Genomic DNA, 123,912 nt, shown 5'->3' with positions numbered 1-123,912 from the left:
TTTAAAGCGAACTTAGGCACCTAAGTCTCTTGGTGCAACTTATGGAGTGAACTTATGGAGCGCACGCCGTGACCTCGGACGTCCAGCCGGGCGCTCAGGTCACGGCGTGCGTTCATGCACCCTCGCCGGCGGAGGCCGCTGGAAGCCGCCTCGCATGGGGAGCGCCCGATCCGCCCCGGGCCGCTGAAGCCGCTCTCGCTCTCGCCGCCGGCTGCCCCCCGGGAGGAGGGGAGAGAGGACTGGGGCTGCTCCGGAGACCGGCGCCCATGGACGCGGCCAGGGCAGGTGAGCGGGGGCTGGGGGAAAGTTTGCCCGATCCTGTTGAGTGCAGGTTTTATCAAGCACAACAATGCTCCACCACCCTGGGTTTGAAAGCTATTTTTCAGAATACTGTTCGCATTGCAGTGGAAAGGAGAATGCATTGATATAGCGGAGAGAGGAACTGGGACGCTTAAAAAAATCTCTCGTCCTTCCAGTGATGGGATTAGTCGCGATCTGAAGAGTGGCTTTCCCGCTGCGTTGGATTTCAGGTTGGGCAGGCAAGAGTTTAGGTTAGGCTTGGAAACAACAGGTCCTTCCTAATACGTTTTTCTTTTGCTCTGATTTGATTGTATTTTTTTCCCCTAGGGGAATTGTCTTGCTAAATCATGACCCTTGCTGTTAATGGCCGGCTGATACTTCTCTGATCCTTTTCTTTTGCTTTAAAGTTGGGATCCACTTCCTGGTGCCTGTCATTTGAAATGACAGGTACCAGCGCACCCAGGATACTGTATAGGCGCTGTATAGCGCTCTATACAGTAAAATGGATTGCTCTTCATGGACGCGCGTTGGACGCGGCTTGCATTTGCATGCCATTTAAATACTGTATCGAGCGGTAGGTGATCTGAGCTGGGTGCGCGGCAAACGAGCGGGCGCCCGGCACTGCCGCACTCTTTCTACCGTGTCCTTACTGTATCGGCCTGTTAATTAGTATAGAGGTGCTTTTGACCTGCTGCCGTGCAGTACAAACTCTTGTTATTTTTCCTCAATCTATTTTATGCAGATGTATTTCCTGCTCAGAACGGTGGATGGTGCAGGCTATAAATAAATAATAAGTAAATAATAGATGTCAGAGGTGGTTAATTGCAGCCACATAGAAAGTGAGCTATTCCCTTTCATTTGCAGGTCAAGATGCTTTGATATTTCAAATATTACAGTGTGTTTGAAGCTGAGCCCTTTGCCTCTATGGTCAGTAATCTTGTGTACAGCATAGGTGTTTGGAAGATGCAGATCTGAGTTGCTGGGACATTTTACTGTTAATTGGACGGCGGGGAATGCCAGATGCATGTGTTGAATGTTTTACACGCTTATCATATCAATATGTGAATGCACTGAACAAAAATTACCAACATAAAAAGTTCAAAAAAAAAAAGAAAAGATGGCACACACTGTGAATGGTGATACAAAAGGTATCCATGCCTGTGGTTTCTCTTTTCTCCAATTACAGTGGAGAAGCAGGGCAGCGCGGCTTGCCAGCATCCTCTGTTGGTTTGGCCCTCTGTCAATGACCTGCCAGTCTGACATGTGTATGGCTCTGTCTTGGAGGGTAATGTACTGAGCTGCAAATGGCTTTGCAATTATGATAACGTGCGAGCGTAAGGCAAATAGCGCACGGAATTACATTTCTGAATTCTAAGGCGCGCTGTTTTATCATTTTTCTCTGCGCAGAATTGGGTGTTTGCGAAGCTGCTCGCGCCAGTCATGGAAAATCGCTAAGGCACCGAGGAATCTTGCAGATCAGCTGCAGAGTGGTTTTAGCCTGGCAAAATTACTGGCGGAAAATTCTCTCCCAGCGGCGATATTTCACGGAACTTAATTACACCACCCTGAGGTGCAGTTCGGTTTTTCCTGCACCAAAGCTGGCAATTTTGCGTGGACCTTATGACAAACAAAAACAAAATCCCTGCCAATCTATTTGCATGTTATATAAATGGCCCCGTATCGTGAAAAAAAACTTCTCGCAGTTCCAGGCCGTTCCTGCACAGCTGACCATACTTTAATCCCTTGGCCTTTTGCTAACGCAATGCCTTCTTCTTTCATTTCTTAGGGGACGGAGCGTGCAGTGTGGTCTTGATTGTTATCTGTCTGTGAAAGAAGTGTCCCAGGTGTGTGTTTGCCTTAGAAATTATCATACGTGTTCTGCCATGTAACATCGCAGGGCTCGCATGATGATGAATGCATGTGTCCTGTGCCTTGCTATTACATTTGGCTGAAATACGTAAATACAAGGGGGATAAGAGAATTAGAAGTGTGTCAGGCCATCAGATATGGTTGGGGATGTGGGCGATACAATTAGCCATGGGAGTGGAGCTAAGAGTTTGATTACCAAGGGGACTGATGTGCTAAAAAGCAAAGTTCTTCGCCAGAACAAGCCAGTACCATGAGAAGTGTTTCCAACAATACCAACTCATTTCAATATTATGGAAAAGGTTTGGCAGGGTTTTTTTTTTCTTTGCGGTAAAGTGTGCACAAAATTGCAGACTTTATTGCAAAAAAAAATGCTTAAGAAAAAGGCCCATGGGGTGTAGCTACGTTTCCCGGAAAAGTGCCCACCTTGCGCGATTTTCCACATCTAACTTTGCTGTGCCCAAAATTGCTGATGAGCAGAATTGCTGCGGATTCTTCAGCTCATCAATTGCAAACGTACGACAAACGACTCGGCGAACGCAAAACTTCTACAAGGAGAAGACTCAAAAGGGGCGTGGGTGGCAATGTGCAAACAGGATCGGCCTCGGTCTCTGCCGTCCTTCCACGCGCAACGGTGGGGGCGAAGCCGGCGGCTGCTTAGGACGGGATGAGGAACGAGGGAGGCGTTTCAGAGCCCCCATTAGCTGACTTCTCGTCTGCGGCAAGAACTACAAGATTAACAGGAGCCTGAGCTCGGCGGCCTGGCTGAACTCCTTCAGCTGAACCGTACAATGTTCCGATAAAACTATTCAAGCCTCCAGAAATGAAAGACAACTGCAGTGACCCCATTGTGCCACCTCGCTTGCAATCTTACCTTCTTATCATTTATTTCTTTTTTTTTCCCTGGGTCTGACTGTAGAACTGGGAAAAAAAGTAGACAGTAAGAAACGCAGCAAAGAGCAGAAAGCATCATCAGAAAGGCCCAGAAGCAATTCAACCTTTTATTTCAGATGTAGGGTACAGTGTGTCGTCCTCGCGGCAGCCAAGGAACTGTCGGCGTTGGGCCCAGTGCTATTTCTTTTTTTTCCTTTGTGATGGTGGAAAGAATAGACAGCCGTTGTCCCTCTTCATAAAAGCAGGCAGGAGGCTGGTAATTACAGGGCGGCCGACACGACCTCTCTGGGGGTCTGTGTACTGAACGGGCGCTCCTCTTAATGCACACGCTGACCGCCGTCAGCGCGCACACCATGGGGGCCGATGCAATACACAGGCCGATACAGTAAAGTTCGCGGGAGGCTCTCTCCGGCGCGCGCTGTGCGCGCGATACAGTAAAACAAAATATTCAAATTAGGGCCCGCGGTAAAAAAGAGGCGCTAGGGACACTAGCGCGTCCCTAGCGCCTCTTTTTGGACAGGAGCGGCGGCTGTCAGCGGGTTTGACAGCCGACGCTCAATTTTGCCGGCGTCGGTTCTCAAACCCGCTGACAGCCACGGGTTCGGAAACCGGACGCCGGCAAAATTGAGCGTCTGGTTTTCAACCCGTGAGCCGCGGGCTGTTTTAAATTTTTTTTTTATTTTATTTTTAACTTTTTTTAACTTTTGGGACCTCTGACTTAATATCGCTATGATATTAAGTTGGAGGGTGCACAGAAAAGCAGTTTTTACTGCTTTTCTGTGCACTTCCCCGGCGCCGGCAGAAATGAACGCCTACCTTTGGGTAGGCGCTAATTTCTTAAAGTAAAATGTGCGGCTTGGCTGCACATTTTATTTACTGTATCGCGCAGGAATGACTAATAGGGCCATCAACATGCATTTGCATGTTGCGTGCGCTATTAGTCTCGGGGGCTTGGACGTGCGTTTTCGACGCGCTGTTACCCTTTACTGAATAAGGGGTAAAGCTAGTGCGTCGAAAACGCATGTCCAAATGCGGGTGTATTTTGGGTGGGATTGTATTTTCTTCTTTTTGTCCTGGTGGTTCCTCCTTTCTGTTTTTTTTGTTTCCTTCCAGCTCAGGTGGAACCAATGCTGGGTTTCTGGTACCATGAACCCTCGTGCATAGCTACCGAGGGATTTTTTTTTCCTCCCACCATCCCTAGCACGGTCATTGCGGTGACGGCGCTGAGGCTGGCAGTCAGGTACCAGGTCGCCCTCTGGAACCCGGCAACGAGGGCTATAAGCCTAGCAACCGGGCAGAAGCCTTTCCCGATGGCCATGACTCCCCTCCCCCGCATCATCCCCAGCTCCAGCCTACCTGAGGTACGGAAAACCCGACCCGGGAATCGACCCAGGAGATCTTCTGCACGAGGGCGCACAGCCCTGTCGCATAAAAATACGCTTTAAAATCAGTGCGCGTTATTTTCCATTAAAAATTTCTACCTGCGCAAAAAGCATGTTCAAAAGGTCTGTGGGGCGCCTTGTAATGTGATTCATAACACCCCCGCCCCCACTCCCCAAATTGCTCCCATAGAACACCTCTTGTTGTGCTGCCAAATTTACGTGGACTTCCACGTATAGTTTCAGGCAGCCAAAAATCCACCTGCAATCTACACGACAGACCCCTTACTCTGTGAGTGTAGGTCCCAGCTAAGCTTCTGAATATGTAGCCCTCCTGTACAGATGTAGAGAGATTTCAGCAGCTGTTTTTCTGCGGCTCGATAAGCTTTTTTTTTTTTTTTTTTCCCTCCGTAGTTGTTGTTAATATTTTTTTAAGGATTTGAAAGCTTTTTTTTTTTTTTTTCAAATTTGAACTGAAAGTCCAGCGTTCACATCTGCTAGAGCTTTTAGCAATTTTCTCTCCCCCCTCCCTCCCTCCCTGTGCATTAGTGACACTGGTATCAGGGAGAAAGTGAAGAGGGGAGGGAAGGGAAAAAGGCGACTGAAAAGAAGAAAATAGAGGGCCGTGTGTTTTCTTTTAAAACAGAATGTCAGGGTTCTCTCCAGCTCCCTTTGGTATCTGCGGCCGAGTTCGCTCGCGCTCTCTCTCTCTCTCCACACGTCTGAGTGGGTTATTAAGCAGCAGGCTGCGGCACTTTGAGCCGCTTTACCCGAAATCCGGAATACGACTGCATTAAATACAAGAAAGGGGCACGGGGTGGGCCAGGGGGGTAGAGCGAGGAGACGCACAAGGAAAGGGCTCGCTGTTATATGGGCGCGAGGATTGATTGTGCAAGCACTTAAGGAGATACCCGGGCAAGGATGTTTGCCGCGGGTGCGCTCCATTGAACCCAGTCCACCTGCCGGCGCCAGCCCCAGACTGGAGGCCGCGAGCTTCAGGAGCCGTGTGGCTCGTCTCGCATTTCATCTCATAAGGATGTGAAAGCCCATGTAGGGGAAATAAACCGAAAGGAGGCTTTCAAGAAGTAGAAAGCATCCCAAAAGGAGGAAGACGGGGGAAGAATAGCTGGGGAAACTTGAGGGAGGCAAAGAAAGGGATCAGGAAAGCAAAGACACAAACGGAGGAAAGGATTGCCAGAGAGGTAAAGCGAGGTGACAGACTTTTTTTTTCGGATATGTCAGACAAAGAAGGGAGGCCCGAAGAGGTAGAGTGAAACTGAAAGGTGACGAGGAGCACGGTGTAGAGAGACGACGAGATGGCAGAAATATTAAACAAGTACTTCAGTTCGGTGTTCACGAAAGAAGATCCTGGAGAAGGACTGTCGCTGGTTGACAAGACCTTAGCTGAGGATGGGGAAGATGAAACTCCGTTTACAGAGGAGAATGTATGGGAGGAGCGAAGTAAACTGAAAGTGGACAAGGCCATGGGGCCGGATGAGGTTCATCCCAGGCTATTGAAGGAGCTCAGAGATGTGCTGTCAGGTCCGCTGTGTGACCTGTTCAATACATCCCTGTAAATGGGAGAGGTGCTGAGTGATTGGAGAAGAGCGGTGGTGGTCCCGCGCCACAAGGGTGGGAGCAGAGAGGAGGCTGGAAACTACAGGCCAGTTAGCCTCACCTCGGTGGTGGGAAAAGTAATGGAGACTCTGCTGAAGGAAAGGACAGTGAACTATCTACAATTGAGTGCGTTGCTGGATCCGAGGCAGCATGGATTCACCAGGGGAAGGTCCTCTTAGACAAATCTAATTGATTTTTTGATTGAGTAACTAGAGAATTGGATCTCAAAAAAGATATAGTTGCACTGGAGAAAGTGCAGAGAAGGGCAACCAAAATAAGTGGCATGGAACAGCTCCCCTATGAGGAAAGGCTAAAGAAGTTAGGGCTGTTCAGTTTGGAGAAGAGACGACTGAGGTGGGATATGATAGAGGTCTATAAAATCATGAAATTACTTGAATAAGTTAATGTAAATCGGTATTTACTCTCTCAAATAATAGAAGGACTAGGGGGCACGCCATGAAGTTAGCAAGTAGCTCATTTAAAACAAATCGAAGAAAATTATTTTTCACTCAGCGCATAAAGCTCTGGAACTCATTGCCAGAGGATGTGGTTACAGCAGTTAGTGTAATTGGGTTTAAAAAAGATTTGGATAAGTTCCCAGAGGAAAAATCTATAAACTGCTGTTAATTAATAAGCAATAGTAACTGTGGGCACTTGCCAGGTACTTGTGACTTGGACTGGCCACTGTTGGAAACAAGATACTGGGTTTGATGTATACTTGGTCTAACCCAGTATGGCATATCTTATGTTCTTATATGTTCTTATGAGTTCAATGTGATCTACTTGGATTTCAGTAAAGCTTTTGATACAGTACCGAATAGGAGGCTTGTGAATAAAATGAGAAGCTTGGGAGTGAGCGCCAAGGTAATAGTGTGGATTGCAAACTGGTTGGCTGACAGGACACAGGATGTGATGGTAAATGGAGCTTAGTCTGAAGAGAACGGTGTTAAGCAGAGTGCCACAGAGATCCGTAATGGGACCGGTTCTGTTCAATATCTTTGTGAGAGACATTACGGAAGGGATAGAAGGTAAAGTTTGTCTATTTGCGGATGATACTAAGATCTGCAACAGAGTGGACATGAATGAAGGAGTAGAGAGAATAAAAAGTGATTTTAGAAAGCTTGAAGAGTATTCGAGGAGTTGGCAGCTGGGATTCGATGCCAAGAAGTGCAGAGTCATGCATCTGGGGTGTGGTAATCCAAAACAGCTGTATGTGACTGGGGGGGGGGGGGGGGTTTAAAAAGACTGATGTATATTGACCAAGAGAGGGGCCTTGGGGTGATAGTTAGTGTCTGACGATCTGAAGGCGGCAAACCAATGTGACAAGGTTATAGATAAACCAGAAGGATGCTGGGCTCCATAGAGAGAGGAATAACCAGCAGGAAAAAGGAGGTGATAATGCCCTTGTACAGGTCCTTGGTGAGGCCTCACCTGGAGTACTGTGTTCAGTTCTGGAGTCCTTATCTCAAAAAGGATAGAGACAGGATGAGGCGGTCCAGAGAAGGGCTACCAAAATGATGTGGGGTCTTCATCAGAAGTTTTATGAGGAGAGGTTGAAGGGCCTAAATATGTACACCCTGGAAGAGAGGAAGTGCAGGGGAGATATGATACAGACCTTCAGATACCTGAAAGGTTTTAATGATACACAAGCTTCAAACTTTTTCCATTGAAAAGGAAACAATAGAATTAGGGCTCATGAAATTAAACCCCAGGGGGACAATTCAAAACCAACATCAGGAGATATTTCTTCACGTGGAGAGTGGTGGATACCTAGTATGCCCTCCAGAAGGGATGGTGAAGCTGAGAACAGTTAATGAATTCAAAAGGCATGGAACGAACACTGTGGATCCATAAGGGCTTGAAGAAAGGGATGGTGTAACATTTCTGCATGGGGTAACCTGCATGGAGCGGCAGTTACTCTCCTTAATGGAAAGCATGGGGGATAGCCTGCATGGAGCGGCAGTTACTGCCATGGGCAAATTGTGGGGAAGATTGGATGGACACTTGGAATTTATCTGCCATCATTACTACTGTATGTTACTTTATGTGTTCTTCACTTATCTCATACTGTTGAGCATATCTCTTGCATGGCATTGGGCAGTGTTTTTCCATTCTTGTCCCAGAGTCCCTTCCACCTATAGTAGTGAAGCGACTCAGGACTGGGAGAGCAGGACACGACGCCAGAGAAAGAGATACTTCTAATTCTCTTCTTGGGCCCTTCTAGCATTTGCCATTGTGAGAGGCCGGGGTCGAAAGCCTTGATGATTGGCGTTCCTGCTCACAAGCTCCAAACTTGTGCTAACTCGACCCCTTTCTGTGTCTATTACCATGTGTCTGGTAAACGCATACAGAGTTTTTCCATAGTGAGAGGAAATCTTGGCTTAGTAGCCCTGCGAGGCTGGGAGTGCTACTTCCGTGACACTCCTTATCCTTATCCTTACATGAGAAGCATGGAGAATGAAGGCCTAATATTCTTACTCCATTAGTAAACCATTTTGCTAAATAAGTCAGTGAAGTTTGTCATTTCTGGTGTCCACGGCACCACAAAATGCAGCTTTCCTCTTAAACACTCAGGAGTAAATTTTCGAAGAGGCTTTGCATGCGTTGCATGTCCTCGCGGATACGCCGTTTTATAAACATCAAGAGTACAGCAGAAAATATAGGCGGTCTAGGGGTGGGGGCGCTGACAAGAACACACGGTAGTTACTGCTTTATAAGACGTACACACGTACGCACTACTGAACCTATTCGTACACTCTTACACCTGCTCGTGCAAGTGAAATCACACTCGTCTGTGGTCTGCGGTTTTTGGGAGGGAGGTCTGGCTGCACTGGGGGGTGGGGAGGCTCAGAAACATGCGCGCGGACTTTCAGAGCGGAACTGCACGGTGTTTTATAAACTCGGCAGCTCCTACCACAAGGTTTATAAAACACTGGGATAAATATCCACGCATCCACTTGCACGTGCAGAGGCTGTGCCAGGAGTAAGCTGGGAATTCAGGCCCCCACCCCACCGCCGTAGAAATGGGGAGCCTTCCTGTTTTTGTGACTCGCTTTTACTCTCTCCAAAAACGCCAGATGCAATTCGTACGCTTGGCTTGCAGAAAGCCCGTGATTATGTCTGAGATTGGGGCTGCGTGAAATTTTTGGAGGCTTTCGGATTTTGAAATTTACACCTGTTTCCCCTCCTTCCCTCATGGCTGCCTTTTTTTTTTTTTTTGTTTTTGCCTGAGAGGAAAAAATGAAATAGGAGCAGGCAGCTCGGTCTGTGCTACCGTGGAAGAGAAAGTGCAGGTTATACCTTCCCCCCCCCCCCCTTGCCGGGCAATGAAATTAAAAGTAATTGTAAAGGGCAAAAAAAAACAAACCCCCCAACCCTTCAGTCCGAGAGGAGCAGCGTGTCAGGTGAAGAAGCCGTGCGGTAAATGGAACAGATGTTCCCCCTGGGTGCGCGCAATCAGTAACTTAGGCTGCGGTTAAACAAACAGTGGCAGGCAGGGCCTGCCGGAGAGGCTGTAAAACCAACAGAGACATCTGTTTCGCCGACCTTTGCACCCGCTGCAGCTCAGAGGCAGAGAGCCACCTCCACCACCAGCGTTTGTGTGGGGTTTTTTTTTTTTGAAGCTTGAATGGGGTTGATGAGGCGCGACCCTGTTGCTTAATAATTCATCACAAGCTACCTGTGTGCTCGGGGGGAACCACAAAGCCTGGCAGGCAGCTCAGTGCACTCTTTTTTTTTTTTTTATCCTTAAAGTGCACAGAAATAAAGGTTAATGAACAAAAAAAGCCTGATGTAAGGTGAAACCTTTTTATTGGACTAACTTAATTATTAATTTCTGAATTAATCCAATAAAAGGCTATCGCCGTTGAGATACATACATATATATATATATATATATAATTTTTGGTTTAATATTTATTTTCGTGCATTCAAGTGGCCTATTTTGTCCTCACAGTGCCCGTGCAGGGTTCCTGGCAGGCAGAACTGGAAGCTGAAGGATTCCCATTTCTCCCCAGGGCAGGGCAGGCGCAGGCCTGGAAAAAGAAGAGCCTGGCCCAGCATTCGCCAGGCAGCGGAGCTGGTTCTGGGCGCCAGAAGGCGGACTTACCTTGCCTGCTTGGTCTATCTTTGGTACGTCTGCTGCGACCATCGAGCCGGGAGTCCCATTTGTAAGCCTTGTTTCCTACAGGGGAAATCTGGCTTTTATAAAAATCACGTCTGTCTGTCTGTGCGCGCGCGCCTGTCTGTTTTTCCTGTCTCCCTGCAAAATGGGTGTCCCCAGCCACCCAAATAACTTTTCTAAACCATTCATTCAGGTTTCTGCCACGGATTGCAGACCCGTGGCTCACACTTTTTTTAATGTGTCCTCCATGCCCACAACATACGGGTTTTTGGTTTTTTTTTAAATGCACCTGCAGAAGAAAACCGAGTCACTTTAAAGTGGCCAAAGGTAGCAGGAAAGTGAATTGAGCCCATCGGTTGCTGCTTTACCTTGGAGCATTTTCAGACCTAACCCCAAAGGAGAAAGGTTGAGGGAAGAATGGGGGGGCAGATCCCAGGTTCTAGTGCTTTACCGCCAAGCCAGAGTGAGATTTCTCGAGCCCGCATGCCATGCTGCCCAAAATATATGGCCCTGAGATATTAATGATCTGCCAGACGACAGTGCATAGAGCTACTTTATTGCCATCAGATTGCTTGCCACAAGAGGAATGTGACTGTCCTTGGGAATATTAGGTGTCATCACGAATGTCATCCATACCTTTGTTAGCTAATTGGCTTTGTTGGAATGTTTCGGTTTTGGAGGAACGGGGCTCGCATTTCAGCCTCTTTGTATTGTGTAGCCTTGACTGTACCACCTCTGTAGTGTTTTGTTTTGTTTTTTTGAGTAGTTTTTCTTCTTGCATCTCCGCAGGCTGCACCTTCCCCAGGCATTGTACTGTTTCCTGCTGCATGTAAAGCCCAGCGCAAGTCAGCCAGAGTTTTAAAATGACCCTTTGGAGGCAGGCAAGTCTGCAATTTAACCAGTTTAAACCTGGTAATAGGCTGCACTGCTAAGCTTGCCTGCAGGTTGTGGATTTCAATTGTTGCCATAAATTTCAACTGAGCCCCATAAAAGCATCCTGGAGGGAGAGAGATGCCACAGTTAATTTCTCTGCTGATGTGTGAGGCGTATGCCGGCCTTATGAACCCATTTCCATCCTCCACAAGGCATTTTTTTTCCTGAAAGGACTGCTCTGCAACTCATTGGAAGGAATTTGGTGCTCAATATATGCCTGGGATGAAGATAAACGTGATGATGATAAACCTCGGCTCTACCACCTTCTTTCTGCCAACTCGCGTAGATAGAGTTGGACCTTTCTCTAGTAAACCTGTGCGTGTGGGTCGAGGGCTTGAAGACTTTCCAGGCAGAAGTAATAAAGGGGGACAAAAAAACCTTTGGCATTACAAACAATACCAAGGTTAATAAAAGCAATTGATCAACATCCTTTGACCTAAGGTGACCGTAACTGTCCTAACCCGTCTACCCAGGTTTTCTTGTTCCTGTTAAGGTTGCATTTTCTTCTTAGCTTTAAGGGCAATCATGGCCTTTTGTTTTGCAGCAGAAAGCACACACAACTTTCCACGGAGCGTTGGACTGTCAGGCTCAGCTCGGGCGCCTGGTCGGAGGTGTTTTGAGAAGTAGGTGATGGAAGTATTCACGTCAAAATCTCATGGAAAACCTTCACGAGTGGATTTTGTCTTCTCCGAGGCATTCATAGAGTAAGAAGTTCATGGTATAATTAGGGCCTCTGATTTTAGGTGCTTATAAACTGTACATGGATTTTCCAGCTAATTTGGGGACATGAGAAATTGGTGTTTATCGGTGTTTTCGCAGCTCGCGTTCTGTTGTTGTTGGGTACCTTTTCCGGTGGAATCAAACACATGCATTTGTGCAGCTGAGGAGTCGTTAGTGTGGAAAAGGCACACAAACAAAGCAGAGGATCCAGGAGGGGTGAGAGAGTACTAGGGAAAGTGATGTTTATCTAATAAACACATTTTTTTGTTGTTTGCGTTGGAGGAGTTCTGTCAGGGGTTCATCAGTTAAAACCTAAAATCAGGAGCCCTAGATGTAATCTTTCAGCTGTTCACTCACTTCTCATTCTAGTATCCTGTTCAGATCCTCTTGGCAATGGACTAGAGTAAACAAAATCAGTATAAATAAAGATTAAAAAGAGAAATGTCCTCATTGACAAGAGTACAAAAAAATAGACACCTATGTACAAATAAAGTACGCTTGTGCTCTTTTGGACATCCATAAGAAAAGAAAGAAACATTGGAGAACACATGTTCTGTCTTGAAAAAACAATACGTGGAAAACCGTTTTCTTTGACATTTGTATGTTTATGAATTAGGAGGTTCTCATTGCCAGAGAAACTATGCTCTTGTAAAACATATTTTCCCTTTATTTAAATTTGAAAAAAAATGGGTGCACTGTAGCTGTTTCACCCCACAGATTTGGATTGCAAAATATCTAAAGGAGGCCTGAGAGAGTTAAAGAGTAGGAGATATTGTAAATATGGCTAGGCTAAGGTACTGTGGGCTGGCACCAGGGTGAGCAATTGTGCCATCATGTAACTTCATCTGGGTCATCTGACCTGGAAGTACCTTGAGCAGCCTTGCCGAAATATGGGTGGAATTAAAAATGAGTCTTCTAAGATGTGGTTGCTATAGCCAAGTCAATAAATGACCAGAAAAAGAAGCCGAAAGAAGCTCTGTAAAAAACTAAGCCATCACAATAGTTTAAAAAATAGAACACATTTGTTTGAGAAAGCTAAAGCTGCCTTTCCGTTTTCATACAGCACTAAAGGTACATGGCACCAGAAGAAGACCATGTGGCTTATCTAGACCACACCCGCAAGGTAGAATTGCAGGAAATCAAGTATTCTTGAATATTTTCTACAGAATATTAAGGCCAACCAGGATATGTTTTAACACCAAACATTTGTAATTATGAGCAATGCCAGGTGAAGACCACACTTCCCATTTATTTTTTAGATCCCTTCTATTTTGAAGTTTACCAGTCCAACATCTTGCTCCAAACAAGTAGAGTAAAAACGATATCGGTTTATTAATACATTTAGAAAGTGCACGCCACAAGCAGTGCACAAAGCTGCGTTTCCCCTGCATTTTCCTTTCCCGTAGGCTCCCCTCTCACCCAACAATACTTGGCATTGGGAGGAGTTTCAGGCCGCAGGATCACCAACTCCTGCTGCTCCTCCCACTCTCCAGCGGAAGCAAGGACACCAGCTCTCGGTTCACCCCTGGCTGTACCAGTAACATAGAGACCCGCTGCTCCTCCCCCTGGCCAGGTACAACTACTGGACCAGCAGCACGGTCTCCCTCTGGTCCCGGAAGGCTCACCCTGACGTCTCCTTTCACTGACACACACAATAGCACAAGCGCACAGACAGATGCCTATGGATGGACGGACAGACAGATGGAGGCGGCGCACCCTCCCTGACAGGCATTCTTGCTTTAACGAAACTTGCCTAGAAAGCATTCGGTATACAAGAAACGAGATCTAGGTTGCCCAGGCATTATATTCCGAGCCACCATATGTGAGGAAAAATCTCTGACCATTAGCTAATTAGTCTAGATTCAGTCATAGAGGGCTCAGTGTCATAGAAACTTATCTTCAGTGACACGTTTATCTTGAATGCAGCTTGTAAAATAAGCTCTCTCCGGGTCTTTGTGTTGGATGTATGTGATGGAGGGGGTTAAAGGTTGTTGATTACAATCGGTGATTTAATGGGAGTTTTATGACGCTATTTATCTTGGTGTCCCTGGCTTTTTTTCTTTAAATGTTGTTACTAAGGAGATAGACAAAACCTGTCTACCAGTCACAGTGTATCCGGAAACAAAGACCACACTGCCCCAGCCCCAGCCCCATTAATATAAGCATCCTGAATGTGGTCATGGTAATAGTTCATCAGGGGTCTCGCTGAACGTTGAATCAGACTCATGGTTGCATAGGAGTATGGATGGGGTTTTGGAAGAACCCCAGAACTTATACAGAAGCATAGAAACATAGAAAATGCAGGCCACTAGGTCCCATCTACTCTGCTCATTTTCCTTATGTACTGCACAGCCAGCCTCCATCCCTAGGGCCGTACAGCCAACATAGCACCCCAGGAAGATTCTTCGGGGGTGGGGAAGAGGACATAACCAAAAGAAAAGGGATGGACAAAGGCAAAATCATAAGACATAGTTGCAAAACCAATCAGGAGGCAATTTTTGGACAGCCTGCTTTGAGTCAAAGTTCTTATGTTCACCGGCCACTTTGCACTTTGAAAGTTGCACCCAATGGACCTTTGTATGGGTAATTGCATACTGGTTTCCTCCTCTGACCTGAACATGCTCCCGCTTCCTCTAAACGCATGCACTTTCAACCATATGGAGGGAGGGCAATTTTGAGACAACCAATTTACACAAGCAAATCACCGGGTGCCCACATAAATGGCTTTGAAAATTGTCATAGTCATTGAAATCAGCTGGGAGGAGGAAAGATAAAAATGTCCCCCTGTGAGCCCGTTCATGGGGCCCTTGTGGAGGGATACAAACTTTGCCCCACATGACAGGGGAGTGTCCCCTCTACGAACTAAGAGATGGATTCATAACTTTGAGTTTAATTAATGAGAAGGCCATCGCTTGGCTTCATGGAATGAATAAATAAATAAAACTACAGATCCTCCTTGATCTCAGATTTTGCCTTTGCTTTCCCACCAGTAAGGACTTGTCATTCCTTTTTAATTTCTGATACCCGTTTTGCCCCATCTCTGCCCCTTAGAGTTCGTCCATGCATTCACTAGTATTTCTTTGAAGAAATACTTCCTTTTATTACCCTTATTATAACCCAGCCTCATATCCTGACCCTTTGCTCTAAACTTTTTCACCGGAAGATGCTTTCATGTGGTGTGTTATTTATATCCATCATATCCCACCGCTCTTTCCTGTAGGATAAGAACATAAGAACATAAGAAAATGCCATACTGGGTCAGACCAAGGGTCCATCAAGCCCAGCATCCTGTTTCCAACAGTGGCCAATCCAGGACATAAGAACCTGGCAAGTACCCAAAAACTAAGTCTATTCCATGTAACCATTGCTAATGGCAGTGGCTATTCTCTAAGTGAACTTAATAGCAGGTAATGGACTTCTCCTCCAAGAACTTATCCAATCCTTTTTTAAACACAGCTACACTAACTGCACTAACCACATTCTCTGGCAACAAATTCCAGAGTTTAATTGTGCGTTGAGTAAAAAAAGAACTTTCTCCGATTAGTTTTAAATGTGCCCCATGCTAACTTCATGGAGTGCCCCCTAGTCTTTCTACTATCCGAAAGAGTAAATAACCGATTCACATCTATCAGTTCTAGACCTCTCATGATTTTAAACACCTCTATCATATCCCCCCTCAGTCGTCTCTTCTCCAAGCTGAAAAGTCCTAACCTCTTTAGTCTTTCCTCATAGGGGAGTTGTTCCATTCCCCTTATCATTTTGGTAGCCCTTCTCTGTACCTTCTCCATCGCAATTATATCTTTTTTGAGATGCGGCGACCAGAATTGTACACAGTATTCAAGGTGCGGTCTCACCATGGAGCGATACAGAGGCATTATGACATTTTCCGTTTTATTCACCATTCCTTTTCTAATAATTCCCAACATTCTGTTTGCTTTTTTGACTGCCGCAGCACACTGCACCAACGATTTCAGTGTGTTATCCACTATGACACCTAGATCTCTTTCTTGGGTTGTAGCACCTAATATGGAACCCAACATTGTGTAATTATAGCATGGGTTATTTTTCCCTATATGCATCACCTTGCACTTATCCACATTAAATTTCATCTGCCATTTGGATGCCCAATTTTCCAGTCTCACAAGGTCTTCCTGCAATTTATCACAATCTGCTTGTGATTTAACTACTCTGAACAATTTTGTGTCATCTGCAAATTTGATTATCTCACTCGTCGTATTTCTTTCCAGATCATTTATAAATATATTGAACAGTAAGGGTCCCAATACAGATCCCTGAGGCACTCCACTGTCCACTCCCTTCCACTGAGAAAATTGTCCATTTAATCCTACTCTCTGTTTCCTGTCTTTTAGCCAGTTTGCAATCCACGAAAGGACATCGCCACCTATCCCATGACTTTTTACTTTTCCTAGAAGCCTCTCATGAGGAACTTTGTCAAACGCCTTCTGAAAATCCAAGTATACTATATCTACCGTTTCACCTTTATCCACATGTTTATTAACTCCTTCAAAAAAGTGAAGCAGATTTGTGAGGCAAGACTTGCCCTGGGTAAAGCCATGCTGACTTTGTTCCAGTAAACCATGTCTTTCTATATGTTCTGTGATTTTGATGTTTAGAACATTTTCCACTATTTTTCCTGGCACTGAAGTCAGGCTAACCGGTCTGTAGTTTCCCGGATCGCCCCTGGAGCCCTTTTTAAATATTGGGGTTACATTTGCTATCCTCCAGTCTTCAGGTACAATGGATGATTTTAATGATAAATTACAAATTTTTACTAATAGGTCTGAAATTTCATTTTTTAGTTCCTTCAGAACTCTGGGGTGTATACCATCCGGTCCAGGTGATTTACTACTCTTCAGTTTGTCAATCAGGCCTACCACATCTTCTAGGTTCACCGTGATTTGATTCAGTCCATCTGAATCATTACCCATGAAAACCTTCTCCATTACGAGTACCTCCCCAACATCCTCTTCAGTAAACACCGAAGCAAAGAAATCATTTAATCTTTCCGCGATGGCCTTATCTTCTCTAAGTGCCCCTTTAACCCCTCGATCATCTAACGGTCCAACTGACTCCCTCATAGGCTTTCTGCTTCGGATATATTTTAAAAAGTTTTTACTGTGAGTTTTTGCCTCTACAGCCAACTTCTTTTCAAATTCTCTCTTAGCCTGTCTTATCAATGTCTTACATTTAACTTGCCAATGTTTATGCTTTATCCTATTTTCTTCTGTTGGATCCTTCTTCCAATTTTTGAATGAAGATCTTTTGGCTAAAATAGCTTCTTTCACCTCCCCTTTTACTCATATTTATGTCCTGAAGTCTTCCTTCCTAGGCCTTAGGACGCAGTCCAGCCTCTGGTTTATCCCTCTTCTGTGCATCTGCTTCTAGGGATGCAGTCTCCAGAAATGGACAATAGGACTTCAGATGAAGTCCCACCAACTACAGCAATGTTTCCTCTTCCTATTTTTCTCCTGCTTTTTATCTCTCTTCTTTTGTAACCTATCATGCCAGTGGCTCACTTCACTGCCTCGTCACATTATTTGACAACTTTGAGAATACCCAATATGATCACCCCCAGATCCCACTCCAGTTCATCAACATCTCACCCCTTCCCCATCATGTATGTATCCCTTTAGAATAGTTTATTGATTTATTTAATCGTTCAACGTGTAAATCAAGGCGATGTACAACATTATAAAATTTACAATATACAGGATTAATCATTCATACAGGTTATAATACTGTAGTCACTAACTAAAATAAATATGTACCTAAAATATTCAATACTGTCAACATCAGTTTTAAAAAAATAGAAAATAAATACATAAAACCTAATGCAAGACATCATTGGGACAATTTCCTTAATAAAAGTCCAAATAAACAGCAATATAACTAAAAACTTGTGTAAAGAGCCATTCACAATCTGCTTCCTGAACTGGAGATATTCCTTCCTAAGACGAATATCCAAGGGGAAGTAATGGTGCCTGATAAATAAAGCAAGACTCTGGAGTCCCTTCCAATCTAATCTAATTGTACGTAAAACTGAGTGCTAATGAAGGACGTCAATACATGGTCACATTTTTTTTTCTCTCAGCAATTTGGCAGCTGTATTTTGTAAAATCTGAAGCCTTTTCAAGGATCCCATGGCTACGCCATGATAAAAGGCATCACAGTAATCCAGCTGACTCACAACTAATGTGTGTGTGAGAGTTTTCAAATCTTGTGGATCAAGAAATAGACGCAACCATCAAATAGAACGACCTTTGAGCTGCAGTTGATATTTGATGAGAAAAAGTGAGGTTGGCCTCAATTTTAACTGTAAGAGTTGCGGCTGACTGTTTCATAGCCATGTGGGGAGCGGGCTTAGGGATAGCTTAGAAACCCACACTGCCTCTGACTTTCCAGGATTAACCTTTAATTTAAGAAAGAAAAAGCCAATTTGAAATATTGGTGAGGCGATCATTACAATTGTTTAATTGATCAGGGCACCTTGGGTGTAAATATGCGATGATCTGAATATCATCTGCATAGAAAAAAAAACCCAGTTAAAACCCAGACTTTGGATTAGGGTAGATGTGGAGCCAAATATAAATTAAACAAGGTAGGGGGAAGTATTGAGCTTTGTGGAACTTCACAGAATATGTGACGCAACTGAGAGAGACTGGATCCCCAATTTACCTGATACCTTCTGTTGTTAAGAAAGATTTGAAACAGTCTAGGGCTGTCCATTGAATTCCAATATCGCCAAGCTGTCGAATTAGTAGTTGATTGTGCCAACCGCTGAGTTCATATCTAAAAAACAAACCAAAACCCATCAGTGCATGGTTTCTTTTATCTAGATTCAGTCTCCAGTCATTTAAAAAGTCAATCAGGGCAGACTCTTTACCCTTTTTTAAAGCCAGATTGCCCAGGATGAAAACCAAGAGTTGTAACCCTTGCGTTTCTGTCTGATTCTGCACTTTAGCATTAAATCTTAGCTGCCATCCTTTTGACCACACCTCAAGCTTTCTGAAATCTCTTCACAAGTTTCTGAAGTGCCAGACTTTTTACAGGTCCGTATCACTTGCAAAAAGATGTATCGTCCCTTCTAGGTCTGCAGTCTCCCATGGAAATATTGAATGGAACCAGCTCCATGATGGGTTCCTGCTGCCTGCCTTCTGCTGATGGCCCTCATTTCCATGGAGTAAACTCCATCCACAGCCTCACTGCTGCTTATTGTTCGGTTAGGGTCTAACTCATTCCACCACTGTAGCGGCTCCTGAACTGTCAAAGGTCTTACAGCACCCTCCTGGTCACCCCAGCAATGACATCAATCTGATTTGTCTGACAGGACCTCTCCCTACTGATCCTAATGATGTGGCTGTTTTCAGGGTATTCAGTAATCCTTTCCTTTAGTAGTTATTCTGTACTACCAAGGTCAGGCTAACTGCCCGATACATGTCAGTCTCACCTCTGATACCACTTCTCTACCCTTTACAAGTCCTCAGTTATCTAAAGAACATGTAGCAAGACAATTTTGTTTCCTGGATGCATATTATGATGTGTTTAAGTGAATGGTTAAAGATGATGTGTTTATAAATTGCTGTGCGGCCCTGAAATTGGAGAGGGGAATGTAGGGCAATAAACCAGGAGAGGGCGGGTGACATAGGAAGGATTCCAACAAGGGTGGACAGAGAGCGGTAGAAAAGGATGGAGTGAGAAGAAAGAGCTGAGGGAAGCACGGCAGGGAGGCCGAACCTAGGTGAGGGAAAAGATTTGTCATCTGCGAGACTGCAGCCCATTAACCTACATGAATGCTCATGGTTGCAGTCTGATGCATTTACACGGGCATGAGACTGGAGTGAGTGCATCCATTTTGGGGGCAACTGCATGACTGACTATAGGCATCAGAGAATTCTACTAAATGGGGGGGGGGGGAATTTGTTACTTGTAGTTGGAAGGGGGAGACTTGTGAGTGCATAATGAACGCCTACGGTGGATCCATCTACATAGCACAAGTATCCCCTGAGCCAGACCGATAGCAAAAAAACAACCCTCCTACCCCCTCCCCCCCCCCAAAAAAAGCAACCTGTATTAATGTGGAAAAGGAATTTTGAAAAATAGAGGCCCTTGCTCCCTTACCATTTGTGTGTTCTCATAGAAATCTACTTGTTCTCTTCGCCTCTGTTGTTTACAGACAAAGAATGAATGAGTGGACAGAAGCAGTAGCGTTTTCAGGACCCATGGTGTCCTTCGTGCTGGTGATGGATGGCGGACGGTGGTGATGGGTATGGACAGGTGAGATTAAGGATACGACATTAACGGCCAATCAGTGGCCTTCATGAAGAAAAAGCCTTCTACCTTGTAACAAAATGCAGAAACAGAATCTGATGGGACCAGAACACTTGAAGGCTCATCCAATTTACCCAATTTACTACATACAGATGTGCTTATATTTTTTTAGCATTTAATTTTGCTTTGTTTGAGAGAACATTATTGTAAGCACCTAACGTAATTATATAGGTAAGTAAAGTATGACAGACAGCAGACAACAAAAAGCTCTGTAATGTGTTTTTGAAGTATTTCACATCTGTCATCTTTCAAGGTAAGAAATTAGTACTGGGCATCTCTAGTAGGAGGTGACAGAAGCTTGTGTGTTGCTTGAATACAAAAAAAGGAAGAATCCTGGATTTTCCAGAGAGCCCAAAAGAAGAAACCCTTTGCATGGCAATGCAAATAAAAATGTCAGACGTTACGAGTGGAGTTTGGTGTTCCAAATCATACCAAATCTGTTTATTTTCAGTTGAGGAGAGATATTTTCAGAGATCCCTCAGGACCCGCCCTGCAGAGATGTAGTACAGGGAGTGGAAAATACGTTCACGCGGTCCTCTGCCGTCCCTAGGCTCATCACGCAACTATAATCGATTACTTTTATACAGTGTGTAGATGACCTGGCTACTGATCAGGCTTTGATTAATAAATGGAACGCAGATTTGGATATCGATTTTGATGATGCTGATTGGATATTGATTTGGCGCTCCTTTTTCCACATTGTCTATTTGTAATAAAAACCAAGAGCTGACGTGCATACCGATATCCCACTTTCCTTTCTAGTTTCAGCAGTTCTAGACCTTTGTGCTGGAGGTTGTGTGGTGGAGCGGGGAAATTATATTCACATATGGTGGGGCTGTGATGTAGTGCAATTATTCTGGGAAGAAATTTGTGGTTTGCTTAATAATATAGTAAAAGTTAATCTTGTACTCTCCCCTCGGTTTTGAAGCCACATGGGGGAAGTTTTGGAAATGGCATGCTGAGAATTAGTACGTTGGATGAAATAATGTAATGTGGGCCTACTTGTGGAAGATGTTTTTAATCGTGGCCTCTGACATAATCCTTATATTTGACCTTTCATGCTTTGGCATGTTGATGGAATTAGTTGTATCTCTCTATACACAATGCTGTATGTTTGTTTCATGTCCTGTTTCTTCTAAAAATAAAAAGTTAAAAAAACAAAACTAAACTAAAAATGGCCTCCCTTTGCGTGTTTTGAAATGCCAGGTGTAAATATACTTTTTCTATGTTTGTCATGCATTGATCTAGCACATTTGTAATATTTATCATTTCAGTGTAGGAGTTTTATTGCATGTTATCATTCACTAATTTTTATTTTTTTTTTACTGTTTTCATTTTTGTTTTATAAGGCTTTACGATGATATTTTTTTCTATTTTCTATTTTTCTTATATTATTTTGGGGTTCTTAAAAGGTCTTACTTGTTTACTAATCTACCTCACCATGAGTGTTTCAGCATTGGGCGAGTAAGAAATATTAAATAAATACATTCTCTAATGCCAGGCAGCTTCTCGTTTAACTAACTGAAAGGTATGGTTGCCAACTGGTTCCAGATTTTCAGGATAGATTGATCCAGTCCTGGTTTTACCCCATTGCATGCAGGAACTTGTAGTTTTGTTTGTCTAGAGGAAATAATAGGAAAATCAGAATAAGTTCCTTAACAGAAGACTTGCGGGTAACCTGCATGGAGCGGCAATTACTACCCTTAACAGAAGGCTTGTGGGTCACCTGCATGGAGCGGCAGTTACTACTCTTAACAGAAGGCTTGTGGGTAACCTGCATGGAATGGCAGTTATTACCCTTAACAGAAGGCTTCGGAGTGTCCTGCATGGAACGGCCGTTACTACCCTTAACAGAAGGCTTGTAGGCAACCTGCACAGAGTAGTAGTTACTACCCTTAATAGAAGACTTGGGGATAACCTGCATGGAGCAGTAGTTACTACCTTTAATAGAGGTCAAGGGGGTAACCTGCACGGAACAGCAGATACCACCCTTAATAGAAGGTTTTGGAGTAACCTGCACAGAGCAGCAGTTACTACCCTTACAAGAAGACATGGGGGTAACCTGCACAGAGCAGCAGTTACTACCCTTACAAGAAGACATGGGGGTAACCTGCACAGAGCAGCAGTTACTACCCTTACAAGAAGACATGGGGGTAACCTGCATGGAGCAGCAGATACTACCTTTGATAAAAGGCTTGGTGGTGATCTGCACAGAGCAGAAATTACTACTCTTAACAGAAACATGGGGGTAACCTGCATGGAATGGCAGCTACTGCCCTTAACAGAAACATGGGGTAACCTGCACGGAATGGCAGCTACTGCCCTTAACAGAAACATGGGGTAACCTGCACGGAATGGCAGTTACTGACCTTAACAGAAACATGGGGTAACCTACATGGAGCGGCAGTTACTACCCTTAACAGAAACATGGGGTAACCTACATGGAACGGCAGTTACTACCCTTAACAGAAACATGGGGGTAACCTGCATGGAGCGGCAGTTACTACCCATAACAGAAACATGGGTGTTATCTGCACAGAGCAGCAGTTACTACCCTTAACAGAACATAGGGTAATCTGCATGGAGCAGCAGTTACTACCCTTAACCAGGCCTGGCACCACCGGGTGTGCAAACCGTGTAATTGCACGGGGCGGCACACCCAGTGGGACAGCGTCAGGAGAAAGGCTTCGCAGGTCGCTGCGGGATGGGCTCCAAGGCGGCCTTGATCTTCTCAAGCTGCCGCGAGGTGTATTCCACGACCGCCCTGTTGCCGGGCCTCCTTGGGCCGCCGTTGACACAAACGCTGTTCCTCCTCCTTCCTGCCTGCGCAGCTCCGGCAACATTTTTCTTCCAGGGCCGCGCAAGCAGGAAAGAGGAGGAGCACCTGGACGTGACTTTTTCTTCTGAAGCTACTGGACCCGTTCCCTCCGGTGGCGGAAGAAGTGGAGGCCCGTGGTGCCACCGGTAGAATCGGGTCCATCAGTGGCAGAAAAAAAAGTCACATCCAGGTACTCCTCCTCTTTCCTGCTTGCGTGGCCCTGGAAGAAAATCATTGCTGGAACCACGCAGGCTGGAAGGAGGAAGAGCATCAGCCGCTGCAGAAGAGGAGCAGCAGTGAAAGTTGCAGAAACGGTGGCGGCATCGCTGAGAAAAATAAAAAGTTCCCCCTGAAGCAGGAAAGACTACGAAACACGGGCTGTTTTGGGCAGCTCTCAGTGTCATTTCAAGATAAGTGGCCACACTTTTTTTTAAATTGTAAATGCATGGAAAAAAGAGTGAGTTGAAAGACTGTATGTGGGAGTGAGAGCCTGTATGATCGGAAAGACAGCATGTGAGAGCCTGTGTGTGTGTGTGTGTGTGAGACAGCATGTGAGAGCCTGTGTGTGTGTGTGTGTGTGTGTGTGAGACAGCATGTGAGTTTGTGTGAGACAGCATGTGAGAGACAGCACGTGAGAGCCTGTGTGTCTGTGAGAGTGAGACCTCATTTGAAAGAGAGAGCATTTTAGAGTGAGAGCAATGTGTGTGTGTGTGTGTGAGAGACAACATGTGAGAGTGAGAGCCTGTGAGTTTGTGTGAGACAGCATGTGAGAGTGAGAGCCTGTGTGTCTGTGAGAGTGAGACCTCATTTGAAAGAGAGAGCATTTTAGAGTGAGAGCCGTGTGTGTGTGTGAGACTGCATGTGAGTGTGAGAGTGAAAGACAGCTTGTGGGAATGAGAGCCTGAGTGTGTGTTTGAGGGAAGAAAAGAAGAAGACAGGTGGATAGAAAAGAAACAGAATAAAAACAAACCCTGTAAAAGGAATTGGCAAAAGACCAAGAAAGGGAAGATGGAAAAAAAAGCCTGTGACCAACTGATTAGAAAACTGAGATCAGACAGCAAAGGGAAAAAAAAAATCATTTTTGAATTTTTAGTGATTGGCATATGTTATCTTTGGGAATGTGCAAGAGTAGCACTTTATGCCGATCTCGCGATGTACGAGATCAGCACGGAGGAACTGGAAGCCCACGGGGCCTGCAGAGAGGAGGCAGCAGAACGGGCTTCAGTGCCAGTAGCGGTGATCAGCACCTCCAGAAATACCCACGCAGTGACAGTAGCAGCAGAGGAACGAGAGAGGCTTCGAGGTTGCTGGCAAACGAAAGAGAGAAGGTCTGCCTTCAGTGTGTGCAAACGCCTTTTAGTTAACGTATTGTAGATGTTGTGTTACCCTATATAATATGAATGTCGCTTTTATAAACCAGTGCGAACGACAGCATATAAAATGTATAAATAAATGTATATAAATGGGGTCTGCCTGGGGGAGTTTGTGAGAATAAATGGGTGCCTGACTGAGAGACTGTCTGTGTGAGAATGGGGGCCTGCCTGGGTTTTGTGTGTGTGTCTGTCTGTCTGTCTGTGCGCGCACTGCAGGTGGATGCCAGCAGCTGAAATGAAGATGAGAGCCTGACGCTGCTGGTAGATCCCAACCAAAGAAAAGCTGGAGATGCCTGCGGGTAAACCTGAGACCGTGTGTGTGTGTATATAAGAAAGAGAGGAGAAAGTTTGTGCATCCCTCTCCCAATAATCCCTGACAATCTCAGGGTGGCTGGAATTCAAAATTCCCAGGTATGGAGAGTGTTCATTTTAAAATTCCTTTTAGTTTTATTTTTCAGGTGTTATTTGTTGTGCCTGCTGTTTTAAAATATTTTTATTGGTGTTTAGCGCATTTAAAAAAAACTTGTATATGAGGTTTTAATTATTTGACTTTTATTCATAAGCTTTTTTTTAAATATTATTAGTATGTTTTTAGTATTATGATTATGTATTTATTTTATTTCTTGATTTTATTGAATGATATTTGAGGAAAGGTGATGGTTCTGTGTTTTCATGTTGCACTGCATAAAGAGTCTGGCTTCTTGAGGTGTCCACTTCAGTTTTTGTCTGCATGTTTGTATTTCTTCTTTATGGTTGCTCTATTCTGTATTTGGTGAGGGTCTGTTTATGTTCTGCATGTGTGACTGAGGTGAGGCATTCTCCTAATAGGAAATGTATTAGTGTTTTTGGGCTTTCAGAGGGTCAAGCCCACACACAACACAGGTTACAAGAGTCTTTTTTTTGCAGGGATTTCTGGTTGGCATCACAGCAGTGCATGTAAATATAACGTAAAAGATATTTTTACCTCAAAATACTGTACTTTGATATTTTTCATGTAAAATATAAATGCATAACTCTGAACTGTGTGTGAGGAATGGGGCGGGGGGCATTGTGCAAGGCTATAAGGTTTGCCTAGGGCACCTAATGCCCTTGCACCAGCCATGGGTTCGAGGAGGGGGAGGGTAGATGGCGTCACTGAAGGGAGCTGGGTGTTTTTTTTTGATGGGCCCCGGGACAGCACGGTGATTGTTCGCACAGGGCAGCAAACAAGCTAGCACCGGCCCTGCCCTTCTCAGAAGGCATTGGGGGGGGGGGGGGGGGGGGGTAACCTGCCTAGAATGGGAGTTACAACCATTAGCGGCAAGCTGGGCAGATTGGACGGACCCTTTGGCCTTTATCTGCCGTCATTACTGTGTGTTGCTCTGTGAAGCACGATTAGAAAGTTTCCAAATTTCCCCCTCCTTGTGGGTGCGCTGAAAGGCTGACACCTGCTTGCATCTTCAAGGGGCCAGTTTTGTACGCCCCCCCCTTAGGAAGGCTCCTTGAAGGGGGCTCCTAATTGCGGCTGGAAGCATCCGGTTTGTGCCGGCAGAAGAAGATCGGGCAGCGATGCCAACGCTCACCATTTCCGACATCGTCGCTGCTGTTCGCAGAAAATGGGTACCCTCCCCCCAGTAACAGCAGCGAAGCACAACTGGCTTCCAGTTCTCTCCACTCTAAAACTTCTTACTCAGTCGGGGATGCACTTTCACCTGGCTGGCAAATTAGTGACCTTGTAGTTTCATTACGCCCTCCCCTAATAACAGAATAAGAAATGCATGTACCGAAGAATGTTTTGGGGTTTGTTTGTTTTTTTCACTTTGCAGCCTAATCTTTTCCTTCTCTGTGATTCCGTAGTGGTCATAGTGCACAATAAGTCTGAGATGTCGGTCACATCATCCTTGTTTCCATGGCAACAGGCCATGATGTAATAAACATCAAATTATGTTAATTCCAGTTCAGAATCAAGTAGAATGTGAGTTTCATTTATGGGAACTGATACTTTGGGTCAAATGCAAATAAATCAAAGAACAGCAAGCAAACCATCACAACATTGTATTATTTTTGCTATATTTTTTTTTCCCAACTTCCTGAAATTTTCTCTTTTTTTTTTTAATAAAGCGGGCCCTTTTCTAGATCTTCGTAACCTGGAACGACAGGATGAGTTTGGCATGTGGGTGTCCAGCTTAGTCACTGTGCCTTTTTCTTTAATTTAATTTAATTTTTTAAACTTCAGTATTGCCAGGTGTTTTCAAAACTTGAAAAATAAAGAACAGGGTGAAGACTGTGATGCTTCTCTGGTTATGTTCTATTTACATCCCTTAGCCTTGAAATGTTCATGTTGATTCCTTATTACAAAAAAAAAAGAGAGGATAAAAAAAAAAAATCCCAAAGCATTTCTGTCTATAAAATGTAGATACTGCTGTGAAAGGGGAGCACTGCCCTTTAATTTTCAGATGACAGGCATAGCAAATGTCATGCTAGCCGTGGGCTTCAGAGGAAGAAAAAAGAGCAGTGTGAAACAAAGCAGCCTTATGTTATGTTATGGCAGTGACTACTTTGGGAACCATCAAATAATGCACGATATTTTAGGAGGCCAGCCTCCGTGCACTTTTTACTGAGTGGCTTTTGTAAATTTTCTGCCCCGTATCTACAGCCCTGCTGTCTGTGCAAGCAATGCCCAGTACATAAAAAAAAAAAAAAAAACCCCAACGGTTAAATTAGTCTGAAGCATATATTTTATAACAACTAAAGAATAACCAAGGGAATCTGCCAGTTTTTCATTTTTTGTTTGCTCTGGAATTGAGGGAGAGGGGGGCAGTCAGAGTGCGAATGGGCAACCACTAGGATTAAAATGTATGACTGCTGCAAATAATGATATTTGTAGTACTCTGTTATATAATGTAAATATAACGTTAATATTATTATCCTTATTAAGTAAATTTAATGCTAATATTATTACCCTTATTAAGTGTTCCATGTAAAGCCTGTTGCTGCATTATTTTCTCTGTAAACCGATAAGATGTTCCCAACGATTGTCGGTATATAAAAAGCTTAATTAAATAAATAAATAATTAAATAAATAAATAAATATATAAAATAAATATAAGGTAAGTACTGCATTATTATTTGTCTTAAACTAATAAAGTGCTCTCACCAATTATAAGCACATTAAATAGTAAAGCACAATAATCTTTGTAGAAATAGAGCTGTAGTTTGAGGAGTCCGTGGTCTTAGACTGACGAGAAAAAAAATACTGCAATTGAGCCCAATTAGACAGATGTTTATCGTGTGCATCCGGATGGTAACCAGAGCTGCAGGCTGCTGAATGGGGAGCTTTCCTTGTCGTATGTGCAGACGGCGGAGTTTCCTCATGAAACCACTGTCTTCCTGAAGATGTGGGCACAAATTAATGTCTTCAATAACGTAATGGCTTTCTTTGGCTTAACCATTCGAGTTAATATTACATTCAGTACAGAGAATGTTTTAAATGTACATCAGTTACTTTAACAGAAGACAGGAAATGAGAATGTGAAGTATTGGGCCATGTACATTTTATTCTCTTGCCAGAGTACTGCTTTTCTTCCTTCACCGATATCCTAGATACCCTTCACGTAGAACGATCAGCTTCCTTAGTCATCATACCAGTTCTGAATGTACTCCACTTTGAAGCCCCTGAAAAGCAAATTATAAATCAAATCAATCAATAAATAGATTGAAATTATAGAAATAAGCATTAACAAAAAGGTTGAAGGTGACATCCTTTTACTGGAGGAACGTAATACATTTGGGGCTCACTTTTAAGGGCTTAGGTCAGTTTATTCATGTTAATTATTGTGATAGCTGTGAATTCAGTTCATTGGTGGCAGTTGATTAAAACAGCACCATTACATTTCCGTGGCACGCATTGGTTTCAGCAGCCACAGCTGATTTCACTGGCATATATTTGTTTCCATGGCTACTAGGCATTTCAGTGGCACCCACTGGTTTTCAGGGCCGCAGTATATTTCAGTGGCATCTTTTTTGAGTTCAGTGACCATGATGCATTTCATGGCATGCATTGATTTAAGGATATAATCCAACAAACAAATAGGAGAAAGAACTTGCACTCCAAAAAATCATCCACACAACAAGAAGGAGATGCAAAATGAGTAAACTGTCCAAAATTAAATTCATGTTAGTTCTCAAAACGTTTTTGATTTTCAATATGAAGCGGCTGCTCCAAAACTCAACGTGGTGAAATTACAGTCATCAACCAGGTCCCCCGACACGCACCCGGGTTTCGCTCAAAGCTGCGTCGGGAGGGGCTGAACAGTATATTTCAAACACTGTGAATCAATCAAACAATAAATGCAGGTCAATATTAAGGACAGCAGAATAAGGCAACCTTATCAGTGACGCTGAGACACATACCTTAGTAGAGATTTCATGTTGAATAAATGTTCGAGTAAAGGAGAGCGGACAGTACTAACCGCAGCGTCCATTTAAAGGGCCAGGTTTAGGCGCGAAGCGCTACGCCAATCAGGAAGCACCAACACAGAGCATGTCCACCAATGAAAAAGAACCAGGACTAAATGAAGTGAAACCATTCTATCTCGTTATTGAGACCTTGAGGGGATAAACAATCCATTTAAAAAAATCCATTTTTGTTCCCTACGTAATAACATTTCTGAAAAGTTGTCCCCCGCGCGCAGGGCGGGGGGGAAAACAACATCGATAATCAAAAACTTACGGTCCGCCTCTGTACGTGAATGCTCAGACCAATGGGGAACCAAGGAGGCTATTTCACGGCCGGTCTGAATACTGGACCGACGCTCAATGATCCTAGTGCAAACAGGGTTTGAAATATACTGTTCAGTCCCTCCCGACGCAGCTGTGAGCGAAACCCGGGTCCGTGTCGGGGGACCTGGTTGATGACTGTAATTTCACCACGTTGAGGTTTGGAGCAGCCGCTTCATATTGAAAATAAAAAAACATTTTGAGAACTAACATGAATTTAATTTTGGACAGTATACTCGTTATGCATTGATTTTAAGAACATAAGAAGCGGCATCGGCGGGTCAGCACAACGGTGCGTCCAAGCTCAGCGTCCCGTTTCCCCATCTGGGTGACTTGGAAGTACCCAAGCAGATCCTTACAGGGTGATCCCGTTCTCTGCTGCTGAATCACAGAAGGAAGAGGTGACAATCCTCCATCCGTCCGTCCCCCCTCCGCCCCCAGTCTACCTGGCAAATCATTTTTAAAGGCCCTGTCCTCCAGTGGAATTGTCCAAACCTTTTTTTTTTTTTTAAATCCTGCTACTAGCCATGACTTCACCATCTGGCAACAAATTACACAGTGTAATTTATTTATTTATTTATTTAGGTTTTTTGTATACCGACATTCTTGTAGAAAGTACAAATCACACTGGTTTCCAGAGAACAAAAAACTTTGCATGAGAGCATTACATGAAACAAAGTGACAAGTAACAATATTGAGCTAACATCATTCTCAAAGTGAATATAGAATGTAATTCGACAATTAATAATTAAATAAAGTTTAAAACCAAAATATTTGCAAACGGAAGTTTATAGATTCTTAATAGCTTTATGGCTAATCAACATAAAGAGACTGTGTTACGTGTTGGACCAGTTAGTCAAGGTTGGTCAATGTTGTAAGCAGAACCTCAATCAGGGAAAGCTAATTTAAAGAGCCATGTTTTGAGTTTTTTCTTGAAAGACAGGGGACATGTGCAATGATTGAAACAATGCTTCCTTGCATTTGTTTTAATTCTGTTACTAGGTAGTTTCATGGAGTGCTCCTAAATTCTAGTACTATTTGAAGGGGCAAATTCCTATAACATTCCCAAACAATGCATTTTGAATAATCTGATAACAGCCCGCCTAAGGGCTGGATTTTCTAATATCGCAGAGCTCTTTGAATCCTGCAGTAACAGGGGGGAAGGGGGGGGCGGGCCTGCGAAAGCTGGCAGCAATCGCACCACCATGTGTTATCGCTCCCGGCTTTTGCACCCAATAGCGCCACCGTGACAGGTGGCGCTATTGGGCGCGCTACTGGCAGCGATAAGGGGTCTTACCTTTTTGCCGCCAGTGAAGTTTCCGCTGCGTCCGCCCCGACGACGCCCCGACGACGCCCCGACTCCTCCTCTTCCGGTACCGACTCCGCCCCAACTCCGCCCCTTTCTAGCTATCGCGTGCGATAGGGATAGAAAATGACCCCCCTAAATTAGGCAACAAATATGCACATAAGTTGCACCCATTTTCAAAGCAGGCTTACCCGCGAAAGTCTGCCTTGAACACTCCCCCACCAAATGTACCCGCAAACAATTACACTTGCTATTGTGTGACAGAAAATCTTTAAGGGAACGGAGAATAAAGCAGAGAATATCATAATGCCTCTGTATCGCTCCATGGTGCGACCTCATCTTGAGTATTGTGTTCAGTCCTGGTCACCACATCTCAAGAAAGGTATAGCAAAATTAGAAAAGGTACAGAGAAGGACGACCCAGATGATAAAGGGATGAAACAATTTCCCTATGAAGAAAGGCTAAAGAGGTTAGGACTCTTCAGCTTGGAGAAGATGCGGCTGAGAGAAGATATGATAGAGGCCTATAAAATGAGTGGAAAGGAACGAGTAAACATTAATCAGTTGTTTACTCTCTCAAAAAGTACAAAGACCAGGGGACACACTGAAGTTACTTGGTAATACATTTAAAACTAATAAGAGAAAATATTTTTTTACTCAACGCATAATTAAGCTCTGGAATTCGTTGCCAGAAGATGTGGTGAAAGCTTTTAGTGTAGCGGCATTTAAAAATAGTTTGGACAAGTTTCGGGAGGAAAAGTCCATAAACCATTAAGAGAGAACTGCAGAAATCCACTGCTTATTGTTGGGATAAGCAGCTTGGAATCTCTACTCCTTGGGATCCTGCCAGGTACTCGTGACCTGGCTTGGCCACTGCTGGAAACAGGATACTGGGCTTGATTGATCTTTGGTCTTATGTTCACATTTAAATAGTTGATTACTATATTTACTATAGGTTGCTCGGCAAACTTTTGGTTGTTACTAATGCCGTTTAAAGATGGCTGCTCCTGTAGAGGCCAGTGATAACATGCGACATCAGATGCTGACTTCATGTCTCACTCCCAGCCTGGTAACTGCACATGTTCCAGGACCTCTGCATCACCCGAGCATGGTCGTATTCCTAAAAGCTCCCTTCCTAATTATGCACCATGGGTCCAACATGACAACAGGCAAATGGCAATAAATAACTGTTGGATCATCCCAGAGAGTGTGAAGGAGCCTTAAAGGAGCAGTACAATTACATTTAAGTGCCCTATCTTCATATCTGAATATCTCTATGTTCTATCCCTCATTAAAGGGCTAAATTTGTGGAAATGATATTTCCTAAATTGAGTTGCCTTGGCTAGAGTGGAGACTGAGGTTGGGGGGAAAAGAGAATCATTACATGATTATTTCAGTAATGTGTCAGTCTCTGAATTAAGGCATTCAAAACATCAGTAATGGATTTAAGACATATAGGGGGTTATTTTCTAAAGCTTTATCGCTTGCGTTAGGGCCCTTACGCATGCAATAAGGCCATATCGCATGCGAAAAGGGTCTTTTCGCATGCGATATAATGCAAATTAGGGGGAGGGGCGGAGTCGGTGGTGGATTCGCTGCTGGCGATAATGTTACTAACATTAATGTTACTAACATTATCGTCGGCAGTAGTGCGTCGAATAGCACCACCTTTCACGGTGGCGCTATTAGATGGAAAAGCCGGCAGCCTACATGGCGCACTGCCGTGGTGCGAAGGACACGGGCTTACGCAGGCCTGCCGCCTGTTTTCGCAGGATTGATGAATCCAGGCCATAGTTTGAATTTTGTCTGTAGACGTTTTGTAACATTTTTTCTGTGGTACGGAGGGACCGATATAGTAAGGTGCATTTGGCAGAGCGCACAGTTTAACCCACAGTTGTATGTACATTTTTTGAGCGCAAACTTTATTGCTGACACAGCAGGTTTTGCATACAAAAAAACGTACGTACAACAATATGCGTAGAGGGTAGCACCCTCCCATGCAAATCCCATCTTAAGGATGGCATTAGCTATTATTCCCCTCCGCCCCTCCCTCCCATTGCAGAGAGGTGCGCTGGCTTACCTTGTCCTTTCTTAGTGCTGGAAACTGAACTCCCAGTCTGAGGGGGAGTAAAGTTTCCAAAGCTACTGTACAGGTAGAAGCTGGAGTTGTGGTGCTGGGCCCTGCAGTTGGGATTGTATGCACAGAAAATATGATTTATGCTCACAAAAAAATTGCTTTCTGTGCTGAAAACATTTTTGGAGTACAGAAAACATGTTTTATGTGCACAAAATTACTTTCTGAGAATAAAGCATTTTTTTTGTGTGTGTGCATAAATCAGATTTTATGTGCAGAAAACAGGATCTGAGCACACAAACCACGTTTCCTGTGCAGAAAACAAGGTTTTTTTATTTATTTAAGACTTTTTTTTTTATACCGACATCAGTTGACATTGAACAGGGTGAACAGTTAACTTAGGAAAAGGAATTAGAAAATTACACGAAACAGGAAGAACTGAAACTTGGTTGTATAAGGAACAGAAACAAAAGACTAGAGACAGAACCAACGTATTTACAATTGAAGTATAAACTTAAGGAATAAATAAGCTAGAGGATAATGGGTTAGGGGAGTGAATAAGGGGGGGGAGGGGAGTGTGAGGGAAGATTATGGGGGATGACCATAATGAAGTGGCTTCTTTTGTTGGGTGGGAGAAGGATAAGTGCCATGGCAAAAGCCTGGGGTAGCAAAGGAGAAGTTATGTAAAGGCTTCTGTGAATAGCCAAGTTTTTCGTTTTTTTCTTAAAGGTCAGGGTGCAGTGTTCTTGGCGTATGTCAGGGGGCATTGAAGTCCATAAGGATGGCCCTGCTATGGACAGTGCCCGTTCTTTCATGGCTATGTGATGGGTACGTTTGAGAGAGGGGATGTAGAGGGATCCTTTACAAGCGGTTCTGGTAGGTCTGTTCGATGAATTGTAGTGAAAGGCGTCATTTAGCCATTGGGCACTTTGGTTATGAAGGGTCTTATGGATGATAGAGAGACTCTTGTGGAGGATTCTGAAGCGGATTGGAAGCCAGTGGAGGTCCTTAAGTATAGGAGTAATATGGTCTTTTCTGCGAGTGTTGGTGAGGATTCTGGCCGCAGCATTTTGAAGCATTTGGAGGGGTTTGATTGTGGTTGCAGGAAGGCCTAGGAGGAGGGTATTGCAATAGTCGATTTTGCAGAAAAGTGTGGCTTGGAGGACACGTTTATGTCATGAATCATGTTTTGTACATACTAAGCATTTTCTATGCGTGCATTTTTCAGTTTGTGCGCGTTTTTAAATTCCCAATGCATTAGCATATCATTAGCTTACTGCATCAGGAGTCAAAAAAAATTGTTAGCATGAGCATTAAGAAACTGTGCACTGAATTTCAGCGCAGTTTTTGACGCTCAGCTTGTTATATCGGCCCCAGAGTGCATACTGATGCCTTACATGCCTGTTTGCTAAAACTATGTTCCAGCTAATATGTACTGCTGCTTTAATTATGTCTTAAATATTCTCACAATTACTGATAGTCTTCCCATCTGAAAAACAGAATTTCCAGAAGATCCCTGTTGGATTGTTAATTTAAATTTCACTCCTGTGATTCCAGCATTCCAGTTTATCTTCTACCAGGTGAGACCGAGAAGTAAAGTTCTCATCCGCAGCACCAGTATGACTAAATGAAAACCTAAGTAAATTACTCAGATAATATGTTTCCTTAGTATGCATGTAAAAAATAAATAAACTATGAGGTTCTATGAATAATTTCAACAGAGAAACTTTCAGCTTCATGATAATCTGCTACCAAAATGCACTCTTGAAAGACGAAACAAAGAGCAGAATAACAAAGCTGGACGCATTTCTGCATGCTCGGGTTTGCACCCCGATTGTACTCCGATTTTTACGCAGACCACCAGTATATAATGGATTGTACATGAGCAGTGTATAAATGAAATCTGTGCGTCCACTGAAATTAATTCATGGATGTGACTGCCATCGCTATGTGACCATCTTAGATTTTTAAAGGTCAATCCCCTGCGGAATCCCTTATTATTGAAGTCAGGTTCTGAGCAGGTGGGGGAGAATGGTTCAGGACAAGGGTACCTGGGAGGACCCATTTAGATATTATATAATGATGATAGCATCTTTATATAGCGCCTTTGTCCAAGGAGCTTAGCAGACATTGGCCCTGATGTACTAAGCTTTTTCTCAAACACAGTGGGGGGGGGGGGGGGGAGGGGCTTAGTAAATCAGGCCCATTATGTACTTTTTTTTTTTTTTTTTTGCAATATTATACTCATTTTGTCAAACTTGGAAGGATGCATGGCTGAGCTGAACCATGTGTTGCGATTCCGGGCCGCCCCCGGAATCGCCACCCACCTGGTCGGGCGTCCGCACGGGCCCCGCGTGCCCCGGGCCTCCGGGGATCTCTGCCGCCGCAGGCCCGGCGTCTCCCCACCTTGCCCGGGCCTGCAGCGCCTTCAGCTCCTGCCCCTTCGCCACGCCGGAGCAGCCGGCGTCTCTCGGCGGTAGGCCCCGCCCCCTAGACGCACGCGCGCGTCTCAGCTGTAAATTTAAAGGGGCCAGCGCGGGAAATCTTCGGGGACGCCTCCTGATGACATCAGACGCTGCAGGGTACTTAAGCCCTGCAGCTGGACTGAACCTTTGCCTTGCAACGAGGTTCCCAGGTTCGTCCTGCTCCCAGTTGCCGAGTTCCTGCTCGTCTCTTGATCTTCTGGTTTTCGACTTCGGATTGGCTTGTGGTTCTTCCTGGCTCCTGACTTCTCTTTGGCTTCGGTACTCCTCTAGCTCTTGACCCGGTTCGGCTTACGGTACTCCTCTGGCTCTTGACTCGGACAGGCTGACGACGATCCTCTGGCTCTGGACTCGGACTGGCTGACGGCGATACTCCGGCACCTGACCCTGGCCTGGTGAGCAGCGACTCCGTCGGTAGAGATCTCCTAAGTCCCAGCGGCCGGGTTCCTACGGGCTCCTCCCGGGGGGGGACACCGGCTTCCAGGGTGAATCTCCTAAGTCCCAGCGGCCGGACTCTTACGAGCTCCTCTCGGGGGAGTACCGGCTTCCAGGGCGAAGATCCTCTTCCACCAGGTCAGCCCCTTCTCCTGGCCCTTGGTCGCACAGGGCCCTTCGTGTCTTCCTCTCAGCTGTCCGCGAGCCTGCCTCCGCCGCCTCCCGCTTGGAACCGGTGTCACAACCTCTCAAAGGTATCCCATCTCCTGGTTCCGATCGGCCCAAGGGTCCACGAAACTTACACCATGAACTGCAGGTTTCCCCAGATGTTGTAGATTTAGATTTATTTTTATTTATTTATGTATCCAAATTTTATATTCTGCTTTTCAGTACGCCGTACGCTGTTGAAGCTGTTACGGTAAGTCCCCTTGGCACTGTCGGGCTGAAGAAAGATGAAAGAATAAGGACAGCACAGGAAGTAAGAAAGGCTGCACAATAAGAGGCCAAAGAGCAGATGTATCAAACGTTTTGCTCTGGTGCAAAAATTACTCCCGTTCCCCCCCCCCCCCCCCCTGTGTTCTAGCCATTGAAAACCGTGGATTGCCTTGCCTGATAAATCTGGAACAATCTTTGCACTGGAAGAAAGTGATGATACTTTTTTCCTAAGTGACTTGCTTAATATCACGCAATAAAACATGCAGTAGTGGCTAATGCAAGCAGACATCTGATTTCTGTCCCGCCAATTCTGTGCATTTGGTTCTCTGGTGAACAAATATCTCTGGTTCCAGCATGGGAGGCTCCAGGGAAGATACTGCTGATTTCTTTTGTTAAATGGCTAAAATATATTCAAAGGGGTTGGTTTTTTTTTTCTCTCCAATATATTGCCTCCAAGGACCTCTGCCTGCTAAAAGTTGCACAGTTAAACAATTTAAGAGGATTTTTTTTTTTTTTTTTACTTTTAAGTAAACCCTCAAGTCTCAAAGTAATCCTTCCTCTCTCATAAACTTAATCCTAATATGTGCTTCCTTTTGAAAACAGAAGAGGAGTCTGTGCCATGTAGTTAACCGCTTGTTAAATCCTTTGTATTCATCCACATATATCTTTAGAGAGTTGTTAAGTGTGTCACTGACATATGCCTGGAACAAGCTAACCCGGGCTGCCCTTCGTTATAGGATTCCTAGATCTTGATTTACAGCGGCCTCCTTGCTCAAATTAAAGGTCAGCCACCAGCCTTCCTCTAACAACAGATTCTGCACTCCAGTGTCTTGCGGTGGCTGAAAGAATGGAACAGGCTTCGCTAATTTGTTCCTTTTGCATGCAGAGGTAGGCATAACAACCTTACCAAAAAACATAACAGCTGGCCAAACTTAACTGTTTGCACAAGTTTACTTCTAGTTTTGCCACCCTGCTGGGAAAAAGGACTAGGACGGGGCGCCATCCTGCAGGATGAATAAAGGTGCTGCTGTAATGGAAGTGTGCAATAATAACCTCACCTTTAATATCACAAAGTATCAGCGCAGTCTTGCCATAAGATTTATATAGCCTTGATTTATGGTGCTTCCTCTGAGCCCATGAAAATAGGGCGTGAGCAGAGGTGACTCTAAAGGAAAGTGTTCCTTTATTTTTTTATCTTGAACAAAAGGTGCAAATATCTCTTCATGAGATGCTGGGGCGAAAAGAAGCAGGATGGGAATCGGTGATAAAGGGGAGCTGACCAAAAACTATAGGAGCCGTGGAGATAAAAAAAAAAAAAAAGACACAGGTCTAGACTTATTAAAGTTTAAATGCAAAATCAAAGATTCATCTTTGGAAATACAACCCCCAGTAGGGTTCAAAGGCCAAGCCTGGGGAAATTAGTAATACAGAAGTTGTAGAGTTAAGAGCCATAGAGGCCATTGGTGGACACAGACCCATTCAGCAGGGAAGACTTACTGACCGTGGAAGAAATTCTAGACTGATGTACGGCAGGGAAAAACCTAAAAGTTACATAGTCCATCATGTTCAATCTTCTCTAGAATATTCTCAACATTCGCTATTCATTTATTTTCTCCATTTCTTTCCTATACCTAGAGATTAGCACCTCATACCAGGTCTTGTTTATTTTCATTTATAATGTCCCCTCCTTCCCCAACCCAGGCCACATCTTCTCGGAGGTCATGGACTCTGCCATGCCCTCTTTCACCAGTAGGGGCCTCCATAGTATCACCGGCTGTCTTCCCTCATTCGTTATGGGTGAGGGCATCGGCTCTACTGCACGTCTGACCCCAGTCGGCTCCAATGAACTGTACACTCGCTAAGTCACAGGACGTCCAATCTAGTTTTGTTTTGTTGGTGGTGTGTTTAAAAAAACCAAAAACAAAACAACTCTTGGTAGGTATTTCAGTTAGATCCAGCTCTACCCTGTTCCAGAGTCTTATAACCTGGACTGCAAACATTTATTTTGATATTAAATTTTATCCTCGATCGTGTTTAACTCATTCCCTTCGGTTCTAACTCCTATTTCCTATTACTCTTGTCAAGCACCCTAGGACTTTGACTGTATTGCTAGCTACTTCTTCACTATGCAAGGTCATTTCCAATTTGTTGTCTGTTTGGGTACCCTGGTGATTTTCCCAAGTCATATTTTCCAAAAGCTTCTCTCCTGTTTTATAAATTGCTTATTTGCTTTTGTTCCCTAAATGCAAGACCTTACATTTGTCGAAACCGAATCGCATTTGTAATTGCATAGCTCATCTCCTTAACTTAGCCAAATCCCCCTGCAGCTCTTTTGATTTCTAATCGAATATTTGCTATACCGCTGCTTTCAGCGTTCAGCGAAAATTGTTGTTTTACCTTTCAACTTGCTAGGTGAATTCTAAAGTCAATTCAAATACATTTCGCTAATTGAATTGTTTGCAAGACCCAGAGTAAGCTCCCCTGCAGCAAAATCCAGTTATCAGTTGAAACTGGGGACTTTTCACTTTTCTGACTTGCCAGATTTTCAAGTGCACTTTTTTTTTTTTTTTTTTTGGCATTAGGGAAGAACACGAAAGCAACTAGTACCATTTTTTTTTTGTTTCCTGCTGGTCAGGATCTGACTGATCTTGGCTCCTGGGATGCCTCGCGCCATTGAGAATAGGGACTTGCAAGAACCTAACCCTGCTGAGCGGCTTGTGGAAGTGCAGGAGAGCTGCCATGGAGGCAGGGGCGACGCGCAAAAGCCTGGGGGGTGGCATTCAAAGGCTGTCTCCTTCCAGCTTTCAGCCCGTTCAAGTGGGACTCGGATCGCCCAGACAATCATCCCGGGGAGGTGGGGGGTTAATGGGGAGAAATGGCAACATCAATTAATACAAGAAAGAAAGCGATTGTGCGTGCACGAGAGCCTGACAGAACAGTAGGGAGTTAGGACGTGGATTCAATTTAGAAAAGGGTGAAAAAGGGGGGCAGGGATGCAGCCACTGTGCAAAAAAAAAAAAAAGCCGCCTTCGTTTGATTGCTCTCTGCAGAAAGGAGCCTCTCGTTCCGGCTGCTCCGTTGGCTCCCTCCCCTGATAACGGGATGCAAATCGCAATGAGTAGGATTTTTTTTTTTTTGCTTTACATGAAGCAGGGCAGCGGATCTAGGGGCTGCTACTCCTCCTCGGCGCGCAGCGGGGGTGGGTGGGGAGAGAAAAAGCGAACAAGAGAGGCGCCCCGGGGGAGAGCGAAAGGGGCGCGCGCAGAGACAACCCGCCGCTTTGCCAAGCTCGCGCCGGAGCCGCGCCACGCGCCTTGGCACCGAGGGCGCTCACTGCTGCTGGGGATTGCATCCGTCCGCCGCCCCCCCCCCCGCGCGACGGGGAAGGCTGCTCGCGAGCGGCGCGCGCGCGCTGACATTCTTGCAATCTGTTGCCATGGTCGCTCGGGGACTTTTGTTTTGAAGCGGGCACCCGCTCTCTGTCTGTCCGTCCCCCCCCCCCCCCCGCCGGCTCCTGTTCCAGATTACGTCATGGACGTCCAGAGATGTGACAGGCCACCTGTGGGTCGGAGGTTTAAAGAGACAGCCTCCAGCCGCCACGCTAAGCCCCGGCTATTGTCTCTGCACCCCATATAAAGACGGTGGGGGTGGGGGTACTGGCCTCCACTCCCCCCCCCCCATCCCAACCCCGGCGGTACGGCTCCAAATGGAAGGAGGAGCAGCAGCCCCACCACCCCCCACGAGGCAGCTCGGGCGGAAAAGCCGAGTGTTGCGCGCGCCTTAAGAGCAACTTCTACTTCGCGTCTCCCTAAGGGGGGAAGACGACGCGTCTGGCGAAGCCTCCTTCCTTGTGGGGGTTTTTTTTTTTTAAATTCAAGACCATTGGCTTGGTAGGAAGGCGGCTGCAGGGGCTCGAGAAGAATGCGCCCGGCGCGCGCGGCGTCCCGAAGCGAGCGCCCGGCGCGCGCGGCGTCCCGAAGCGAGCGCCCGGAGAAGAGCGAGGTAAGGCTCGGCTGAATTTAGCCGGGAGCGGCCCCATTCGTTTAAGTAACGCTGAAGGGGGGGGGGGGGGGCGCGCGCTGCCCGCTGCCCGCTGCCCGCTGCCCTGCCCGGTCTGGATGCGAGCAGAAGCGAGAGGGAAGCCGCGGGGCGAGGGGAAGGGCTCGCATTCACCTGAAAACACAAACTAGAGACGAAGCCTTTTTTATTTTTTTCCCCCCCGAAGAGTTTGGCGCGGCTCTTAATCCCCTGCCCCACCGGCTGCGGCTTTCACTCCCAACTTTTGAGCATCAAGTTCCCTGGCGCTTTCCGCAACGCAGCTCTTGTCCGTCTGAATGTGCTTGGCGAGGTTTTTGTAGATGATAATATATTTGTATTTCTCCATCGGGACTAAGGTTCTCAACGTGTCTTGTCCGCTTTGGCCCCAGGGTGTCCCCCGTCCCCCCCCCCTCCCCGGGAAAGCATGGGAGGCTTTTGCCGGCAGATCGGGTGCAAGTTTTGTATTCTGGCGCAAAGCGACCCCCCCGTTGACTTTTGAGCTGCTCGCGTTTCCTCAAGTTGGGAGATTTTAGTGATGTTGGGGGCTCTGTAAGGAATCTCTACTACCTTTCATTTTTTTTTTTCGAGTAACTTCAATAGGCCAGCGATGGGGGTACTGGATTTATTGATGCAATAAATTGCTAAATATACCAGTGTTTCATGCTTCCAAATGCAGATTCTAAAATGCAAATTAGGCAATATCCTGTGTTTTTAGTTTTCATTATTTCAGTATGGAAATCACCAAACTGATCTTTACAACTGCGTTTACAAAAGATTTAAAATGTCATTTGACTTTCCTATGACAACTATTCCCAGTAATAATGAATGCTTTGCTGCTGTTCATTCTACTTGATTTATCTGTATTAGGTAAAAATGTCTTTGTAATTTCACTTTCTAAACTCTTTTCTTTGTTTCTCCTCTGGCTGTTCACGGTTCATTTTTTCTGTGATTTCTTTTTTGTTATGCTCAAGTTTTTCAGTAGAACTTGAATATGCACTTAACTGTACCCACAAAAGCAGAGGGGAAGGAGAGAGTGAGCGATACCATTTTAATGCATTATACAGATTGCAGCAAAAAGTCTGCCTCTAATTCTTTTGTTGCTAGGTTTCTGATTTTTTTTTTTTTTCTGAACAACAAGCGCATTTTTCATGGTAAATACTACAGCCATGCAGGGCTTTGATTATTTCTCTTTGTTAGGTTTGAGATAGGACTTGTTAATAAATGCATGGCTTGACCTTCAGAAGGGACTATTAGCCTTCTGGTCCTGCTGGGAAGGCAATAATTTAATTCAGAAAACGCATGATTTTATTATTTGATTGTAATGCAGTATAGCGGAGGTTGTCTCTTTTGTCGCCTATCATCCCCTACAAGAGTTTCCTGAAAAATAGGCAAAAGATTTCTCCTGGGTCCAACTTGGTAGAAAACTGACTAGGTGCATAGTTGACCTATGAAGGATCTTCAGTTGTGTAGTCTTGTCGACCCAAGTTAGATTGTGTTTGATTGTGAAATATGCACAGTTGGCTACGTTTATCTACCATTTTTTTCCTCCTTGCAATTCTATTTAAAAAATTACATTAAACATTGTCTTGCCAGCCAGTAAATATATTTCAGAGAAAAAAAAAGTACCTTAAATTTTTTTTGCAAAACTCTTACAACCACAATTAATTTTTTTTCCCCCAGATTTCAATAAGGTAGTATCACCTAGGTCGATTATATGGGCAAGTTCTCAGTTTCGATGTAGGGTCATAACAGTAAGTTAAGTAGAAGTGTGATTGCCTAGGGACCGATTCTTCTGTCTTCCCTTGCACTGTATTTCCTTTCTGTATCTCACTCCATTTTTATCAGTCTTCATGGCATTTCAGGAGGGAGGGTTGCATGTACACATGATGGGTGAACTTTTCATTTTCTAGGTTATTATCTGCTAATGTTGTGGCTGCTTTTTTTTTTAAATATAATTAAAAGGGTGGATTTAACTGGCTCTGTGTTGCTGATAACTAGAGGTTTCATTAAGACACATTCAGCACTAACGTTAAAAAAAACAACAACCATTCACTCGAATCTAATTTTCAATAAAATAAAAAAAAAACCCTGTGGACAAATTACTATTATTTTTAATAGCTATTTTAATTAATGTGTTTTAACCTGGTCCATTTTAATAAATCTGTTCCTAAAGATTTTCATATTGCGAGTTTAATAGTAAGCTATGGCTCCAGTGCCAAATGTGACCTGTAGCATAGGGGATTCAGCATGTCTGTTTTTATGCCACCAAAGTTGTGAAGTCCCATAGAATTTTTGAATTCGTACCAAAATGGAGCAGAGCTAATTTTTGCATTTTAAGGCTAAAGGCAGGGAGAAGTTTGGAGGTAGCTCTGTGAGCTTTTGCTTCATGTCAAAGTGTGTCCCTGAGTAATAAATACTGAATCCCTCTGGGTTAGCCGTTTGCTTTCCATCAGCTTCATTTTCAGCACTGGACAGCAGTATTCCTGTAAAATGTACTTCATTGTTTGTGGACACAAATTGGAGAAAACCCCTGGACACAACTGGCCCCCTAATGCTGAAAGGCTGCTAGTCTGATGCACCCCCACCTGTTGACATTTTCCTCAGGGCAGAGAGGGCAAGATTCTGCTTTCTGACTGTGAAACTTGTACGGTTACTGTTATTTATCCTCTACCTCCTTCCTCCACTCCCAGTACAGAAATTTGTATTCTGCATCTATGCACGTTGTCGGTCAGCCCTTCATTTCTCCCCGATGCTACCGGAGAACTGTTAAAAGTTGTATTTTGGGTTGCAGCCTTTCTCCGCCTGGAAACTAGCGTCATCAATACCCAGAGCAACCATATAAAAAATCTTTCAGGGCTGAGACAAAGCCACTACATACAGTTTCAATCTTGCACTATCAAATCAGAAAACAAATGAGTAAGTGCGATTTGTTTTGTTCTGTCTGTCTAGAGAGATCTATATCTATCTTTATATCTAGCTATATGTAACTACATCTGTCTATATGTGTGTGTGGAAATCTATCTATATATAGGCTTTGCTTCACTCCAGTGAAGGCATATGTACGGTATTTCAGTGTGTGAGAAATTATTCGCACATGCAGTCTGACACATACAGTTCTAAAAAAGGACTAGAGAGCTTTCATAGAATCCTGGTAATCTGTGGGCAGATTGAAGAGACATAAGTATATGTAACTAACAGATTCTAGTATGGACATTCAGAAATTAAGGCACGTCACTTTTTTAAGACATGTATAATTTGAGCACTGCTCTTCTCATTAAGAAGCTGACATTTTCTAATGCAGGAAACTGAGTGTAACTCCTACAAGGATCTGGCATAGAAATGGATTAGATATTGCAGTAGGACAGACTTTTTTTTTTTTTTTCCAGCGATGAGCAGGGTGCTTCTGATTGCAAACATACCGTGGTTTCTGCTGATTGTTACTGCCACCCTATCTATATGCATTCAGTAATCAATGATAAAATCGCATGAGAACAAAATACAGTGCTACATATTTGCATCCAGCAACATGTAGGGCACGGGATTATTGGGCTACGTAGGGCTATGGTTTTAAGTAACCAGAAGGACATCAAACAGATGGATCTGATTTGTGGAATCATGGTGCTGTGGTTTGTGGAGTAGGTGTCACCACTGTGAAATCTGTCTTGCTGCATGCTCCCCTTCACATCCTCCCTCACAAGGAAGGATAAAATGCAGAGAGCAGAATTGCCACATCATCCAGATTTAGGTAAGTCTCTGGTGTCTCATTTTTATTTTTTGTTTGCATAGTTCTGAAGAAAGATAACCAGCCTGCATAGAAGATACAGTTGATTTAATTAATTGGTAGTGAACTGATAAATGGAGAAGATAGGTTGCCCAGAGATATTATTTTTTTAACAGAGATTTTAAAATGACAGGGTGGAACTCTAAAAGACCATTTAATTGCTACAGTCATAGCAAGTTGACAGAGTAATGAATATTTTTTTTCTCTTTTTTTCTATTAGCAGGTTATCCACCAATGTATAAGGGCAAGGCCTATTCCTCTTGGATAAGCCTCTGGAATCATGAATTACAATCCAAGAAGAACAAAAAGATTTAGACCCCCCCCTAAGGATGAGAAATATATGAAGGCAGGATTGAAATTAGAAAGTAAAGTGTTATGTATTTTTTTTTTTTTTTTATGACCACACATTTTTTCTCTACTATGAAGAATGTTGGAGGTATGTCTTTCCTTAAGCCTAGCTGTCCTGATCACACTTTGTTTTTTAATCATGTATAAAAAAAAAACCAACTCAATTGTCTTCCAACTAACTCAGTGGCTTTTGTAAATAAAAAGGAAATATTTCACAGAATGTTTTGTGCTTTTTTTTAAATTTAGCTATAAGTCTGTAAATCAGTGGCACTCGGCCTTTCTCGTTCACTGATACGTGCTGCCCTTGAGTTGAGTCTCAACAAACCATGGTGCCATGTTTGTCTGAACAGGTTAGCTCTGATTTGGTTCTCTTCCTCTGTTGCTTTAAAGATGGTGAGGTGCAAAAAGAACCAGAACAAGGACTTCAGAGAGCCACACGTCTGCCAAGTCACAGCTTTGGTACCACGGTGGTACGGGTACCACATGCTACCATCAACAGGGTCTAAACCTTGCAGCAGAAGTTCTCCATATTTTATTAAAAAGCAATTAGTTTGACTAAATTGTGTAGCAGCCTTTGCTGATCCATCTTTCTAGCAGGCCTGCATCTTGTAAGGAGCAATGCTTTTTTATTTTATTTTTTTAAACGCCTGATAAAACAAGTCACTTCATGAAAAGTGGACTATAAGTCAAATAAAGAAATACCCAATCCAGTAGGAGCACGGTCATAATTCGTGCACGGTTATGGAATAGGCTGTTCTCCTTAGCCAGTTATCTTCCCCTTTTATGTGGTGCTCTGTGCTAAATGTTTGACAATTACCTGTGCTTTTCTGTACTGCAGTACAGCCGTATTATTGCCGGGTCTGCTGGAGTACCTCTTTGTGCTAAAAGTTTTAACACGGATACTATTTTTTTTTTCTTCTTTTTAACACACTCTCTGCATTATCTCGAATCCTTCCCAAGCGCTAGTGCTTTCTTACGCTAGATACAGACTGCAGAGGCAAATGCATTAAGCACCGGGGTGGCTGGCAGTGCTCGCAGATTGGTCGCAGTATTTTGTGACTCGGTCGCCATGCTATAATGCAGCTAAGGGTGGCCAGAAACGATGGCTTCTAGTGGGAAATCAAGCTTCCGCTCGGCACACACGACATGTCGCGGAATTATTTTATCCACTGTTAACTTCTTTCTGATTTCACAAGGGATTGAAATTTTTTTTTTTTTCTTTTCTAATGTTACATGTGAACGACCGCACTACCATTTTCTCAGCTGGCTTCTGTACCACCACGGGCACTAGGCCCCCCTATCATGTCCATTACTTTTACCCTTGCCAGCACAGCCGGATCAATAGAATATGTTTTTCTGTTTCCTTTTTTTTTGTCTTTGTTCCTTCCGGCAAGCAGTGAATGGCTTGTTTATTGCTGAGCAGATGTTGTGCCTGTAGATTGTCAGTAGGTATCTGCATTTTAACATAAACACCTATTGCTGCAAGACTGATGTTGAAACCCAAACAAAACAACAAAGGCAGCTACAGAACAGCAAGGGCTGTGTTTGGTTGGGAAAGGGGAAGCCATGATTGCCTGCTTTCCGTCTTTCAGGACTTAACATCCGGCCTTTTGTGCTATCTCAGCTAAAATGATTACGAACGATTGGGTTTTAGCCATGTACCTGCCCTACCTCGTGTAGACTACATGGTTGTCGCAATTTTGGAAAGGGTAATTGTTGCGTCTTTATTTATTTAAAGCTGATGTTTTCCATATCAAGACTGCTGCTGTGTGCCCGATTGTTGCTGGACAGCAGTACCGCGTTGCATTGTCTGATATCTGCATTAAGAAGGGGGTCGGTTGAATGTAGACCTTGCTCTCTTTGCACAGTGGTGCATTTATATAGGGTCCTGAGGAGTAAGCATTCTTCCTAGAGACGCTACATGGGAGAACCTTTCTTACGCAGGGCCCGTGCACACAATGGTTGTGTGATCAGTACGCCATTAACGAGAGTGCTAGCGTGCTGTGTTTTGGGGTTTTTTTTTTCGGTCTCTCATGAGTCAAGTCTTTGATTCAATCTACTATACATAAAAAGACAAATTAGAGAAGGAAAGGTGGCTAGGAGAGATGCATCCTGTAATAAATAAAATTGAAAACCATATATCCAAAATTAGGTCGTGGATTCCTGATTTCAAGTAAAGTACTGTTCTTGGGGGGTTTTTTTTTCTTTCTGCTCTGTAGGCTTGCTAATGCACTTGTCCACAATTACTAAATTTCTAGTTAAGCAGATACAGAATTGTATAGGTGTCCGCTGAACAGTTTCATTTCGTTTTTCTTTTTAATTTTTCTTTTTTTTTTTGTTTGTTTTGTTTGTTTGAAACATTGAAAACAAAGTTTGAAGAGTGATCGAAGATTTGGCAGCTAGGGTTCAATGCCAAGAAGTTCAGAATCATGCAGTAATCCAAAAGAGCTGTATGTGATATGGGGGTGTGTGTGTGAAAGACTGATGTGTACGGACTGGGAGAGGGACCTTGGGGTGATCTGAAGGTGGCAGAGCAATGTGACAGTGATAGCTAAAGCCAGAAGAATGCTGGGATGCATCAAGAGAGTAATAACCAAAAAGGAGGTGATGATCCCCCTTCTGCAGGTCCTTGGCAAGGCCTCACCTGGAGTCCTTATCTCGAAAAGGATGAAGGCTGTCCAGAGAAGGGCGACCAAAATGATGTGGGGTCTTCATCGGAAGAAAGATAAGGCGAGGTTAAAGGATCTGAATATGTATTCCCTAGAAGAGAGAGAGGAGGTACAGGGGAGATGTAATGCGGATCTTCAAATACCTGAAAGGAATCAACGATGCACTAACATCAAATCTTTTCTGTTGGAAAGGAAACTATAGAACTAGGGGTCACAAAGTGAAACTCCAGGGGGGGATGACTCAGAACCTACATCCGGAAATACGTCCCCCACTCACCCCGATGAGGACGAAACATTAAATGGGTATTTATTTAAAAATGTCTTATATTCTGCCTATAGTGACAATGTCATAAAACATGGGACGTGGCAGTTACTACCACGAGCAGCTTGTGGGGAAGACTGGATGGGCCGTGTGGTCTTCATCTGCCGTCATTACTGTGTTCCTGTGAAGATAAATTTTAAAATTAGTAAAAATGTTGGGTCAGGCCCCATCCGGTTCCCTTCCCCTCTACCTCTTCCGAGAAATGCCCCTCCTGGCTTCCCTACAGTGAACCCCAGACCCCTGGATCACCTCCAGCCCACCTATGGGTCCGGGGGGAGGGGGGGGACAGGAGCGATCCCCAGGTCCTCCTATCTCACCAGGTCTCGATGTCGAAATGGTGCCGGCCAGTCCTGAGGCGAGCTGGAGTGGCAGGAGCGACGGGGGGGATTCCCTCCTGCCCTTTGCACCTGCATCGGAGTTAAATGGTTGCGGTGGGGTTGTCTGGGGGGGGGGGGGGGGGGGTGTTGGCGCTGAATTTAAAAAAAACAAAAAAACTAAAACAATTTCATTAATGTTTCTTTAACTTTTTTTACAAAACGACATGAAACGAAAGCCCGTCGCCTATAGAATTGTAGGCTAGTGCTGTTTTGTTTTTTTTTTAACCAGGACAGCTTGGTATTATGATGTCTCATTGCATCAGTCGTAAAAGAAAGCTGAAAACCCAAGGGGAGCCTCTAATGATCCTACGGAAAGCGCTAATGAAACCCCTTCAGAAGGCGCTTTGCCCTCCTTCAGGGATAGGGCTGCGGACGAGAGGCTGATGGAGGGCTATTGCTAATGGCTCTAATTAATGTAACACAATGGTTTTCAATCTTCTTCTTCTTCTGCCGGAGGATTGCAGTTTTAGAAACAGGGAAATCCATAAGGGGCCCTCCCACCGATCCCTATTAATTGTGACTCGGGGGGGGGGGGGGGGGGGGAAATACTCATTTTAAGTGGTACCTGCATCTAAAATGGACCTTTAAACTCGAGACGTGCATGAGAGCAGTGGCATTGCTGCAAAGTGGGTAGTGCACTGTCAGGGAGGTCCAGACAGAAATTCAACTGAGGAGCGACACCCCCCACCCCCCTTCTCTACCACATACATTGGTTAACTTTCTAGAGCATCGGTTTTCGACACAAATAGGATCTTCTGCACCCACGCATTGATAACCGACCCTCCAGGGATTATTTTTCGTCATCCGAAAGGAGCATTTCCCCCAGATCAGCAAAGACCTTACCCCGTTAATCTTTAACCTTGGTAATGTCCACCATCTCACACTCCACAGAGCAGACAAAACTTATTTGCTGCCAATCGATCTGGGGGGGGTCTGCTGTGTACGGAAATCAAAACTAAAGTTGTTTTTTTGTTTTGTTTTTTTTCCCCCTTGTTTAATGCTGCAAACCATTTTTTCTGCCCCCATCTTAGGGCTCTTAAGATTATTTCTTTCAGCACAGGACGTCTCTCGCTATACGTATGAGAAGACAATGCCCGGCTCCAGTGGCTGCGACTGCCGTTCACGTTCCCGTAGCTCTGATTTTGTCGCCGGCTGTGTTTCCGGAGTGGAAATCTCACACACATAAGTGCATTTCTCTCATTTTGTGCCTGGCGCAGAGCTCTGAAATCCAGAACCCAGGGTCGGGCCTTTCATCTGGCACAGCCTCTAACGGCACCGTGTCCGGATTCCCAATGAGTGAGCTGGAAGCGGATTTCGGTATCTAAAGCAGAGGACCGGGGCCGTGCTGGAGTTTGCTCTGTTTATGGAGGTGAATCGAGAGCAGAGTGGTGCAAAAGGGAACAGGAATTCGATGTGCCACCTACTCCCCCACCACGTCCCAGTGTTAAGTGACTTCGCTCCACTTCATTCCGCCTTGCCATGTGAAAACCAAGCCTATTCTGGTTTGCAAGACATCTTTTTGGCAAAACAAAATCTGTTGATAATTGCTAAATAATAAGTTTGCAACTTTTGTCCGGGTTCTGCATTTGAATGCGTTTTGCTCGGTGCTTCTTTTTATTTGATCATGTGTGTTCCATACATAAACATGAATTGGACTGATACACCATAAATTGTCACTGACCCTGATTTTTATTTTTTTTTTCCCTTTCAGGCAACAACCTTGACTTATCATAACAATTGGTGGTATCAGGTCCCCCAGTGCTCTTGCTAAGAATAATTATTGGCACCTCTCTCCTAATTAAACGCTTTATTACTGCTTATTTCTACAAAGCAAGGCACAATTAGTTCAGAATTGGTATTAATAGATAAAATTAGACTCTGAATTCTGCCTGAGCGAGAGAAATTCCTTTTTATTCCTACTATCTGGTGTGCGTAGGAAGGAAGTGCTTCTAATTTCTGCTTCCCATCGTTTCCCCTAGTTAAAATAATAAAAGAAACCTTTTTTTTTTTTTTTTTTCCAAATAGAAAACTGATTCTAGGCCTGTGTCTGAATGGTGAGAAAATGGACCGTGTTAGAATCGCAGAGAGAGAGAACCTGATGGCAATTCCCGTTTATGCAAAATGATGGCAAGCATAAGAGGGCATTTTAAAAGTCACGTTTTTAATGCTTCAAGAATTTTTGTCTTAGCAAGTTTGTTACGGTGACAGACATGGAGAAGTTTTTCTTTTAAGTATTTAATTAAAAAGTTTATATAGGGGAAGAGAACACTATTTAGAGCAGAGCTTTGGCATGCAAAATATGCTGGTGTGTTAACTTATACATTTGCATTGGCCCAGCAGTTTCTTAATGCTCCCTTTTTTTTTTTTTTGCTGCTCAGTCGGAAGTGGCCTCTGTTGGTTTATGTCATCACGAACCTTCATTTCCAGTTGTTCTTTGGCTGGGAGCCACAGAGCGTGGGTCCTTCCGGAAGCTGGCGCAGGTGCATTTTGAGTCTGGTCACTGGGTGTTTGCTGTTTGTTCAGTGGCTGAGGCTCCCTTGTCCCGGGTTTTGTGAACCTTTCCTCTCCGCACGAGCTTCATCCCAGGTCGATCTTAAGTGGCAGGAACCGGGAATTAAAACCTGGTTTTTTTTTGCATGGCAGCGTGCGGCACAGCCACTGAGATCCGTCTTGTTGATTTACATTGCTAAGTAAAATATTGTGTTCTTCACATGAAGTCTTTTTTTTAAATGTTTGACAGGGTGGCAAAGTGGATAGTGCTCTGGACTGGTAAGTGTAGAAATCATGGTTTGACACCCCCCTCGCACCACTTATTCTGCGACTTTCACGTGCTCAGATTTATGTGGGCTTTAAGCAGTTTAGGGTTAGGAATACGATAACCGTAGGCATTACCTGATCTCTTCTCTCTGTCCATCTCTCTCTACAAACATTTCTATTTTTTTTTTCAAGTTTTTACATGTTTTACAGGAGGCATTGCTGCTTTAATTGAATAGTTATTTCCATATTCACTTTCAGTTGGGATATCATTGTCCTCTGTACTACCGTATGATTCAGCCCCTGTCTGCGAGCTACTGTACGAGATGCTCCATGTCAAGAACTATTCCACTCAATGAAACAGGCAAAAAAAATGCATGCAGTTCAGATTGTTCCCCATCTCCAGACTGGGCCCCATTTTAGAGCTTTTTCATAGATACAGAGTAGGAGAAAGTCTTTTGAAAAACGGAGCTCATGATACTTACAACCAAAGCAAAACCAATACTGGTGCACTTCTAGCTCGTAATGGGTACTCTCCAAACGGTTTTCGAGGGGGAACACTCCCCTCCCCCCCCCCCCCCCCCCCCCCCCATATATATCGGTCTGTCTTCTAATCGGTTAAACCTCTCTTTATTTTGCTTCGTCAGGCAGCACAGTTTAGCCAAGGAGTTCAGTTTAAACAAGAGCCACAGAGCCCTTTAGGATTCCTGGACATGAAGCTGACAGCGTTTGTAGGGAGGTTGGCTTTTGCACGAGCAGAGATGTTTTCTGTGACTTGTTGGCAAAAAGAAAAATAACTATGATGCTTACTGCTTAAAAAATAAAATGCAGTAAAAAAAAATTTCAATTAAGACCGTCACGCGGCCTTGCATTTGTATCCTTCTGCGAACAAGTGGTCTTAGAGCGCAGATGTTGCATATCCAGAATATGTGACAGTAAATAGTAGAATCAATAACGTATCCTAGTAAGCAGATGCTCTTTAATGCCTTGCTCTCACATACAAGTTTCACTGGATGATGCTACGATAGGGTAGCTGTTGGACACACACAGCACCAACGAGGGGATCTAGAAGCTGGCGTGTCGTGCTTGGCAGTCAAAGTGGTTTTGGATACACCTGGTGGCCAGTTGTAGTCAAGTCAGGCTGCGTTGTTAGCAATACCTACTGCTTAAGCTGGTATAGGGCACGGTTGGGCCTTCAGTTGGTGATTATTTGACCTTCAGAAAGAAGGTAAAGGTGTGGCTTTTTTGTCACAAGGCTAAGGCTTCGATCATGGAGTGCTAATGTGGGACTATCTGAGATTTTATTTTTTTTAAATAGCATTTATCAAATCACTTTACTGATTAAAAAATCATTCAAAGCAATCTACAAAATAATAATAAAATACGCAAACTTCAGTATAAAACGATGTGATATCAAACATATCCTGTTCACCATCTATGTCCTCTGTACCATCATTGTTTTGGAGATCTGGTTTCAGATATATTAGGGGTGGGGGTTTTGAGGGAAGAACTTGTTGATTATACTCTGGTTATGGCTTCTGTTTGTGTTTTCTTTTTTTGTTTCTGGTTTTATCTTGTTTTATGTCGCATTTGGTTAGATTGTACAGTTCTTTGAACGGTTTATCTGCAAAAGTGGTATGAAAAAGGTTTATAAAATAAGTGTGCATTCTGAATGGTAAGAGTTGAAAAGGCATTTGCTAGAAGAGTGGCACTGATTTAATTAAGGTCTGTGCTTTTAAGAATGCTGACATTTTTCTACAGATGTATTTGTGCCTAAGGAACTGACCCTGTGCTGGAAAATCATGCAGGTACAAGTGGCATGCCGGCAAGCAAGTGGTTCTGGTTTATTACGCTTAGGACAGTTTTTTGTTCCATGGTCTAATTTATACTTACAAAGAGTAATTAATAGGGTATTGGAATTTTTCAGAACTTATTGGACACAGAGACCATCAGCCACAATGGGAACCTATTGAAGGAGGGAGAATATTTTTTATTCTCTGTTTAATTGTTATAGTCTTGTCTTTCCTTTAATAAGAGTGAGGTGGGTGGGGGTAAGGTTGATAGGATTTTATTTTTTTTGAGGTGGGGGGGGGGTGGGGTGGGGAGAGAGGCCGGTATTAAGCCATTATCTGGCTAACTTGGCTGAGATATTCAGCGGCGCTGGTGAATGGACTCAGCTGTCTTATAGTTAACTGGAAATGTTTATTATCTGGCTAACTTTTGGGACGGTCGCATAGCCTTCCTAGACTTCTCTGGCTAACCAAGCCAGATAAACGTCGAATATCTGCATTTATGCGGCCAAGTTCGCCGATTTAGGAATCCCCATCCCAGAACACACCCGTCCCACTCCTCAGTCAACTGGTTAACCTTCTAGCCGGACAAAAAGTTAGCCAGCTAAGTGGCAGCCACTGCATGTGCCTGGATCTTCAAACGGCATCACTTAGCCAGCTAAACCCAAAGTTGGCCCAAGTGGCACTGAGTATCGGGCCTGGGATGTTCATTTTGTTCTACTGTTTGATTTTTGTAAACTGCTTCGGGGCGAGGGTTTTCTTTGAAGAAAAGCTGTATAAAAGTATGAATATAACAAGAATAATAATCTAATGCCTGACTTTTACCACCCCCCCTCCCAATTTTAATTTTTATATTAAAAACCCTGACTATTTTGCCTATAATGATCTTTCTGAAGTGTTTCTGATTATGAGCTGCAGCTGAAGTAGGCTTTTGTGTCGGGATTATGCTTTGAGTGGCTTTCAGAGATCCACATTCTTAAGAATCCCATGTGCGTACCCTGCTCCTTTAAGGATAAGTAGCCACCACATCAGAATATTTTTATACCCTGACAGAGCCCCTTCCTAAAATACTCTACCTTGTTCATCTCCAGGTCTTTTCAATAGTTTTGTGATCTAAACTGTGCTTATATGTCCAGGACTGCTGAGCCCTGGTGCTATGCTGTTGGTTATCCATAGCAGGAAGGAAGAAATCCTGTCTTCATTAAAGTATAAATAAACATGAGCATGTGATACTAGAAGTTGAAATAGTGTGTTCGGTCTTGCCATGTCTTCATTTCAGAGCTGAGCTTCCCAAACTGTGGGTCTGGACCTCAAATGGGGTTGCACAGCCTTCAGCTGGGGTCACCAGTGACTCAAAATGGCAGCGCTCTTCAGGCACGCCGGCAGCATTAGTAGTGGAGGTCGGCATGGGGGGGCCTGTGAGGCAGCTGGCACTCGTTGGCCCTGCTGTGGTTCCTGCCCTCACGTGAGTTCCTGTGGTAACGGGAAGCCCTGCTCAAGGAGGCAACGGGGCTGCTGCAGGGCCCGTGAGTTTGCACTGGCTCGGGGGGGGGGGGGGGCCTCATGCTGACTTTCATTACTGATGCTGCCTCCGCTTGCAGATCGTTGCCCCCGTGCACACTCTGCCCTCCTCCGCCCTCGCCACGTGGCTTAGGACCAGCCATGAGGAGAGGGGAGGTATCCTACGTATGGCTGTGTGCACGGGACGGTGGATATTGCCATGGATCCTCACTTACCACTGAACTTACCCAAGAGAAAAATGTCGCCTCTGTCGTCAGCCTGCCTTCTCTTCTTACCAGTCGTTATCACCTTTGGCCCGTCTCAAAGGAATGTGTTGCTGCTGACCTTGGCCAGGGGGATGTTTTAAAAGGAGGGATCAGATGTAGGAGGGATTTGAGGGCTGGCTCAGCTGTGGAGGGTGAAAGAAGAGGAATGTAAGCGAGGAGCTGGGGAGGGTGAGAGGGAATCAGTTGGTAGGAATGTGAGAGAAGGCTTGAAGGGAAGCCTGGGAGATGAGAGAGGGGGAAGAGTTTGGAGGTAATGGGGCCAGGGAAGGGATGACAGAGGATCAGTTGGGGGGGTATAAGAAGGGCTGAAGGAGGTGAGAGAGCTGCTGGACTGGGAAGGCGAGAGGAATCAGGAGATGTAAGAGGAGGGTATCTGCTGGAGGGGCAGAAGTTGAGAGAGGAGGTCCTCTGGAGGGGGTGAAAGTTGAGGGAGAGGATTGACTAAAGAGAGTGGAGATTAAGAGAGAGGGGATCAGCTGGAGTGCAGTGAGGGTGAGAGTGGAATGATTTGTCTTGGTTGTCCTTTGGAGTCATGTGAATTTTCCAGTGCTAAAATGGGGTCACCTTGGCTAAACTCTGATTCAGAGTGTTATGGCTTGGTTATCTTGATTAGCTGTAAAGTTGTTTTTTTGTTTTGTTTTTTTCATGGCATCTTACAATTTGTTTCCAACAAATTGGTTTTGGTTGATCCCAACAATTCGTGCATCTGAAATCCTATGTATGGTTGTGTGCAAAAATTTAGGTAGTGCTGATCAAAATTGTATGTTTCACTGACTCTCTAATTCATCTGAAGCTGACACAACCGCTATATAATGCAAAATTAAACACCACATCTTTCTGCAATTTTTAATGTAAAATTATTTCCTGATTTTTAACAGATTGTTTTATTTTTTTCAATGAGCATGGCATGTGCAAAAACTTGGACATTTACAATTGATTCATTACTAATTTTAAAAAAGTTGTTAAGGCCCAAACAGGCCAATGCAATACCGTGCGCTCAGGCTAGCACACAGGTTAACCTGCTGTTGGATGTGCGTTTTGAACATGTGTCCATAACCCCTTATGCAATAAGAGGATTAGCGCGTCCAAACCAGCACGTAGCTAATAGTGCTCATCACATACAAATGCCATGTTAAAGAGGCTATTAGCTATTACCCCCTATGTAAAATATAAAATACTGCTTTTCTGTAGTTTCTCTGACTTAATATTGTGGTGATATTAAATCTGAGTGACTGAAAAAAGGAGTAACCTAAGAGAGAATTAATTAAAAAAAAAAAAAAAAAGTCTTGCTGGTGGTCAGGTTAGGAAAACAGATGCTCGTAAAATTGAGCCACTTCTCCAGGTCACCCAGTGCCATGTTTCCAGCTAGCAATTTCAACTTTCAGAAACATTGTTAAGAAATGATACAGTATCTTGTGTGATTGAGGCCAAACAGTTCCATTTTCATTTCATCAAAGCACTTTGTTCCAAAAAGTTTGAGGCATAGCAAGGCTTTGTTTTGCATACTTTAGACAATGATTTTTGTGAGAATGTCATAGAATAGGTTTCCTTCTGGCAACTCTTCTGTTCATATCGTTGTGAATGCTGCACCTTAAGACAGCTACTCCAATGTCCGCTAAACTTTTCAGCACTTTGGTTGCAGTAATCTGTGTGTTCTGTTTTGCAAATCTGACTAGTTTTTCAGACAGTTTTTTCAGAGATTTTTCTTTGTTTTCCAGATTTTGCTTTGACTTCAACAGTTCCATTTAACTTCCATTTCTTAATGTTTCTGCCACTTGAAATTGCTAGCTGGAAGCATTTTTTTATAGTCCTCTGTTTTGTAAGAGTAAATTATCTTCTTTTTCAAATGTTCAGACAGCTGCTACTTAGAGGAACCCTTGATTGTTGAAAGTAGGCAGAACAACAATCATGACCTGAAAGATTAGAAGGGTGAGAGTATTTGTTCAACTGTGGAAATATCTTCATCTGAGTAATCTGAGGATTTAAAAGTGCATTTTAAAAACCAAAATCATGGAGGGTGCATGCATGTAGGACATGTGTGCGTCCACCCATGTCCTACATGCAGGACTTGTACACACCCATGTGTGTACAAGTCCTGATGTGCGAATATTTCACATTGGTCATAAAAGAAGCGGAATGTGGGTATGGTGTAGGTGGGGCGGAGTCAAGAGATATGCACACAGGTACGTATGTCCTGGGTACAATGCCAGGTGCAATGCCATGTAATTTTATTTCTGCTATGGAGGCGGTGTATATGTTAAAAGTATTTCTAGGCATCTGTGAGGGGTTTAAGAGGACTGGGGTAACTGGGGAGTGCAGGCTAAAGAACCAGGCAGGTTTGGAGGACCTAACTCTAGACTGGACAAACTGGTGAAATGGTCATGGTGTGGACGCGCACCTTTTAGAAAATTCCCTCACGTAGCTCAAATCCGACATATACTGCTGGGTGCACACAAGCTTAAAATTATGTGCACATATATGGGCATCTAGGCTCTTTTATAACATGCGTGTTATGTGCACACATTATAAAATTGCTGTGTGTTATGGGGAGTGGATCCTTGGGCCAGCTGAGACTGATGGTGTGCACTGTGGGGACTCACAGTGGGCGTCGCAGCCAGGAGGTGGCGCTGAAGAGGAGTTGCGAAGAAGGCTTCACCACTGGAAACCCGAGGTCCCCCCAGGCCTCTTGGACTTAGGTGTGATCCTATGCGACCAAGGACCAGAGAAGCAGCCGAAGAGGTAGTCGACGGAAGCAGTAGAGCCCAGGAGGCCAGAAGAGACTTCACCCTTGGAAGCCCGCGGTCCTCCCAAGAGGAGCCCTTGAGGATCTGAGCTGCTGGGACTTAGGAGAATCCTCTGGGCGAGCGAAGAGATGAGGACTGAAGCTGGAGTCCAGGAACAAGCCAAGGTCCGAAGTCAGATGCCGAAGACAAGCCAGGAATGGAAGCTGAAGCCGAAGTCAATGAACGAAGCAGGGTCAGAAGTCAGAAGCCAAAGCCAGGGACGGAATCTGAAGCCGGAGTCGATGGACGAAGCAGGGTCAGAAGCCAAAGACAGACAGGAGTCCAAAGCAGCAACTTGCAACTCAGAAGAGTGAACCTCGTTGCAAGGCGAGGTCTAGCGGCGGCTGCAGGGTTTAAATGGCCCGGCAGCATCTGACGTCGTCATCGGGGCTGTCCTAGAGTTCCCGCGCTGGCCCCTTTAAATTCAGAGCCCTTAGGGGTGGGGCCAGATGCGACGGAACGCCGGCGTCTCCCTCGAGGCCGTAACACTGTGTCTGGATGTGCCAACGCACATGCATATTATGTGCACCCGTCTGAAAGTTACCCCGTCCCTATGAATCAATCATTTGGACCCTATTAATAACTATTTTAAAAAAGTAGTAATGAATCAACTGAAATGGTGTCCAGATGTTTGCACATGCCATATTCACTATTTCATTATTTTCAATCTGTTAAAATCAACAGATATTAACTTTGAATTAAAAATTGCAGAAAGATGTTGAATTTATCTTTGTACTATGTAGAGGCTGTGTCAGTTCTGTTCACTTAGAGATTCACTGAAACATAACAGTTTGGACCACAGTTATAAATGTGGGTCCTATTCTTTGTACTGCCTTTTGTAGCAACGGTTTATGTGGCATTCTCACCGGATACTTGAGCTAAGTAAAACAGAAGAAGGAAATCGGAGCAATCTTGCGCGTACAATTCCGAATAGTCTCCTGGAAAGGGATGTGTTTACAGCAATAACAATTGCCTGCCAGATTGTGCCATAGCATCCAACACTCTCTTAAAAACTAACATCAAAATATAAGAGCCTAAAACAATATCTTGGACTCATTGAAGGCAGGGAGCTTCTCGTTGCACTGCTCGGTAATATCAACTTGGCTATTTGCAGCCAGAAGTGGATAGAAAATTCTATGCATGGGGCCCACCTAAAGATTGCAACAGATTGGGCAATAGGATTGTTTCGTAATCACCCAGCAAACATAGCTTATATATATATATATATATATATATATATATATATATATATATATATATATATATATAGCCTCTGGAAATGAAATTTATATGTTAATTACTATGTTGGTTTCTATGATAACCATATCACCGGTTTGGGAATATTAATTGTGTTTTGCTTCGTGCACTGCAGTTTTAATGATGATCTGTTGTTTTATTAGAAGTTCAGTTGCTTATCAAAACTATAGTAAATCAAAACACAAATTAAGGTAAAATGCAAATACAGTTTACTAATCTAATTCTTATTTGCAAAATACCATTAGTGCTGCATAGTATTTATTCAGAGGGAGTATTACTGTTTAGTTATATACGTGATGCAGTTTATCATTTTTCTAATGAGTATGGATATGGTGGGTCTGCATTAGAGACTTTTATCATATTTATGATATGTCATACTTTTTTGTTTTTATATTGTTTTTTTGCAGTAAACTGTTTTGGTTCCCCATTTTGGGGAATGAGGTGGTTTAAAAATCTAAGAATAGAACAGAAGATCATTTATGGAATAGCAGACTTGTAGGGTAGGACTCAAGCAGAGCATTAACATTCAAATTTTTAAAAACTAACCATCAAATATATATCTCAACTCATTTGTTTGATTTAAATCTTCTCTTTCTCCAGATTTTGAACATGCATAACTCTGGCATAGACCACTGAGTTCCCAAAGAGGAGTGCAATTCACTCTTGGCTTTTAGCATAAATAGTAGCCCAGTTTTTGATGATGAGCAAATATCTTGACTTGCAGCATCTCCTAATCCTAGATCTGCTTGCACAACTCTACCAGTGCATCACAGTCTTGAGTGCTTCATTATTGAGTAGAGACTGACCATTGAGCTAAATTAGCTTTATTAATTTACATTTGTGGATCTGCACAAAATATCTTTCCCCCTCTTTAACCCATGTTAAGCAGGCTTTTCTAAGACAATTTAACACATTCCTCCTCCTGAGCTTGCTGAGAGCATGCTTCCTCCTCTAGACCAAGGTCAAGTTAACCTTATTTATACCACCTTCATGTGCAGAAACACAGGTAACATAGTCCATATTCAGCATCTTCTACTTCATGCAAATGGAAAGCAGCAAGAAGAAAACATGCAAGTCTTTTTCAGTTTTCTTAAAAATGAGAGTGTGCATCGTAAGGCGACAGACTCTGCCAGTTTACCTCTGTAGAATGTGTGTCTGAGTCTGCTTCAGTGAATGAAAGATTTTATTAAACTAAAAGCCATATTCAATGGAGTGGGTTTATTTGGGGTTTTTTTTTTTTTTTTTTTAACCATAGGAACAGCATTGGGGAAAAGTCACTTTTGAATAAAGCCCTAAGTCATTTTACAGGAAATCTTCAAACCTATTTCCTCAGGTAAACTGGCTTGGCTGAAAGCTGTACCCGTCTCTACCCACGCGAGCTTCCATAACACGGGTACACTTAAGCCGGGTGGTGGCGGGCATTCCCAGGGAAAGAGAGAGGGAATGTTAAGAAAAGCAGGAAATGCAGATTTGATTATCAAATCTACATGTGGTGTTTTTGCATAAGGTTTACCCCACACTGAAAGCAGGTACAGAGTCCATGGGTACTGTTGACCATGGACTTTGTAGGAGGTTTTCCAAGAGAAATCAATTCAAATTACTTAGAAAGTATCATTTTGAATATGAGTTGTGAAATTTGCAGCTAGGCTGGCTTGTGAAAATGCTGCTTTACCCTAAAATGACTTTTTTTTTTTTTTCCTTTTTCTGTATAGATTTGATTCTGCCACATTTTTTTTTAAATGTTATCTCTGGCAAATGAATAGAGAAAAAAAAATCTTGAATAGTAATTGTCATGCAAGCAGATTTTTTTTAGCAAATAGAAAAAAAAAAAAAGAAATCTGCCAGGGCTGCACAGCTTCATAGAGTAGCGATTTTCACACATTTCATTTTTAATCTTCCTCCATTTTCAAACCCTAATTTCCCATGTAAACACTGCTTTGATAGGAATAGTGTTGCGGTTCCTGGTGAGAACTGCAGGACGCGCCTTTTAGCTGCTGCTTTGCTCTGCTGCAGCCCATACATTACACTATGGAAACCGCAGCCCCCCTCATGCATGATTTCAGAAGCATGGATTATTGGAACCAGTCGGAACCATTTCTTGGGTCCGATTTGTGAGGCTCCTTCGGGGTATCTCCTCTGGGTCTCGCTACTGGTTCTGGAACCCATATGTGGCCCACGAATGATGACTTGGGTAGGTCCATTTGCTGTCATCATGAAGAACATGGATAAATAAATTGTGTGTGGGGGGGGGGGGGAAATAACGATTAGAGAATCGTTGGAGGGGCGCAGAATTACAATCCCATCTGTGATGATGAGGGCTGTGTTTTGTTTTTTTTTTGTTTGTAATATTTTTTATTAAAGTTTGAAACGAGGCATACAACTTACAAAGACAAAAAAGAGAAGTTAGGTCCGTACCAGCAAACATTAAGTAACCAAAAGCCAAGGATGAACCACAAATCATCAACAATTTTGCACCCTCGTACATAATATCAGTAGTATACAATAGACAGTATGATAAAGACACAACACCCCACCCTCATCCCCCCCCACCTCTATCCCCACCCGTCCATCCCTCCCCCCTCCCACTTCGCTCAGGTGTGCACTTGTCCAAACAGTCATTAGTCGACATCCTGTGTTAAGGTACATGGGATAAGTTTGCAATCACCGGAACACTGTCCCAAAATCACCGAGCTAAGGAATCCCAGTTTATATATACGAGTATATATACAAGCACATATATACGAGATGGGCAACCGAGCCAGCATATGCATGGAAAAAAGTACATAAAAGGACCACAAGAAAGTACCACAAGAAGGCGCACCCAGATCACCAAGAGCATCCCAGTCTCAACAGCTAGATTAGTGAGTCAAAACAGAGGCGTGTAAAGGTAGCATTTTAAGAATGGGAGACCAGACATTGCTTAGCCTAGTCCGCTGGGTCTGTGAAGACTGTGGAAACGGAGGGCTGTGTTTTTAAAATAGTGCTTTCCCAGCAACTCCACCTCAAGGATGCCATGAAACCCAAGCGCCATTGTTGCGTTGTTTTGTTTGACCCACCAGTCAGCCCGGCCCAAGCTGACATCGCAGCGGGAGCATGCTTACTGAGGGGGCAATTTTCCCAAAGGATTCCCACGCTTAAAACTGGGTTTTGCACCTGTAAATTCACTTTACACATGTAAGTGGGCTTTTAAAAATTGTTACAATTATGCCGTTGAATTTTCAATAGGTTTTACTCGCGTAGGTGCATTTATACAGGTGAATTTCAAAGAAGTTATGTGCATAAATGTAACATACTATCTTAGCAATTTTCAAAAGCCACTTACGCGAATAAATCCTATGGATAATTCAATGGTATATATTGTAGCAATTTTCAAAAGCCCACTTATACTGGTAAAGTACATTTACACATGTAAAACCCAATTTAAGTGTGTAAATGCTTTTTAAAATCAGACCCCATGGAATGTGCAGGGGTTTTTTTGTTTTTCGATTGGCTTAACTGCAGTCCAAATCTACAGTTTGAATATGATTTGCATTGTTCAGAAATTGCATTCCTGGATACTTTGGTTACCCGTGGGACCAAGCTCCTTTAACACCACTTTCTTCCAGAAATCGACTGACCTTAACACCCTATTGCATTATTCTAGCCATCACCCTCCGCCCTTATGGATTTCCCTTCTCCAGTTCTTTAGGCTAAGAAGTCTTTGCTCCTCACGTAGTGACTTTGTCTTCAAATCCAAAGCCCTGACTTCCCGTTTCCGAGAGAGAGGCTATCCTTCCGTGTTAACACAGCATATAAACGTGCGCTCTACATTAGCAGAGACCTCCTTTTTCTAACCCGGCCTAGAAAGAGCTCGGATCGTCTGACGAGCGTTCTGCTCTCACTTTTTCAGAGAGGGTGAATCAAGTCTGCACTACCATCTGCTGACTTCGGGCTATCTTGTCACCGCAGCCGGTTTTTCAGGCTACACCCCATTTTGCCTTTTGTAGGGGAGTAAAAATTACGTTTGCCGCTTACCATCAACAATTTGCATGCAAAACATTTTGCCCTGTAACCCAGTGTTTGGATTGCCCCCAGTCTCTATCGCTCTCCGTGTTTACACACCCTAAGACGGGTAAATGCTACCCCCCTTAGACATCACTCTGACCGTTGCTCTAGCTGCGCGGTTTGTGTCATTCGGTTAGGCTCGGTCATGGGCGCCTGTTTTACGCGAGACGATATTGCATTGGCCTGAATGCCCGTGTTGTCTCTCTCCTTTACGTAGTGCGCACACTGAGGACCTGTGACATTGAATATCGCTCCCGTCTCAGGACTTGGCCGAATGGAAGCCCCACTGGTCACTCACTGTCCCATGCTATTGCCGGCTTATGGTTTCCAGTAATATAATAATACAGCTTCCCCTAGCAGAGGCGGCGATTTCTCAGCGCACCTCACTTGAAGAGAACAACGATGGGGCTTCGAGCTCCACTCCCTAACTCTTTATGGCCTCAGTTGTGAAACTGAGCGGCCTGCTTTCTTTTAGCTCTCAGCCTTTTTGCTGGTTCCTTTATGTGTTAGGTACTTCAGTACTCTGCCGGTTTTGTGTTCTGCCGCTCTTGTTGGGAGTTCTAGCTCTTCCCCCATTGTCTCTCCCCGGTCACATGACTCGTCCCACATTGGTGGGAAATTCTGATGCCTTTTCCTTGGATGTCACTGCGCTGTAAGGGCCCGCCCTTCTCATCTGGGACCTGAGCTGTGCGCGCTCGCTCGCGGATTAAACCATCTTGCTGACGGCCCTTTTTTTTTTGGAACTCTCCTTATTCACTCTGTTTTATAGCGAATCTGCTTTTAACAACGCAACATACTCTGCTCAGTTCACTGTGCGACCTGAGGTTAATTAAGCCTCCACATATAATTTTGGCGAAATACTTTCATTAATTCTTTTGCTGCAGAACATCTACCCGAGTGCGGTTTTAATTTGTCCCTTGAACCTTAGATTGGTGAGCGTTGCATTTTTCTTTGCCTGTTAAATGTACTCCTACTACTATTACGTTATTCTGATACAGAACGAATGCACGTGTGCACCACCTGTACTGGATCGGTTTTCTTTGAAATTCAGCTTGGTGTATGTATTATAATTTTGGTTCTCTCGTACATGTCTCTTTTTTTTTTTTTGTACGTGATTTTCCTGATGCTTAATCGCAAGGTGATAAAGAGTTCACGTTTTTATTCTTGCAGAATGTTTTGCCGGCCAGTTTTTTTTTTTCCCCCCTGTATCTCCGAGTCGTGGTATGTATGTATGTATTTCTGCTGCACCTGCCTCAATTTCTTTGTCGTTTATACAGATGTGAACCTTATTTTGGGGGGTCCCTCCCGAAGCAGCCCTTCTGGCGAAACATGGCCGTGTTGGGGGTGGGGTGGGACTGTATCTTGTGTGAAGTTTCATGAATAAAATTCATCATCTGACAATGCCACTGAGTTTTCAGCAGAGCTCTCCTTCCTTAAACGTTGCACAGCCTTATTAGCCCGTCACACTGCTGCTCCTTGTACTCTGCTTACCCAGCATTTATGGAATTAGGTAGGATTCAAGAGTACAGAGAGGGGCCAGGGATAAAATGTTGTTTCGTATAAGCAGGTGGTGGGTGAATAGATGCAGGAATCGGTGGCGTTACGGCCAATAACCACATTTCACAGGGATGAACGTGTGTTTTTTTTTCTGTGTAAAAATGGGGTTTTTACCCTCCTGTGAATCTGGCTGAAAGGGCGCACGCTGGATGACGGCGCACGTGCTTTCAGCTGAGGGCGGAGTCGGGATTGGTGTGGAAAAGTACACCTGGGGATTTAATTTTGAAATCCCCCTACACATACCTTCAGGTGTGGGATTTTATTTTGTTTTTTTGCACCTTTTTAATACCCGAGGTCTGAGCACCAGCCTGAATTTTTCAAAAGGGAAACTTCATGGGGAGTTTTTTTCTTTCAAAATGTTCTTGCTGGCTGAGAATGGGATTTGCTGATGGGCAGAGGAGGCAAGCGCCTATAGGCAGCTGCCCCAGAGGGGTGGTTGCCCTGCTGTTTGAGCCATCTTGGGGAAATGGGGGGGGGCAGTCCACTGTCTGCCTGCCTAAGGGCAGCTGGGGGTATGAATTCACCACTGGGCGATACCAGGCGTCCAGATCTTTGACAAATGATTACAGGAAGCCCTGGGGAATGGGCCCCGGCCAAGGACTGAGGCCGCGCTATAAGTTGGCGATTGATTATAAAAGAAGGGGGGAAAAAATCCCCAGGTAGCTGTGAATGAAGAATCAGGACTCCAGTTCCCAACCCGAGTTCTGATTCGGCTGGAAACCCGAAAGGAGGAGGCAAGTGCCAGTGGCTTTTTTTTTTTTTGGGAAGGGGGGGGGGGGGGAGGGGGGATTGCTGTATTTGTTACTCCTGTCCAGGGAACTCTGGTGAATTAAATATGAACCTACGACTGCTTGTATCTGCTGTTCACACTACAGACCTTCTGACATCTCTACACATCTCAAGTCTTTCTCTCAGATTGTACATATAGAAGGGTAGATTTTTAAACGCGTGCACATGGACGTGCCAATTTTATAGCGTGTGCGCCGATGCGCGCATGTTATAAAATCGGCTACCCACGCACACATGCGCACCCGATTTTATATCTGTGCGCGCGGGGATTTTTATTTAGAAAAAAAAAATGCATGGCAGCGCTATCAGGCCATTCCTGGTTCCCTCCCAGTCCGCTTAATTGGAGCGGACTGGGAGAGAACTTCCCTATCCCTTTACCTACCCTTCCTCCCTTTTCCCCTCTCCTCCCTGACCACTAACTCCACCCCCCCCCCCCCCCCCCCCAAGACTAACCTATTTTTTTATTTTTATTTTTTTTAACTTGGTCACTCTCCTGAGATGTAATAAGTTTCGGGCGCCAGCAGCTGGCCAGTGCCTGCTTCCCCTGGACAGGGCCAAATGGCCGCTATTCCAGCTGCCCCCCCCCCCCTTAAAGGCCCGGCACTTCCGCGCATACCGCGAGATTACGCGCGTTGCCGGGCCGCTCTGAAAATACGCACGTGCAAGGCCACGTGCCTATCTCCCGGGATTTGTGCGCACCGGCCTTTAAAAATGTACCCGATTATTGAGGCTGGCGTACCTGGAAGGCAACCTTGTCTGCAGGCTGCTGGATAAACTGATGTGAAACAAAAGCTCTGCGGTGAGCTGCAACCTGAATGTGCACAGTGCAGCCAGTTCAACCTGTAGTCCAGTGATCTTCTACCCACAATTCCTTTGGCCAGCTTCACTCAGGTCATAGGGTGAAGACCTTAACCTCTGTGAACAGCCATCACCATTATGGATAGCTTTGCTTTTTTTTTTTTTTTGTTTACTAACCTCAGACTTGACAGCAGCAACTTTAGTGCTGTTGAAAAAAGCACTTGCAGAAGACTTATTGTACAATTTGTTTAAAAACAAAAAAAACCCCAGAAAAAATAAACGAGCATTAAAGACAATTCATGTCCTCTGGAACTGTGTGGGAGTCTTTTTTTTTTCTTCCTGAAACTTAAAGGTCATCGCCATTCATATACTTTTGGATTTGAAAGCTGTAAAGCCTTCTATAAATTGAAATTCAATTCAATTATCTTGTTTTGTGTTGGGTTGTTTTTTTTTTTCCTCCTAGATAATGAATCTTTTTTTGAACAGGGAAGAAAGGAGTGTCACTTTTTACACATTAATAAAAGAGTAAGATATAATGAAGCATGCAAAAGCCACTTGTTTTTTTTAAATGAAATTTCAGAATACATCTTGATCTCCATTTGAAGTGTTTTTATTTGGTGAGTCAGACTGTTGGAGACTTTCATGCACATTTGCAAGTCAATAAATCTCCAAAAACGAGAGTGCACGTAGACTTGCAAACATGGGTTTAGAGTTTCTGAGACTTCTGTCACACTTTGTAAATTCATGTAAATGTGCATTTGAATTCAGTACATCGGTGCACTTATCAGATATCTACTGAGCGCTGGGTATCGCATCTTATCAAGGTATAAGGTGAATATTAGCAATAAAAATAGACGAAGCTTCTCTGATATACAGGCAGTAGGAGAATATCCCAGAGAGAACTTTATATGGATATAGACGTGGTTTTTCTGTGGTAAATGCTTGATTGGTTCCCATTTATTTCTTGCTTGTGGTCCAACTTGTTAGTTAACCCAAGCACGACAAAATCATTTTATGCAATCCTGTTCAACTAATAAAAACGCTTGTTTTGTGATTCACTTACTGCCTCCTGTACATGATTTCCAACTACCCTAGCACTTTTGTAGTAGTACACTTGTATTTTGTCCTTTGCTGAGTCTTTCTTCATGCTGACTTGATCTCTGTCCTGTGAAGTCTCCTTGATGCCCTACAGTAGAGCTGAGTTTTTGGTTTTTTTTCCAGCCATTTACTCTTTTTATCTGTGAATGTGCACGTGGTTTACGGTTTTCCGCTGGAGCCTCTGTAGGGAGGAAAGGTATTACAATATCCAAAGGCAAAACAAAACGAAGCAGATTCCTGCTGATAACTGTATCATTTAATTTAAACGAAGATCAAACGCTCTTCTGCCTTATGCTTTGTCACCCCCCCCTATATTCAGATAAAAAATAATCTGGAGTTGCTCTAGTATACATTGATGTTTCCTCTTGCACAGCACAGAGTTTGCAAAAAAAAAAAAGAGACTGAAGTAATATTATTAAACTCATTTCTTATTTGACTCTCTTCTAAACATCAGCATTTTTTTTTTCCAAATTGCCATAGAAGTAGTGTCTCGAAACAAGTATATTGTACTGTCCTAAAATGATAATGTGTCCCAAATGTATAGTAATAAAGTAGGACTCCTATACCACAAAGTATCTATAGTATCATGATAGGCGTGCCATGCAATAAAAAGCAAAATCCATGATAAGTATCCTAGAAATTCCTGCAGGATAACTGTGGCATTAGATTCTAAGTGGAGGCCATACCTTAGTTTTACCTGTCTGGTCCCCATCACTATCAGTTAGTTGCTGACACACTTCTTATGCAACAGAAAGTGGTGTGATCTTCTTTGCCGAGCAGGAAAACGCAGTAGACTTTGAGAACAGAATTGTCTTTACATTCCTTTGAAAAATAAGATTCCCCTGCCCCGATTCCTGGCTGGGCACAGGAGCTCACTGGGAAGGGTGATGGGCAAGAGCTGAATCCATGCCTCCTGGGTGCTTCCTCCATGGGAGTCGAGGGGGGGGGGGGGGGGAGGGAAGTCTGTTTGTTTTTTTTCCAAGACCCTGGATCTCTTCTGCACACCAGCACAAGCAAAGCAAAAGACCGCACAGCACCTGTTAGAGGTTATTAAAAAAAAAAAAACAAATAACATTTTTACTGGTCACTGATGACAAGGAAACAAAATCCAAAAGTGATACAGCAAAGCTTAGCGCACCCAGACAAAAAAGTCCAAAAGTATAAAACAAAACAAAAACCTCCGCCTGTCACGTGCAGCAGAAAATGCACCCCTTTGGCAGGTCATCTTGCTGGGGCAGCAACTCTCCTCTTCCTGGCTCTTCCCTGGTAACTGGAATTTCTCAGACTTCTCCCAAGATCTGGCTGATTCCTTTTTTTTTTGTCACTCAGCAACTCTTCAGGACCTCCCTCTGACTCCCGCAAAGGACAGTCCTTTTTCTGCCCAACCTCCGAATCACTCTTGGGAGGGATGGAGGGTGGAGATTTGCACCTCTCTCTCTCTTCCTTGGGATTAACTCTCGTCTTCTCTTCGATTCCCAGGAAGCCCCTGAAACCTCTTGTCACGCGGCCGGGAAACCTGGGCAACTCCGTCTGTCTGCTCCCTGCAACCATGAGCTTGCGTGTCCCAAGAGTGCACCCGGGCGGACTAGACGGGCCTTGCCTGCCGTCGTATTTTGTTTCTGTGCCTACCTACTGGTAAAAATGAGAAGGGCTTCACAGGTAGGACTCCCGGGATGCCAGGAGCTTCGCTTCGAACCAAGATGAGACCACCCCCAAAACCTCAGTTTTATTCATTCTGAGCCAACTTGTGTGTGTATATAAATGACTCAAATAATGCACAGCTGTTCCCGAATAATTTCCCACCATCTTCTTAAAAAAAAAAGCACCCTCTGGGTTCACTTAATAGCTGTTTTTTTGTTTCTCTGTCCTTTGCAAGTTCACGTTCATCAGGGCACGCGAGCGGCCGCGACTCCGTGTTTCCTTCATCTCTGAGGTCCAGCGGACGGTCCCGAGGCGTTTCCTTGCGGTATTCTTCCTGTTAGCATGGGGTGCGCCTTGGCACGATCCATAAACGCACCGCCGTTGGCACTAAAGCTTCTGTTTACAGTGGCAGGACGTTTTTTGGGGGTTTTTTTGTGTTTTTCGTTTTTATCTTGAGACTGCTGAGAGGGGCGTTTGGTGCTACCAAGGTAGTTGCCTAAATTTATTACTGGGAAAAAAAAAATGAATGGAATTCTTCATTGAAGATGAGCAGTCTCCCCAAATCTTTTACATTTTGCTCTCGTTGACCTAAGAGGCAATAGAATATTTTTTAAAAAATGCATTTTTTTTTTTTTTTTTTAAAATTCCTACCATGACTAGTATGTTCAGCGATCAGAAAGCCTGGCCAGTAAGATCAATGAGACGTACGCAGGCCGCTTTCAGATTGTTTGCTCTTGTAGCAGCTGCTAACCTGGAAAATTCTCTTTGGATGGGAACATTGGTGTTTCCCACAGCTGTGTGCTCCACTTTGTACCTATGGTTTTTCCTGCGTTTTTTTTTTTTTTTCCCCCAGTGCTGTTTGGATGAGACTTTCAAAACGTGAGTTACGCACATCAAACTCTGTTTTTTTTTTTATGTGTGCAAGTGGTGCTTTGAAAATCATTCTAGGGTTTGTGCGTGTAAAAGCAAGCATGAATCCCACCCCCCCTCATTTCATGCATGGTTTTATCTCGCACTAGCAAGAGGTATTCCGAGGGGGGGGGGGGGATGGGGGTGCAGATTGGAGGCAGGGAAAAAGCATTCAACCAGGCCTCCTCTCTAAATCCACTTTTTTATTAATTGTGACTGCAGTTAAAAGAGCCTCACACAGGCTCCCTTCTGTCACTGACTACCAGAACTCTGTGTTGAAAGGATATCATCAACCCCCTCCAGGATGTCTGTATTATTCTACTTCCTCTGCATCATTACCTCCTGTTTTTTTTATTCTTTTCTCCAATGCTCTTGCGCCAGAGCATCTTCCATTATTCTGGCTCTCTTAAGATGTCCAGCAGTCCTTTATCACTACCCCTTAATGCACCACTACAGTCCTCTCCCAAAACTCTCTCCATATAAGACTTCCCTGCTGAATAGGCCCTCCATGTGCTCTCCCTTAGGATCACTGTAACTATGACAGTATGTAATACTTATATGCCTAAGTCCTCCCGGAAAATTCGGGCGAAAATGTGAAGGTCAATTGTACGCACGGAGTTTAGCCGAACGCGGGCTGTTGTAAACTTAGCCTCCCCTTACCTGTTGAGTTATACACAAATTTAAATTTGAACATCTCACTCCATCACATTATATTTCCATATCATCAAATAAAATTAAACATGAAGGCAAACGTCCTAAAAATCTCTGTAAGCTTTTTGTTGCGTGAGCTCCGTGACTTGCTGTGTCACGACCCCTGGACAGGTCGCTCAGCAGCCACTTGTGGGCTGAGGCTCATAGTTCAGGGAACCTTCCAACGTAATTCTGCTGCAAACTGCAAGTTTAAGAGCATTTTTTTTTCACTGGCATTTTTGACACTTACCCACTGGACTTTCTTTATTCAGAATTAGCTGTCTAGCTCGGTAAACACCTATCGGACGTTACGATAGTCGAAAAAAACACATCTAATGTGCAGTGTTGCATGAGCAGGAAGGGAGAACTCGTGAGAGAGGCTGGGCTTAGATTAATAAACTGCTAATATTTCTGGTGATCATGATTATTACTGAAAATAATATCCGCCATAAGTACCAGCAGATGGGAGAATGGGAGGCTAATAACAATAATTTGAATTTACATAATCGCTCTCATCCAAGCAGGATGCCAAGTAAGCTTCAGAGTTTGTTATTTTATTTGTATGTGTGCCAGTGACACTTATTACCTGCCAAGTCTATTGTGCTTCACTGTGCTGCCAAGTGCGCTGCGATGGATCAGCTCCTAGGTTCAATAGGGGTTTTTCCCGCTCTGTGGCTTGGCAACGCCCTCGAGAAGATAGCTTGATCAGGCCTAATGCAAGATAGGGCTCAACATGCTCCATGGGTTACTCCAAAGAGCTTACAGGTTTTATATGGACCAGCAGACGTGCAGCTGTATGTGGGATGGTATTCACCAGCAGTTGTGGTTTTTTTTTTTTTTTTTTTTTTTTAATGAATGAAGTGTGCACCCAGCTTTGGGGGGTGGAGGTTGGAGTTCCAGCAGTTTCCTCTTGCTTCTTTGAATTTCTTTTGTCAGTCAGAAGCATCCTCTGAGGTTACAGTGCCATGAGCCTTCATTTGCAGCTTCCCAGGGTTTTTTATTTTTAGTTAATTTTTAACTCTTCCCCCCTTCCCCCCCCCCCCCAGTTGCAGTAATAGTTCTCGTCCAGGGCCTTAGGCCACGACCTCCCTCCAGAATCCTCTCCTGGATGGCCCCCCCCCCCCTCCCCAGCCCCGGGACTGGTCACCCAGTGTTACGACGGCGCGATGGCCGAGCGACCGCTTGCGGTTTTAGGTTCAGTGCATTGGCCTCGATGCGAGCTATTCAAAGCCGTCCCCCTTAATGGCTACTGAGCGGAGGGATCCGGCCTGAAATATTAATGCACAGTCACCAAAGGTTTGTAAGTGAGCTACAGGAAAGACACATCGCCAGGAAAATTGAGTATAAAAAACCCCCCAAAAACTAGAATGTCCAGACTGGAGATGGTTAGTGTAATTTTTAGTTGGTCTCAAATCCTGCACTGCACAGCTCTGCAAGCTGTGGCGGGACACTTCAGTGGAAGAAAGTGACTTGGGGTGATTTCATGCTGTGTGGGGGGGCCCTGAGATTTTGCCTCCGGTCCTGAGTGGGTTCACACAGACCCAGGATGGGAACTTCTCCTCCTCCTCCTCCTGTAGAGCAGATGTCATGACATCTCGCACAGCACAAAGACCCCGGCTTTTAATCTTAAAGTCAACAGGAAGATGTATAAAAAGAACACATTAGGTCCTCTTGGGGAAAAAAAAGTGGAGCTCCTGGTCTGATGGAATCGAGTTGACAGTAGATTGGGGCAGAGATGGTTTACGTTTTTATTTTATTTGTTGATATTACTGTAAGATGTGTTTAATATTGTGTTATGCAACATCGCTCTGAGCAATTTTTAATCAGGGAAGCGATTAAAAAATGTTATTAAATAGAATAATTTATTAGCATTTTAAATGCACCTGGTGTTCGTGTATGCACCGCTGGATATGGTAAACATAAATTAACTTAATATAGGGAGACAATGAAAGATTAACACAAATATATTTACAAAATGTCATGAATCTTTCTCTCCAAACTGGGCATGATCTAAATTTTCTGGAAGAGATGCGGTTTAGGATAACTTGCCTCATCTGAGACACCATTTCAGATGTACCTAAGGGAATGCTCCCATCTTGGGATCTATTTTCAAGCATAAGCAAAAGTTTTTAAATGCCCCTGCAGCCGGTGCACTTATTTGATAAGTGAACGGTTTCTAAATTTATGCAAACACACACCTTAGTTTAGTTTTCAATTTTACACCCCATTCTTCTAGTTCACCAAAGGACAATTCAGGGCAGCATACATCAAGCCAAAGTTACGGTATAAATATCAAACCCCCCTTACAGGACATATCAGATGAGAGTGCCCGATTCCTGTTTTGTGAGCTAAGCACCAGTCTTGGCTCAAAATCCAACTGTGCTCAAGCCAGATGGTATAGTAGTCCAGGCTCAGAGGTAGGGCTCATAGAAATCTCCATAAACACCTGTGCACCCCCAGATTCCCCACCCCCACCCCCCAGGTAGATTAGATACATCTCTTGAATCTACACTTTTTAAGATTAAGAAGGACCTCGCACCAAACAACTTTTATTATAAATTCTAGAGGGGGGGGGGAGGGTTCCCTAGCAGTCAGTTTTCAAAAAAATATTGACAGGCACTGATTAAATCAGGGTTTAAAGTTTCTCACATCCCGACAGCCCTTATCTCCTGAAAAGGACCTTAGACCCTCTCGACAGCCTGCCAAACTGGCAGGGGGGCGCACTTCTCTGGCAGCGCGGGATGCATCTCTCTCTCTCTACTCCTGCTGGCTTGAGGTTAGAAACTTTGAAGATGTGGGGGTGTCTGGTGGGGGGGTGTCCTGGTCTGTCCAGGTGATTTTTTTTCTGCCTCCTGTGAACATTGGGTGGATGGGAGGGTGAATTGTGGGGAGGGGGGTCACTTTTTTTTTCATATCAGACAAGAGGGAGGGGAGTACCGCTGGATCTCTGTGCACGGGGATAATCCGCTTGGTTTGTCCCCGGATATCCCTGCGCCTGTGTTTTGAGCATTGAGAGGAAGCTGTCTTACTCTCCTTCCCCAGATCCCCACTCCTGGGGCCACCCAGGCTTTTAGAGTAAAGGTTTCCTGCCTAGTAGTCGACCTACATTAATGCTCAGGTGGCTGGTGACCTTGCTTGTTTTGGGGAGGCTGTGGCAGAGAGGGAAGGAGGAAGAGGAAGGTGGGGGGAAGTAAGGGAAGAGAAGACGAATGGTTTTCTCTTAGGATGTGCCTAGTGTTGCCAGCTCGGAGAGAAAAAATCCTGCCACTCGTGCATGTTCTCCACTGTCCCGTTTATAATTGTATTATTTCACAGACTTTACGTTACAGAAATAGACCAATTTATACTGATATGGAAATCTTGTATTTCTTCTTTTGTTGTAACTTGCCTGGATCACCTGTTTGAAAAGGTGAGGCATAAATTTAATATACAAATAGTCAGATACAGGACCCAACTTTGATTTTTGTAAACCTTTCTTTGTGTTGATCAACAAAATGTGTACCGCAGAAGAAATACACAATTATACATTCACAGGAGACTTATAATGCACCTAATATACAAAATCTGGATTCACCTCACTAACAGCAATACAAATTCTCCACTACCAGGTACTTTGGAAATAACACAACCCCTGCCTGACCCTCCCCCCCAAATAAAAACAATCTATATAGCAAACCTACCATACTAAAACAGCGCTAACTCCTAGCACTCAAACTGCAATAATCCTATGGAAAGTCCACACTGGCCCTAGTACAGCAGCCCATCTCCTAGTGGGAAAACAGAATAAGTCAGACTGGTACAGATCTTTTCTTAGAAACTAAATGTTAGTAAAATATCTCAGCTCTGTCACACACGCAGATCCTCACCAAGTACAGAATAAGGGAAGACAAGTCAGAGAGAGAAACTCCGAGAAGTCAGACTGTGTATGCAGTGTAATACTGGAGAAAGAGAAACAGAAATGCATTTCTGCCTGTACTGAGCAAAATGTGCATCTCTGATAACTTTACATTCATAAAAACTGATATATTCTCATCAATAAAATTAAAATAAAATGTTTTATACTTTTCTTGTCTGGGCTTTTTTTTTTCCTAATTTCATTGGTCCTGGTCTTTTTTTTTTTTTTTTCTTCTGCCTTATGTGCCTTCTTCACTTCCATCTTCTCCGATCAGGGTCTCCTTTCCATTTTCTTTCTTTTCTCTTCCATCTTCGGTTCCTTGCTTAGATGTCTCTGCTATTGATCTTTCCCTTTCATCTCATTTCTCTGCCTCGCTATTCGCTCATAGCTACATTTCACTCCTCCTCTCCTTCCAGTTCTCCATGACCCCAAGGAGAAGCAGGAACAGAGGGACCAGTGGAGCACAGCCATCTCAGGGTATCCTTTTTGCCCGAGCAGAGTGGCATTGATAGAGTATTTTAAAAACTTGCAGGCCAACGATGCCAATCTCATGCATTGTGAGGTTAGAATCGTCGGCCCATGACTTGTAAATATACTCACTGCTGGTCAGCTTAGATACTCTTGGGTAGAGGGCACTGCCAGATGGCTCGGCCCCCACCTGGTTACTCCATCTTCGCCTCTTCTTCATCAGCCAACATTACAGGATGGGCTAAGCTCATTGCCTGCCTCCTGCACCGCACCAGCCCGCCGGGGAATGCTCGGTGCCCCCCACTAGGGCAGTCCACCCCTGTTTCAGCCTCATGTGCCGCATCAGATATTGGGGGAGGGGAACTCCTGCGGCGGCTTGATGATGCCCCTGGAGGCACGAGGCCCGGAGCAGGTCCTCCTCTCGTCCCAGTACTGTCGGGGGCTGCTTAGAAAAGTGAGCCAGTCTTTGTTCAGATTCTGACCCACCAGGGATTGGGGAGACTTATCCCCTGCAAGCCTGTCGTACCGGGTGCCTATGCCTGCTCTCCTAGCTCCCTCTGAAAAGTGACCCCCATCATGAAAAATGGACCTACACAAGCAGTGACTGAGTGAAGTGCAGAACTCGGCCGGTTTCCTACAGGGATGTGCTATCCTTTTAGAAATGACGGGTCGTTCCAGTTTGTAATCTCTTCTCGCTCCGAAAAGACACAAGAAAAAACCCAAAATGTCGTTTTCGTTTGACATTTTAGCATACCTACAAATGACAGAAATGAAAATTAGAACAAAAAATAAACAGAAACTTTTAAAGAAAACTGGAAAAGAAACAAATGTGTTTTTCCATGCACCCCCGCCAAGCTTCTTATACTTTTTAAAAATGAAATGCTTATTACATCTGGGTTTATTTCCTTGCATGGTATTTGCGCTTCCCTATCCTTTCCCTTCCTGGATTTGTTTTCTGTGATAAGAATGAACCAAGTATGCACTCGCTCGCTCAGATTTAAAGCCAATGCTCATATATTTTTTTTATCAGAAGTTTTCCTGCTGCTTCTTTTGTACTTCCAGCCCAGTTATAACCACTTTTTATCGGGTTATGGTCCCATGATCATTCATTCACAACCTCCTGGTGGTTTTTTTTTTTTTTTTTTTTTACCCTATGTTTCATCACAGCCACAGTCCTCGGCCGGGGGCCACAGATCTGAATAACATGGATCCGCAAGTAAAGTCTGAGTATCCTTCCCATCTCCAGCCTCCTCCCGCGAGGGGCTGTGAATGCCAAGTGCTCCGCCTGACCGCACACAGCAGTTGCTACTGAGGCAGCCCTGCCATATTTCTTAATACCTGCGCCGTGCCAAAGAAAGCTTCCTTATAGGGAGTCCGATGCAGAAAAGTGCGTTCCAGCCAACACACAGCATTGCCTGCAATTCAAAGCTCGCTTTGTGAGCGAAAACTTTATTGCCGATTTGCAGTAAGAAGTTTTACGCTCGCAGATGGGACAATGCAGTATCAAGTATAAAAAAAAAACCAAACGTGTGTGTCCAGACAGGGCACCCGTCTTTCCAACGTGCGCACATCCCTCCCCGCACCTGATGCAACAGGCAAATGAGCTGCCGCGCTAAAAAGGATGCGCTGGGATAAATTGTGCGTGCCTAGCATGTCCATGGGATGGGGGCGCCCAGGAGATGTGGCTGTGCCTGGGTAGGAAAACGGACGCTCAATGAGCGTTCGTTTTACTAACCCGTGCACAATCATGGATTAGGAAAACGGACATTTGTAAATCGAGCGTCTGTTTTTCTAACCTGACCGCCGTTAAGATTTTTTTTATTTCATGCAATTTCTGTTTGTTTTTTTTTTGTTTGTTTTGTTTTTTGAGCCCTTGATGTGCATCAAGACAACGCCAGTTCTGGAGCTGCTGTTTAATTCTTTCATGTAAAAACGTGCGCGTCGGGTGCACAGTGATTTTTTTTTTTTTTTTTTTTTTGCGTCTGGAGCAATAGCAGCCTCATCTAGGAGGTTAGAGGGAGGCGGAGGCTCTGTCCATGGGCTTTCAGTAGAGCTTCAGGAACTTAAGCGTAATTTACGCAGATTAGAAAGGAGATGGGTGAAAACGTGGTCACCTGTAAGTAAGAGAGCCTGGAAATCGGCGTCCATGCTTTAAAAAACAAAACAAAACACTTCAGAGTAAAAAAAAGATGTATTACTCCGGTTCCATCCAAAGCCATTTTCAAGGTGGTTTGGTACACGCTTGGGGAAGGACTTAGGATGTATTTTTTTTTTCTTACGAAGACCTGCCTAGCTGTGAGTCCCTAAGTTCTCAAGGATAAAAGTCGTAGGTTAAGGAACCCTCCAATTAAAATGAAGCTAGGGGTTTCTGGGAATGGTTTGTCTCTAGAAGTAACTGAGGTAGATAACATAGAAAATGTGCCTTACATTCATCAAGTGGGGGACAACTTTAGCTCCTTTGACTCACTCTCTCTCTCTCTCTCTCTCCCTCTCCAAGAAATCAAAATGTTTTGGTCCTTGTCTGTCTTATCTCATTTTCTGCCGGAACAGATTTTCGAAGAGGTTAAAAACTGTGGTTTAATGCTTCTTTGGCAGAGGGGCTAGTCCCCCAATTCATTAAAATGTGCGCTGGCTCCCATTTGGAAAGAAAAAAGGCAGAATTGGATCCAAGACTGTGCTAGAATTACAGACCAGTTTTAGAAAGGATAGTGACCAGCCAGTTGTCAGGCTTTATGGAAAGAGCAGGGAAACCGGATCCAGCTCGAGCCGGTTTCCGAAAAGGTGCCAGTACGGAGACAATCATGGTAGATTTGGTTGGCTCTGGTTCTGCCTCATTTAGATAGAGGGACAGATGTGCTGTTAGCATTTTTGGACTTGTTTAGTGCATTCAGCTTGGTGGACCATGAAATTCTTATTGCCCGCTGCCAATCTTTGGGATTAGGGTTGGTTTTAAAGTGGATTAGTAGTGTGCCCCAAGGTGGTTCTTTATCCCCCGCTCCTATCTCTACCTGTGCCCACTGGGAGCTCTCATACGCGCGTTTTGTTTATGCAGTTGATGTGCAAATTGTTGTTCCATTGGGCAAGGATCCTCAAAAGATCCTTTCTTTACTTGCTGGAAAACTGTGAGCAATTGATTGGGTTTTAATTTCTTAGCGGTGAACGTCAGTAACTGGTAGGATACGTTTCAAGTTAACTACTGCCGATACGGATGTAAAATCACTTGGTTATGCTGACCTCAGAGTGCTCCATGGAAAGCCAAATTTTAATTCAGTTTTGTGTTTTGAGACTGGTGTGACGACTGAAAAATGTTTTAAATTTAAAGGCATTGAAGGTGGTGGTGTATGAATTAGCTATAGCGGTTCTAGACTATTGTAGTCTTGTATATTGGGGGCTTCCTGGTCACTTAATTCGGAAGCTCCAAATAGTCCAAAATATGGCGGCCAGGCTATTCTGGGACGATCTAGACGAGAACCAGAGGCACCATTATTGGCAAACATACATTGGTTGCCTGTTAAATTGAGGAGCAAATTTTAAAATGTTGGTCCTTGCATTTAAGATCCTTCGAGGACAAGGACCAACTCATTGCGAACAGGCTTTCCTGGAAATGTCCACTGAGGGTTACTCACTCCCAATATGGCTCACAGTTGTAACTTCCTTCAGTAAAAAAAAACTTCCGTTTTTGTAAGATTTCAAAACCGCTCTGTTCCTAAGTTATGGAACAGTCTTCCATTGCAGGTTAGAGAAGAATTGGACCTGATGAAATTTTCGCGCAAAGTAAAAACTTGGCAGATGAAGATGGGGCTTCCGAATTAACTGTCTGGGAAAGCTACTTAGGCTTAAGGGATTGGTGATGTTGGCGTACAATCGTTAAATCAGATAGATATATATACACATAGGGTACCAGTTTTAATACGGAACTGCTGTAATGGGGTGGAGGTGGGTATCCTTTAGGGTTGTTATTCTGGGATGGCTATTAAAATGTTATATTCACTTTAACATCATATAGTCTTTTATTATGAATTTATGTAACCGGTACCATACTGGCATTTTTATAAAACGTATTACCCAATACAATTCCTAACATTACTATATGTGCCTATCTGTAAACCGTTGTGATGGTATATAACTTGACGGTATAGGAAAGAGTTTAAATAAATATATTTTAATGTTTTGTATAACTGTCACCATATGTGTACATCACTTTGGAAATTTTATTATAAAATTGGAAAGCAATTAATAAATTTTATAAGTGTACATGGCTTTTACATGTGATGACGAGTGCTATTAGCTACGAGTGTGTTTGGACACGCTAATCCCCTTTTTGCATTGGGTGTTTGGGCGTGCGTTTTGGATGTGCCTATGCGCTAGCCTGAGCGCACGTCACTGCAGCGTTTTAAAACAGGAGTAATAGCGCCCTCGCATGGAAATCCCGTGCAGATGAGGGCATCAAGCATTGCTCCCCGACGCAGAGCGGTGCGTTGCGCAGGCTGTCGTTTTCTTAGCTCTGGAAACCTAACTCCGGGTCAGAGATGGACTTATGTTTCCAGCGCTGCTGCACTGGATCAGGGCAGGCTGGACAGAGACTTCGGGCATGGTGCCCGCCCAGAACCACCCCCCCCCCCCCCCCCCAAAAAAAAAATCTTCAGACCCTCCTTGTCACCAAAAAAAAAAAAAAAAAAGCCACACGCGGCCCCCACTGGGACTCAGAACAAGGAACATCTCTGCAGAGGAGAGCAGCTCCCCAGAACAGACCTACACCCAGCTCCCCTCTGCTGCCGCACCCCCGGGCTCCTTACACGCTGGTCGTAGGGAATGTAAAAAAGAAAATTGTATCTGATCTTCCGCACTCTAATAGTGGCAGATCGGTAAAATGCCTGCCCCGTGTTGCGTGGCGGAAAATCTCACGCGCTTCGCAAAGGTTTCTCTCCTCTCTTCCTCTGATCTACAATGAGGACCAAGGGAAGGCTCCAAACTTTACTGCCGAGAGAACAAACTCTGGACATGCCGATCAGAGGACAATCTGGGCGACCGCTTTCCTGAGTTAAAATGTGCGCTAGGCCAATGCTGAACGCACGTTTTATAGTTTTTGCTCTGTTTTTTTTTTTGTTTTGTTTTTCTAACGCCGGATACATTTGCATAACATTAGCTTACTGCATCAGGACTTTAAAAAAATGTTTTTTTGCCTGAGCGGGAAAAATTTGCGCTGGAAACCAGTGCACAGTTTTTTTTTTTTTTGTTTGTTTTTTTTAAACGCTCAGCTTATTGCATTGGCCTGAGAGAGCACTGAGGGATGGATATGAGTAGGGCGTCGAGATGGATTTTAAAATCCTCTCTTATTCTTAGGAAGCGGTGGTCTGTTTGTTTTTGGTATATTTAGCATGATAAGATTTTTTTGTGCTGGTGATTAATATATTCATATTGTAAATCAGTATATTGCTAAATACATAGTAGCCACTTTTCCTGATTTGGCACAGTATTTTACTTAAATGTTGAGCCAATGGGCTAGTAGGGAAGGGGAGCAAACAGAAAGCATTACCAACAACTGTATTTTAAAGCAAACTAGCACAGAAAACTTGTAGATGGTGTCTAAGCATACTTGTTGCATGCACTGAAACCAGATTACGTAACTCATAAAATGTCCATTAATATAGAGGCAGTGATTTTAATAGCGGGGAGAAAAGGTGGTTGACAGAGACGGATATTATAGAGCTGCATGCAGACTGTTTCAGTTATGAATGCCGCCTTGTTGGAGATATGGTTAGGCTTGCTATGGGGCTTCCTGAAAGTCATTTTTTCTTTGCTGATAAGCATCCAGACCTGAAGTGTGATTGGTCTCCGACTGATTTATTTATTTGTTTGTTTGTTTAGTGATTTTTTATATACCGCGGCACGTTAATAACATCACCTCTGTTTACAATAAACAATAAGTCAGCAAGAAGCTTTACAGTCAATATGAAATAATGTGGACATAATATATATCAATTAAAACAAATTAAGAACAAAAACAAGTAAACCAAAGATAATCATATTCCAAAGTTAAAGATCCTTTCCCAGCTGGTTTGCAGTCCATATGCATGATACTAGTTATGTGCTCAGAGGACAGAACAAGTACATGCTTTGGGGGGGGGGGGGGGTCGATTTTAAAACCTGCGCACACACATGGATGTGCCAACTTCATAACGTGTGCGCCGCCACGCGCATGTTATAAAATCGGATGTCCGCGTGCTCATGCACGCCAGATTTTAATACCCGTGCGCGAGGAATGTTCCAATGACGCACGGCAATGCGATCGGCCTTTTTTTTTCCCCCCAGTTCCCTAACTCTGTACCTATCCTTCCTCCCTTTTCCCTCGCCACCCTGACCCCTAACCCCTACCTACCTACCCTGTTTCTTTTTGTTCTGTAAATTACCTGCTCTGAGCAGAAGTAAGTTACAAGACCTGCTGCCAGTGCACACTTCCTTGGGAGGGCGTCGAATAGCGCTGTCCTGGCCCTGCACTTAGTTACCCATCTAAATGTCAAGTTTTGGTATATTCAGCCTCTTATCTGGCTAGATTTTAGCCGGATAAAGCATTGCCCCCATTCCCATAAACGGTAGAGGGGGAAGGTTTGTTTGTTTTTAAATAAACGTATAAACCACGATGTTCATTCAAACATCTAGGAGTCTGCCATTAAACGCAGAAACCCTAAGAAAGGTGTGCGGCTGCTCCCCAAACACAACAGAAAGGTGTGCGGCTGCTCCCCAAAAACATGGAGAAGCCCTAGCGCCCTGCCTGCCCTCCCCAGCTCCGCTCCATAAACGCTGCCGCCGGCCGGCGCCCCCCTCCCAGGCAGGTGGACAGGGGGGGGGGGGGGGGGGCCGTGGCATTCATGCGCGTGATGGAGGCCTCTGCATTATTCATGAGCGCGGGGGCGGCGGGCGGGAAGGAAAGGTCTTCCTGTTACACGGAAAGCCACCTGTTGCTATGGAGCCCGGGCTCCGCTCGCCCCTGATTGTCTCCAGGCACAATTACCTCTTCACACCAGGCTGCATTTCTGATTGCTGAGATCCCTGCTGCCTGCTTGCTTGCCCCGCCCATCAGTCTCACTCCTTCCATTGTGATTCCTCTGTAATTTTATTTCCCTAAGCTCTCTCTCTAGTCACTCCTCTCACTTTTTTCCCTTCTCTTTCTCTGCGCTCGTTTACTATCCCACCCTCATTGTCACTATCCCCCCCCCTCATTGTCATTGTCATATCCACAAGGATATTATGGGCAGCGCCCACTTAAATCTTACCTCGCAACTCCGCATTCACACTTCTAAAAGACCTATCAGATATAATTATAAAGGTTCTTTATACGCTCCTCCGATTAAAACCTCGCTAGCCAAACGGGCACTCTCCACAGCCGGGCCCACCCTTTGGAACTCATTACCGCCTGATCTTCGACTTGAAACCTGCCATCTAACCTTCAAGAAAAACCTAAAAACGTGGCTCTTCCAGCAAGCCTTTCCAGAATCACAGGAACACTTCGACACCGGTCAAAGAGCAAAATAGCTCAATTCAAAGCCCACTACCGACCTTTTACCCTCAGGACCTTAATCTGATCAGTACACCCACCAGCTATGAAAGATCCTCTCTTGAATCATTATACGACCTTATACCCTCAGGACCTTAATCTGGACAATCCATTCACCTGCTAGGAAAGATCCTCTCTTGTAGCATTAGCTCACTAGCTTATGCTTTTCCCTTAATTATGTCTTTCAACATAGAACACTGTCATCTGTATACCCCACCGATACATCTCAACCTTACTTACCTATTACCTGCAGTTATCTTATCTCATTCATGTTATTTGACAAATTTTTACTGTCTATTTTATATATCTTTCACATTTATTTTAATATTTATTGATTTACATATTTAATATTTATTGATTTACATTCTTTTGTTCAATAATATGTTGATTGTTTAATGTAACACCGCACGTTATCTGTTTAATACTCTGTCTATTGTTTAATGTAACGCCTTACCGGCGACAGTTTTGTTCTATGGAAACCGACTTGATTTGATATGTATATCGAGAATGTCGGTATATAAAAACTCTAAATAAATAAATAAATATTCTCTTCCTGACTTTTACAGTATTCCTCTTTCCTCGTTTCCCTAGAAATAGAGGCCAACAATTAAAGTTATAGAGGCGTAATATCACGCTCTGCTTTGATGGATGGGGGGGAGGCAGGAAAGAGGAATTGGATTCAGAGACCATCAACAGGGGCCCTGACGCTTTTTTTTTTTTTTTTTTTTTTACAATCTGGGGTACTAATGCGCAGACATATGGTTTGTATTATATTATATGTTATTAGACGCTTTGTTTTATGTTTCAATGTAACGCCTATGCTGCGATTGTTCTGTTGTATTGTAAACCGACATGATTTGTATATCATACAAGAATATCAGTATATAAGAATCCAAAATAAATAAAAAGCACAGGACTGCTTCTACGGCCAAGTCCATAAGCAAAGCACGTTAAGCAGCATTGAAAGCTCATCACCCAGTAAAAAAATGTTGCTATCGGTACATTTTTAATGGGTTATCATAAGGCTTGGGGATAACTGCACAGAGCTGCAGTTGCTACCCTCAAGAGAGACATGGCGGTAACCTACACGGCAAAGGCTACCATAAGAAGCTTGCTGGGCAGACTGAATGCACCATTTGGTCCTTTTCTGCTGTCGTTTCTCTGTTACTGTTGTGTACAGTCTTATCACTTTCTTGGGCTAACTTAATGTAGGAAGTTGTTCAAAGTGTGCCTAGAAATACTAGGTCAAACACATGAGCCAACCCAGAATACCATTGGAATGGGGTTTCTTGTGTAAGAGATTCAGATGCGGTTATGGTTACTTGGATATCATTAATGCCAGGCAGGCTGTATTGTCTTTTTCTGCCGTCATGTTTCTGTGAACAAAGCTCCCACTGAGCCCTCTCCCTGACGTGCACAGGCCGGTTAAGTCGAAGTTGCGGTGCTGCATGGTATGGCGCTGGCGCTTCTAGGGCCTTTCCTTCTGCGCTCTTGCTGTAAGTCGACAGTGCAGTCTGCCGAGTCAAAGCCGGGTGCGTAAAACATTGAAAATTTAAAATAAAAACAAAAAAAAAAAAAAAACGTGGCACTGCTGCAGAGCGCTGTCACGGTCCCACGGTTTGCACTGTACCAAACGTCTCACGCGTGCCACGCTCCCTGACTGTTTAGGGCCTGATTTTAACTAGGGCATTTTTTTTCCATTCTGTTTCAATGAAGAAAAAGCCAGCAAATCAGACCCTTCGATTTATAAGCTCTTTGGGGGAAAAAAAGTTACCTATTACGCGATGTACCTATACTATTTGGGTACATCACTCCTGTGGTGACCTGTTTGTATATCTTGTACAGTCAGCACTACATAAAGCAATCATTTCATACTGATTTGTATTTCCTACTTGGCTGTAAAGCCATTTGAAATTCATATTTTTAGAAATCTATTTCTCTTATCTATCTCCCTCCCTCTGCTCAAAGGCACCTTTTGATGATATTCTTTTTCATGCCGAGGGCTAGAGGGTGAGCCTCCTCCAACCAGCCCTGGATTTCTCACTAGGCACCAAACACGTTCCTGCCTCCAACACCGAACACCTCGGCCATCACCCTCCCTTCAGCCCGCAGTCTGAACCGCGGATGTTTTCTAACAAAAACGAGCGTGTACGCCCGTGCAGTTTTATATGGACACGTGCGTGCAAAGGCCGCCTCGATCGCATTTCAGTAGACGCGCGCGCCCACGCAAATACCCATTTCCCCAGTTCGCTCGCAGTCTGGCAATGGATAGGACTTCCTAAGCCTCCCTCCTGCCCTATTAGCCCCGCTGACTAGCCCTGATTTTTTTTTTTTTTCCTTTAAAACGTACGCGCCGTCCATAGCAGAAGTAGAGTTACACGGCAGGGGATCCAGGCACGCGTTTTGTGCGCGAAAATACTGGCGTGCCTCAGGTTACAGGCCCGGGATGCCCCTCCCCCCGTCTCGAGGTCCCGATTTGTGCGCGTGCCAGGAGATAAGGCGCATACTCGGGCGACTTTTCAAATCTGTGGGGCGCGCGGCTTCTGCGCGCATCCTCCCGGCTTTGGCACGCGCGCGTAGGGCTTTAAAAATCTGCCTGTGTAGGAGAAAACCATTGAGAAGCGAGACTGCGGTTTATTTTCAAACCTCTCTCCCCTCTTTACAGCATGTCCTCGGTGGGGCTGGCTAGCAGCTCTGAGGCCTAATAGATCTGTGTTTTCAAGAAAGCTGAGCCTTAAGTTGGGCGAATTTTCGGCCGAACTTAAAAGGGCTTAAGGTTTGGATGGAAAACTTTGCCTAAACTGAGGATCCTCCATTTGGGCCTGCTATTTGTTTTGCCTACGAATGGGTTTCTGAAAATCAGACACCTACCTTACATCCCTCCTGGCCAGAGCAGGGGGAATTCTTCATTTGGGGACCTGACCCGTTCAGCTAAGCACCTAGATCCTTTTTAAAATACTGGCCCCTCCTAGTTTCAGTGAGGCACGGTAACCTGCGTGCTTTTTAAGCACCACCCCCTCCCACAAATTTTGAAACCCAAAAATACCCACCTAAAATCAAATTAGAAAATCAGGTCATGTGGCTTAAATATGCACGGATTTAGGGAAAGAGGAAAAAACGAGAGCGTAAGGTTAGGCCTGCTAGCGGCCCGCACCTACACAGTAACCAGCGCATGGCACAAGAGCACCCTTCCCCCGCCTCTCTTTCCCCGGGACACCTCTTCCTCAAGGGGGCCGGGTCTGCACCTTTTACTGAAACACACTCGCAACGTTCTCGTGGCTGAAAATCCACTTGTGCGAGTCGGCCGTAGGCAGGCAAGTTAGCGCTGTGTTTTTTAGCCAGCGCTGCGAGTGACCTCGCATGTCAACGAGGGGAGCATCACAGGCAAGTTAGGATTCACCGCTATTAGGAAACGGCGTGCTGTGCTTTCCACACATGCTCTTGTGCTTGGGACCTACTCCTGACTTTTGTATCGATCATACTTTTTTTTTTTTTTTTTTTTTTTTTACCTGGCCTGTGGCAGCCCCAAAATCCCTCATGCTGCCCAGCCCTTTCAACTTTGCTCGGTTAGCGTAGGGGATTTTCCTCTTTCTTTCTCTCTCAGCACCAGCGACCGGAAGATGTTCCTTCTCAACGCCCCTCCATATGTGCCGAAACGCCGCCTACAGGAGTCATTGAAAGGCTGCTGTGCAGTCGGAGCTCGGACAGCCCTCCTGCGAGTGAAGACTGGCAGCCCCTCTGGAGTGGCGTCTGGAGGGGGGGGTGGGTAGGTAGGCCGCTCTGCGGGTGGGGGGGGGATGGTATGCTACAGGGGGGTACGCCTTGGGGCAGATGCCATGAGGAGAAACCTGGGGGGATGACTAGGGAGAGAGATGCTTTTGGGTGAGAGGTGTGGGGGTGAAGACAGCCTGTGACAAAATGGGGGGGGGGGGGGGGGGGGGGGGGAGATATTGTTCCCATGAAGCAGGGGAGGGACTGATGCTGTTCAGCGGGGGACTTCTTTCTATTGCTGGAATTCTGGGGGGCAGGGGGGGGTGGGGAGAGGCTGTCCGTCCCCCCCATGCTGAACATGAAAGGGCCAGCTAGCACGGGGGATTTCGACGGGGAGCTGCTGCGCAGGGTAGGGATTTAATAAGTCCAATAAGATAAGCCAAATAGCCTCTTTTTTTTTTTTTTTTTCTTTTGTATTATTACTATCTCAACGTGCAATTTGCAAGAGAACCTTATAAAGCCTATGACACACTCAACAATTGAGCGAAAAGTACGCCTTCATATTGCAAGCGGAGAGGGAGAAAAGAACTTCCCTTGGCAAAACCTGCCTTGTAATCTTATTTATTTCTTATCTACCACACAACAGATACCAGATCTGGCCAGAGCAGCTCACAAATACCAAAAATTACAAATAATGCAACAATCATTCCTAACCATAAAAATTACCCCCCAACCCCCATTTAAAACAAACCCCCGCATAACATATTCATCATAGGCCAATAGTAAATATTTTTTGGAAAGTTTTCAGTGTGCATTAAAAAAAAAATCCATGCAGCAGTACTACAGTCTCATAGCAAGTAGGTTTCTTAATGTTCCCCAGGAACAACATCCATCTCAGAATACGTTGTTTTTAATGGGACTGAATCCACTTATCTGGCCTGACGAACTGAACATCTAAATTGCTATACTCTGTCTTACTCCAGCTCCATTAGCTCAGCTTCGACGTGGTGCCGTGCTTCTCTGCTTTGGGGAAACAGCAGTCCTCGACGATACGTCCCACGACTGCTCACTAGCTAACCGCCGCAACTTGCTTTGCCCGCGATGTCTGATTTTAAATCGCGTCGATTCAGGAAGTGACATCGAAAGAGGAGACTTAAAGTTTAAAACAGAGTGGCACTCAGGAAAATACAACACTAAAATTTTAGGCATGGTCTTAGGATGTAAATAAGATTATATCAAGGGAGCCCATTACACTTCGTCGTTTGTACCTTGTGGCTGTGCCGTTTTGCAGAGTAAATATCTGGTACCGCTGGCTGAAGTTAAAATTCCTGTTCCTGTTGGGAATTACTCCATTGCCATCCAGTGCAGCAGTGCAGATAAAGTAGAGCAGAGTTCCACCGTTGGCACTTGTTCCGCTTATCTGCCTCTCTGATTTTTCGTTTAGCAGTGCCAACATAAATACGGTTTTTTGGGCTTTTTTTGTTGCCACGCACGCTAGTACCACGGCCTTTGCTAGTACGGCAAATATTTAATGTAGTGGAACAATTACAACTCACTGTAAATGATAAATCCTCCTTACTGCAGGATCTGCCAGTTATAGGAGACCACCGATAAGCAGAACCTGCACAAGGCTTCATGCTGTGGGAAAATTTTATCATCAGAAGGCGCAAATAAGATTAACAGGTAGATTTAAAAAGCGTTGCTTGCTCAGAAACGGCCCCATACGTGCATGTGTGGGCCGCACGCGTTAAGATTAAGGAGGAAGAAAAGGGGGCAATGCGCGTAACCCCCTGAATTTTGCAAGGCTGACCATGGCAATGCATGCCAAGTTACACAGGTAACTTTTTTCTACTGGTCCTGATAAGGTGCAAAGAGAGAGAAACTTTTAAAGGGCCAGTCTGACACTCTGTACATATCCCACTGTAAGGTGGGATATGTATAGGGTGGGTTTTGGGGGCAGTATTACATTGGTCTGCCTAGGACAAAAGGGTCTGTAGACCCTTGTAATACTGACCCCTCAGAAAACCCTCCCTGAGTTGAAAGTATCCTCCTTCAGTGGGATACATAGAGTGTGTCAGATTGGCTCCTTTAAGAGTCTTGCTCTCGCTCGCTCGCTCTCCTCCAAAACGTGCAGGGGTTAGGGATATTTTACATGGTACATGTGTAAAATAGAGTGTATTTTTGCATGCACCTTTTAAAATTTACTTGTAAGTGTGCACGATCAGTGAAGAATTTCACCTGCTTTGGAAAAATAAGATTGAAAAAGTGATATATTTTGAGACCTCTGATGATAAATTTCCACACAGTATGAAGCATTGTGTGGGTTCAGTATTTGATGGTCTCCTCTCACTGATGTTGTAGATGTGATTTATTTTATTTATTTAGAGTTTTTTCTCTACCAATATTCGTTTTCACATCGTATCGGTTTACACAGAACAGATTAACACATTGAACCGGTAGAGCTTAAAAAGAGCAGGAAGAGTAAAAAAGGTAACCACAATATAATATGTCAAACAGGTGTGGAATATTTACAATTATTTACAGTTTCATAATAGGCAGGTAGCAAGAAGGTGCGGCAGGCGTTGGGGGGTGGGTGAAGGAAGGGGGAGGTATTTGAGATAAAGAGAGCAGAGAGAGTTGGGAGGGTGGAATTATGGGAAGGCCTGCTTGAAGAGCCAGGTATTTAGCTTTTTTTTAAATTTCTGGAGGCAGTGCTCTTGGTGCAGGTCGGGGGGGTCCTGGAGTTCCAGATAGCGGGCCCTGCAACAGATAGTGCACGTTCTTTTGTGGAGATGAGGTGAGTGAGATGTGGAGAGGGAGAGCAAAGAGTTCCTTTGTAGATGGATCTGGTGGGTCTGTTAGGGGTGTGCAACTGTAAGGAGTCCTGGAGCCAGTGTATGTCCTGGTTGTGAAGGGTTTTATGAATGATTTTGAGGGTTTTGTAGAGGATTCTGAAGGAGATCGGGAGCCAATGGAGGTCTCTGAGGATAGGAGTAATGTGGTCTCTCTTGCAAGTGTTGGTAAGGATTCTAGCTGCAGAGTTTTGGAGCATTTGGAGTGGTTTGATGGAAGCCTTGGGAGGCCTAATAGTAGGGCATTGCAGTAATCAAGTTTGGTGAATATAGTGGCTTGTAGGACCGTGCGGAAGTCATTGGAGTGTAGTAGAGGTCTTAGTTTTTTGAGAGTGTTTAGTTTGAAATAACACTCTTTCATGATCGAGCTGATAAATTAAGGTTTAGGTGATTGTCTATGGTGACTCCTAGGTCACGTACATGTTGCGATATGGCTATTGAGGTGGGGTGTGCATTTGTTGGAGATGGTCATAGTGTTATGTTGGGGTGAGATGATGAGGAGTTCAGTTTTGGATGTGCTGAGTGCGAGGTTAAGGTTAGAAAGAAGATCATTGATTGCAGAGAGAGCGTTTTCCCAGGTTTTGAGGGAGTTGGGTAATGAGTCCGTGATGGGGATGAGTATTTGGATGTCGTCCGCGTAAATGAAGTGGGTGAGACCTAGATCAGAGAGGAATTGGCAGAGGGGGAGTAGATAGATGTTAAAGAGTGTGGAAGAAAGCAAGGAACCTTGGGGAACGCCTCTGGATAGGTTGATAGTTTTGGATTCTCTATTACCTATTTTGACTTTGTAGTTTCTGTTGCCGAGGTATAATTCAAACCAGCTAAGGGGGTTTCCTGAGATGCCAATTTCTGTGAGACGGTTTAGAAGGATGTTGTGGTTGATGGTATCAAATGCAGATGATATGTCCAGTAAGGCGATAATGTAGGAGTGGCCTTTTCTAAACCTTTTAGGAGGGTTTCTGTGAGGGATATTAGTAGGGTTTCTGTGCTGTGGAATTTGCGGAAGCCAAATTGGGATGGGGAAAGTATGTTATATTTTTCTAGGTAGTCAGACAGTTGGAGGTTTACTACTTTTTCAAGAATTTTTGCAAGGAAGAGTAGGTTTGAGAGAGGTCGAAAGTTGGCGAGGTCAACTGAGTCTAGATTGAGCTTCTTTAGGATGGGTTTGACAATGGCTTGTCATAGGGGGGCCAGAACCTTTCCAAGGGAGAGGGAGCAATTGATTACATTGGCAAGGGGTTATGATCCTGCAATAAGCTGGATTATCATTCAGGTAAATGTTTAATGTGAACATGGTACAAACTTATTGCATACCATATTAAATGCTGTTTTATCGTGCGTGTTAAAATTTTTTCAGACTTGCACGCTAAACTATTTATTTATTTTATTTATTTTGCATAGGCATCTAACTAAGCCTTTGAAAATTTGACCTTAAATGAACTTCTCTTTTGATTTGCATCACATTTTCCTTTACATTCAGTTACAAACTTTCTCATGATTGCATTTTACCAAAAAAGAATTCAGAAGTTCAGAGGTGGCGGCAACAGACTAACCTGACCTTTTTACAACATGGCAAGCTGTGAAAAAGATTTCTTTGTTTTTTTTTCAGAATGTCAAAAGTTCATATTTGTATGTGTTTGCATACTTTGGAAAACAAAATATTTCCATATTCTGATTAAATGGATGTCAGAGAATATTAAGAAGGCTGTCTCTTTTGATGACAGACACCCTCTCTCCTCACTGCCTGGAAAGATCAGTTAATTTCCATGTGTAATCACGGCTGGCAATAAATGTTATTTTAATGTCATAAATTATTGTCATCTTCAGTTTTTAAAATGTTTAGACATAAAGAAAAAAAAACCATATACTATTACAGTATGTATTTCACACAAAATATATTTTTCAGTTTCCTGAAAACTGCAAAAACATGCTGTCTAAAAATAGACTTGTTTAAACATAATTGGCATCCAGTGGTCCCTGGCCTGGTCCAAATAACCCCCTAGCCAGACAGGTTTTCAAGATATCCACCACGAATATGCATGAGAGAGATTTGCTTCTGCTGCCTTCTTCATATGCATATCTATCTGCTGTATATTCATGGTGGATCTCCTGAAAAACCAGTCTGGCTAGGAGGTCTTCTAGGACCGGGTTGGCTCCATTAAAAGGCAGCCATTTTCAAAGGCCTTGCCAATGATACCGTGGAAATGGCCCTGTTTATAAAATTGCCCACCCATAGAGCTTGTAGGCACCTGCGTTTATCCGCGGCCAGCAGAGGCGTTTCTGGGGGAGGGGGCTGGCACGTCCACACAGACGTCTTTACATTTTCAAAAGTCTGCACACAAATTAGCAGGTGTAAGTGTGCATGGGTAGTTGTGATGGGGTCATTTTCAAAGGGAAAGTACGCATGCGGGTTCCCTTTGAAAATCGGTGTAACTCGGGGGACGTATGTGATTGAAAAATGAATATTGGTTGTCAGAAAATGACCCCTACAATGGCCGGAATTAGAAATGGGCAAAACGAAAGGAATCTTAAACCGCACCCGTCGTCCAGGTATTTCTCATCAGGTGCTGTTTATTGGGTCAAGATCCTAGATTATACAAAACACCATTCACTAAAATCCAGGAATAAACAGCGACATCTTTAACGTGATTATGACTGGGAAAACAGATGGCAGTGGGGAGCTAGGGACCGGTACTAGTCTCTTGCTTTTGGAAAAGGTGAGAGAGTTCTTTGTTCTCAGGTTGGAAGTTGGATAGGGCAGACAAAGAAGAGCTCAGATAATGGAGATTTGAAGAAATGCAGGCAGGATGGTATAAGTGAGAATTGTGTCTCGTAAGTGTAAGCACTCATCTCATACGGTCAAACAGACATGTGAATATCCAGAGCACTGAGTACATTGTATAAAGGGAGAGGAAAGGGCTGAGAAGGTTACTCTGATCCGGACAGGAGAAGCCGAAGCCCCCGGGGGGAGATTGGGGAAGTCTGGAGAAATGCAAAGGCTTGCAAACTTTTACTGCCCCCCCCCCCCCCCCCCGGAAATGTGATCTGTTTGTTCATAAGGGCGCGTGTATCCTATCCTTCCCCAAATCATCCGTTTCCCACTGTGGGGTCCGAAAACAAAGGAAGCAGGTTTTAAATGAAATCCAGGGCTGCTGACTGAGAAGTGTGGGATGCTGGAAATGTCATCTGTTGCATCAGCCTAAGGTGCAGACGCCTGAAAACAGCTTCTCAGCAATAACAAAACAAAAAAAAATAAATAAAATTGCCAAAATGAATTACTTCCTCGTGAGCCCGGGACAGGCTTTTTCCTGTTAATCACTTCCTGTGTGCGTAGACAGGGATATTACTGGAGACAAATGCCATGCGGCCTGCTCTGCGTGATTAACCCTGCAGTCCAGAAGAGACCAAGAAGAAAGAGAAGTAAATTATTAAAATGGTTGTAAGAAGGGGGTCTTTCTATGCCTAAGCAACTTACTAGCACAGGGTTAAAGGAGAAGGGACAAAGTGTTGTCATTTCTAAGGGAACAGCTGTGAGTTTGAAGGTGACATATCTCTATTTATTTCCTTGAGGCTACTGGCTTTTTGAAAGCAAAAAAAAACCTGACATATAAATGGCTTTTCAGTATATGCTCCCACTCCTCCTGACCTCCCCTTTCCCTGCATTTCAAAGAACTTGTCAGTGAGGCATCAGCACTGCGGAGGTAATTTTATAACTGCCCTTGCGGTGATTCAAAGTCCATTCCCCTCCCCACCGCAGACCTCGCATCAGATTTGCAAAAGGAAAAAAAGTAGGAGTGTACTTTATCTGGGATAATTTTCAAAGGTAAAGTACCTGCAAGAGGTGTGATTTTTTTTTGTTTGTTTTGTTTTAATATTTTTTTCTTAAAAAAAAAAAGAAGTGCATACTTTTGAAAATGCAAACGTGTTGTGTGATTCCAAGCTCTCCCCGGGAACGGCTCGAGCTGCTGCGAGGGCCCTTCCTAGTCCCGCACTTCAGCTGCGCGTGAGGCGGGAAATTTCCTTAAAAGCCTATGAAAATTTATTTATTTAAAAAATGTATAACCCGCTTCATCTACAGTTCAAGGCGGATACCCAAGTTAACATCCATAATTAAATACATAAAAGGGTCAGACAAAATTTACCACAAAATAAGCAAATAAAAAAAACCCCATCAAACATTAAAAACATGAAACGCACCCGTTTTCCAGAAATACATAAAGCGACATCTCGGCATAATTCTCAGATTTCCTGACATCTGCATTTTAGGTCATTCGCCAAATGTTTGCATGAACAAGTATGCGTTAAGTGACTTTCAAAATCCAGAAGCAGAAGATTTACAGTAGGTTTGTTTCCCAAAAATAAGGTGACTGTAAATTATTACATGGAAAAGGTGCGCATAATGCTGTTAAGGCGGGAAATTATCATCTTTACAAATACTCGGTACTGTACAAATTAAGAAAACAGATTAATACAAAAAAACAAACAAGGGAACGCACCCATATATTTTACTAACAAAGAATTTTTAGAAAATTATCACAGTCTTTATTATACAATATTTGTGAAAAGGTGTCTTTAATTTCAAAATGTTACTCATTGCAGTATCATTTAGAATAGTCATGGCATTGCAATCTAAAATACTCCCATCAAAATTTAGATGGGGGCACTAGCCTAGAGGACTTCCTCGAGTCCTTGGCCAGAAGGAAAAGCCTTTATTTTGATAACTCACTCACTCCCTTTCCCAACCATGTTCCCCCCCCCCCCCCCCCCCCCCCCCCCGCTCACTGCCCCTGTCTTGTGCCCCACACTTTCTCTACTCCACCACAGGTGAAGTGACTTGTCCCAAGGTCAGCAGGATTTGAACCCTGGCTTCTCTGATTCATAACTCATTTCTCTAATCTCAAGCAATCTCCACACTTTATTTTTTTTGTTTAATTTTATTTTCCATTTCCTTTTTTTTTTTTTTCTTTGGTTTATTTGAAATAAAATTAAAAAAACAAACAAAAAATATATCCGGCCCCCACCACTGCCAGAAAAAAAACCTAACACAGCCTTCCTCCTCCCTACCTCCCGGACTCTTCTTACCCCCAAATCTTCTTTCTTCATGGAGCGATGCGCAGTCGCTCTTGCCCCCTCCTGCATTACAACTGTAAATGGTGCCAGCAGACGACAGCCATTAAAGGGCACCTGCTTGAAGCACGCTGGAACCATTTGCTTGTACGGGGGAAACGAGTAATGGTGCCGGTCTCAGCCTTCTGGTGTCATTTTGCAATTGTAACACTGGTGGGGCAGGAGCGACCGCGGATCGCTCCTACCCGTGAAGAAAGATGACCTGGGGTATTTAATTTATTTTATTGTATAACTAGACATTTGATATTCTTCCTTATCCAAGCTAGTCCCAAGTCGGATCTTAATCAGATTTGTAATTAAATTTCAATTACGTTTGATTTACACAATGTAGGGAAATACAAAGGAGAGGTATATTAAGGAGGAGCATATACAGGTATAGCTAGAGGTACGAAGAAGAGTGGGTTGGTCATCTAGGGAGTAGCAGAAAATATAGCGGCCCTACGGGTCAACTAGATGGATTAGAGAACCAACGCAACGAAAGGTACGACAGTGCATACGCATTGGGATAAGGCCAGCATCCAGTACAGAGGAGTTATTAAGAGTCGTGACGGAGGGAAGTTGGGCAGTGGTTGATGATGATGCAATCTCACGATCAAGTTCTGGTAGTCGAGTGATAGAGAGGCTCTGTTGCTGACTTTGTCACAGTTTTGGAAAAGGCCTGGCCAAACAGCCAGGAAGACTGGGTGGGAGGATGGAGGGAATATCTGGGAAGAATTTGTATTTTTTTTTTTTTTTTTTGCAGCAGGGTGCCCTGTTTTTATTTAATTTATTTAAAAAGGCTTGTATTCCACCGCCTCTAGTAGAACTGTCCAGTCCGGATCACGATGTAAAACATGCACAGTCTTCACATAAAACAGGAACAAAGTAATACACTGAATAAACTCAAATACTCATAAAACAATTTGACATATAATAAAACTCGTTTCTGAAATGAAATGAACTGACAGTTTTGTTTTGGTTTTCTGTTTTTGCATTTTAAAAACGAAATCAAATGAGAGGGAAAATTTCATTAAAAATGTCCTGTTTCGTTTCCAATCCTTGCACATCCTTATTTGCCACTTTGGCAGCAATAATTCGGTCAAACTCGCATCAGCAGGTATCTCCCAGGAGCCTTTTCTTTCCCATTTCCTTCTACTTACAGCAGATTTCAAAAGGCTGTAACCCCGCCGACAGGTAACTTTCCAACAATTAGTGCAAACCCTCCATCTGCTGCCATCACCATGGCAACAGACCTCTCTCCACTCTTCATTCTGACACACATGCTTCAATCTGAGGTGCTCTTCCATGGTTACTATTTACCGTAGGCCTTGCAAGATGGTTCAAAGCAAGCATAGAAAACAGGCAGAACAGATGCTACAGAGAAGGAAGTGCCATGCTGGGTCCTTCAAGCCTAGCATTTTGCCTCTGGCAACCCGGCTCACCTGACGCACCTATAAATGCTAATATGAAAGCCTGTTTCATGTTGCTATCCCCAAGAATTAAGAGGTGGAGAAACCAAAGACTATCAGGCTAATAATTACTTATGGACCCGTTCTCCGGAAACTTGTCCAAACCTTTTGTAAACTCATGCTATTATAACTATATATGCCAGGAGTAGGAAACTCCAGTCTTCAAGTGCCTCAGACAGGTCGGGCTTTCAGGATATACACAATGAATATGCATAAGATATATCTGCATGCACTGCCTCCATTGAGTTTGTGGCATCGAGGTTGGAAGTTTCCTACCCCTGCCACATGCTATGGGGTAAATATTCAGCTGCTGAGCGGCTAGTTAAGTAAGCCCGGGTACACATATCCGGCTAACTTAACTGGGATATTCAGCGGTGCCGCCACGCTGGATAAGTTAGTTAGCCATACACAGATGTGTGGTATCCAGCTAGCTTGAGACCTGACCCATGGCGCGTCTAGAATCAGCCAGTTAAGTTATAACCAGCTAACTTCGCTCCTCCCCGGGACGCCTACCTCCCGCCCTAGGAGCACCCCCGAGTTCCCCGGCTAGATTCTAGCCAGATAATTCCTTATTCGGCTAGAAGGTAGCCAGATAAGCCTTTTAAATATGCAGCTAAGCCATTTGGACGGATAACTTTCCCATTATGTGTCTAAATTTCTTTGGAATATATCTACCCCTACAGTCTTAACTACAGTTTCTGGCAACAAGTTCCACAGCTTAATTGTGCATTGACTAAAAAAATACTTCTTTAAATTTGATTTTAAATCTGCTACTTTTTAGTTTCAGGGAGTGCCTCTAGTACTATTTGATGGTGTAAATAACTCTTCCTTATAAATCTGTTCTATACCAGACATGATTTTATAAACATTGATCATATCTCTTCTCCAAGCTGAGGAGCCCTGACCTCTTTAGTCTTTCTTCATTAAGGAACCATTTTATCATTTCTATTGCCCTTCTCTGTAATTTTTCTAGCTCTGTCTTCTTTTTTTTTTTTATTTTAGGTGCAGTGACCAGAATTCCACATAACAATCAAGGTGTGGCTGCACCATAGATAGATACAGAGGTCTTGTTTTAATGCCAGTTTTGTTTTCTGTTCCTTGCCTAATAATTCCTAATATTCTGTTTGCTTTCCTGGCTGCTGCCGCACACTCAGCTGAAGGTTTCTGTCTTGTCCACAATGACTCCAAGATCCTTTCCTGGGTGGTAACTTCTAAGAACATAAACGCCAAGCTGGGTCAGACCAAGGTCCATCAAGCCCCGCATTCTGTCTCTCGACAGTGGCCAGCCTGGGTCACAAGTACCCTTTAGATCCCCCAACAGTTGATCTATTTCTTGTTTCTCCCAGGGATAAGCACTGACTTTTCCCAAGTCTTCCTGGCTGTTTATGGATTTCAGGAACTTGTCCAAACTTGTCCAAACCTCTTTTGAACAACACTAGGTTAGTTGCCTTGACCACATCCTCCGGCAACAGATTCCATAGATTGATTGTGCGCTGAGTGAGAAAATACTTCCTATGATTTGCTTTAATCCTGCTGGTTGCTAATTTCATGGAGTGTCCCCCAGTCCTAGTGTTTTGAAAGGGTAAATAACCGATCCCTATTTACCTGTTCCACCCCACTCATGATTTTATACATTCCAATCATACCCTTCTCAGTCATCTCTTTTCCAAGCTTAAGAGCCCTAATCTGTAGCCTTTCTCCTTTGGGGAGCTTTTTCATTCCCTTCATCATTTTTGTTGCCTTTCTCTGTACCTTTACTATGTCCGCTATGTCTTTTTATTTATATGGGGCGACCAGAACTGCACACAACACTCAAGATGCAGTTGCACCACAGATCTCTACAAAGACATTATGAAATTCTCTGTTTTGTTCTCTACATCTTGGTCACATAGGACATCCCCATACCAATCTATAAAAAGGTTGATGCCAAAATAAGATACTGCAGCAAGGGGAAGTCCTTTTCTTACGGAAATCTCAGCTCCAGAAGACTATCCTGCATGATACAGAGAAAACCAGAACATCATCGGATATCGGCATATGCAATCCAAGATCTGGCAGAAGCACACAGAAATGTTTTGTCCGAGGGCAATTTCTGAAAGCCCACCCTGTATGCAGGTAGAAGTGTGCACCTCCTTTTACTCGCATTTTCATGGAGGCGTCACAAGCATAGGTTTGCTTTTTCAAAATCATGTGGATTTTGGCTGGAAAACGTATTCACAGGGGAACAAGTCAGTGCAGATCTCCATGGGTACTTTTTTTTCTTCTGGCAGTTTTTGAAGAGAGAGTATATGCGTGCTTCCCAAGTGAGAACTGGTGCAAAATCCAGGGGTAAAAAGTGCAGAGTACCCGCCTGCATGTTTTCGAAGATTGCTTCCTGGGTTGTCTTAGGTAACTTCAGATCAATTAAAAAAAACAAACAAAAAAACCCATGGCAAAGCTGTGTCTCCCCATGGGTCCCATAAGAAGACTTACCTGTGCAAGGTGCAAATGTTTCGATGAGCCTTCTCTATAAATCTGAGAGACAGACCTCACAGTGCATGCCCTGGCTGCAGCCTGAGGGTCCCTCCTGTTTGTTCCTTTCTGTGACAGTAACCCATTCTGCATCTTTTCTGCATCAAATTTCCATGGGACAAAAATTCACTAAGACTTTGCTCCCATTCTGTGTCTGTGGGGAACAAAAAGCTTAAACTTAGATCTTAAGTGCGTTTGCCAAACTTGAGAACAGTTTCTTGAATAGTTAGTTTCTAGGAAAAATGTTGTTACAATTCATAAGTCTGTGTAAACTATTTGATTAAAAGTGTGAATTTTATGACAGTTTGTCAATAGTTTTTTTTTTTTTTCCCCATATGTGCAATATTTAATTCCAGTGTAACATAAAGCAGGCACGTTTAATAGTGGGCAGGTTCTCTTGCTAGCATTGTGACATCACTGGATGTAAACTTGAACCCTATAGTGTGTGCTATGGGGTAGAGTCCTTGACTGAGTGGATGAAGCTGACATTGTGACATCAGCAGGATGTATAGCAAACTACAGTTATTTGCTGTGGGCGGGGTTCTTGTCCAAGTGGTAGGGGTTAGTTTTGACAGCAGGGCATAACAGTACAGTGTCTGAAATGGGCACCTTCTCTGGCTGAGTGGGAGGGGCTAGAATTGTGAAATAAGCAGGGGGTAAGCAGCCTTGAGAAGTGAGACTTACAAGGGAGTATATCCACTGCAATATGTAGGCAAAATATAACTAGGAGCTGTCAGCAGAAAAAGGACCAGGTGGTTCCTCCCAGTCTGCCCATTTGTTCCTGCCTACTGAGCTGTCACAGGTCATATATGATGTGTGGTCATCCCCTCCCTCTGCCAGTAAAGTCTTATGCATGCTTGAATTCTGACATTCCTATAGCCTTTGCTGAAAGCCTGTCCCAGGTATCTGCCACCCTTTTGGTTAAAAAGGGTTTTTTGTCATATTCCTTTTTTTTTTCCATACCCTCTCTTCACTTTATATAATGATTGCATCTTTTATTCTATGCAAGATGCTCCCTGCTGGTACTTTGACACCTGCTAGCTATTTTCTGAATGTTGTATCATCTCTCCCCTTTCCCTTCTTTCTTCTATAGACTACCTCATTATCTTGTACTTGGTGGCCGTATGGGGGTATATTATATCATAGAACACGCATGAACAAAACTGCAAAAGCAAACTTAGTTTTACTAAATGTTGTAAATATATGGAATGAAATCAACCAAGAAACTTCATCATAATGAATATCAATACAAGCACACAACACAGGCATTACGTAGATTAATGAAGTAAATATGATTGTAAGCATAAGAATAAAGAAAAGGTATTATACAAAGAATACTCTCCTCATAGGTCCTCCCTGCTATGAAACATAGAAACATAGAAATGACGGCAGAAGAAGACCAAATGGCCCATCCAGTCTGCCCAGCAAGCTTCCCTCATTTCTTCTCCCATACTTATCTGTTTCTCTTAGCTCTTGGTTCTAATTCCCTTCCACCCCCGCCATTAATGTAGAGAGCGGTGGAGGAGCTGCATCCAAGTGAAATATCTAGCTTGATTAGTTAGAGGTAGTAGGAGTAGTAACCGCCGCAATAAGCAAGCTACACCCATGCTTATTTGTTTTTACCCAGATTATGTTATACAGCCCTTATTGGTTGTTTATCTTCTCCCCTGCCGTTGAAGCAGGGAGCTATGCTGGATATGCGTGAGGTATCAGTTTTTTTCTTCTCCCCTGCCGTTGAAGCAGAGAGCTATGCTGGATATGCATCGAAAGTGAAGTATCAGGCACATTTGGTTTGGGGTAGTAACCGCCGTGACAAGCCAGCTACTCCCCGCTTTGTGAGTGTGAATCCTTTTTTCTTCTCCCCTGCCGTTTAAGCAGAGAGCTATGCTGGAAATTCGTGATGTATCAGTCTTTCTCCGATGCCGTTGAAGTAGAGAGCCATGCTGGATATGCGTCGAGAGTGAAGTATCAGGTACATTTGGTTTGGGGTAGTAACCGCCGTAACAAGCCAGCTACTCCCCGCTTTGTGAGTGCGAACCCTTTTTTCTTCTCCCCTGCCGTTTAAGCAGAGAGCTCTGCTGGATGTGTGAAGTAACAGTTTTTCTTTTCCCCTGCTGTTGAAGCAGAGAACTATGCTGGATATGCATTGAAAGTGAAGTATAAGAATGGAGTGATCAAGCTAGTTGAAAGGCATCAGGAATAGAGGAAGGTGGAGGTAGTAATTTGGATATTTGGTTTGGGGTAGTAACCGCCGTAACAAGCCAGCTACTCCCGTCTTTGTGAGTGCAAATCCTTTTTTCCACATTTCCTCTTGCTGTTGAATCTTAGAGTGATGTTGGAGTCACAGTAACCATGTGTATGTTTATTGACTAAGGGTATTGTCTCCAGGCAGTAGCCATCATTCTGGCGAGTCACCCACTCTTCATTGGCGGCCTCTTGACTTTATGGATCCATTTCGTATCTATGGAATTGTGTATTCTCAAACGAAGGACTGTACGACGTTGGGAACTTCACATGTAGAAGCTATTTGCTCTCTTGTTTGTGGCTCATTCAACGACTCACTGTTGCACACAGCTTTATGAATCTTATTCTCTGACGTTAATCTAGTGTCTGCAAGCATTAGGTATTCTGTTTGCACTTTAACAAAAGATTTACAACCAGCTGGTTAGGAAGGTATTTCAGTACTAGTCTCTGATCTTCCCAGTTGTTAAGAGACACCAGATGTCTTTTGAGATTTTAACTCATTATCAGCTCATTAGAGTCAATACTAGTCTTTGATCATTGGGGCCTGTTCTGATCCATAGCTCTCTTCGTGTCACACAGTCTTCTGGGGGATCTTCTCACATAATCTCCCTCATTTTCTTTGGGTATGACTTCTGGTGCAGGCCATGCACTGTTTTGGTGGCCCTCCTTTTACATACATAAATGATCTCAATTTGGTTTCCCACTTACCTACTAGTTAATCCTACTAGCACGGCAGAAAGGTGACTATGAACAGGCCGAAAACCAACAGAGCCAATTGACAGGTTCAGTGCTTGTCAAGCAAAATTATGCATTCAGTTTCTGGTAGGAAGTTACCCCTTTCAAATCAGTCCTGTAAAACATGCTTAGTAGTTTGGTTTTCCCTTTTAGGTCACTGATTGTCTGCTATTAGAAAGCAGCTAACCCCTATAATATTGTCTGAATGGCTGACTGATAGGGGAAAGTAAGCATACAAAAATGGATTACCAGGTGATTCCCTGCTCATTCAATTCAGTCCGGAACAGAGATCAGGGTCCACAAAGGCAACAGCAAGGTTTTCCTTCTTTGCTTTTCTCTTTCTCAGATAATTCATATGTGCTATGATTAAAACAAGAAATGTTCTGGGGATATGTGTCTGTGTAAGCAACCTCACAAACATCTTTAGTTCTATTGCTCTCGATGCAAAATAGCACTTTTTCACAATCGCCTTCTCCCAGAGCGCGCCTGACCTATTCACACACAGGCCACATCTGAGCGATCGCATTCATGTGCTGATATGTGAAGCACGAAAAGCCATTTCGTATCTTACAAGCTGCATCGAAGCATTTATTTGCAAAAACAGTTGCACACTTGTTACCGTTTGCACCTTGCACGCAGTGTGCAGTTTTCAAACTGCCATTTACCTGGGTAAATACCAATCTGAAAATGCCATCTCTCCATAGGGGTTGCTCCACAATGCACCTGCTTTCACCCCCATAGAGGGGGAGGGAGTTCCTGGAGGCATGTTTAGATCACAGGGGAAGAAAATAGATCACGCAGTTGGCACTTTCACATATACACGCGTTATTTTTCATGGGAAAATTCCACAGCAGAAAAGCAGGTGCACAGGTGTGTAGATACTTTGCCCTGTGGGTTTTCCACCAATTTTCAAAGCCATCAGGTGCACATATGTTCACTTTGAACATTGGTGCAAAGCCAACAAGGCGGTTCGATTATTGCCTTCATGATTTTCACCTCACCCACAACAGAATATGCATCTCAGATCCTGAAACAATCCATGTCATTGGAGATGGTGTTAGGCTCTTAAACGATGCAGGAATCTTCTCCTCAATGCCCTCCCCCTTTTCATCCCTGGAGCAATCCTCTCTCCTCTTCCCCTGCCTTGGGTGCAGATCTTCTTCTCCACCCAGGAGTAATCCTCGCTGCCTTCCTCCCACCGGCAGGAGGAGAGCAGCGGTTTTTTTTTGTTTTTATTTTAACCTCCCTCTGCCTTCTCCACACCAGGATTCAATCTGAAGTTTGAATGCGCAGGTCCCTCTGATCCCGCGAGACTATGCAGTTCTGTACAGTTCAGACCAGACTAGAAGCAAATACGGGTAAGAAGCATTGCTCTTCAGCCAGTGGGGGGTCAGGGGGAGGACTACACTACAGGGAAGTGGAAAGCACTTATACCCATGATGTCAAAGCTCAAGGATTGGCGAGGTCATCCCGATTATTGCGCTAGTGATGGCCCTGGATTCAGGGCACAGTCAAACAGAATCGAGGTATGTGCCAGTGCCTAACGGTGCCCCTGGAAGAGCCCTGTCCTCTTTCTATTCATATTTTATAGAGGTTGTAAACTTATCTACCACTGATCTGTCTTCTTTCTGGGACTCCCCCAAAAGGAACAACCTCGTTCCCGTAACTCTAATAACTTCAATATTCTCTCATTACATTCTGAATTGTCTTCCCAAAATTAATTCTTTTGCACAGAACATTAAGAGATACATTTTGCAAAGCTTAGTCTGCATAAGAAGTTTGATACGTAAGTCACCCACATGTATTTAAGCGGATTTGCAGTAGCCTAAAAATAGATGTGCAAATTCACAGTGAGCATAATAAATCTGGCTGCATGAAGAGACTTCCAGGGATGTTCAAGGCATTAACGATGTACATGCGTAACTTGAATTTTCAAAAGTTTTGTGTGTAAACATCTACAGTGCCTGAATGCAATACACTTTGAGGTGTCCAAAAATAGTGGAATACAAATTTATTTATTTATTTATTTAGATTCTTTTATATACCAAGGTATTAGCATAATGCCTTCACTCCGGTTTACAGTGATATAACAACTTCATACATAAAACTTGTTCATAATGCAAAAACATGTAAAAATGAATAATAAAATCTCGGCAACAGCAGAGTAGAACAGGTTTGAAGAGAACGACTTACAATCAGACTTGTTGATATTTAACAGGATATGTTGGTAGAAAGGGAAATTCATAGGGGTAACAATGTAGAGGAGTGTTAGAGCAATGTATTCAAAGGTTAGCTGGTTAGGTAGAAAGGAAGATCAAATAAATCAAATAAAATAAATCAAATAAATCAAAATAATAATGACTGGCATGTACACAGGTGTAATATCCTGCCTGTATATTTTACTTGCATTACAAGCTGGATACTTGCATCCAGTTTGGGGGTGACTGTTGGTTTGAAAATTGGCCGGCTCATGTTAACAGGATTGTCAGCAGGATTTAGCCTGGAAAGAGTTCCGCTGAATGTGCCCAGGCAAAGTTACATCTGGCTTTCCAACCAGACGTACCCAGCTATCTTTTAGCCATAACGCCGAAAATTAGCACGTGCCATCTAAAGTTCAGCCCCAGTGCCGCATCTTTTCACCCGCTAAATTTTAAATTTTGCGTGGACAGCATGTTCTTGGGGAGCAGGAGGAATCTTCTTTTTTTTTTTTGGTCTGGGTAACTCCAAAAATTACCCATACAAAGCATTTCAGTATCCACCTCAATAATTAAGCTCGTCATCATCGCCTACCTCGTCGTCAAGTGTCCACACCTCTGGCGGTTTTGGAACAGGAAGACTGTCGTCATGCGGCACTGGTCTCTTTGCCGATGCAAGGTTAGGGTACTCAGTAAACTTCCTGTTCTTTGAGTATCCTGACATATTCGTCGTGCAGAAGTAACAGTCAGTTATATGATCTTTCTGTTCCCTCCATATCATTGGGATGACAAACGGCATGGATGGTTGCACACCTTTCAGCCAAGCTCGCAAACTACTGGCGCAAGATGCGCAACATATATGAGGAGCCCGTGCTCTGTCCTGGTCACCAGTTTTGCACCCGAAGTAGACCTCGTATGCCTTCTTAATGAGTGCAAACATACTCCTTTTCTGTGCTTTCAGAGTAAACTCACCACAGATGTAACAAAACGTGTCACGGCTATTACGACATTGGCGTGACATTTCATAAAGTATATGAAATTAAATCCACAAGCTTTAAACTCAACAGTTTTAGCGATACGATTCGCTCATTCACAGTCGTTGCATAGGAGACTAGTCATTGCTGCTGCTTTATTTAAGGCTGCGTCGTCATGGAAACAAGTTGGAATCTTGCAGCTGAGCTGGGGCTTGCCAAAGCAAGTTTTGGCATGATCAGGCAGAGTTTCTTGGTGTATCTTTTAAAAAGTTAGTCTCTGTTACATGTTACGATGCTTATGGCCGTCAAAAATATGACAAGAATTTAAAAAATCATAAAAACTACTGTCCAGCAAGAAAATATATGTACGCGAGATTATGTTTTAAAATTTCACAATTATTGTAACACAAAATTGGCCATTACTCAAAAACCTTACGTGATGTACAAATTTCAAAATAATATCTGTGATCAGCATCAAAAAATCTATTTGGAACACCAAAAAGCCTGAGGGAAACAAAGACTTTGTTTACCAGTGTAATCTTTAAACAGAAATCCAAAGGATTGAAAAAACTGCAAAATGAAACAAATAAGCCAAAATAGTTCCTGTGCACATTTCCTACTATAAGTTCACCTTTTTTTCATAAACACTGAGCCTAATGCACTACGGATTTCTTTCTCATTCCGTGTCTATGGGGGGGTGGGGGACTTAAAAGAGAACCAGGCCCATAGTTTAAATTGACATCCGCACTCACTATCTTTAGTGCCATGAGGGAACCCATTGCTGTTCCTTTAACTTGTTTGTGGTAGCAGCCATCAAAGGGAAAATAATTTATGGAGCATTCTATTTTATCTGGCTTGCACATAAACTCCCTGGGGGAGAAAAGGAGAATCATGTAATATACTGCTAATTAGGTCAGTGACAGCACACCGTGGAATATCTGTGTAATGTGCATCAATGTCCAGAGTAACCAGATGGCTGACATCATTGGCAACAATCTTATATTTTTTTGCTCAGAATCAGTCCCGTTGCACATAAAAGAGCACTGCTGATTGCAGCAGAACATATGGCTTTATAAATCGAGCCACCTCGATGACTAATGGTGCTAAAGACCTCCCTGACTGGAGTTAAAACATTTGCTTCTGCACCGCAGATATTGACAATGATGGTAAATTATGGGAGAGCGTCCACAGGATAGCCTTGGTAGGAAAGGGATTGACGGTTCAAGCAAAAGAGATGGGAACAGGGTGGATGGGGGAGGAACTAGTGTTGGGTTAAATATTCAGTAAGGAGATAATTTTCAAAAGGGATTTGCGTGCGTAAAACCTATGTGCATAAATGGACTTTCTGAGCATAAATGGGCTTTTGAAATTTGCTACGACATGTCTCTTTTACGTGTGTTACTCCTTAGGAGTGAATTTTCAAAGTGTGTGCTCTTCTACCCAAAGTGGAAGAATCTCAACTGGGCGGGACAATTTTGTTTATTTTTTTTCACTGCTGTTGTTTACTATAATACTGTGTTTCTTTGGATGCCTCTTCAATGAAATATTAAACTCTCTGGGGTCGATTTACCCTACCTTAGCATTTAGAAAAGTTTCCAGCAGAATATTTGTTGACTTTGGCAAACAGAAGTCAAGACGACTTATGTTTTAAAAATAATACGGTTCAGAGGTACTGTCTGGGAAAAGTTGTGTAAACTCACTTTAAATGGTTTTTGTGGGGTTTTAGAGCAGATTCCCCACTGCATTCCACCCATTGCATAATATAATGTCAGCTCGATCTGAAACAATTAGTACTAGGATTAGGGGACACTCCATGAAACTTACTGGAAGCAGATTTACAAAAAATTTAAGAAACTATTTTTCTCCTCACACATAGTGACATCATCAGATGGAGCCCGGCACAGAAAACGTTTGTCAAAATTTCTAGAAACTTTGAGTGACTCAACTGAGCATGCCCAGCATGCCACTAGCCACGCGTCCACGCAGCGACCCTCTTCAGTCTTTCTTTTTCCACAAAGCTGAAGCATCGCAGCTGTGGAACTCGCACTTTTTTGCTGTGGAAAATAGCTTTTTTTTCTTTCTTTCCCAAGTCCTGTCAGGTCCCTCTGCGTGTTTTGGTTTTTTTCTCATGGTATCGGTAAGTTTCCTTGGTAGATTACCATGTCTCCTCCCGGTGGCCGCCGGGCATCGACCTCACGCCGTGATTTTTTTCCACGGCATCCTCCAGCTTCTGCCGTTGCCCCCAGTGCCCCCGGACCATGTCCATCTCAGGCTCCCAGGAGGTCTGTGTCCTGTGCCTGGGGGCATTGCATGATGTCTGTGGCTGTGATCTTTGTGCTCAAATGACCCCCAAGGGTCGTTGGGCACGCTTGGAGAAAATGGGAAAGCTGTTCGGTGTTCAGAAATTGGAACCATCTACATCAGCGCTTGGGAATTCGACTCTGCGGGGTAAGGGAGTCTTGGCTACGACCCCCTCGGTGTCCCTTTCACTACTGAACCCCGGTCCAGAAGTAGGAGCGGGGGACCAAGCGAGGGCCATATCCTCATGTTCCAGATCTGGTTCCTCTCCATCTCCCTTGGCTCTGGAGAAGGACCAGGATGAGCACCAGGAAAAGTCTAGGAAGTACCGGCACCGGTCTTCATCCTCAAAGACTTCAGACTACGGGAAGGCACCAACATCAATCATGCCTCCCCTGAATCACTCCCGTGTGGAGGATGTTGTACCCTCTGGACAACCCGAGGAACCTTGGTGATCCCCACTGATAACTGTGAAGGGTTCGGTCCTCCCCCACGGTTCCAGGGTTGAACAGATTCCGCTGCCTCTTCCTCAAGCCATCCTGTCTTTGGCAGCCTTTGAGGAGAAGTTGGAGAGGTGTGTGTGACTGATGGTCGGCCGGGCCCTGCAGGGCATAGAGCCTCCTGTTCCACCAGGACTGCCACCACCGCAGAAGCCATTTCCATTTGTGATTTCGCCTTTGGAGCGGCTGGACCTACTGCTCAGTGTTTTACCAATGCAGCCAGCCCTGATGCCTCGAGTCCCTTCTCTATCAAAGGGTGCATCGCCGCTGCCTCCACCGGTTCCAATTCCAGTGAGTGATTCCTCGGACGAGGAAGGTCCATGGGATTGATGGCGCCCAGGCTGCGCACGATGCCCTGACTGGCGATAGCCCTCACAGAGCCTTCGGAGTCACTGCCCTCGGAGCCATCGATTTTTTTTTTACCCTGGCACTCCTGACGCCTATAGAACCATCGGTGCCGATGCGCCCCTGGATTCCACCGGTGCCTTCGGTGCCTACTTTGGTCCCACAGATGTTTCCGAGGCCTTCAGGGTCTCTGCTTAAGACCCCGGTGGGGGTTCCACCTCAAGTGTCTCCGGGCTTCCAAAGTGAGGAGGATGCCTCCTACGATCCCTGGGAGGGAGAAGGATCTGTTTCCTCCATAGATGAATCTGAGAACTTGCCTTCTGAACCTTCTCCACCAGAGGAGAGATGTAAGTCCCCACCAGAGAATCGTTTGCAGGATTTGTAAAGGCCATGGCGGAGTCAGTGCCTTTCCAGCTTTTAACAGAGCAGGATTCTAGGCATAAAATGCTAGAGATCTTATAATTTAATGATACACCTAAAGAAGTGGTGGCTGTTCCAGTACACAACATTTTTAAGGAGCTTGTCGTCCGGCTCTGGGAACATCTTATCTCCATCCTACCAGTGAACTGGAAGATCAACACTGTCTATCTCGTCCAGCCCACCGGGGGTTTTGAACACCAGCAACTCCCACACTAGTCGGTAGTGGTGGAATCAGCCTTGAAGAAAGCAAAGAGGCTCTCGACTCATGAGTTGGCTTCCCTGGGTTGTGAGCACAGGGCTCTGGATGCTCTTGGATGGCGGATATTCCAGGGCTCAATGTTGGCAGCCAGGATTGCCTGCTATCAACTTTATATGGGCCAGTACTCCAGAAACCTCAGGAAACAGGTCCAAGATTTGGTGGAATACCTTCCACAACAGTTTCAACAGGGCCTGGAGTGTGACAAACATGGATTCCGCTCTGCATATGACGTGTTTTGAAACCGCACTGAGGGTTGCAATGGGGCTTGTTGCGTGGCCTGGCTTTGCGCTTCCGACCTCCATTCCAAGTTCAGGATCGTCTGGCAGACCTCCCCTGTACAGGGGAGAACTTCTTCGGGGACAAGATTAAAGAGGAGTAGCCCAGCTGAAGGACTATCACAAAACCCATCAGCAATTTCAGCCAGCACATCGGACATCCAGCCTTCAGGCAAGAAGCCTCCCAGGCAATACACAAGACGCCCTTTCTACTGGCTACAAAAGTATTGATCTGAGGGCATTAAACCATTTTCTTATCAGAGAAAAATTCAAGATGGTCTCGTTGGGAACTCTGGTACCTCTTCTCAGAACTGGGGACTGGCTCTGCTCCCTCAATCTCAGACGCATATGCCCATATTTCCATTTTTCCCGCAGATCGGAGGTATCTACGATTCATGGTAGAAGGGGAGCACTGTCTGTATCGGGTGCTGCCTTTTGGACTGGCGGCACTCCACGTCTTCACAAAATGCCTGGCATGATGGGTGGGGGGGGGGGGGGGGGGGGCAATGGGTACACATCTTCCTCTACCTCAATGATTGGCTCATCAAGAGCGACTCTAGACAGGGTGCATATGTGTTCTGGAGGACCTGGGATTTCTAATCAACTACCAGAAATCTCATCTCCAGCATTCACTGCAGTTGGACTTTATCTGAGTCAGGTTCAATACGGTTCATAGGAAGGCCTTCTTGCCTGAGACGGAGTGAGAACCCTTGCTTCCCTGGTAAGGGTAATTTCCTGCTTCCCTCACGTTTCAGCACACCAGTTTCTGTGCCTTTTGGGGCACATAGCAGTGACGGTTCACATCACACCATTTGCTCAGCTACACGTGCAGGGCGCAGTGGACATTGCGCTCACAGTGGTGCCAAGCCACCCAGGATCTTCAGGCTCGCATCTTAGTCACCACTCCACTTTGGCGGTTCCTTATGTGGTGGGAGACCCTATCCAACCTGGAGAAGGGGATGCCTTTTTGGGTATCAGCCCCAGATTGTCCTCACCACAGATGTCTCACATGGGTTGGGGAGCCCAAACTATAGGAGCCCAAACTAGGCAGGAGCAGTATTTCCAGATAAACTTCCTGGAGCTGCGGGTGATCCATTACACCCTATAGGAATTCCGGAAGCACAACCAACAAAGTAGTCCTTGTTCAGACTGACAATCAATGTGGTATTTAAATAATTTGGTCCTGGGCTCTCGTAAGAGGCATCTTTCTCCGACCCGTGTACCTCCCGGTGACAGACAACATCCTGGCAGACTTGTTGAGTCGGGCCTTCCAACCCTACAAAGAGTCTCTGAATCAGGAGATCGCAAACTGCATCTTCCTCCTGCGGGGGATCCCAGACATAGATCAGTTCACTTCCCTGGAGAGCAGGCAAGTGGATCGGTTCTGCTCCCTGGTCAGTGGGCAGGGGATGTCAGATGCCTTTTTAGAGCACTGGAGCACTAACCTCCTGTATGCTTATCCTCCCTTGCCACTGGTCTCGGACGTTTCAAAAGCAGGACCGAGGCACCATGATCCTGATTCCTGCTTTTTGGACTCACCAGATATGTCTCACACTTCTGTGGGAACTGGCCTCCCACCCTTCAATTTGGCTGGGGACTGTTCCAGACCTGATCATGCAGGACCAGGGCAGGCTGTGCCACCCCAACTTCCGAGCCTTGTCCCTCACAGTTTGGATGGTGACTGGGTGACCATGCAGATCCTGGGCCTTTCAGATGGTGTATCTCGGGTTCTGTTAAAGTCTAGGAAACCTTCCACGAGGAGATCTTACAATCTCAAATGGAAGATGTTCTCTGTTTGATGTGAAGGGCATGGTTTGAGCCTGTTCTCACGTCCCACACCAAAGCTTTTGGACTACCTGTTATACCTCTTGAAAACCATTTCGGTGAGGGTTTACCTCAGTGCCATTGGGGCATATCATCAGGATGGATGGCACCTCCATTTCCATCCATCCACTTGTAAGGCATTTCATGCGAGGCTTATTGCAGCTTAAGCCTCTGACGCGGCCCCCAGTGGTCTCGGCCCCTGGGATCTTGCGTTCTGAAGTACTTATCCTGGAAAGCTATCTTCTTGGTCGCGGTCACCTCAGCACGCAGGGTCAGTGAGCTTCAGGCTTTACTGTCATATCCACCTTATACAAAATTTTGTCATAAGGTGGTTTTGCATATACACCTGAAGTTCCTCCCAAAGTTGGTCACGGAATTCCATCTCAATCAATCCATTGTCTTGCCTACCTTTTTTCCAAGACCGCATGCCTCCCAGGGTGAACACACTCTGGATTGTGAAAGGGTCCTGGCTTTTTACCTGGAACGAACAGAACCTCACTACCAGTCCAGTCAACTTTGTCTCCTTTGACAGGAACAGGTTGGGGGTCGCAGTGTCCAAACAGACCTTATCCCTTTGGCTAGCAGATTGTATTTCTTTCTGCTGTGCACGAGCAGGACTATAACTTGAGGGCCACATCAAAGCTCATTTGGTCCGAGGCATGTCAGTTTTGGTGGCTCACTTGCCCGTTTCGGTGGCTCACTTGCATGCAGTACCCATACACAAGTTATGCAAGGCAGCGACTTGGAATTCGCTCCACATATTCACCTCTCATTATTGTCTGGGCAAAGATGGACGATGTGATGGTCATTTCGGTCAGTCAGTCCTCCGTAATCTATTTCATTCTTGAAAACTCAACTCTTCCTACCTTAGGCCCTTTCTTTGGGTGCAGGCTTGCTCTAGTTGTTGTGCATTTTGCACCTGTTAAAGGCTGCGTATGTTTGGAACAGCCTGTAGCTACATATTCACCCATGTGTGAGGACCACATCCTACTTGTTCTTGAAGAAAGCAGAGTTGCTTATCTGTAACGGGTGTTCGCCAAGGACAGCAGGATGGTCGTTCTCACGAAATCCGCTCGCCACCCTGCGGAGTTGGGTTTCTTTTGGTTTGTTATTTTATTTTCACGAACTCTGTTATAAGACTGAAGAGGGACCCTGCGTAGACGTGTGGATAGTGGCCAGGCTCCATCTGATGATGTCACGCATGTGTGAGGACTAACATCCTGCTGTCCTTGGATAACACCTGTTACAGGTATGCAACTCTGCTATTCACGATGCACAATTAAGCTGTGTAATTTGTTGCTGGAGGATGTAGTCAGGACTGGTAGTATAGCTGGGTTTAAAAAAAAAAACAGGTTTGGACAAACTTCTGAAGGACAGGTCCATTATCAGTTGTTATCCAGATGGACGTGGGAACACTACCTGTTACTTCTGGGAATGAATGACATGGAGTGGAGCCTCCCCATCAGAATCTGCCAAGTACTTCCAAGTAGCCCATATTGGCCACTGTTTGAGACAGGATGCTAGGCTCGGTGAACCATTGGTCTAACCCAGCATGGCACTTCTTATGTTCATATTATAATATGCATGACCTTCATTATCACTTTCTGAATATTCAAAGTCCATCTCCTGAGATCACCAACATCTGGAATTGGATGGAAGAAGCACATTGATCATCCTGCCACTGTGATGTTAGCACAGGGTATGGGCAAGAAATCAAAATCTCTCAGCCACACTTTCATCGCCAGACTGCCTTACTTAAATATGTTATAAACTGGTTATGCCCTATAGGAAACAATGGAGAAAGTGATAAAAGCAAGGAAAATGTATAAACCTTTCATTATTTTTTTTAATAGAAATAATTGTATTTAGAAGTAGCAAAGGGCCTTATTTACTAAGGCTTTGTCCCCTTTCTATGTGTGAAGGAAAAGCCTTAGCAAATCAAGTTCAAAGATTGTTTTGGAGTAGTAAAGGAAGTTTGACATTTATGGTAAACTCTCACATCACACACTCTGTCTTGCCCTCACTCCCTCAGTAGCTGCTTAGAATGGTAACATGGTTAAGTGGAATCTAAGAATTTTTCAATAAATTAATAAACAAATCTCTCCACTAAAATGTGGCAAACTGCAAAAAATCAACTGATCAGCCAGCCAGAGTTAGTGGCTAGTAACAGGAAGAGCTCTTACGCTTCCAAAGGGAGACCTAAGTAATATCCCCAGAAATTACTGACCAATAATGTGCCAATCTACAAACTGCTCACTGCCACAGACACAGAGACAGAATATGCGATCACATAGACATTAATAACATCATCACAACAGAACAAAGTCAAAAAGAGGAGCATGGGAAACTGAAGACCAATTGATGCTAAATAAAGCCATCATGGCCAGCTGTTAGAAAAGTCAAAAACTCAGTATAGCAGGGCTTGTCTATGAAAAAGATTCTGATAGTATTTATTTAAAAACTTTTAGCCAACTTCTCAGCGGATAACAATATTACCTCCACAATCAATCAATAGAACAGACTCAATGCATTAAAATAAAAAAAGTAAAACAGAACAGACAGGCATAAAACAGCTGAAGGTGCTACTCTGCAAGCCTATATAGGTTAGTTGGCAACCAAACATCAATAACTACCCAAAAGCCTTGAATAAGGTTGAACGTACTCAATGGCAGAGTTTAAAAGTGATGATTAAAAAAAATATATAAATCCATAATTGCTAAAGGTGCCCAGTTATGTGTATGGGCAAGATGGATAATAGCCAGATACCCCTAAACTAACTGTGCCCAAAACTTTGCTTCCATTTTGGGCATTTTACGATGCTATTTCCCAGCAAACCAAGTATAATAACTACTGCTAGGTAAGAGGCAACCTGATGTAGTCAGCAAAAGCAGTTGTTGTGAGTTTTTTTTTTTTTTTAATAATTTCCTAAACCAAAGTAGAGTCGTGTCCAATTTAATAAAATCAGGAAAGTCATTCCAATGCAAAGGGACAGTTACTCCAAATATTGTTTCACAGGATTTGCCCAGATGGACTTGCTTAAAAGCTTGAATGTCAGGCAGGCTCTGAAAAGAGGAGGGAAGAGGATATAATGGCATTCATTTTTGCGGGTTAAAATGTGCGCGTCGGGCGTACTTTTTTTTTTTTTTTGCATCGGGGAAATAGCTAATAGCCTCTAACATGAATTTGCATGTGCTGAGCGCTATTAGCTACATACTCAGTTGGACGCGCATTTTGGACAAGCTAACCTCCATTTTGCATCGGGGGGGGGGGGGGTTATGGACGCGCGTCCAAAACGCGCATCCAGTCGCACGATGAGCCACGCACTGTGGCCAGCGCGCAGTATTGCAATTGGCCTGCTTGTATGCAAGGAAAAGTGTGCACAGGTGTCAACAATGCTCAGACGTTTACCCAGAGGAAAAGTAAGTGGGATCAGAGGTGGGCGTTAGGTCAGCGGAGGCAACAATGTCTGCAGTTTTGCCTTTTCAGAACTATCTGTGCTGTCTTTCAATGGGGGGGGGGGGGGAGTATTCACAGAAAAAGGAAGATCACATTTCTGTGGGCACATTTTTCCCTCTGCAGTTTTCCGCTGGAAAGTCTGCTCTCCATTTTGAGAACAGATGCAAAGTCCGCAGGCAGGAGTATCTGCGGGTTTGGCAGCGATCAGCCTGTTTTTGAAAATTGCCTCCACATTGACGTTTGCAATGATTTGTGGGCCCAGCTTCCCCTGTTAGCCTGAGCGCGAAGTTTTAACATAAATACTGCAAATAAATCTCGCCTGTTAAGTTTCATCGTGTGACAAAATGGTGGAAAGGACCAGGCACGTGTGTGTGTGTGTGATTATTCATGTGCATCCAAAATTCAAAACACAATGCATAAACAAAACAGTTATGAAAAATCACTGCTAATGCTGTGATTCTTATTTTATTAGGGCAATGGGGCTTACTTTACTTTTTAATGCATGCTTTAAATGATTTCTGTGTTGGTTCCAGTCAGTTCTTTTAAGAAAAAAAAATGCATAAAAGAAAATAGCATATTATCATGAAATGGCAGGCATGCCCAAAATGCTTTCATTAATCAAGATCAATATTATTTACAAGTCCTAATTCAGGGTCTTTGCTCATGTTGTTGCCTTATTTTATTTCCCCTTGACATTGCAAACATTGGCTGGAATACAGTCTCATGGAATATATATAAAATGAACAGAAAGCTGATAAGATAAATCTGAGAATGCCTTCTGTGCTTTCTCCGGGGTTGATCACAGCAGGGTCCGGGAGATTGACCTTTAATTCTTGGAGTCTCCAGTAAAATCCCGAAAGGCTGGCAACCCTATTATCATTCGTAATACATGCAATTAAATATTACATGTAAAAATGCTTTTCCTAACATGTTTTGCTTTGCTTTTTTTTTTTTCTCTTCAGATCCCACTTCTTGCTTAAAGGGGTTTCGCTCGGGTCTACTGCACCAGAACACCATAGAATGAGTTTTCCGCAGAAAGGAGTGGTGGGTACGTTGCATGGGGTGGGGGATGGGAGGGGGCATATCTGGCACACAGGTCACTATCTTTCATCTTTTTTAGTTGTTTGCATGGCGGTATGCGTATCTCTGTCTGCAGGTGTGAATGCATGGTACTGTCTCTGATTTCTGACAGTATGGGCCTGATGCAATAAAGTGCGCCTGGCTACCTCACGGGCCACTGAGCGGTTGGATGCCACTAGGCTAACCCCCAATGCAATAAGGGGATCAATGCATCCAAAACGCACGTCCAAACAAAGACTTAGCTGATAGCGCTCATCACGTGTAAATGCCAGATAGATGAGGCTATTAGATATTGACCCCCGATGCAAAAAAGAATCGCTGTGCGCCAATGCGGACCTTTTAACCAGTCAAATTTTAATGCCTGCCTCGGAACTGGCGTAAAGTCTTGTTGTGCGGCAAGGCCCAACTAAAAAAATATTAATTAAAAAAAAAAAAAAGGCTTTGTGGACAAAAGAACTTTCTGGCCAATTAATTAGCTGCTGTGGGATGATGAGATGGATGCTCGTAACCCGCACCCGATGCCAAGGAGACGCTAGGATGCGCACAATTTATCCCTAGCGCGTCCTTTTTTAGCACGGCTGCTCATTTGATTATTGCATCGGGGGCCCAGGAGAGGGGGATGTGCGTGCATTGAAAAAGCGGGCGACCGGTTTGGACGCGCGTTTTTACGCGTAAGATATGGCATTGGCATGGGTGCTGCGTCCGTTTCATCCATACAAGTCCAGCTCGCTCATTGCAATGCGCCATTAATCGTCCCTCGCTATGCCATCGATGATGTGTGCATGCTGTGTATGGTAGCCATGTTTAGCTGTGAGAAGGAGTTGCCATTCCGTCATTTCGTCGTCGCTAGGAGCAAGTACGGTGCTGGAAATTTCTGTAAACTTCTGGTTTCTAATAATGCACCGCTAGGGAACAGATGCTTTCTGCCATCCTTTTGTCAGCCTTTGCTGTGTTACTCTTTCTCGGTCGCTCCCTGCATCTGTTTCTTTCCCTGATCTGTAGGAAAGGTGTTGGAGATGGAATTTGTGGGTGGTTAGCTAGGATTCATGGAAGGGTTTGTCTTCTCTTTTTAGAGTCTCACAGGAGCAGAATTAACATCAGGAAGAGGAAAAGCACAAGGGAGACCGCCGTCTAGCAGACAAAGGAGATGGCTCCAACCACACCTCACTCGCATCAACCAGGAAACAACTGTGGGTGTAACTTTTATCTCTTTTTTTATTTTTTTGGGTGACTGCTTGTGGTTTATGTGAATAAATTTGCTTTATTGTTTTGTACATCAGTTGTTCTGTGGCCTGTTTTTTGTTTTTTTTTGTTGTTGTGCTGATTATGGCTGAAGTTGGTTTACTTTGAATTGAGTTTTTGTTTGTGGTGTGGTTTAACTGTGTTTACAATAGCTCATGCATGTGATGAAGATGTGCTTATATGTAGTAGCATTATAAATTGCCAGTCTGAGTGAGTGATTCATTCTTGCTGTAGTAGTAGTACCGAGACTAGTGTCTGTGTCTTGTGATCCCCCTATAGTCCTGGGGGTCCTATGTGCCACTGATGTGCTATGTGTACTTGTAAAAAAAAAAGTATATACAGATAGAAAGTGTATGGAGCATAAGTGTGAGTTTGCGAGGGGTGTGTGTGTGTGGGTAAGAGGGAAAGTTTAATGCTGTTGAGAAAGGAAGGAAAAATAAGCTTTGAGGATAAGCGTATTCTGTCTCCGCTCTGCATTTCCTATGCACGGCTTCAGTGGATACTAAATTCAGTCCTTACTTGAAGGCAGAGGGGGCCCCGCTTCTTCAAACTTTATTAACGGGTAAAACAAGTAACTGAACATTACAGCAACTACAAGAATAAGGACAGGCAGAATGAAAATAATTACGTAGGGTTGGCCAGGTTAGCTTCTGTTTCACATAGGCTTCGCCAGTTACGGACCAGAGGTAGAGAAAAATTCCCAGGCACCCCCTGCTTCAGTCAGAGTTAACCCTTTTAGAGCCAGAGCACTGGATACAGCAGAAGCTTTGAACATGCAGACTGACCACCAGTTATCAGTGCAGCAGCAAACACAGAAACTGTACTGAGAAAAGCATGCACTATATATTATTATTTAAAGAAACCGAAAAGGCACTGGAAGCAAGACAACCGTGAATAAATAGGAAAGCATTTGTGCAAAAGCTATTTCTAAAAAGACGAGTGTCATGATCTCTGGGGAAAAGGTACTACTGGCCCTTTAAAAATGACTTTTGCCTGGGAAACATTAGCCAGTGTTTAAAAGCAGGGGGGTTGTTTAAAAAATGTTGAAAGCATGTTAGTTGATAAGGCAGAAAGGTTTCTTTCAGTTAGCTACAGTTGCTACATTTTTTGAAGGGGTGAATAAACACATGGATAAAGGTGAGCCAGTAGATGTGGTGTGTTTGGATTTTTAGAAGGCGTTTGACAAAGTCCCCCCATGAGAGGCTCCTAAGAAAATTACAAAGTCATGGGATAGGAGACTATGTCCTTTCGTGGATTGCAAGTTGGTTTAAAGACAGGAAACAGAGAGTAGGATTAAATGCTCTGTTTCCTCAATGGAAAAAGGTAAACAGTGGAGTGCCTCAGGGATCTGTACTAGGACCGGTGCTTTTCAATATATATATATAAATGATCTGGAAAAGGATAAGATGAGTGAGGTGATCGCATTTTCAAATTTCACAAAATTATTCAGAGTAGTTAAATGTGATAAATTGCAGGAGGACTTTGTTAGAATTGAAGATTGGGAGTTCAAATGGCAGATGAAATTTAATGTGGACAAGTGCAAGGTGATGCATGTAGGGAAAAATAACCCTTGCTGTACTTATATGGTTAGATTCCATATTAGGAGTTACCAGATGTTTGGCCTTTACTGGTCAAAGAGATTTGAGTGAATCGAGCCCTCTCTGAGTCAGGTAATCCTGTACCAAGAAAGGACAAATATCTGTTCTCATTCTGAACTCAAGAGGATTCCTAACATATTTCTTAGAAAAAAAATATTATCTTGCAATTCCTATTCTCCTATATATTTAAATTAGGCAGGAGATTAAATAAATAATCATATGATCCTACTTTTATAAGAGAAGCATCGGGAGTCCTCTTTCCGAGAGTATCTGAAATGTTGGTCCTCTCAGACCAGTCTTTGGAGAACATTTTGCACATGGAATAAACATAAGAAAACATCATTTGTCAGCTGTTCTGTACTTAAAAAGGGCTTTATAGCATAGAGATAAGTCAGGACTGTGATTTAGAGTTGTGTAGCGAAGCTGCTACCATACTTGATCTCATTTGCGTAATTGACCTTTCCCTCACTATCATGAGCGCTAAACGTCATACCAGAGTATTACAGAGTGAACATAAGAGGATTTTATGTTCTCTTTCATTCACACAACATGTTATAAAATTAAATTACTGTTGGCAGGCATTCTCTGCTAGATCACTGTAGATTCTTTACTTTTTCCTGCTTTTGGTCTTGCAAAGGAGAGTGTTGTAAACTCCAGCAAATTCTTTTCACAGGGTATCACAGGAGGAAGTCACAAGAGGAAGCCACTGCTTCTATGTTCAGTTGACCAAATGAGATAGGAAGATAGGCTTGCACTGGAAAAATGACTGCCCAGCAATAAATGAGGTATGGGAGGGGGACAAAACCTGCCATCATGCAAAAATTCCAATATTGTTTGGTTTAATTTGTGTCCGTTGCTAAGGAAACTGCAGCAGAAAATGCAAAAGACCACGCATCCGTACAACGTCAACCAACCGCGCCTTTTCAGATGTACTGTTTGAAGTTCTATGGGGACTACAGTGGAGTTTGTGTGTGTGTGTGTGCAGGATAAGAATAAAAAATGCATAGGAAAATGGGGAATTCTAAAACTTAATGAAGATGACAAGGTATAGACATGGCTTACAAAAGAATTGTATTAGTAAAGAAAATATGGCTGAATTAATGGAGTCTGTAATGGTGGAGCATGGATGTGAGGGTAAATGAATAAAGGATTACATGAATGGATAGGCAGCTGAACTGAGGAGTGATGGATGGGTATATAATGGCATCTAGACGTGATGAATGGACATATGGCTGCAAAGGTGATGGATTAATGGAGAGGCAATGGACAGTTGGACAGATGATTATGTATGGATAAATACCTGAATAAAGAGGGTTAGATGGATAGACAGATGATAGAGCAATGAACAGAAGAGCAGATGACTGGATATAGAGATAACTATAAAGCTAATGGATGGATGTACAGATGGATGGAACAATAATGGATGCAGCATTTTAGAAAGAATAACAAATGCATTTTCATTGATCTTGTGGGTGTTTATATCCTAAGAACCTTTGGCGTTGCATTTATGTATTAAATTAGGGTTGGGTTTTTTTTAATGGGGTAGAGGTACAACACGGCAATATATGTGTTACTTTTCTCCCTCTCTCAAGAATCTCAAAGGTGCCCCAATTCCCCAGCCACAGTCATTGGGTAAGAAAAGTCTTACATCCGTGCCTCTCCACAGCTGCCCAAACAGCAAACAGAAATGCATTATCTTAACAAAGTGTTTGCTTCTTGGCATCCCTGTTGGATGTAAGACTCAGTTTTGGCAGTAAAGGACTCCTCCCTATCTTGCATGTGAGCATTATAATAAAAGCACTATCCTACTTTGGACTAGTAACTATGGCTGCAGATATACTGCCTGTGGGGACAACAAATTACACAAATACCTGCAGCATGAAGATGGTTACTTAGTTATATATTTGATTTATATTCATGTATGTGTTCTATCATTTGAAAGAACGTTGTGCTGAACAAGTAAATGGGGCATATATCACTTCAAGAAGCCACAAGCATTTTTATTGCATGAGATATAGATGAGTAGCAAACTAGTGATTTACTTTTCTATGGTGTTGCCTGTATGGTTAAGTATAGCCTTAATAATTCAATAGCTTTAAAAGACAATAGCCATGTTTTTTTCTTACAAATTATATATATGGTTATTTATCTCCACATGCAGTGTTAAGATCCTATTTTTAATTTTTTAAAACAATAGAAATTGTTCTTTAGACTTGCCAGGAAAGAAGGAAGGAATGTGCACGCAGAGCTGTAAAGTAGCAGTTCCCATTGAAATGCCTCTATTAAAATATAGCAGTTTTCCTGCCTTTTTGAAAAAATATCATTGTGCACCCAAATGTCGCTCTGTACTCTATACTAATTCTTAAATTAGAAGTCCCACAGAGCAACAGTGTTGAACTCCAGTCCCCGATGGCTACCAACAGGTCTGTTTTCAGGCTATCCACAATGCAAATCGTGAAAATTGTTTGCATGCAGTGGCTGTACCTTTTTAGTTATCCTGGAAACCCAGTTTGTTGGTGGCCCTTAAGGACTGGAGTTTGATGTCCCTGTCGTACATCCTGCATGGGTTTGGTAGCTGTCAATCACAGTGGCGACCTGCCCCCTGTTTCTAGGATTGGGTGACGACTTTCTGTTTACTTCTCTGCTGATGGGACAGTACCGTAAGAAAATGGGAAGTAGAAACATGACGCCGGAAGATAGGAACAACTCTGGCTTTAGCAAACGGTAGCAAAAGCCCCACTGGGGGGGGCGATGCAATAAGACATGCATTGAAAATGGGGGCTCGTATTGAGCGCCTGTTTTCCTAACAGCGCACACAGCCACTTCCCCTGGGCACCCGATGCAGTATTTTAAACGAGGGGCTGCGTAAAAAAAAAAAAAAAAAGACGCGCTGAGGAGGATTGCGCGTCCCCAGCACCCAAATGCATCGGGCGCCCACGGTTGCAACGGGCACTCAATACGAGCGTCCGATTTTTATCCCACTTCTTCCGGCCGATTTTGCTGAGGTTGCTGAAGATATCCATAGCTAAGCGCCACTTGCTATGGGTGTCTAAATTGTATGTGCAACTTTCCTCACTCTAAATGATGTCAAATTTTCACTGAGGTGAACTGTGCTGTTCGAACGTCTCACTCTGCATGTCAAACTGGCCCCAAAACCCTACGCCACCACCAAAACCTCACCTTGAGTTACTAGCTGGCCCTCCTACAGCAGTATAAATAGTTGACTACTATGTGTACCACCCCAGAGTAAGTGTCTCTCTCACTCTCTCTCCCCCCTCTGCCCAAAAATGTGCCAAATTTGCATGCGCGCTGCGACGAATATCAAATTTATGGCGTTAATCTATAACACATTTTGATGAATGACCCTGTTAGCCAGATAGCTGAATCCGCCCTGCAACTGTGCTGGCAGAGTCTGCCACAGGCGTGACTCCAAGGTCAGAGTGGCTAGTACACGGACAGGTTGTAATTGGAACAGCGTAGGGCATCTTCTGCCTGTAAATCGCCTAGGCCTCTCTGTGGTAGGCGATCAATAAATTTTAATAAATGAGAGATGGTCATCTTCCCTTCAGGTTGAGCCCTTTGGGTCCCAGTGGCCGGCAGGGCTTAGGTGGCAGGCCTCGAACTAGGACTAAGCAGGATTACAGTAAGAGCACTGGAAACAAGAAGGCCAGATGAGATGAAGCGAGGAATATGATGGAGTCAATGCAGCAAGACGAACTTTGGAAGTAGAATGCCCAACGTGAGGGCTGGAGAACGTAAACAAAGCGCTGACAACCAACTGACTAGAAGCCTGGAGTTATAGATGAAACAAGATGACCACCAGCAGGAATTGTGGGCTTAAGTAGCTTAGAGGACTGACCAGATAATCCCTGAAGCCCACAGAGGCCCCTGCTGGCAGGAGGCAAGAGCTGCCTATCAAGACATCACAGGAACTTCCCCCGCCCTACTCCTAAGTTAGCTGGATAACTCTTTAGCCAAATAAAAAAAAAAGTTGTCTGTCTAACGCTGGGCCAGTCAGTGTGATAGGATTTTCAAATCTGGCTGGATTAAGGGTGCTGAATATCAGCCTCTAAATTTACTTGCTGCTCCAGTAAAATAAGGGTGGGGATGACTCCGAGCACAGTCGCTCTTAAAGCAGTCATTACAGAAAAAAATATTTTTAATCTGTACAGTTCTCAACTCGGACCTTGAGGGACTGCCAACCACTCTGGGTTTTTAGGACATCCACAATGAATATGTATGAGGTATAGCTGCATGCACTGCCTCCATTTATGCACAGTGATCTCATGCCTATTCATTACGAATATCCTGAAACCAGAGTGGTTGGGTGATCATGAAGGCCTGGGTTGAGAACCGCTGCATTGTCTGTTTAAAGAAGGCCATTAATTTTCCCCCTTTCCATTCTGTTCTTCATAACGTTACTGAGGAAATATTTTTTGTTTACAGTTTTTGATGAATTAAAACAAAATGGGGGGGGGGGGGGGTGCTTGCTGTGTTGACTCTTATGAGGACCTCGTGCAGGCGTCGCACAGATCTATGAAAGCATAAATCTTCTGTGAATGTCGTATTCTGGAAAGATTTTTTTAAAAACACGGGGCATAGCCATAATAAAAGGTGCATTCAGGGAAGTCCTGCACCCAGAAAATATATAGATGATGACAAAAAGACAAGAGGTGTCTAGGAATAAGATGAAAAGGAAAAAAAAGAGTAGAGCCAAAAAAACACAAAAACGTTGCTGTTTTGAAAATCTAGAGAGTACTTCTTCTCAAAGGCGGGGCCAGATTTAATAAGGCGGCGCCCACGGATAACAGAGGAGGTGGTCTCCCTCGGAATCTTTTGTAGCGTGCAAGGGGGGGGGGGGTGTGATGTCCCACGACCGCCCCTCCCCGGGTTCATCGCAAGTGCAAGGGTTTGGCCCTTTCCCTTCTCAGATCCTTTCCTCGCCTCACAGTCCTAGTGCTGGCCCCGCAGCAGCACAATTCAGCACAGGCCCATCGGCAGGGCCGCTGCACGGGTTCCCTGTTACCATGGAAACCCATAAGAGGGGCAGCCTCCTCCTGGGCCTGTCGGGGTGCAAGGGTGCCCAGGCTGCATTCTTTGGAAGCAGGTGTTGCAGCAGTGGGAGCAAGTCTGGGCAGTGCTGTGGGGCCCATGAAAAACTTGGTAGTTGCCTGGGTGGTCTATGCCGAAAATCTTGTCGCAAAGGCCTAGTTCATTCAGCTTCTTTTTTTTTTTTTTCCCACCATAGACTCAGAATGGGAGAAAAGCCTCGACAAATCAGGCTGTAATGCAGGTAGCATCCTCCAGACCAGATGCCATTAGTTTTTCCACTTAATTCTCCCCAACTGCAAATATTTATCATACAACAGCTGGAAACCCAAATGAAAAATGTTGACCAGCCCAATCTATGCTCGGTGCTCATTGAATGACCACATGGGGGTGCATTTGCACATGTAAAAGTCCCAAACTGGTCCACCTGCTTGGCTGAATCAAGGATTCTGCACGTGCAAAGTTCCACAGGAAAATGATAAGCCTGGAGATACACTTTTGAGTTTGTCTCTGCGCCAAGCAGGTAAGCGTAGCACGAGGAGGAAAGATGCAAGGCAGGGAAAGCAGAAGATGTGTGTTTCTTCAAGCCTTCGACCTTTTGCTGGTGAAGCAGTGGTTAGTGTAAGGCAGAGGCCGGAGCCCCCCCCCCTTATTACAGTCACACGTAGGGTATAAAGATTATTTAGTGATCTGGGAAGAATAGACTCTGCTGCTTGCAGAGGAGAAGGAAATGAGAAACATGGAACAGAAGCAGAAGAGGAAATAAAATAATTAAAAACAGAAAAAAAAAAAAAAGAAGAATTGAAAAGCAGTGCGGATAGTGAAGGGTAATTATCCCTTGGTTCCAGCTGAAATACAATTAAGGCAGCTCTCCACGAGCCCCCTGGATATTGTGGTTTACTAATTAACAAGCGGATATGCGGTGGCCTCAGTCAAGGCAATTACGGTGAGAGACAGGCTTTAGGATTTCTAATTACACATCAGACTGCGACACATGCTGAAATACAAATTAACAAGGGGCCCTGGCATTAAAGGGAATACCTAACAAGTGATTACTGCCAATAAGTGATTGAAAGGTAGGTGGGGGAGGGGTGAAATGGGGGGGCCCAGAATGCAGGCGGAATTGTGTTTTGTGCTGAAGTTTCATTGCTCTGAATAAAGAAGCTGCATGGGTGCTTTCATGAGGCTTCTGCCGCAGCCGAGCTAATAGCTACCTGTGAGAAAACGAACTAGTTCAGGCTTTTGTTTGCCACAGTTCTGAGTTTCACCCGTACTCTTCAATTCATGTTTAAGAAAAAAAAAAAGACATAATTATTTCATTACGTTGACATCTAATTAATACCCGAGATAAGAATCCACCTGAAAAATAAACTCCCTAATTACCACAAACCATGCACATATTTCTGTTTTGTACTACATGCGCCGAGTGAATAAGCATGACATCAAAACCTTTTATTTTGCGAATCATTCAGTAAGGTCTCCTGCTAGCGTCTAAACAAAATCTGTACCTCCATCATGGATAGCGGGGTGATGGGGTCTTCTAACCTGGATGTTGTTCACACAGAAGGTTAAGAGTTTTTTCCCACTGCGCTTACTGCACCCGGTCAGCGGTGCAAAGCAAAATGGAGACAGCAGGGAAAGATGGAAGCATTTGATTTTTGTGGCAGAAACACATACTTTGGTCTGCGCATGTTGCGGAGTTTGTCCCATTTTGTGCAGATGTGAAAAAAATGCTTACTGCATCCACTTTTACGGTATTTCCTTAAATCTTAACCATGGGGGTCCGCCATGCCAAACTTTCAATTAGATGTGGGCCAGCAGTAACTCTCTCTCGTGCAGAAGGCCTGCCTCTGAAATGGACTACCCATTGCAGAAGCTTGGCAAATATTAGGTGCCTGCCAAAAAAGATGATTGTATTTCCCCATTTCACTGATTTGGTTTGTGCCATTTTAGGAAGCTCCTCTTCTCTGTATTTTTCTAGAGGGTACACTAAGGGCAAGATGTGCTAAAGGGTTTTTCCCACACTGCCTATGGAAAAATGCTTAGTACATTTGGCTCTAGCTCACCCAAAGACCTTTTGACTTGAAATGCAGAAGTGAAGATTTTTGTATGAGCACTGCAGTTGTGCATCCCTCAGATGTAATTAGTGAACATTAAGATGGCGTTCAGTTGGTAATGGGGTACAATAACCCAATGGCGTAATTATTCCACAGTTCACCAGATCACCCTCATGTAGACCTGCAGTAGTGCTCCTGCATCACTTTTCCCATCTGCTTCAGAACCATGTGGTTCTGCCAAAAAAAAAGGGAGAAACAGTCTGAGATGAGAACCTCCCTCTTGGCTTCTGAGGTACTGCTGGATAGCAATGGCCACTCCACATCAGAGGCGTGCATGGGAAATGCTTTGGTTTTGCTTTCCTTTTCAGTTACTATTTTTTTTTCAGTTTTTCTTTGTTTTGTTTCATTTCTGTGTTTTAGCATGCCCTAAAACCATTTCGTATGTGCTAACAAAAAGAAAGTTTTTAATATTTTGTGTTCCATTTTCTTCAATCCCAAAA

At 44.0% G+C, this 123,912-nt stretch overlaps 1 long non-coding RNA gene across 1 annotated transcript; it reads left to right on the top strand.

Moving 5' to 3' along the window:
* Positions 1–39,695: 39,695 nt before the first annotated feature.
* LOC115075470 lies at positions 39,696–118,604 on the top strand. The gene is made up of 4 exons (XR_003852526.1): positions 39,696–39,864; positions 113,349–113,434; positions 114,540–114,656; positions 116,980–118,604. It is a non-coding gene; the product is annotated as an uncharacterized LOC115075470 (long non-coding RNA).
* Positions 118,605–123,912: the final 5,308 nt, after the last annotated feature.

The sequence above is a fragment of the Rhinatrema bivittatum genome, chromosome 13 (genome assembly GCF_901001135.1).
Source record: "Rhinatrema bivittatum chromosome 13, aRhiBiv1.1, whole genome shotgun sequence".
NCBI classification, from domain to species: domain Eukaryota; kingdom Metazoa; phylum Chordata; class Amphibia; order Gymnophiona; family Rhinatrematidae; genus Rhinatrema; species Rhinatrema bivittatum.
Note: the sequence above shows the minus strand (reverse complement) of the source record. Positions and strands in the feature narration are given on the sequence as shown.